Source organism: Nicotiana sylvestris, chromosome 2, assembly GCF_000393655.2.
Source record: "Nicotiana sylvestris chromosome 2, ASM39365v2, whole genome shotgun sequence".
In the NCBI taxonomy this organism is placed as follows: domain Eukaryota; kingdom Viridiplantae; phylum Streptophyta; class Magnoliopsida; order Solanales; family Solanaceae; genus Nicotiana; species Nicotiana sylvestris.
The window spans coordinates 14,110,982-14,255,160 of record NC_091058.1 but is presented as its reverse complement, the minus strand read 5'-3'; the positions used below and the strand labels follow the sequence as shown (position 1 = coordinate 14,255,160).

At 37.4% G+C, this 144,179-nt stretch overlaps 4 protein-coding genes across 4 annotated transcripts; 3 read left to right on the top strand and 1 right to left on the bottom strand.

Annotated features, from left to right (window-relative positions):
• The first annotated feature begins 38,533 nt into the window (after positions 1-38,533).
• LOC104223565 (pentatricopeptide repeat-containing protein At3g02490, mitochondrial-like) lies at positions 38,534-40,881 on the top strand. Its single transcript, XM_009775028.2, has one exon. It carries the CDS (start codon positions 38,678-38,680, stop codon positions 40,619-40,621), a length of 1,944 nt encoding a protein of 647 aa, XP_009773330.1. The 5' UTR covers positions 38,534-38,677; the 3' UTR covers positions 40,622-40,881.
• Positions 40,882-64,528: 23,647 nt separating this feature from the next.
• On the top strand, positions 64,529-68,061 carry LOC104248716 (protein NSP-INTERACTING KINASE 1-like). Its single transcript, XM_009805018.2, has 11 exons — positions 64,529-64,864; positions 64,975-65,107; positions 65,221-65,292; positions 65,374-65,517; positions 65,614-65,685; positions 65,799-65,858; positions 65,966-66,063; positions 66,190-66,336; positions 66,429-66,770; positions 66,853-67,232; positions 67,531-68,061. The coding sequence occupies exons 1-11, from the start codon at positions 64,759-64,761 to the stop codon at positions 67,852-67,854; spliced, it is 1,878 nt and encodes a 625-aa protein (XP_009803320.1). The 5' UTR covers positions 64,529-64,758; the 3' UTR covers positions 67,855-68,061.
• A 30,243-nt stretch (positions 68,062-98,304) lies between these two features.
• On the top strand, positions 98,305-100,260 carry LOC104216943 (zinc finger protein CONSTANS-LIKE 2). The gene is made up of 3 exons (XM_009767074.2): positions 98,305-98,727; positions 98,819-99,366; positions 99,724-100,260. Exons 1-3 carry the CDS (start codon positions 98,415-98,417, stop codon positions 100,081-100,083), a joined length of 1,221 nt encoding a protein of 406 aa, XP_009765376.1. The 5' UTR covers positions 98,305-98,414; the 3' UTR covers positions 100,084-100,260.
• Positions 100,261-107,583: 7,323 nt separating this feature from the next.
• On the bottom strand, positions 107,584-109,131 carry LOC138882739 (uncharacterized). The gene is made up of 3 exons (XM_070163369.1): positions 108,778-109,131; positions 107,832-107,940; positions 107,584-107,717 (listed from the first exon to the last, which is right to left on the bottom strand). Exons 1-3 carry the CDS (start codon positions 109,129-109,131, stop codon positions 107,584-107,586), a joined length of 597 nt encoding a protein of 198 aa, XP_070019470.1.
• Between the last annotated feature and the right edge of the window lie 35,048 nt (positions 109,132-144,179).

The window sequence follows — 144,179 nt, the reverse complement described above, 5'->3', positions numbered from 1 at the left end:
GCAAATCTCACAACCTTCCTAAAATGACAACACGTTAGTCTCTTTAGGATACGCTTTAATAAACTTTACCTTCTTAAACTCGGGTGCACATTTATGTGACCCAAATCCAAATCTCGACGGATTCGAAATGCCTCTCTAATCACGGGTACATTGACTGTGACGTGGTTCGAGATGCATGTCCATGACGTTGCAAATTCATTAGAAATAAAGAACGAGGTGAGCCTCGCCAAATAAAAATACAAATTGCGGGGCCCTCAATAAATATTGCTTTAAAAATTGTTTAGGCTTCGGGATGGACCGTTTAGTAAAATTCCACGGTCCTACCCAAAATAAATACGCTAGTCGCTTTAGGCGCGCCTTTAATAATTTAATTTCCTTAAACTCGGGTGCACATTGATGTGACCCAAATCCAAATCTCAACGGAGTCAAAGTGTGTCGACGACCACGGGTACATTGATTGTAACGCGGTTCGAGATACATTTTCACAACGTTGCAATTCTTGATAAAAACAGTAAATAATAAAGCGGTTAAAAGTTAAAATTTGCACATAAGTTCATACTTGTATAAAATCAGATAATCAAGCCGAATATAACAATTGAGCGACCGTGCTAGAACCACGGAACTCGGGAATGCCTAACACCTTCTCCCGGGTTAACAGAATTCCTTATCCGGATTTCTGGTACGCAGACTATAATATAGAGTCATTATTTTCCTCGATTCGGGATCAAAATTGGTGACTTGAGACACCCTAAATCTCCCAAGTGGCGACTCTGAAATAAATAAATAAATCCCGTTTCGATTGTCCTTTAATTGGAAAAACTCCCTTGTACCCTCACGGGTATGTAAAAAAGAGGTGTGACAACGACTTACAAGTCAACTGGAAAAGGACCAGCCAGAACAAAGTCCACTAGTACTAACACTAATAAAAGACCTAAAGGTGGGTCAGAAGTTACGTGTTACTACTGTAACAAAAGTGGACACAAATATTCTTTTTGTCGCTTTCTTAAAGAAAACATTTCAGGATGGGTTTGGAAACCAAAAAATAATTCTGAATCTAGAAATACTAACCCTCTAGGACCCAAGCAAGCTTGGGTACCTAAAATAAAGTAATCACTTTGTTTTGCAGGAACACCATAGAATAAGCCGCAAAGGAAAACGGTATCTAGACAGTGCGTGTTCCAGTCATATGATAGGCGACAAAAACCTATTCAAAGAAGTTTCAAAAATTGATGGAGGAAGCGTTAAATTTGGGGATGACTCAAAAGGTAAAATTATTGGTACTGGAACAATTCCCTTCAATAACAACTGTGACATCACTGAAGTTTATCTCGTTGATGGACTCAACTACAACCTGAGCATAAGTCAATTATGCGACTCAGGATATGAGGTATGTTTTAAGAAAATAGGTTGTGTTATTGAAGACGAATCAGGTAAAACAGTCCTTCCTGGAAAAAGATATGGAAATGTTTATATCCTTGATGGTTTTGAAAAGATAGATGGTCATATTTGCTTAACGTCTATGTGTGATGATCCATGGTTATGGCATAGGAAACTTGGTTATGCTAGCATGCATTTGATAGAAAAATTGTCCAAACATGAGTTAGTTGTTGGCCTAACCAAACTAAAATTTTCTAGAATTCATATCTGTGATGCATGTCAAATTGGTAAGCAGACCAGATACTCTTTCAAAAATAAAGATATTGTATCTACTTTTAAACCTTTGCAATTGCTTCATATGGATTTATTTGGGCCTACTAGAACTGCTAGTATAGGAGGAAAAGGTATGCTTTTGTTATTATTGATGATTATTCACGTTTCACTTGGGTAATTTTATTATCTCATAAGGATGAAGCATTAAGAAATTTTGAAGTTGTGTGCAAAAAGGTTGAAAGAGAAAAGGGATATCTGATCTCAACAATTCAGAGTGATCATTTAGGAGAATTTGAAAGCAGAGCATTTGAAGATTTCTGTAATGATCAGGGATACAGTCATAATTTCTCCGCACCACGATCACCACAATAGAATGAGGTTGTAGAAAGAAAGAACAGAACCCTCCAAGATATGGCAAGAAGCATGTTACTAGATTATTCACTGCCAAATCATTTTTGGGCAGAAGGTGTAAGTACAACATGTCACATTCTCAACCGATGTCTCATAAGACCCATTCTGAAGAAGAATCCCTATGAATTATGGAAAGGTAAACGTCCCAACATCAGTTACTTTCATACATTCAGAAGTAAGTGTTTTATTCAAAATAACGGTAAGGACAACCTTGGAAAATTCAATCCAAGAAGTGATGAAGGTATTTTTCTGGGGAACTCATTAAATAGTAGATCTTTTAGAGTCTATAATAAATGCACTTTATGTGTGGAAGAATTTGTACATGTTATATTCGATGAAAATAATCCCTTGGTCGAGAAATGAATTACTGTAGGTGATGAACATCAAGCTCAAGAAATTCAGGAGACAAGCAAATCTCATGACATATCTGCTACGATAGAATCAACTAATGAAATCAGCAGCAGTGTACCAGATCATCCGATCAAGTCGACTACTAATGTAGTGCGTCCAAATGAATGGAGAAGCGAGCCTGAATATCCTCAAAAATTCATCATAGAGGATCCAAATGAAGGAATGAAAACCAGAGAAGCTCTCAAAAAGAAAGCAAATGTTGCATTAATCTCTCAGGTTGAACCAAAGAAGATAGAGGAAGCTTTAAAAGATTCAAGTTGGGTTCAAGTAATACAGGAAGAGTTAGATCAGTTCGGTACAAATAAGGTGTGGAATCTGATACCCAAACCTGAAAATATTTCTGTAGTCGGAACAAAGTGGGTCTTCAGAAACAAATTGAACGAGGATGGAAAGGTCGTAAGGAATAAAGCCATACTAGTTACTCAGGGATACTCACAACAGGAAGGAGTCAACTATGAAGAAACCTTCGCTCTAGTAGCTCTCTTGGAACCCATACTAATTCTTCTGGCATACACATCATTTAAAGGATTTAGGTTATTTCAGATGGATGTCAAAAGTTCCTTTTTGAACGGATTTATTGAGGAAGAAGTATACGTGAAACAACCGCCTGGGCTTGTAGATTCAAAGTTTCCCTACCATGTATACAAGCTCACTAAGGCACTATATGGACTAAAGCAAGTTCTACGTGCTTGGTATGATAGACTTAGTTCTTTTTTTGTTGATAATGGCTTCACAAGAGGTAAAGTAGACACTACCTTGTTTATTAAAAAATCATCAGAAGGTAATTTCATTATTTAAATTTATATTGATGATATTATATTTGGTAGTGTTAACCCTCTTATGTGTAAGGAATTTTCAAATCTTATGAAAAGCGAATTCGAAATGAGCATGATGGGACATCTAACATTCTTCCTTGGACTCCAAATTCAACAATCTGAAGAAGGAAACTTTATATGTCAGACCAAATACACAAAGAAATTGATTCAAAAATTTGGCATGAGCAATGCAAAATCTATTGGCATGCCAATGATCCCTTCAACAAATCTAGACAAAGATGAACAGGGAATCCTTGATGAAACTAAATATAGTGGAATGATTGGATCATTACTGTATCTGACGGCAAATCGACCGAATATTATGTTTAGTGTGTGTAAATGTGCGAGGTTTCTATCAGCTCCTAAGGAATCTCATCTGACTACAGTGAAGAGAATCATTCGATATCTCATTAGGACTGTATCTCATGGACTATAGTATCCTCGCTCTAACTCTTTTAAATTAGAAGGTTTTTCAAATGCTGACCTTTCATGTGATAAGGAAGATAGAAAAAGCACAAGTGGTACATGTCAATTACTTAGAAAGGCATTGATATCCTGGAATAGTAAAAAACAAGCATCAGTTGCATTATCTACTACTGAAGCTGAATACATTGCCATTGGACAATACTGCACAATTACTGTGGATGTCCCATCAACTGGGTTACTATGAACTTTCTTTTAAACCTATACAAATTTTTTGTGATAATTCAAGTGCTATTTGTCTTTCAAAAAATCTTGTGTATCATTCTAGAGCAAAGCATATAGATATCAAGCATCACTTTATTAGAGATCATGTTCTTAAGGGAGACATATAAATATCTTTTGTTGGAACTACTGATCAGTTAGCAGATATTTTTACTAAGCCATTATTAGAGGATACATTTTGTGCTTTAAGAAAATTACTTGGCATTACTTGCTTAACTCATAACCTATAGGACCTATGTGTATTGCAGATACTTTTACAGGTGTAATGATTGTCCTTTACTCATGCATTAATTACACCTCCATTTTTCCCTCTCTCTTTTTATTCTTTCACATCAATTCATCGTTTAAAGTTGGAAAGCCAATCATCGCGTCCCTTCAATTGACGCTTTTTCCTTTTCTGTACTCAACCGTCAGAAGTTTTTCTTCTTAAGGTGGAGAACCCCTTTCAATCACTTTCATCTCTATCATCTAGAAAACCCTTCTCTAAAGCTCCGATCAAACCACTTTCCTTCAATGGCCAAACAACCCAGGAATCCCTCTGCTTCCACCAGAAAAAGTACCCGCTCCAAAGAAAAACCTCCTTCTATGCCCCCAGAACAAGTAGACATAGGGTCCGATCACTCTGAGGGTTTCGCCTCTTCACAGGGAGATTTCTCTGATCTCTCTCAAAACTTAGGAGAAAAAGCCCTAGGAAAACAACCCATGGAAGACCCCCATGTTTCCTCTACCCCAAAGAAATCCAAGATTGACCTTTCTGGCTCTCTAGAATCTGACCTAAATTTTTGGGATTCTCCAAATAGGGATTTCTTCGTTGCTCTGAAGGACAAGCCTGTTGCTCATGGAAGGGTAGTCGACCTTGATGACATGGAAGCCCTAAATTGTAAGGTCAAAAACCTCTTTGTTCATCAAGGGTGGGCTAAGTTCCTCTCTATTCCTCCGCCTAAGGTCTATGAACCCCTGGTAAAGATGTTTTATGCTAATCTTCGTTCTAGTAAACCTGACAGGTTGGAATCCTTAGTGTTAGGTAAGCGCATTGTTCTTGATTGTCCTCTGTTTGATTCGCTCTTTCAGTGTCGATGTTCTGGTTTCCTATGCTTTTCAAAAATACCTGGCCCAATGATTTTGAAATTTCTTTTGACCAAGCCAAACAATGTATTGCTGAGTGTACCTCTGACTCCCTTCCCAACCAGTTAGGTCCTAGTGATGTTAGTTTTGAAACTCGAGTTCTGGCCCACATTGTAGCAACTACTCTACTTCCCCGCACTGGTTCCTTTTCAACCTTCTCTCAAAGAGACACTTTCTTAGTATACTGCCTTGTGACCAAACTCAAAATCAAGTTATCCTCCCAAGTCATTAATTTCATGATTAAAAGTGTTGAAGATCCCACCAGTCTACCCTATGGCATGGCTATACTCACATTCTAGAAGCTCATCAAATTTCCATGTCCAACTATACCTTCATCACTATTTCAAAGTCTTACAACTCTAAAGCCTTTGCAGTATGTGATATGTGAGTGTGAAGGGCTCCTCAGTCAAGAAGCATGAAGGTGAAGCAAATCATGCTCCTATAGAGCCTAAACCTAAACCCTCTGCCTCTCATCCCAGCCCCTGGTGATCTTGACCTTGGTGAAAAGCTTCGTGCCATTTACACTCCTTTCTCTGAAACTAAAAATCTCCTCACAGCCACTCAGTCTACTATTGGTGACATTCACGCCATCTCCAAGGAAACAGGGTCTGATGTGTCAAAGATTAGAGTTGTTGTTCTCAGAGTTATGGAGAATATTGTCAAAGCTTTCAGGGAGAATCATGACGTGTTAGATGGAGTAAGCATCTCAACCAATGCTAGCTTTGAACAATTGAAGGAGGCCATCTGCAACACTCTTACTTATTTTCTGCATCGTTAATGAGGTTGCTTAAGACAATTTTTTTGTTGTGCTGCTTTTGGACTGTTATCTCAGCCATTGGATAATTTCTATTTTTCTCTTGTTTTTTTGGACTATAACTCTACTGTTTAATGCTATATATTCTGTTTAGTTCTTGGTGTTCCCTCTTTGCTGATGCCAAAAAGGGGGAGAAGAGTATATGTTGTATCTGTACAGGTATAGTTGACTATGTGGCAAAAAGTAGCATCCTCTATGGCAGGAGTCGACTCCAACTATGGACTAGTCAATTGCATGAACTGAGGGGGAGTACCATGAACCTATCAACTGCATACATTAAGGGGGAGTAAAACACATGGAAGTTAACTGGTGTTTATACATATATTTTGTCATCATAAAAAGGGGAAGATTGTTAGATCTAATTTTAATGATACCAATAATATATTTGTGCAGGAAATCAATTACAGAAGAACAAGAAATTAAGGAGCTACTAAGAGATTGTTGAAGTCAATCTGGATGCTTAAGGAGAGAAATCAATCAGCAAAGATTATGAATTAGTCAACAAATCTGGATGCTTAAGGAAAGAAATCAATCAGCAAAAATTACGGATCAGTCAGCAAAAATTACGGACAACTGCGATGGAAAGAATCAAGTAAGCCTAAACTTAAGGCATTAATCAAGGCCAGCACATTCAAATCCGAAAGATTGAAGCAGTCAAAAAGCATCGAAGATTCTGTGAGAAGAGTAGTTGAGTGGCTAATTTTGGAAAGAACCAACAATCAAGGAGTAAACCCTCACCATTAACAACTGTAGAAGAAAAGCTGTCAATTTTCTCTCATCAAGGAAGAGCAACGTTAGACAATCTAATTCTTGGAAAGAATCAATCTCTTTATAAGGATCGAATCTCTTGGGTTGTCAAGTCTCGTCAGTAAACAGTCTTCACCAAGGTATTTATACTCGGCATCAAGCATTAGACAAACATATTTTGATCGAACCAAAAATCCTCTCTTTGTTCTACTGCAAACAAACATTCTAGTTCTCTAAGATCTGTTGTGTAACAAGTCAGAGAAAAAAGGAGAGTACAACACTGGTGAAGCATTGTATCAAAAGAGACAAGTGTTATAGAAACTGAGCTATCACGTCATTTCCATTGTACTCGGAGAAACGCATTTACTAAAGAGAACTCCCTTGCAACCTAAGGGGACTGGACTAGGATTCACGTTGAATCCGAACTAGTATAAAATTTTGGTGTCTTTAATTCCTGCACTTACTTTCTGTGTTTTACATTCTGCTATTAACTGTTAGGTTATTGCATCTAGTCGACTAATTGACAAACCAGTTAACTAATACAGATTAAGTTTAAAAATATACAATTCACCTCCCCCTCTTGTACTTTCAAGAGGTTTATCTGAAAATCTTTCAAGTTTTTGGTATATGGAAATATATTTTGATATTTTGGTAATTAAAATAATTTTATTATCAAGTAATCATTATGTACAGTACATTAAAAAAACTAAAATAACTCAACATCAGCCTAAACACTTTATAGTTAACTAATAGGAGTACAATATTCTATTGATAGTAGTTAAGCTCTCCAATTACATAAATATATTGGTTAGTATGTTTGGGCAAAAAGTTTAAAACTCTTTCGTCAAACTAATTATTTGATAATAAAGAAAGTAAATCTTAGCCAAACATAATTAATTTCAGATCCAAACATATAGAGTGCTAAATAAAGAGGAGTAGGAATGTATAAAATTTATTAATGTGATAATCGTACATCAAACATGAGAGATGAGCTTACATCTAGAGCAGAGATGCATCATGAACAAGGAAGCCAAGAAGGGCAAGATGAGTAAATGTTGATAAACAAGATATTCTTCTTTTTTCCTCTGTTGTGGTTGCTCTTCTCCCAAAGAATCCCCTCTCTTCTCTGAGCTCTCCCATATATATATAGTTTTTTTCTCTTTTATCCAATGGTCTTTGACCGACGTGCTTTGTTACGACTGTACCTTTCGTCGTCTATTCGAACACAACGTTTGTTCTGTGATGTATACTTTCTAATGGTTTGACCCCGACGATGGCCGAGGTGCTTTTTGCTGTCTCGCCCCGTGGGCATGATTACAGCATGGTCGACCCCTTATCATTCCTCTTGAGGACGACCACTATGGTCAGATTTTGACCCATACAGTTAGTCCCTCCATCCGTCAAGGTCGCCTATTAGCGGGCTCAACAGGCGAACTTTGTCGATTCGAAAGTTAGGAGAAATCTGAATGTGTTACGCCTTGAGCGAGGCCCTTGGGTCGAGGTGGCGGCGTGACGCTTCAATGATACCATTGGATCGTTACGTCTGTTCGGAGTTGAACCATTGTATTAATTCGATGCATTATGAATATCCACTGTCATAATGGCGCACGTTTCTCAGGAATCATATCGTTTCCTGTGCCCAATCAGTTTTGATTGATGGCTCTTGGGTTTCCCGCTCAGGACATTTACGTTTCTATAAATAGGGGAAAAACCATTCTAATGCTACACTTTTCGACTTATCGAAGGAGTTTTGAAAACCTTTACCTTTTTTAATATTTCAAACTTCTGAGTTCATTCTCATACCAGTCAGAAATTGACGCCACCATCTTCCCTCTCCATTTCTCTTACTCATTTACTTCGATTAATCGGGACAAATGGCTTGTACTTCTTCCCACACTGATAGACTCGTCAGATCTTTGATACCGGAAAATGACGCACCTGTTCTCGGAGAAGGAGCGGAGGCGGTGGAAGACGAGGGGGTTCCAACAACGGCTGAAATATTGCCCCGTCCGGGGAAATTATGGAATGATTCTAACAGTCCTGCCGGGAAAGAGTCGGAACCTGCGCCATATACCATAGATGAAGCATCAATTGCGGCGCTCAAGACCAAGTGGGGAATTCCGAATCACATTGAAACGGTACCGGCGATGGGAACAGACATTGTGCATCTGCACCGTCCAGGGTACTGTGCATTCTACACGTACCCTTTTGTTGTTGGGTATACATTTTCCCTCCCCTCCCTAGTGATAGACTTCTACCGTTTCTACGAGGTGTGCCCGACTCAGCTTTCATTGTACGTGTACAAACTCTTCCTCATGCTGCTCAAGTACGCAGAGCTACCCAGTCGAGAGGTCATTTGGGGCATATGCTTAATTTTTTTGCTCCCCAACTTATTCGATGCTCGATGATCCACATGCGTCACCGAGGAACAAAGAGTTTGGTGGTGAAGATGGATGACAAGGCTAATCGTTGTTTCTGGGAGAGTTATTTCTTCATACGGACCGAGCACCTTATGGTAGACCTAGAAGGGCTTCCCGAGATGTGGAACTTTGCCCGTAAGTTTTCTATTGTTTAATTTACGACTCCCCTTGAGGTAGTGGCCAACCGTTCCTCTTTAGGTGGTATTGCTAATTCGTTTTCTGCGTTCGCAGCTGAGAGAGTGCCTCCCCCGCCCATTGACGACATCCGCGAATAGGTTAATTCTATTCTTCCCCGTACGGCAGGGGTGCATGAATGGGCGACCTTCTATGAGAGATACGGGCATAAACCTCTCACTGTTAAGTCGGCCTGTTGAAGTTTCCTTGTTCTTTTCCTTGTAATTTGATCTTGTTGCTTACATGGTCATTTTTCTCCTTTAACAGGGAGAGCGCGAAGGGCGAGGTCTCCTCCACTTGCATTCCGTCAATCGGCGCCTTCTGCCCGGCCCGCACCGAGGTCTGCTGCCCGGCCTACTTCAAGAGTTGCTCAATCTAATCCTACGGCCGGGGCCATGTGCTTGGAAATTATTCCTCAACTTGGGACTCCGGTTCCTACTGCCTGCTCAACGGGTGAATCTTCCCGTGCTGATGGTGGGGAGGGTCCGTCGAATAGACAGCGAGTGGAGTCTGAAGTGGCTCCTTCAATCGCAGTATCTTTGGGGGGCGACCTTTCCTTGATAGTGTCTGAAATTGGCGGTGATGCTAACCCGGCCACAGAGGCAAACCAGGTGGCCGAGGCTAACCCGACGACAGATGCTTTGGCTGTTATGAACGATCAATAAGCTATTGCGACGGGAAGTCGGGGTCCCGAGGCCACTATTACTATTTTGGGCGGGCCTTCGTCATCCGGACCGAATCGAGCTTCTTATTCGGCCATAGAGAGGGGAAAGGGTATCGTGGTAGACGACTACGAGTCTGACTCCGACCTTGATCCTGATAATGTCAGGATGTTCAAGGAGGGCTTTACCTGTATTGTGGTAAGAGCGGAAGGTCCCTCCCGTATACTTGAGATTCCATCGGAGCTTAATCTTTTTTGGGACACGGAGGGCTTGGTACCGCATTTTGACCTTTTATGCTTTGTCGCAGAGTGTGAGGCTCTACAGGATGTCAGTGACATCGAATTGATGTATGAAGTGGCCGCTATGGACCTGAGGGTAAGTTTCTCCTCTTTGTTTCTTTTTTGTGTTCCTTTTGTTTTGGCGGCCTTGGCCTTTACCGACTCTTTTCTATCTTTTTTTGGCTTTCAGTCTTATATGGTGGAGATCGAAAGTGCTCGCAAGGCCGACACTCGGGCAAAGATTTTTTTGATGATATTGAAAAAGTATCGGCGCTACCGCAACAAGGGCTGTGAGATGCATGAGCGGCTCAGGGCCACCACCGGTAATCAATCTCTCGGGGAGGAGCTGGAGAAAAGGGATCAGGAGCTAATGTAGTCCATTCGCAGGAACAGTGAACTCGAGGAGCTACTTTGTGCACAAGACAAGGAACTCGAGTTGGGAAAGGGGTCGCCGCAGAGTGTGAGCATCTTCAGGCGAAGGTGCTACGTTGCAGTCCAAGCTCGATCAAAATGTCGTCAGAGTTGAGGCTTTGAGTGCGGAATGGATGGGGAAATTAGCCGAGCTGGAGAGGAAAGTGTCCGAGTTGGAGAGCGCCGAGAGTGCTCGGGCGTCGGCCTCTACAAGGGCGGCGTCATTGGAGGACACTATCCGCGTCCTTCAATTCGAGCAGGAATCCGAGAGGGCAACTGCCATGCTAAGGGAGGCGAGGCTTGAAGAGCGCATTGGCAAAATTGACTGGGAAGCTTCAAACTTGGGAGATCGGGTTGCTGTACTTAAGGCCGAAAAGGCACAATTGTTGGCCTAAGTTGAATCTGCATCTGCTGCTATTCCTCGCCATTTGCACGAGCTTTGGGTTCATAACGACGCCCAACGGGACATATACAAAAGTTTGTGGGAGGCGGGCAATATTTTTGATTCTGCTTATGAAGGAGCTCGGACGAAGGCACGTGAGGCTCGTGTCAACTGTGAGCACGTAATTTTTGCTTCACGAAAACTACTCCAAAAGAAATCAAAAATAAAACAAAATTCTCTTGGTGTACAATTTTTAGGATTTGCGTGGCATGTTTGGATAATTATTTGTGTTTTTGTCCATAAATGTCTACCTTGTTGTAGTTAATTGAAAAATACAAAAATACATGTTGCATGCATATTTAGGATTTAATTATGCATTTAGGAATTAATTAAACCATCATTTGGCTCTAAAAAAAGAAAATCACAAAAATATGCGTTTTATTCTATTTGTTGTCATTGTGTGATTTTATTTTAAGGTTTTAATTTGTGTGTTAATTGTTGTAAGTGTTAATTAATGTTTGTGTAATTAAGAATTGTGTGTAAATTACAAATTAAAGAAGGAAAAGGAAAAGAGTTCAAAAAATGAAGAAAACTCGGATTGGGCCAAAAGTTTAAATTGAAATTGGGCCCAAATCAATACCAATTTTGACCCAGTCCGGTTAGCTGGTCTCTCAGACGAAGGAAACGACGCTGTATTGGCACTTTCCATCTGGACCATTGATCAAATAGATCTAACGGTCCAGTTCAGTTCTTTCATTAAACCAAACGACGTCGTATGGTTGTATTTGATCGGGACCGTTCATTGCTTTTGATCTAATGGCTCCCACGCTTTCCCTAATGACCCGACCCACTCCTATCTGAGACCGACCCAATCCCCACTCAATCAAAATGGCACCGTTCCTTTAAGTGGATAAATCCTGGCCATCAATCTCACTTGATCTAACGGCCAGGATCCATCCCTCCCTTCCGTATATAAGGTCAATTCTCACCCCATTCCCCCATAACCAAACACCCCCCTCATCCCTGTTCATCGTCTCTTTCAGAGACGGACCCCAAACCCTAGCCGCCCTGAAATCCCTCCGTTTGAAAGCCGGCGGCAACAACGTCGGTGACCACCACCTTAACACCCTAAGACCATCTGACCAACCCCGTTCCAAATATGTTACTCGTGGGTTCGAATCTTCCCCCATCATCTCGAATCTTCATTTGAAGATTCGAGCCAAACGGAAACCTACACCAACCAACCCCAAACTCACCCCAAGGCACCCCCTAACCACCCTCGTTACGGATCTGTTGGTTGCTCACCTCGAATCAACTTCAAACTTCTCGAATCTTCAATCGAAGATTCGAGCAGGACTTAGATCTACCCCAACCAACTCTAAATTCATACCAGGCAACCCCCAGACCTCCCTCATACCCTAAATGACTTTGGTTCCGTTCAAATCTGTCTAGAAATGTTCGAACCTTAAATCGAAAACCAGGAACCCTAGAAATTCCAAATCATGGAATCCATCCAAATTAAGTGAGGATTTGGGGTCTAATCGACCTTAATATAAGTGTTCTCAGTTGAGAACACTTCGACTAAGGTCTGTTCGACCTCAAAGTGTCCGAGTCCGAGTTTCGAGCCTGGGTCCGTATAGTTCTGGTATTCTGAGGTATTTTATTTCTTTCCTTTGTCCGTGTTCATGTTTTTTTATCTATGTATCTGTTTATTTGTTAGTTTAGTTTTATTGTTTTAAAATTCTTTTTGTTAATTGATTCTGTTCATCTTCAGTGGACCTTTTTATTTGGTCTGATTCTGTCATTTGTTTATGTTTGCTGTAATTATTATGTGATATAAATTGTGTAATCGATTAATAAGTTGCGTCGATTAATTAGTTTCCTGTTAGTCTATGATTCTGTCAATAACATTGATTGCCTATTGCTTTGTTGTTGATTTGTTCAGTGTCAATTGTAATATGTAATCGGTTAATTAAGCTTCGTTGATTAGGTCGTTCGTATAGTTTGAATCATTCAGCATTCTGTTGTTTATAGTTTTCAATTTGTTAGTTATCCGATTAATTCAGATTCTGTTTTGATTATGAGCATTGTTCTGAATCCCTGGAACCTTTATATTTGATGTATTTTCTGCCTTAAAGTACTAGCTGAATTGGTTATAGATGTAATCAAATCAGTTTTGGTTAATTGTTAGTTAAACAGATTTCAGATTTAAGATTTTAATACAGTTGAATAGTTGTATTAGGAGGCAGTAATATTAAGGGGTTTTTAGCGTTGGTTTAGGAATGAAACAATTAGGTTTATATTTTAGTGTTAGTGCTTTGTTAGTGGGGTATTAATTAATACACTAATGGGGAACAAAAGGGAATGGGGGGCTGAAAATAAGGAAAAGCTTCCTTAGTGGGATTTAAAGCAAAAAAAATCAGATTTTTAGTGGAAAATTCTGATTTGAATAAGGAAAAGGGGTCGGGCAGTATGTTTGAAAGGGGGGCAGGTTTGTATAAAAAGGGGATTGAGGACTGAATTTGGGAGAAGAGAGAAAATTCAGAACAAAAGAGAAGAGAAAAAAACTTGAATACTAAACTGGAAGAAAAAGTTGAATTCTAAAAGCTGGAAAAAGTTGAAAAGAATATCTATTTTCATTATTGTGCTGGTTTAGGATCTGAGACTAGCTAGAACTGTCTTTCTTTTACTTCTACTCTATACTTAGGGAAGTATATAGTTGCTGGCCATTTGTGGCTGCACTGCTGGTTGCCATTTCTGTTTGCTACTGCTGCTGCTGACTCTCTCCTCCTTTTTCTTGTGTTGTCAATACCAATAATTGTTTGGCATTGTTGTTTATCAAGTAGTAATTTCCTGAAGTGTGCTATTGGACATCTGTTACTGTTTCGTTGCTTTTTTCTGGGTTTTCCTCCATTGATTTTCGAGACTGCCATTTGCCGGATTTTGTTCCATTGGTTTTAAGTTGCCTGTTGGTTATTGTTGTTGTTGCTGTTATCTACTACTGATCTACTAATCCTCACCTTCTTCTTCTGTTCTATTATCAGGTACACTACTTTGAACCACCTCGACGTTCGATTATTAAAGTTGAAATAAAATGGACAGAAGATTTCTGTATTTAATTATAGAATAATTATGTTTTAGTTAGATATTAGTTATGTGTTTACAGTTATATGAAGGATAGAGACATGTTGTATTAAGACTATTCTTGTAAGATCGTTGATTAGCAGCTAGATAGGGCATAACGTTAGATTACGGACCTAAGATCCTTAAAATGACGTGAATATATGTCAATACAGTATACCTGTTTAATTTGAGAAGAATTGTTAGATTGTTGAACTATTGGACGTATTTCCGTAGGAATTGCATAGTTATCAGTTTCAGTTTTGTTAATTCATATGTTTAAAATAATGTAGCTTCGGAATCACATCCAACTCTAAATTGGTAATTAGTTAATGTGGTGAATTGATTTAATTGGTTGGTAAAATCTAGCTTTGAACTCGCGAATATAGGAATAGAAGTAACTTGAAGTTTGTGATTTTTTGAATCTTGTTAGTAATAAAGATCCGTAAGTATTAGGCAAATATAATTGGTTAGTAATTTCGTATAATCCGTAGGCTTGATATATTTGAAGTGCGATTCAATATAGTAAGGCTAAGAACATTAATCCCATAGGTTATTTAAATTAATGATCAAGCTTAAGCAAACATTCGTAATCTTTAGTAATTAAAGTTGGTTTAGTTTCAAGTATTTGAAAACAATTAGTTCCATCAGTTCATTTCATCTAACAAGGTGGGTTTAAATTAGTTATAGGATGATTAGTTTTTTTTGAAAATATATTGTTTGTCCATTTCGTCTTTATTTATAATTTCAATTTCAGTAGTATTGGCTTATAGAATAGGGTATGAAATAATCTCCTTTTACGCAAGTTTGATTGCAATTTTCCGGTTGCGTTTTGCTTTAATCCGATAAATAAGTGATGGCCTTTTCAAGCATGTAATTAACTAGGATTTTTCTTCTTTTATTTTAGAGACAAACTAAAAATAGAAAATGTAGTCACTTTAGGATTGTCCTTAAAATAAAGGAGGTGTGCCTCGCCACAATAAAACGCACAAGTTGCGGGGCCCTCAATAAATGGTTAACAATTGTATAGACTTCGGGATCGGTCGTTTAGCAAATTTCACGGCCTTACCCAAAATAATGATACGCTAGTCGCTTTAGGCGCGCCTTTAACAATTTATTTTCTTAAACTCGGGTGCACATTTATGTGACCCAAATCCAAATCTCAACAGAGTCGAAATATGTCGATAACCACGGGTACATTGATGTGACGTGGTTCGAGATATATTTTCACGATGTTGCAATTCTCTGTTAAAATAATAATAATGATAAAAGCGGTTAAAAGTTAAAATTCGCACATATGTTCAACATGTATTATATCAGATAATCAAGCCGAATATGACAATTGAGCGATCGTGCTAGAACCACGGAACTCGGAAATGCCTAACACCTTCTCCCGAGTTAACAGAATTCCTTATCCGGATTTCTGGCGCGCAGACTGTTAAACAGAGTCAATATTTTCCTCGATTCGGGATTCAACCGGTGACTTGGGACACCATAAATCTCCCAAGTGGCGACTCTGAAATAAATAAATAAATCCCGTTTCGATTGTCCTTTAATTGGAAAAAACTCCCTTCCGCGCCCTTTTGAGGCGGCGCGGGCGAAAAAGGAGGTGTGACAGCTCTGGCGACTCTGCTGGGGACCGAACCCAGAATCTCTGGTTCAGGGTTCAGAATTCGAGCTTAGATGAATTGTTATATTTTGGCTTTATTTATTATTTGATCTTATTATATGTTTTAGCCTAAAATGTGCAAAATGATGCTTTTTACTGCTTTGATATTATTTGAACTGTACATATAAACTGTGCCGAAACCTTCTCTTCTTATCTCCGGGGATGTGCTTACTGGTTGAGACTCCCTATTCTGTTAGTGTCATACCCTGAAATAAAAGAGGCTCGGAAAGTTTCTAAGTCGGCTGGCCTTTTGGTTCCCGGAAAGGAGCTCCTTCCTCAACTCGAGTTGTCCGCTCGGGTACACTGTCTAGAACATATACCCAGGTTGAACCTAGAATAACTTGACTTCATGCCGGATCCCTAGTAGGAACGTTTATTTGCATCATGTTGCATTTGACTTAGGGGACTCAACACAGGGGTTGGGTCCGTCTAGGACAAACAACTTGAAATGAAAAAAGACCACCCTGTTGCATCTTGTTTGTTTTGCACATTTGTTTGCTTCAGATCTGCATGCTGACTGGCTTCTAAAATCGGGAATTTTTGGGAAAAAAAAGGAAAAATATAGCAGTGTAGGGAGATAACTACTTATTTTTTTAGAAAAAATAAAATCAATGTCCAAGTAGTGTTAAAACCATGCCGAAAAAAAGAAAAAAAAATTTAGTTTGATTTATTAGAAAAGAAAGGAGTCTTGTTTACAAGTTTAGTTTAGGTTGGGCGAACTACGCCGGTTTGATTCTCACAGGGCGTGAGATACGTAGGCAACCCTCGTCGGGTCCAACCTCCCATTTTGCAAAATAGCCAAAAAAAAAAAATTAATTTTTCGTCATAGAGTCGGGTGATGTCGTCTTTATCAAAAATAGCCGAATGTTCCCAAAAGGGACGCCGGAAGGCTGACTTTGCATAAGCTGCCCCTTCTGTCATTTTTATTATTGATCGGTTAACTCGCACAACCTTAAAATCTTCATCCTTGAAGTACTGAAAGGTCGTGTTCGGAAAATCTGGTCTTTCTTTTATGAAAAATAATCAAATTTTTTTGAGTCAAATAAATTTTCTTTTGTTTAATCACATTAATAAATGTGCAGAATGAGCACGACTCAAAATGAACCTTTTTCAATCATGAATAAAATCCCCTCCAGTTGCGGCTATAGTGGAATGATTTAGGCAAAGAAGGGCGAGACGAAGTCAAGAAACATCTGAAAGGTCTCACGGGTTTGTTGGGTATCAGGCCTCGAGGAGATATTATAAGGGCACTGGGACCCTGCGCACAATGTCTTCCACTTCTCAGACTTTGAACTCACCCCGACTTTAGAGGAAATAGTAGGGTACATTGGCAGTGCTGAGGTTCCGTTGAGGCGTAAATACCTGGTTGCTCCAAGAGCCGTAGCGGTGCACCGGTTTTTGGACTCGTTAAAGATAGTCAGAACGATCCATAACCCAGACTTGGCGAAAGGTTTTTGCACTATGAGCTTCATATACCAAAGATACGGCCACATAGGAGGATTCGACAAGCCAGAAAACAGGTTGTGCAGCAAAAGTAACCGTCGTAAGTGGGATGAACATAGATGGGTTGCTTTCATGATAACCTTCTTAGGGCTTTTAGTGTTCCCAAGAAAAGACGGTAATATTGACATAAAGATAGTTGGGGTCATCAGTACTTTGCTCACTCAAGATGACAGCACGCTTGCGCCCATGATTGTATCTGATATCTTCCGAGCTCTCACGGCCTGCAAAGCCGGAGGAACTTTTTCGAAGGGTGTAACTTGTTATTTCAAATGTGGATGACCGAACACCTATGTCACCGAGCCCAGTTCCTGAGCCATGGATCTCCTGAGAAAACCTGCATAGAGGAGTTCTACACCAGAATTAATGAGGTCCGCCTACTTGAAGGAGTCTCGGCATGGACCTCATATTTCAGGACCCTCAACGCCAGTCAAATACAGTGGACACTGGGATGGTTACCGATCGACGAAGTCATATATATGCCAACAGCTAGGCTCCATTTTCTATTGATAGGACTTAAGAGCATTCAACCTTATGCGTCGTATCGGGTTTTGAGGCAACTTGGGAGGTGTCAGATAGTACCGAAAGATGAGGACCTGAGCACCCAAGTGATTGAGATTAGTTCCGATGGCCAGTTTCCTGAAGCAAGGGTCCGCCAGATTTGGAGCCAATGTCAATACTTGGATGCAAATACTTGTGTACTGAATCGGGCAAAAGGGGAAGTTTCATCCGGATATCAGGCTTGGTACAAAGGGGAAGTGTCGTCTGGAAGGCCGTCTAAAAGACCTCACCTTCAAGAATTTTCCAAGTCCTCACAAGAGCATTGGGACTGGTTGGCGAAGGAAAAAGAATACAGGGCCACAATAGGCAAGTTGAAGCAGCAGGTCATAGATCTTCAATTTGAAAGAGAAATTCAGACCGCGGCCGATGAAGGGGACAGAAAGAAATCAGCCCAAGAAAATGACTCCCTTAGAGCTCAAAACCGACGAGTCATAATGGATACCGACAACCAACGGAGAAGTCGGTACGATAAAAGGCTAATAGCAGGGTTAAGGAATCAGGTCATTGAAAGCCGAAAAGACTTGGAAAGATCCGAGGCTAGCATAGCAAGAATACGGACCAGATGGGCAAAAGGTGCAGCAGCGCGGAAAAAACACCTATGGCAAGTGAGAAGGGATTATGAAGGGAGCATTGCAATATTAAGAGAAACAAATTCCACTCTCAGAGATCGGGTCTTTAAACAAGCCCGAGATGCTAGAACGGACAGGGAGCGCTGCTATGATTCAATAGCCCGAATGGAAGAACAAATGGAGAGGTTCCAAGATCAGCTCATTGACAACACTCAAGTATTGGGATTAAAGAATCAACGAATAGAACGGCTGTGTATGGAAAGGGATAGAATCAGGGGTAGGATCGATACGATTGGGCGCTACATCACCATGAAGTGCCTAACATGTGAGGAAATGCCCCGTGATACCCTTTTTGCCTCAGTCATGGGTTATGTCCACCGGATCATGGGGGAATTAAAACGTTTGCAAAGAGGCCTGGCACCAAAGCCCACGGAAAGGCCGAACGATGCCTCGCGGGCACCAAAATTCAAGTCTTTAATGTATCCCTAGTTCAAGTCTGCACTTGTTTGTTTTTAAGAGTCTGTTGTCTACCCCTTTTGTTCTCTTTTCTTATCAAACAATGTTAATAGTGTGGAGTCTGTTTTTCGTTTGTTTTTTTGTTAATGATAGCTTGTAATAACATATTTTGGTAATAAAATGCAAAATTGTGTCTTTATTTTTATTTATGGCAGAATTAAGCCCGATCTGATTCATGCGGGGACATGATACGTAGGCAATCCACAAAAGATTCGACCACCACTAAAGGATAAAAAAGAAAAGGCAAAGTGAATAAAGAAAGAACATAAGCTGGAATGACGCATGCAGTCAAGGCAAAAACATGTTAGAAATGGTTAAACTGCCTAAGAACATTGCATTCCCCAATGTGAAAGTGCAATATGTGTTAAACTCTAACACTAACAAGTTTGTTGTTTATATCAGAGAAAGAGATTTCAAAATAGTTAGCTCGTTAGCACGTTCTGGCAGATTACCACTACCACACAAGATCAAAAGGGCCCATTCCGGAAAGTATGTCTGGTTCGGACAAAGGTGTTGAGGAGGAAAAGACAGAAATGCAAATGATGAAGGAGGAAGTAGACAGGTTGAGACAAGAGATAGCTGGGATGCACCTAGCCTAGGCTAAGAGACAAACACCACCAATACTTCCCCCTACTCCTACCCTTTCACCAGCTCGGACTCCGGAACACCCTTCTACTGGTCCATCAACGAGCTTCCTCATTGCCCAATACTATCAAGGGGAAACTTCCTATAATCCCCAAGCTTCACCACCCAAACAAAACCCTCTTCCACCAGCTGTTCCTGTTTTCGTGGCACCTCCACCCGCCACATTGCAAAAATCATCCGATGAACCAGTGTTTCAGGTTCACAACAATCAATACTATCCTCCTGAACTCACCTTCAAAGCTCCCGAGCCATACCCTTGCACCCCTCACCTTCAGCTCCCGACAGAAACTAAAAGGCCAGCTAAGAATCCGGAGCAGGACGAAGTGTTCCATAAAGTGAAAAACCTGGAGCAATCCTTCAGGAATATGCATGGATTGGGCAGCCAAGTCAGTGTGTCCTATAAAGATCTGTGTCCCTTCCCCGATATTCAATTGCCGACAGGTTTTAAGATGCCAAAATTTGACCTATATGAGGGACATGGTGATCCCATGGCGCATCTACGAGGTTTCTGTAGTAAGATGAGAGGGCAGGTGGAAAGGATGAGTTGCTGATTGCTTACTTTGGCCAGAGTTTGAGCGGGTCCGCATTGGAGTGGTACACGAGGTAGGATCCTCGTAGGTGGTACACCTGGGACGATCTAGCACAGGTATTTGCAGGTCATTTCCAGTATAACCTTGAGATCGTCCCCGACCGTCTCACACTGTTAAAACTCGAGAAAAAGCCCGGAGAGAGCTTCAGGGAATTCGGATTCCGTTGGAGAGAACAAGCAGCAAGAGTCGATCCGCCAATGAGGGAAGGTGAAATGGTGGACTACTTCTTACAAACTTTGGAGCCAACTTACTTTGGTCACCCGGTGACGTCAGTTGGTAAATCTTTCAATGAAGTAGTAAAAATGGGCGGCATGGTTGAAAAGGGACTCAGGTCCAACAAGATAATGAGTTATTCAGCGATCAAGGCCACAATTCAGGCTATCCAAAGCAGCACAGGAGGTACACTCGGGAAAAAGAAGAGAGAGGAGGTCGCAATAGTCGAAGCAGGTACTTGGTCCAAATCAAGAGGTCCTTCCCCTCGCTACCAACCCATACCCCATTACCCAAACTATCCACACACTCCATACAACCCTTCACAACCCTATTATCCACCACAAGAGCCACATTTCTCCGTCCATCATGCCCAAACTTACACCCAGCCTCCGGCTCGCCCACAATGGCGTGCGCCGGCTCCCCAACATATATATCCAACTCCCCAACATACATATCCACCTCCCCAAAACACATATCCACCACCAAGGGCCTACAGGAATCCTTCAGGGCCAAGCTTCCGCGGAAATTAGGATTTCAGGAATGAAAGGATGCAGAAGCCCAGAACATTCACTTCGTTGGGAGAAACCTATACTACTCTGTTCCACAAGTTGAGACAGATAGGCCTATTAAGTCCTGTTGAACCCAAATTTCCAAATCCCCTTCCCAGAAATCTGGACCACTCAGTAAGCTGTGAATATTGTTCGGGGGCTCCCGGGCATGATACTGAGAAGTGTTGGAAGTTGAAGACTGCCATACAAGATCTTATTGACACAAATAAGATCGAGGTTCAGGCACCAGAGACACCCAACATCAATGAAAACCTGTTACCGTTGCACCATGAGGCCCACATGATCGAACTAGTGCACGAAGGAGGGAAACCTAAAACACCCTCACAAACGGTAATGATGATTCGTGCCAGTCCTAACGAAAAGTCGACCAGTGGAAAGGCAGTGGTATAGTCGAGAAAGGTAGATGACAAGCCATTTGTGGTAGTGGGGAAAGATTCGTCTGTTGCTGCGAATAAGCCAGAGTCAGTTAGGGCAGTGCTGCAGGGAGTATCAAGCAAACCAGTGTTGGTGGTGAAGGGGGTCCACGTGGAACCAGTTGTTATCAGGCCAGTAATGCAGTTGCTGATAACAAATGAGAAAGTTGTGCCATGGAGCTACAGTCAAGTGGCAGTAATGCATAAGGGGAAGGAGGTTGTGGAAGAAGTATGCGAGGCTCAGGGGTTAACTCGTTCGGGAAGGTGTTTTGTTCCCGTAGAATTGAGAAGGGCCAATCCTGTAACAATAAAGAAGCCAGTAACGGAGGAAGAAGCAGATGAGTTTTTGAAGAAGATGAAGGCACATGACTACTCAATTATAGAGCAGTTGAGGAAGACCCCAGCCCAGATTTCGTTGCTATCCTTGTTGATCCATTCAAGTGATCATTGTCAGGCCTTAATGAAGATTTTGAACGAAGCCCATGTCCCGGACAAGCTCTCAGTGAACCATTTGGAGAAAATAGTACACAAGATCTTCAAGGTAAACCGAGTGACATTCTCTGACGATGAGTTACCGGTAGAGGGTACAGAACACAACAGAGCACTCTACCTGACTGTGAAATGCGAAGACTCGGTGGCCACTCGAGTACTAATTGATAATGGGTCAATTTCCAATATCTGTCCTTTGGCCACTCTGAACAAACTAAAGGTTGCTGATGATAGGATCCACAAGAACAACATCTACATCCGAGGTTTTGATGGGGGCGGTACTGACACAGTGGGTGATATCATACTGGAATTAACCATTGGTCCAGTCGAGTTCACAATGGAATTTCAAGTGATAGATATGGCGGTGTCGTACAATCTTTTGTTGGGACGACCCTGGATCCACGCAGCTAAAGCAGTGCCTTCTACACTACATCAAATGGTCAAATTTGAATGGGATAGACAAGAGATTGTGGTACACGGGGATGACGGTACACATGCCGTTAGGGATGCCATTGTGCCCTTCATAGAAACCGACGATGACAAGGGCCCATGGGTTTATCAGGTTTTTGACGCAGTTTCAGTAGACAAAATTCCTGAGGGTGGGGGCCTTCCACTTCCCAGAATCACAGCTTCAACCTTCATGATAGCCTCAGAGATGTTGAACAGCGGGTTTGTACCAGGAAAAGGTCTGGGGATTGATCTGCAGGGAATGGTCCAACCAGTTTCTTTGCCCAAGAACCTGGATACTTTTGGGTTGGGATTCAAGCCTACCGCAGCGGATGTAAAGCGGTCCTGCAAGTTGAAGAAAAGAGTCTGGGTCCTTCCTAAGCCAATCCCGCGCCTATCCAAATCATTTGTCAAAGCAGGGTTCAGAAAGTTGCCAGTCCTGAAAGTTCTCGGACCTCTGATCGGGCCAGATGAAGATTTGAATGAGGGCTTTGAAAGAATGTTCGCTGATGTCAACATGATAGAAGCTGGAGAGGGTTCCAGTAAGGTAGACATACAGTTTGTGGGTCCTAGGGCCAATGTCAACAATTGGACAACTACTTCTCTTCCTACTCGGAGGGAGTCCTGGTAGTTGGCTCTGATTTTCCTTCTTGTTTTCTGGATTATTCCAGGGTTGTAATCCAGATTCCTTTTTATTTTTATTATTGCTCAACAAAGTGTGAAACCTTGTTATCCCATAATTCAATAAAATGAAAAGTTTCTTCTTCATTCCTTATTTTTATTTTTAATTTTGTTTCCTTCTTTTCTTTTTCTGAACAGTTCTTTTCATACTGGTCTTAACGACATGGCATGCACAACGGATCTTCAACCTAGTCTAAAAGATCAATCTGATTCAGAACTAACTATACAAGAGGTCGATTATGATAATGAATCGGAATACGATGAGGATGAAGCCTTCGAGGAGATAAACAGAGAATTAAGCCAGCTTGAAGAAAAATCTAGGCCCAACTTAAATGACACAGAAGCCATCAATTTAGGGGATGCAGTCGATATCAGGGAAACTAAAATAAGCATCCACATTGCACCAAATATCAGGGAAGAATTAATCAAAACACTTATTGAGTTCAAAGATGTTTTTGCATGGTCATATGATGACATGCTAGGGTTAAGCACGGATTTAGTGGTTCACAAATTGCCCACAGACCCGGCATGCCCTCCCGTCAAGCAAAAATTGAGGAAGTTCAAAACGGATATGAGTGTGAAGATTAAAGAAGAAGTAACCAAGCAGCTGCAAGCAAAGGTTATTCGTGTCACTCGATATCCTGATTGGTTGGCTAATGTGGTGTCGGTGCCGAAGAAAGATGGGAAGATCAGGGTGTGTATCGATTACCGCAATCTGAACAGAGCAAGTCCAAAGGACAACTTTCCTTTACCCAACATCCATATCTTGATCGACAATCGTGCCGGACGTGAGATCGAATCTTTTGTAGATTGCTATGCTGGGTATCATCAGATTCTGATGGATGAAGAAGATGCGGAAAAGATGGCATTCATTACGCCGTGGGAAACTTACTGCTACCGGGTAATGCCATTTGGTTTGAAAAATGCTGGGGAAACATACATGAGAGCGATGACCACTGTGTTTCATGACATGATCCACAAAGAAATCGAGGTGTACGTGGACGATGTGATCATAAAATCCAAGCATCAGGAAGACCACGTAGCAGACCTAAGGAAGTTTTTTCAAAGACTTCGAAGGTATGCTATTAAGCTCAACCCGGCCAAATGTGCATTTGGAGTTCCATCTGGAAAGCTGTTGGGATTCATCGTCAGTCGGCGAGGTATTGAACTGGACCCGTCAAAGATCAAATCTATCCAAGATTTTCCACCGCCAAAGAACAAGACAGAAGTAATGAGTCTGTTGGGAAGGTTGAATTACATCAGCAGATTTATTGCACAACTCACAGCAACCTGTGAACCCATTTTTCGGCTACTGAAGAAGGATGCTGCGATAGAATGGACGACAGAATGTCAGGAGGCATTTGACCAAATCAAAGGATATTTATCAAATCCACCTGTGTTAGTTCCACCTGAGCCGGGGAGACCGTTAATTCTTTATCTAACGGTCCTGGAGAATTCGTTTGGCTGCGTGTTGGGGCAACACGACATTACAGGAAGGAAGGAGCAAGCCATCTATTATCTCAGCAAGAAGTTTACAGTATATGAGGTCAAGTACACTCAACTCGAGAAGACATGTTGCGCCCTAACTTGAGTGGCCCAGAAATTGAAGCATTATTTGTCCTCATATACTACTTATCTCATTTCCCGCTTGGATCCACTAAAGTATATTTTCCAGAAGCCTATGCCCACAGGGAGGATAGCGAAATGGCAAATATTACTCACGGAGTTTGATATCGTCTATGTGACGAGGACGGCCATGAAAGCCCAAGCACTGGCCGATCACTTGGCTGAGAATCTTGTTGATGAAGAATACGAGCCGTTGAGGACGTATTTTCCTGACGAGGAAGTAATGCATATAGATGAGTTGGAATTACTTGAGGAACCAGGTTGGAAGTTTTTCTTTGATGGAGCCACAAATGCGAAGGGAGTTGGAATAGGAGCGGTACTTATTTCTGAAACAAGACGTCATTATCCTGTTACGGCTCAGCTGAGTTTCTATTGTACCAACAACATGGCTGAGTATGAGGCATGCATTTTGGGTCTGCGACTAGCTGCTGACATGGATGTCCAGGACATTTTGGTCTTGGGAGACTCGGACCTCCTGGTGCATCAGATTCAGGGTGAATGGGAAATACGGGATTTGAAGCTCATACCATATCGACAATGTTTGCACGATCTGAGCAAGCAATTTCGATCAGTGGAGTTCAGACACATCCCAAGAGTTCACAATGAGGTTACCGATGCCTTGGCCATTTTAGCATCGATGTTACACCACCCAAATAAAATTCATGTTGACCTGTTGCACATTCAGGTTCGTGATCAGCATGCTTATTACAACATGGTAGAGGAAGAAATGGATGGTTAGCCATGGTTTTATGACGTCAAGGAATACCTCAGGATGGGTATATACCCGGAGAAGGCCACCGGAGATCAAAAGAGAGCCATTCGTCGACTGGCAAATGGATTTTTCCTCAGTGGAGGAGTGTTATACAAAAGAACACCAGATTTGGGATTGCTGAGATGTATAGATGCTAGTCAAGCCGCGTCAGTTATGACAGAGGTACATGCTGAAGTTTGTGGGCCCCATATGAGCGGATACGTATTGGCGAAGAAGATTCTTTGAGCAGGGTACTTTTGGCTCACTATGGAGCGCGATTGTATTAGTTTCGTGCGAAAATGCCATCAGTGTCAGATACACAGAGATCTGATTCATTCTTCGCCGACAGAATTGCATACAATGTCAGCGCCATGGACATTTGTTGCTTGGGGCATGGATGTCATTGGACCTATTGAGTCGGCAGCTACCAATGGTCATAGGTTTATTCTGGTGAACATCGACTATTTCACTAAGTGGGTTGAAGCTAAAACTTTCAAGTCTGTAACCAAGAAGGCAGTGGTAGATTTTGTTCATTCTCATATCATTTGTAGATTTGGGATCCCAAAAGTGATCATCACGGATAATGGTGCTAATCTTAACAACAATTTGATGAAAGAGGTATGTCAACAGTTTAAGATTGCACACCGCAATTCCACACCATATCGTCCCAAGGCGAATGGAGTAGTTGAAGCAGCCAACAAGAACATCAAGAAGATACTGAGGAAGATGGTAGAAGGATCCAGACAATGGCATGAAAAATTACCATTTGCATTGTTGGGTTATCGCACCACTGTCCGGACTTCAGTAGGTGCAACCCCTTATTTGTTGGTATATGGAACTGAAGCAGTAATACCGGCGGAAGTTGAAATTCCATCCCTTCGGATTGTCGCTGAGGCTGAGATTGATGATGACGAGTGGGTCAAAGCCCGGTTGGAGCAGTTGAACCTAATTGATGAAAAGAGATTGGCAGCTGTGTGTCATGGCCAATTATATCAAAAGAGAATGGCGAGAGCCTACAACAAGAAGGTGCGCCCCAGAAAATTTGAGGTGGGGCAGCAGGTGTTGAAACGAATCCTGCCACATCAGGCCGAAGCAAAAGGCAAGTTCGCCCCGAATTGGCAAGGACCGTTCATTATAACCCGAGTGTTGTCCAATGGCGCTTTATGTTTAACAGATATCGACGGGAAATGCGTCGACATGACTATCAATTCTGACGCAGTTAAGAGATATTATGTATGATCTCTTGTAATTGTAATTGTTGTTTGTTTGTACTTGGCATTTATCGGAGAATGAAATGACGGAGGCAATTCTTTTTTCTATCCAAACACTTTAACCTTTACTTCCCCTTTTGAGCCTTATTTATTCTTTCATATCCCTCTTTTGGAATCAGTAATTAAAATGAAAGAAAAAGAAAAAGAGAAAAAAAATTATAATAAAGACAATAGAAAAGTCACAAGAAAAAGAAACAAAGGAATTGGGAACTACGTTTGACCTGATTTCTCAAAGAAGGATACGTAGGCGCCTCACGGCTCGGTCATAGTGTAACATGGTGTGCATAATTTAACATAGTGTAACAAAATAAAAATCCCCGAGCAAGAAAACTGGGGCAGAAGTTTGCATTTGTAATTTTGGTAAGAAAGTTTGATTCCAAGAGTTGTACTGTTTTACCCATCAAAATTATTTTTAACTTTTGATACCCCTTTTCTTTTTTTACTATACAAAAAAAACCATATTGATGTCCATAAAAGACCTCCCGATCAGTATCTGAGAAGTGCCAAGTCAATGAAAATGGAAGTCGGGAATCACACTCTGATCCCCAACAAAGAAGAGGATCATAAACTGGAAATAAATTGATAGCCGAAAGAATCCCCAGCAAAGAGCGTCATATCGACAACACTCCAATCCCCAGCTGAAAAATAAAATAAAATGAGAGAGTCTTATCGGTGAAAACCTTCACAAGCACCATAAGGCGACGAGAGTTGAGAGAAATGAGAGAGTCTTATTAGTGAAAACCCCTCGAAGGGCACTATGAGGCGACAAAGCAAGATTGGTGGAAAGGGTCCACATTCGGCAAAAAGTTGAGTGTTTATTTATCCTCAGCAAGATGAGGCCATCCGAAAGATTGATTGATACGAATAGATTGGGTTGATCAATCCGGAATACACGACATGATCATTGGGATCGGTTATATCTCAGATAAGTTCTTTTCTTTCTTTTTCCCCAGCATTTGTTCAGAAAGACTTCTTCTTTTTCTATCTTTTAAAATCATCACTTTTTCATTTCTTGGTTTAAAGACTTTACTTCCCCAGCAGTTTGTTTTTGAAAAGGATTTTCAAAGCTTACTACCAGTTGCAAAAGTGGTGCAAAACAAAATGCGAATAGGACGACAAATCGAAATGAAGTTGGTCGCAAGACCAAATGATGAATGAGTCTAGACCCCAAGAGGACCAAATTTCCAGGGGAAGTTGGAGAAAAACAGAAAGAACAACAGTTGAAAAGTTATGGATCAAATTCCAAGACGATCCTCAGCAGATTTGCGAGATACAGGAACAACTCCGACAGATTCTCGATCAAGCTCCACAATGGTCGGACAACACAGAGCGGGGAAGGAAGAGAAACGAAAAACCATCCCCAGCAGGAATATCAGCCCAGCCAACAATATCATTCCCAGCAAGTTTTATAGCAAAGCAGGGAAAAGAAAAGGAAAAAACCATCCCCAGCAGAAGTGGCACGACCACTCGCCCCATTTTAAACTAACAAATTTTTCTTTGATTTAAAGCAGGGAAAGGAAATATTATTGACAGCAGGAAGACAGGGTCACAAAGAAGATTATTAAACTGGGGCAGAAAATTTTCTCTCATTACGAAAATTTTCTTGAAATCAGATAGCCATTTGGGAAAGAGAGAAGATAACACAAGTTTTGAAGGAAGTAAAGTCCCCAACAGTATACGAGAAGGGAGATACAAGTTTTAAAAGAAAAGCAATCTTGGAAGAAGCAAGATAACCCAAAGCTATAAATCAGTATCATCCCTACCATTTTTAAAAGGAGGAAAGTAACTAGTCTTAAAGAAGGAAGATAATTCCCCAGGAGTGTTATTCCTGGCAGGTTTCAGAGAAGTGAAAACACCAGTCGGAGGGAAGTAATTCCAGTGGAAGGAAAGCGCTAGCTTTAAAGGAAATAGTCTTGGAAGAAGGAAAATGACATATTGGTGAAATAAAATATCGGTGTTATCCCCAGCAGATTTCGGAGGAATACGACACCAGTTTTTGAGTGAAGCAGTTGAAAGAAGATGATCAAGTTGCTGATGAAGTCAGGAGCCCGCCTGGAGAATGGAGGCTGATTTATTTTTAAGTTGAAGTCAGGAGCCCGCCTGGAGAATGGAGGCTGATTTATTTTTAAGTTATTGTTGAAGTCAGGAGCCCGCCTGGAGAATGGAGGCTGAATTATTTTAAGAAGTTGTTGAAGTCAGGAGCCCGACTGGATAATGGAGGCTGAATTATTTTTAAAGTTGTTGAAGTCAGGAGCCCGCCTGGAGAATGGAGGCTGAATTATTTTTAAGAAGCTGTTGAGGTCAGGAGCCCGCCTGGAGAATGGAGGCTGAATTATTTTTGTTGTTGAAGTTAGGAGCCCACCTGGAGAATGGAGGCTGAATTATTTTTTGTTGTTAAAGTCAGGAGCCGGCCTGGAGAATGGAGGCCGAATTATTTTAAAGTTGTCGAAGTCAGGAGCCCGCCTGGAGAATGGAGGCTGATTTATTTTTAAGTTATTGTTGAAGTTAGGAGCCCACCTGGAGAATGGAGGCTGAATTATTTTAAGAAGTTGTTGAAATCAGGAACCCGCCTGGAGAATGGAGGTGTTACATTTAAAAATTGGAGAAGTCAGGAGTCCGCCTGGAGAATGGAGGCTGATTTATTTTCAAAATTGCTGATGAAATCAGGAGCCCGCCTGGAGAATGGAGGCTGAATTATTTTTAAGTTATTGTTGAAGTCAGGAGCCCGCCTGGAGAATGGAGGCTGAATTATTTTAAGAAGTTGTTGAAGTCAGGAGCCCGCCTGGAGAATGGAGGCTGAATTATTTTTAAAGTTGTTGAAGTCAGGAGCCCGCCTGGAAAATGGAGGCTGAATTATTTTTAAGAAGTTGTTGAGGTCAGAAGCCCGCCTGAAGAATGGAGGCTGAATTATTTTTGTTGTTGAAGTCAGGAGCCCGCCTGGAGAATGGAGGCTGAATTATTTTTTGTTGTTAAAGTTAGGAGCCCGCCTGGAGAATGGAGGCCAAATTATTTTAAAGTTGTCGAAGTCAAGAGCCCGCCTGGAGAATGGAGGCTGAATTATTTTTAAAAGTTGGAGAAGTCAGGAGCCCGCCTGAAGAATGGAGGCTGAATTATTTGGAGAAAGTTGTTGAAGTCAGGAGCCCGCCTGTAGAACGGAGGTTGTTTATTTTAAGTTGGAGAAGTCAGGAGCCCGCCTGTAGAACAGAGGTTGTTATATTTAAAAAAAGTCAGGAGCCCGCCTGGAGAATGGAGGCTGGATTATTTTCAAGAAGCTATTGAGGTTAGGAGCCCGCCTGTAGAACGGAGGTTGTTATATTTAAAGAAGTCATGAGCCCGCCTGGAGAATGGGGGCTGGATTATTTTCAAGAAGCTGTTGAGGTCAGGAGCCCGCCTGGAGAACGGAGGTTGTTTATTTTAAAAAAAAAAGTTGAAGGAGTCAGGAGCCCGCCTGCAGAACATAGGAATACATTTCAAGATCAAAACAGAAGTCAGTAATGAGGAGGGTTACAACAAAAATCCCCAGCATAACAAGCTTTAATGTAGGAAGCAGCATCCCCAACAGACAGAGCATAATGATAAAACTTGTGTTCAGAAAAGCAAAAGGTCAGTGTCATCCCCGACAGTTTTCGAAAAAAGCACCAAAGGAAACACAAGCCGACAAGAAAGCAAGGCAACCAGAGCAAGTGGATGATATATAAGATTTTGTAATTCTTAGTTTAGTCTAGCTTTTTGTTTTCTTTTGGCACGGTGTAATAAGGAGATCGAAAAGCATTAGCAACAGCATACAGCAGCAATAACGGCAAAATTGTAGTTCCATGGTAGTCTCAGCTACCAAAACTTCCCGAACTACATTAACCTGATTCCCTTCTAGCCAGGGATATGTAGGAAACCTTTGAAGCAAAGGCTCAGTTAAATCTTTTTCAAAAAATGCTTCACACGGAGTATTCCAACGGGCAAAAATCGCTCGTATCCTCTCACTTTATCTTTGTACGAAAACCCTTCGTATTTTCGGACAAAGAGGGGCAGCTATGAGCACGTGATTTTTGCTTCACGAAAACTACTCCAAAAGAAATCAAAAATAAAACAAAATTCTCTTGTTGTACAATTTTTAGGATTTGCGTGACAAGTTTGGATAATTATTTGTGTTTTTGTCCGTAAATGTTTACCTTGTTGTAGTTACTTGAAAAATACAAAAATACATGTTGCATGCATATTTAGGATTTAATTATACATTTAGGAATTAATTAAACCATCATTTGGCTCTAAAAAAAAAGAAAATCACAAAAATATGCATTTTATTCTATTTGTTGTCATTGTGTGATTTTATTTTAAGGTTTTAATTTGTGTGTTAATTGTTGTAAGTGTTAATTAATATTTGTGTAGTTTTATTTTTGATTTTACAATTTAATTAGGAATTGTGTTTAAATTAGAAATTAAAGAAGGAAAAGGAAAAGAGTTCAAAAAATGAAGAAAACTCGAATTGGGCCAAAAGTTTAAATTGAAATTGGGCCCAAATCAATACCAATTTTGACCCAGTACGGTTAGCTGGTCTCTCAGACGAAGGAAACGACGTTGTATTGGCACTTTCCATCTAGACCATTGATCAAATAGATCTAACGGTCCAGTTCAGTTCTTTCATTAAACCAAACGACGTCGTATGGTTGTATTTGATCGGGACCGTTCATTGCTTTTGACCTAATGGCTCCCAGGCTTTCCCTCATGACCCGACCCACTCCCATCTGACACCGACTCAATCCCCACTCAATCAAAACGGCACCGTTCCTTTAAGTGGAGAAATCCTGGCCATCAATCTCACTTGATCTAACGGCCAGGATCCATCCCTCCCTTCCGTATATAAGGTCAATTCTCACCCCATGCCCCCATAACCAAACACCCCCCCTCATCCCTGTTCATCGTCTCTTTCAGAGACGGACCCCAAACCCTAGCCTCCCTGAAATCCCTCCGTTTGAAAGCCGGCGGCAACAATGCCGGTGACCACCACCTTAACTCCCTAAGACCGTCTGACCACCCCCGTTCCAAATATGTTACTCGTGGGGTTCGAATCTTCCCCCATCATCTCGAATCTTCATTTGAAGATTCGAGCCAAACGGAAACCTATACCAACCAACCCCAAACTCACCCCAAGGCACCCCCTAACCACCCTCGTTACGGATCTGTTGGTTGCTCACCTCAAATCAACTTCCAACTTCTCGAATCTTCAATCGAAGATTCGAGCAGGACTTAGATCTACCCCAACCAACTCCAAATTCATACCAGGCAACCCCAGACCTCCCTCATACCCTAAATGACTTTGGTTCCGTTCAAATCTGTCTAGAAATGATCGAACCTTAAATCAAAAACCAGGAACCCTAGAAATTCCAAATCATGGAATTCGTCCAAATTAAGTGAGGATTTGGGGTCTAATCGACCTTAATCGAAGTGTTCTCAGTTGAGAACACTTCGACTAAGGTTTGTTCGACCTCAAAGTGTCCGAGTCCGAGTTTCGAGCCTGGGTCCGTATAATTCTGGTATTCTGAGGTATTTTTCTTCTTTCCTTTGTCCGTGTTCATGTTTTTCTATCTATGTATCTGTTTATTTGTTAGTTTAGTTTTATTGTTTTAAAATTCTTTTTGTCAATTGATTCTGTTCATCTTCAGTGGACCTTTTTATTTGGTCCGATTATGTCATTTGTTTATGTTTGCTGTAATTATTATGTGTTATAAATTGTGTAATCGATTAATAAGTTGCGTCGATTAATTAGTTTCCTGTTAGTCTATGATTCTGTCAATAACACTGATTGCCTATTGCTTTGTTGCTGATTTGTTCAGTGTCAATTGTAATATGTAATCGGTTAATTAAGCTTCATTGATTAGGTCGTTCGTATAGTTTGAATCATTCGACATTCTGTTGTTTATAGTTTTCAATTTGTTAGTTATCGATTAATTCAGATTCTGTTTTGATTATGAGCATTGTTCTGAATCCCTGGAACCTTTATATTTGATGTATTTTCTGCCTTAAAGTACTAGCTGAATTGGTTATAGCTGTAATCAAATCAGTTTTGGTTAATTGTTAGTTAAACAGATTTCAGATTTAAGATTTTAATACAGTTGAATAGTTGTATTAGGAGGCAGTAATATTAAGGGGTTTTCAGGGTTGGTTTAGGAATGAAACAGTTAGGTTTATATTTTAGTGTTAGTGCTTTGTTAGTGGGGTATTAATTAATACACTAATGAGGAACAAAAGGGAATAGGGGGCTGAAAATAAGGAAAAGCTTCCTTAGTGGGATTTAAAGCAAAAAAAATCAGATTTTTAGTGGAAAATTCTGATTTGAATAAGGAAAAGGGGTCGGGCAGTATGTTTGAAAGGGGGGCAGGTTTGTATAAAAAGGAGATTGAGGACTGAATTTGGGAGAAGAGAGAAAATTCAGAACAAAAGAGAAGAGAAAAAAACTTGAATACTAAACTGGAAGAAAAAGTTGAATTCTAAAAGCTGGAAAAAGTTGAAAAGAATATCTATTTTCATTATTGTGCTAGTTTAGGATCTGAGACTAGCTAGAACTGTCTTCCTTTTACTTCTACTCTATACTTGGGGAAGTATATAATTGCTGGCTATTTGTGGCTGCACTGCTGGTTGCCATTTCTGCTTGCTACTGCTGCTGCTGACTCTCTCCTCCTTCTTCTTGTGTTGTCAATACCAATAATTGTTTGGCATTGTTGTTTATCAAGTAGTAATTTTCCGAAGTGTGCTATTGGACATCTGTTACTATTTCGTTGCTTTTTTCTGGGTTTTCCTCCATTGATTTTCGGGACTGCCATTTGCCGGATTTTGTTCCATTGGTTTTAAGTTGCCTGTTGGTTATTGTTGCTGTTGCTGTTATCTGCTACTGATCTACTAATCCTCACCTTCTTCTTCTGTTCTATTATCAGGTACACTACTTTGAACCACCTCAACGTTCGATTATTAAAGTTAAAATAAAATGGACAGAAGATTTCTGTATTTAATTATAGAATAATTGTATTTTAGTTAGATATTAGTTATGTGTTTCCAGTTATATGAAGGATAGAGGCATGTTGTATTAAGACTATTCTTGTAAGATCGTTGATTAGCAGCTAGATAGGGCATAACGTTAGATTACGGACCTAAGATCCTTAAAATGACGTGAATATATGTCAATACAGTATGCCTGTTTAATTTGAGCAGAATTGTTAGATTGTTGAACTATTGGACGTATTTCTGTAGGAATTGCATAGTTATCAGTTTCAGTTTTGTTAATTCATATGTTTAAAATAATGTAGCTTCGGAATCACATCCAACTCTAAATTGGTAATTAGTTAATGTGGTGAATCGATTTAATTGGTTGGTAAAATCTAGCTTTGAACTCGCGAATATAGGAATAGAAGTAACTTGAAGTTTGTGATTTTTTGAATCTTGTTAGTAATAAAGATCCGTAAGTATTAGGCAAATATAATTGGTTAGTAATTTCATATAATCCGTAGGCTTGATATATTTGAAGCGCGATTCAATATAGTAAGGCTAAGAACATTAATCCCATAGGTTATTTAAATTAATGATCAAGCTTAAGTAAAATTTCGTAATCATTAGTAATTAAAGTTGGTTTAGTTTCAAGTATTTGGAAACAATTAGTTCCATCAGTTCATTTCATCTAACAAGGTGGGTTTAAATTAGTTATAGGATGATTAGTTTTTTTTGAAAATATATTGTTTGTCCATTCCGTCTTTATTTATAATTTCAATTTCAGTAGTATTGGCTTATAGAATAGGGTATGAAATAATCTCCTTTTACGCAAGTTTAATTGCAATTTTCCGGTTGCGTTTTGCTTTAATCCGATAAGTAAGTGATGGCCTTTTCAAGCATGTAATTAACTAGGATTTTTCTTCTTTTATTTTCGAGACAAACTAAAAATAGAAAATGTAGTCACTTTAGGATTGTCCTTAAAATAAATGAGATGAGCCTCACCCAATAAAACGCACAAGTTGTGGGGCCCTCAATAAATGGTTAATAATTGTATAGACTTCGGGATCGGTCGTTTAGCAAATTTCACGGCCTTACCCAAAATAATGATACGCTAGTCGCTTTAGGCGCGCCTTTAACAATTTATTTTCTTAAACTCGGGTGCACATTTATGTGACCCAAATCCAAATCTCAACAGAGTCGAAATATGTCGATAACCACGGGTACGTTGATGTGACGTGATATATTTTCACGATGTTGCAATTCTCTGTTAAAATAATAATAATGATAAAAGCGGTTAAAAGTTAAAATTCGCACATATGTTCAACATGTATTATATCAGATAATCAAGCCGAATATGACAGTTGAGCGATCGTGCTAGAACCACGGAACTCGGGAATGCCTAACACCTTCTCCCGAGTTAACAGAATTCTTTATCCGGATTTCTGGCGCGCAGACTGTTAAACAGAGTCAATATTTTCCTCGATTCGGGATTCAACCGGTGACTTGGGACACCATAAATCTCCCAAATGGCGACTCTGAAATAAATAAATAAATCCCGTTTTGATTGTCCTTTAATTGGAAAAAACTCCCTTCTGCACCCTTTTGAGGCGGCGCGGGCGAAAAAGGAGGTGTGACATCAACTGCGGTTGCGACACCAGAGGCCGGCAAGGATGCTGAAGAGGAATTTCTTGGAGATAATGATGGGGAGAATGGCGTTGATGATGCCGAGTGAAAAGTTGTTGCCTTAGTCTATTTTTTTTTGCTTTTTTTTTAAATTAGGCAGGTTTTGGCCGTGTGTAAGGTGCGACAGTTGCGCAAGTGTATAAATAAAAGTGTTGTTTCATTATTGTACGTCATTTGTATTTTTCTTCCCTCCCCTTGCTTTACATTTTTTGGTTTTGGTGTAGACCTTCAGATTTTTGTATAGCGAATCCCTGATTTCTCGTTTAGGGAATCCGGTTTTAACCGGACCGAGTAAGGTCTCGTCGTGTGAGTCCGAATCGAGTTTCTTCAGATTTGCATATTTGGGTTGATTTATCGCTTTAGGCGAAATCATTTTTGATTCAAACGAGGTTGAATTCGGATTCGTCGTTTTGGACGAAGTCAGTTTCGACTTGAATCATTCTAGGGGGATTGAACTGAGTTGTTGATTCAGGCGAAGTCGACCTTTTCATATGTATTCGAGCGAGTTCGAACTTGGTACTTGGAGCGAAATCAATTTTTGACTTATTTGGACAAATTCGAGAAACAAAAAAAGTTTTTGTTTGACGACGACCAATGACCGCAAAGGCGTTATTTCGAGTAAGACCAAAATGTTAATCTGTGTAATTCGAGCGAGGTTAATTTTTTCTTTTGGCAATGTCCCTTGGCCGTAGGGGTGTTATTTTGAGCTAAGGTCGAAATATTAACCCGTTGTGATTCGAGCGAGGTTGAATTCTTCTTTTGGCGATGACTTTTGGCCGTAGGGGTGTTATTTCAAGCAAGGTCGAGATATTAACCCGTTATGATTCGAGCGAGGTCGAATTCTTATTTTGGCGATGATTCTTGGCCGTAGTGGTGTTATTTCAAGCTAAGGTCGAAATATTAACCCGTTGTGATTCGAGCGAAGTCGAATTCTTCTTTTGGTGATGGCTCTTGGCTGTAGGGGTATTATTTCAAGCTAAGGTCGAAATATTAACCCGTTGTGATTCGAGCGAGGTCAAAATCTTCTTTTGGCGATGTCTCTTGGCCATAGGGGTGTTATTTCAAGCTAAGATCGAAATATTAACCCGTTGTGATTAGAGCGGGGTCGAATTCTTCTTTTGGCGATGCCCCTTGGCCATAGGGGTGTTATTTCAAGCTAAAGTCGAAATATTAACCCGTTGTTTCATTGTCAGATTTTGGAGAATCACACATCACTATATTGTCTGTGTATACGTCGGAGTGGATCCTAACGTACTCGGTTTTGTTTTTCTTTGGAGAATTTTGGGCGTTCCCTGGGGGAGTCCCAGTTTTGCTTAACTTCTGTGTTTCCTGGGTGAGTCCTAGTTTGCTTAATTTTGCTTGCATTGGAGAATATGATGCGTTTTCTGGGTAAGTCCAAGTTTGTCTAATTTTTCTTGCATTGGAGAATATGATGTGTTTCCTAGGTAAGTCTCAGTTTGTTTAATTTTTCTTGCATTGGAGAATACGATGACGGGGAGTATAAAATATTGTTGTTTCGCTCACTGGAGAGTGTTGTAAATGTTCGTTTCATACATATATTAGAGAAGTTTCCATATGTCTAGTCCCTTCATCGCCCGGTCTGGGGAAGTAGTCAACAGGCAAGATGATGAATCATACTTGAACTTCGAGACATCTGTTTCATCGCTCCATTGGAAACTTCCCCGAGAACCCGATTGGGGCAAAACCCGAATGAGGGAAAAAGAGTATGACTTGAGGTGTGTCCTCTTTCAGGAGTTGAGGTATTTGAGGTGGGCGACATTTCAATTATTTGGTAGTAGTTTTCCTTCAGTTGTTTCTATTTGGAATGCTCCTTTGCTCGCTTGCCCGTGCAGGCGCTCATGTTCCTGTTTAAACCAACAACAAAGGGTAAACCAAAATAAAATTTTCCGTACCTCGATCCAACGGGTCGGTGAAAGGGGGCGGTGTTGTAGCATTGCTTGCTTTGCCTGGTGTTTGAATGGTTTATGGAATGGTGGTTTTAGATTTGGCGGCCGTGTTCAGCTCCGTTTTTAGCAACATCCAAGCTTTGCGCGAGTTGGGCTCACCTCACTTGCTGCAGTGTTGAAATCGAGTCCCGATCCGATCTCGTTCAATTCGTACCCACAACAAGGGAGACATGTCATACTTCATTCATGGACCATCCGATGTGTGGGGGAATGTGAAAGTAGGGTAGGATGTGCCCATTCTTTCAAAGGACCGCGCAACAAGCTGTCGTCCTCTCATAAAGGGTGGGAACACGGGTTAATATACAAGGTGAATGTATCAAATGGGCATGTGGTTACACCAGATGACCACGATCCTATTTTGAACGTGCGTACGTCATGCTAAATCTATCGCTACTGGCGAGATGTGGGTTTTGCGTGGATATTGGTTATAACTTCTACTTTTACGTAACAGTCTGATCTAGATTAGCAGGTGGGGTTTATTTACCACTCTTTCGAGTGTGTGGTTACATTTCGCTAGTTTTGGATATGATGGAAACTAAGAAATCCCCACAGACGGCGTCAAATTGTTTGGGCAAAAAGTTTAAAACTCTTTTGTCAAACTAATTACTGATAATAAAGAAGGTAAATCTTAGCCAAACATAATTAATTTCAGATCCAAGCATATAAAGTGTGAAATAAAGAGGAGTAGGAATGTATAAGATTTATTAATGTGATAATCGTACATCAAACATGAGAGATGAGCTTACATCCAAAGCAGAGATGCATCATGAACAAATGAGCCAAGAAGGGGAAGAAGAGTAACTGTTGATAAACAAGAGATTCCTTTTTTTCCCTCTGTTGTGGTTGCTCTCCTCCCAAAGAACTCCCCCTCTTCTCTGAGCTTTCCCACATATATATAGTTCATTTCCCTTTTATCCAATGGTCTTTGACCGCCATAATTTTTTACGACTGTACCTTTCGTCATCTATTCGAACACAACGCTTGTTTTGTGATGTATACTTTCTGATGGTTTGACCCCGACGATGGCCGATGTGCTTTTTGCTGTCTCGTCCCGTGGGCATGATTACAGCTTAATCGACCCCTTATCATTCCTCTTGAGGAGGACCACTATGGTCATATTTTTATCCATACATAGTCAATTTTCCTTTAAATTCAATTTGTTAGAGATTAACGATACTTTATCAAAAGTTTAGACAAAAATATCCGGAAAAAAAAAAAGAACCATAACCCAACTCCAAATCCGAAACCCACATTCGGATTTTGGGTACACTCCATGTGACCCGAACCTGTTAGAACTGAACCCATCTGAGTTTTCTCATTTCTGAATTCTCATCCATAAACCCTACCAAAATCCCCTTCCTTCATTCGCCGAAACTCATTTACCAATTAAGCAAATCTCTCAATCTAACAAGTAAAAATGCGGAATCAACAGCGATGGCTTCGTCTTCTTCTACGCCACCATTCTTATTCCAGGAAACTCATCAATCCTTCTCCGTTTCAGGTAAATCATTCTATTCGTTCTATCACTTCTCCTACTATCCCCTCACGTGCATCTCACATGCTCTCTTACCAACGCCTCACCATTCGTAATCTCTCCACGTCTGAATTAGCTGTCGAACACAAAGATTCAGATCACCACATCACTGTTTTAACCGACATTTTCTCTAAACCTAACCGGAATAATGACGAAATTAAGCTTGATTTGGATTCTAACAGTGTTGTTATGACCCACGATTTGGTTGTAAAGGCGTTGCGGAGTTTTAATACTGCCCCTGATTCGGCACGTAGGTTTTTTAACTGGGTTTTAGAGAATGAGAGTGAGAGGTTGAGCTCAAAGGTGTATAATTATATGCTGGGGATACTGGGGTCTAATGGATTTGCTAGGGAGTTTTGGGATATGGTTGAAATTATGAAAAGTAAAGGGTATGGAGTGTCACGGGGTACTTTTAATCGAACTATTGAGAGATTTGAAAAGGATAAGCTGAGCGGTGATGTGAAGAAGCTAAAAGAGTTTTATGGCCCTGAGCTGGCTGATAATTCGAGCGAGGAAGTTTGTTCTAGGGTTTGCAAATTGATTCGCGGAAATGTATGGGGAGATGACGTAGAAAAGCAGCTGCGTGGGTTAAATCTCGAGTTTTCTAGTGAGTTGATCACTGTGGTTCTGGAGAAGCTTGAATGTGAAAGTAATAAGGCTTTGATATTCTTTAGATGGATTGAAGAGAGTGGTCTGTTTAAACACAACGAGCGGACTTTTAATGCTATGGCTAGGGTCTTAGGCAGGGAAGAGTCCGGTGAGAAGTTCTGGAGGTTAGTTGATGAAATGAAAACTGCTGGGTTTGAAATGGAAAGGGAAACGTATAATAAGGTTCTGGAAAATTTTGTTAAGAGAAAAATGATTAAGGATGCTGTGGACTTGTATGAGTTTGCAATGGTTGGCATAAACAAGCCATCCTCACAGGACTGCACTTTTCTGTTGAAGAAAATAGTTGTTAGTAAGGAGCTTGATTTGGACCTGTTCTCAAAAGTTTTGAGGGTCTTCACAGAAAGTGGCAATTCATTGACTGGTGCTAACCTCAATGCCATTCTCAAGTCTTTGACCAGCGTTGATAGATTTGGCGAATGCAACAACATATTAAAAGCAATGAAAGATGCTGGTTTCACACCTAGTCTTAATCAACAGAGCAAAATTGCTTTTCATTTGGGTAGCGGTGGGAAGGATAAGGATTTGAACGAGTTTATGAATTATATAGATTCATCAGGTGATACCCCAAATTTTAAAGCACGGACATCTTTAATTGAAGGGTACTGTGAAGCTGGTGATCTGGTTAAAGCTTCAGATGCATTTGAAATGATGGTTGAAAAAGAAGGTCCCTCGCATGCTGGGTATGCTTTAGAATTGTTGGTTTCTTTGCACTGCCACAAGAGAAGAGCGATTCATGCCTTCAAACTTGTCAAGAAGATGGTCGAGGAGAAAGAACTACATGTGTGGCATACCACATATAAGTTATTGATAGGAAAATTATTGGCTCAACGGGGTTTCGAGGAAGCTCTGGATGTTCTGCATTTGATGAAAAGTCAAGGTTATCCACCTTTTCTGGATCCATTCATCAAGTACCTTACCAAGACTGGAACTGCTGATGATGCCCTTGCATTTACTGAAGCAGTGACCGTGAAGAAATTTCCATCAACTTCTGTATTTCTCAATTTGTTTGAAGCATACTTTAAAGCAGGAAGGCGGAGTGAAGCACAGGACTTCCTTGCAAAATGTCCAAGATACATTAGGAATCATGCCGATGTTTTGAATCTTTTCTGTTCCATGAAACCTCAGAAAGCAGCTGCCACTATTCCTGCAGCTGCATAGGTTCAGATGGATATGTCATCTAGGTTTTCTTTGCTGCAAAGTGTTTGGACATTTTTTCCCTAATATTTTCTTATGAAAGTTTGCTGCCATCTCTGCTTTCTTTAAATATTGGGGCTTAGTTCCCTTAGAAACTGTTTCTAATTGTAATTCACTTGGTGAAATTTAATTGACACAAATAAGGACATAATTGCGTTTAGTCCCAAAGTTATTGGGGAACACTTCAACTTTATACTAAAGTTATTGGAGAATGCTCATCTTGACTCCAGTGAGTTGATCATGTTGTGGTTTTTCTGGGTAATAGCCTGTTTCGCCAAGCTTATTTTTGGCCAAAATTACTTTTTTTTGGCCAAAAGCACTTTTGACCAAAAATTGAGGTGTTTGGCCAAGCTTCTGGAAGAAAAAAAGTGCTTTTGAGGAGAAGCAGAATCATAGCCCGTTTGGCCAAGCTGCAAAAATTAGCTTATTTCGTGAAGTGCTTTTCTCAAAAGTACTTTTGGTGAGAAGCAGTTTGTGTTTGGCTAATTAGTTTGAAAAGTACTTATGAGCAGCAATTAGTGTTTGACCAAGCTTTAAAAAACTGTTTCTAAGTGTATTTTCTCAAAAGTGCTTCTCAAAAAAGTGCTTTTGGAGAGAAGCTATTTTTTTCTGCTTCTCCAAAACTGCTTCTGCTTCTCTTCAAAAGCACTTTTTTTACTTTCAAAAGCTTGGCCAAACATCTCAATTTTTGGCCAAAAGTGCTTTTGGCAAACAAAAAAAAAAAGAAGCAATTTTGGCCAAAAAGAAGCTTGGCCAAACAGGCTATCAATTTTGGAGAAGCAAAAAAGTAGCTTCTCTCCAAAAGCACTTTTTTGAGAACCACTTTTGAGAAAAATACACTTAGAAGCAGTTTTTTAAAGCTTGGCCAAACACTAACTGCTGCTCAGAAGTGTTTTTCAAACTAATTAGCCAAACACAAAATGCTTCTCACCAAAAGTACTTTTGAAAAAAACACTTTTGAAAAAAAGTACTTCTCAAAATAAGCTGATTTTTGCAGTTTGGTCAAACGGGCTATAAATTTGAACAAAAAAGGGTCATGTAATTGGTCTAGTCCATTGCTGGATTCATCATGGAGATTTTCTTAATTCTTGCTTTACTAGATTACGTAGACAACCTTGGGAGATTTTCATGTTTATAAGGGTTTGCTACTGTCAATTGAATCCAACTCAAGTTTTTCATTTCTTGTGTCTCTAGCTACTTGTTGATCACTGGAAATGCCCTTTAGCTCCATTTGATATTATTGTTTAACTTAATTGTGCTACATTAACTCAAGTTTTTGCTGGACTAGAGTGTTAGGATAATTCATATAAAGATTTATGTTCCAATATGGCAAATGTCTATTGGGTCCTTGATAAAGATCTTAGTTGTTTTCTACTATATTTCCTTCCCATAGAATGACACGAAGCTTTTCTGTGGGACAAGCGCACATGTAGCCATTTTTAGGGATACTATTTAGAGATTAATCATACTTATTTTGTCCTGAAATTTTTAAATTAAAAATCTTTACTACAGGACAATTCAGGATATTTTTGTCCTGAAAAACTGAAATTCAGGACGTACTGCCTAATTCTTAAATAATAAACCCTTTAAAGTGGCCACCTGATGTCATTTCTACCTTTTTCCGTAGTGGCTTTGGAAATGGGCTGTCTTGGCTTGGCGTAACAATTCCTAGTTATCATTTTATTGGGATTTTGGCATGATGTGACAACGTCATAATTAGGAGAAAATAGCCCTAATTATAGATATTAACATCAAATAGCCAATAAATGTATATCACAACAATAATGTGTATATCACAACTTTTTCTTTGTCCTTATGTATATCAACATGTATATTAAAATTTTATTTTTCTTCTTTGTATATCTAAAATATGAAATAATATATATAGTTATTTAACATTTATTGTTGCTTTTTTTTATCAATGTATATCACATAAAAATAATTATATTATTTGTATATCGCGGTGTATAACACATCAAATGTATATAAAAAATTTATATTAAAAATTTATTTTCTTTCTTTGTATATAAATTTTTTTATTTACTCCTATAATTATATTTATTATTTTTCTATTTTAAACCTTGCTCTAAACCTGTTATATGAAAAAATTATTTTCCTTCTTTGATCAATAAAAGAAATTGAATTAAGTTTATTCAAATGAATTTCACTCTCTTAAAATTAGTTAGGACGATTTGATTCCGATTTAACCTTTAATTGCCTTATCTAATAATGTATACCAAGATATACAACATGATATATACATGGGTACACATGATGATATACATAGATAAACACCACCCCAACACACATATATTTGTTTAACAAAAGAAGATTGGAGTCTTCCAAAGACATACAAATCAAATTGAACAAAGCCACAATCGGATGAAGATAAGAAGAAAACTAGATAAAAAAATATATCTTTTTACATAATTGCCACTGTGATGAGAAGATATGAACTTAATAGAAAAATGAATTCAATCATTTTTCTATTACGTGCATGGAATATATATTTTACAACCTTTATTATTTTCTATTTTTCAATCATTTCTATTATAATTGAGCATAATTTTCAAGGATATATAATGTATATTATAAAAATACCTTTATGTAAATAATTATTTTTATATTACGTGCATGGAATATATATATTTTACAGCCTTTATTTTCTTTTATTCTGAATTGTGTAAATAATTTTTTGAATTTTTGTTGTTAATACTAAAATTATTATTGCTAACAAATTATTCTAATTGATTTTTTTTACGATGCTCATTGTTTTGTTATTCCAGCATTATATATGCTTAAATATTTTTTATTTTTTTGATTTATAAATAATATTTTTTATTCTATAGGTAAGTCCATAATATAAATTAAAAAGGGAATAATCATAATATTAAAAAGTTTAAAAAAAATAAAAAGAAGTAAATGTTTATAATTTAGAGGGTAAAATAGGTATTTGACAATCTAAATTTTGGAAAATCTAGTTGAATGGGCTTCTGAGTACAATATGCATAATTCAGTGACTTTGTTGTTACAAATAAAAGAAAAGTGACTTTAAGAGATAATTTGAGATTTTTGAGTGACTATTTAAATAATGGACTCCATCTTGTTGTACCTGTATTTCACGTTACTTCTTTTTTACTTTTTCATTTTCCTTAAGAAAGTCCCCCACGAAACATCAGTCGTACGAGAAAAAACATAATCACCAGTTTAAAAAGAGGGAAGAGAAAGAATTCAGTTGTAATATCTGATTTTTGGCTGAAAATGGACAGAGATAGAGATTAGTCTACACTCCGCATTAAAGATGTTTGGGAGTATTGTACGAAGCAGAAGAAGAAGGAAAATGATGCATCAATCCTCTATCAGACAAACTCTCGTTATGGACCTTATTGTCACTTTGTGCTTTTTTGTTTATGTTTTTTTATTTAATACTCACGTAATATGTATTGGAGCCATCATTAGAATATGAATATACCTTGACTGTTCTCTAAATTGGAGACGTCTCTTCATACTGTTATATGTTGATGAAATAAGAAAAATTCTTTGAGTATTTTAAGTAAAATAATAGTAGTTATTTTTTCAAATAAATACTCCTATTCAACTTCATCTTGAAATACTTATTTTTTTAACTTCAACAGAATATTATCCAAACACTTAATTAAATTCTGAGAGGTTAAGCTAGTCGTCTTAGGACAATCTTTGCAATTCTGATTCTAGCTAGTTGGGTGGCATTAGACTGAAGGGGACATTTCAATGAGCAAAACGCGATGAGAGTGACCTAACAAACCTATTAATGAATTTTGTTGTTTACCTTTTTTCATTTGATCAATATTTCAAATAATGTATATAGCTACTTGTCTCGTATTTGAGATGCGTATATATTCATATTTCATAGTTCATAGAAGGAAGACAGTGAAAATAAATCTCAGTTGGAGGCTTCTATTTGTCATATTGCAAATGGGATTTTGGAATTTAGCTTCACAGATTTGTAGACAACTGAGTTTCTTACAGTGCATAAGACAATTTTTTCATCAACTTTTGATGATTAGTAGCTGTTCCAATTTCCAATTTCGTAGTCCTTTAACCCCTTCATCTAACTTCGGTACCCTAGGGGAAGATAACAGTTTAATAATGCAATTATTTCTAGGCAAGTTTAGTTTCATATGTACAAGTTCCTTCTTTCTTTAATAAATAAAAAGTGAATTATTCAAACCTCCTCCAAATTATAGCAAAATTTAATTAGTTAGACCTCCCTTCTAATTTACCATTTCCGTCCATTGATAGGACTCGTCTGTCCGTAGATTTTTTCCCCTTTTTTTTCCAGAATTTTAGACATGTATAATGGGCTAAGACTCGGGTAAGGACAATAGGAGGCAACTCTGAGCATTTTCCGGTTGTTATGGGGTTACACCAAGGCTATGCGCTCAGCCCGTTCTTATTCGCCCTGGTGATGGACGCGCTAACACACTATATTCAAGTGGAGGTGCCATGGTGCATGCTATTCGCTGATGACATAGTTCTAATTGATGATTCGCGTACCGGTATTAATGAGAGGCTGGAGGTTTGGAGACATGCTCTTGAGTCTAAGGGTTTCAAGATGAGTAGGACGAAGACGGAATACCCGGAGTGTAAGTTCAACGCTGAGCCGGGGGAAGTGGGTGTGGATGTGAGGCTTGACTCACAGGTCATCCCAAGTAGATGCAGCTTCAAGACCCCAGATCCGTTATCCAGGGGGAGGGGAGATCAACGAGGATGTTACACACCGTATTGGGGTAGGATGGATGAAGTGGAGGTTAGCATCTGGAGTCTTGTATGACAAGCGAGTGCCACCGATACTCAAAGGTAAGCTTTATAAAGTGGTAGTTATGTCACACCTCCTTTTTCCGCACCCGAGGGGGTACAAGGGAGTTTTTTCCAATTAAAGGACAATCGAAACGGGATTTGTTTAATTATTTCAGAGTCGCCACTTGGGAGATTTAGGGTGTCCCAAATCACCAATTTTAATCCCGAATCGAGGAAAAGAATGACTCCATATTACAGTCTGCGTACCAGAAATCCGGATAAGGAATTCTGTTAACCCGGGAGAAGGTGTTAGGCATTCCCGAGTTCCGTGGTTCTAGCACGGTTGCTCAACTGTTATATTCGGCTTGATTATCCTGATTTTATACAAGTGTGAACTTATGTGCAAAATTTAACTTTTAACCGCTTTTATCATTTACTGTTTTTATCAAGAATTGCAACGTTGTGAAAATGTATCTCGAACCGCGTTACAATCAATGTACCCGTGGTCGTCGACACACTTTGACTCCGTTGAGATTTGGATTTGGGTCACATCAATGTGCACCCGAGTTTAAGAAAATTAAATTATTAAAGGCGCGCCTAAAGCGACTAGCGTATTTATTTTGGGTAGGACCGTGGAATTTTACTAAACGGTCCATCCCGAAGTCTAAACAATTTTTAAAGCAAATATTTACTGAGGGCCCCGCAATTTGTATTTTATTTGGCGAGGCTCATCTCATTCTTATTTTTTTAAAATGAATTTGCAACGTCATGGACACGCATCTCGAACCACGTCACAATCAATGTACCCGTGATTAGAAACACATTTCGACTCCGTTGAGAATTGGATTTGGGTCACATAAATGTGCACCCGAGTTTAAGAAGGTAAGATTTATTAAGGCGCGTCCTAAAGAGTCTAACGTATTGTTATTTTAGGAAGAGGCCGTGAAGGTTCATTAAACGGCCAAATCCAAAGTCTAGTCAATGGTTATGTATTTTATTGAGGGCCCCGGCGGTTTGTGATTTATTTGGCGAGGCTCGTCTCATTTTTATTTTAAAAGGATAAACCTATAGCGACTACATTTTCTATTAAGTTCGTCTCTAAAATAAAAGAAAAATCTCCTAATTATTTACATGCTGAAAAACGCAACTTATTAGTTATTAAGTTACGGCTTATGTGAACGGAAAATTGCGATCGCGTTTGTACAAGGAAAAACTGCTTTCATTCCACATTTTATTATTTGCTAGAACATGAGATAAATACACAATAATATCAAAGCCGATTAACTATTCTTCAAATAATTTAAACTAGCATTATTAGATGAAGAAATCATACATATGCAGCCTCATTACTCATTAATTAATCGACTACATTTTTATACGAAGAGAGGAAAATTAATATTCAAACACAGATCCAAACAAAAGAATTCAACAGGAACAGGAGCCTGATTAATATTTCATTTTTCGCTTCAAGCCAAGAGTGTACAAATGTGTACCTGGAAACAGCAGTACAAGAACAAAGAAGTAGGAGTCAGCAACAGTAATAACGCAGCAACAGCAGGTTCCGCAACACCGCAAAACCAGTAACAACCAGTAGAATAACCCAGTGATAGATTGTAAACTCAGCAGTGAAAAAAGTACAATCGCAGTCAAAGCAGAAGAGAGAAAAGACACGAGATGCAGTAGCTTCGGATTTTTGAATAACACTCGAAGAAAAGCAAACAGAAATTATTCGAGTGAAGTTCAAATTGGATTTCTCTTTTACTCTCACAAACTCTCTCAAGTATCTCTTAATATTCAAGTTCTAAAAATTCTCTTCTTTTTTTTCTCTCCCAAAAAAAATCCTCTCAAGGTTCAAGTTCTAGTCCTTTAATGTCAAGAATAGTCATCTATATATAGCAAGACAAGTCTTCCATTCCCAACCACAAAATTATTCCCCCAATGGCATGCTTTGGCCCACTATTAAATGTCTTCTTTATTTTAAATTTTTGTCCCCCATGCCTACATTAAATAAATAACACATTCCCAACCCATTACAATTTGTCCCCCATGCCTATATTAAAAAAGTACAAGATTCCTCCTCATTATGTTTTGTCTTGTCCCCCATTATATTAAACAAGTACATCAAAAACCCCACCCCATTATATTTGTTCCCCATGCTTAACATAAAGAATCAAAATAATGTTTAATTACCAAATTACCCCTCTGACATTATTGCAATTACCATTCTACCCCCGAATGCAATGCAATTTACCAAAACTACCCCCTCAGCTCTAAACAAACAATTAATCATAACTCAACCAAAATATAGTCAAGATGACCAATTTCTCAACAATCTTCAACAACAATTATATGAACACGATGAACAACACAACTCAAAATTAATGGAATGAATTAACCATATCGGGAACCAATCCTGGTTAATTTAGACCATGAATGTATGAGCAAGAACACAACAATACGAACAACAAAACACATGATTCAAACTAAATTAACAAATCAAAGACAAACATAAACTCACATTAAATCACTGGATTTAAACATGAACTTCAAACAAAGATGAACATGAATTAAATCTATTTTTAGCAACAAACATGACGGATTCTAACGATTCAAACAACATTAATATTTTCTGGAAAATACATAGCACATGAGACAAATTGAAGAGATAATTAATTAAATTCCAATTTGAATCTAACAAACATTAAACTAACAAATATTCACTTAAACAACAATACAAACATGAAATAAACATGAAAAATAACTAATTAATCTTTCATTTGAAATCTGAAAAATTAATTTAACAAACAACACATGAATCATGAACTAAAAATTAATTCAAACGATAAACAAAACCAACATTTGCCGATTTTAGATCCGAAAAATATCAAAACAAAATGCGGACAAAATAAAACTCAAAAATCTACTAACCGGATCGAAACGACGAACAACGACCAAACAAACAACGAACTTGACGAGCCTCGACCAAAGGTCGAACCAACAATGACGAGCACGAGCAGACGACCAAAGAAGATGGTCGTTTGGCATCGTTTAAAAACGAAACCAGTGGCAGCAGCAGCTCGGAGGAACTGGGAGATGAAGCAGTGGCAACCTAGGTTCTTAGGGTCGTGAGGCGGAGAAGATGAAACAGTAGAAGCAGCTCGATGGGTCTACTTGGTTTAAGGATGTTGAGCAGCTGCTCGTCGAGGAGGAAGGCTATGGCGGACAGCAGTAGCTCGGGGGGTGACATAGAAACTGTGCACGCGTGAGGGACTGGAGGTCGACGGACAGTAGCAGCTGGAGGTCGACGACGATGAGAAGGCAGTTGTGGCTGGTTGGAGATGATGAAACAGTGGCAGCAGCGATGGAGTTGGGTTTGTTTGAGGACGGAGCAACTGTGGAGGGACGTTTGAGCAGCGATTGACGACGGGGATGCAATCGACGCAGCAAAATGGTTGACGAGGTCTGTTTGGAGGTGAAGAAGCAGCAGCTAGGGGGGGGACTGGACGTCGGGCAGTGACGGGTTCATGGGGGACGATGGGTTTTTTATGGTGGTTTCACGATGGGAGGGTGATGGGGAAGATGTGCTCGTGTGAATGTGTTGACGCAGCTGTGTGTGTGTCGATGAGGAGCTTGGAGGTAGAGGTAGCCATGGATAGCAGCCATGGATGGCTTGGGATGAAGGTTTTGGGAGAGAAAGAAGATGGAGGGGGGCGGGTAGTTAGTTTTAGGTTTTTAGGGTTTTTCGTTCTTTTTCTTTTTTTTTTCTTTTTTTTTGTTTTTTGAATGAAGAGGGGTGTTGGGTTAATGGGTTAATGGGGCGGACCGGATCGACCCGGTCTGAAGTGGATTGGGTCATGGAGAAGATTGTGCAAATTTTTGGGCCTTTGGCTTATAATTGAAGAAGTGGCCCAATCCGATTTTTCTTTGTATTTTTGTTCTCTTTTCTTCTTTTATTTTCTAAAACTAAATTATGAAAATACTTAAATTATTATTAAGAACTAAACTAAGTTATAAAAGCGCAAATTAACTCCAATAACAATTAACGCACAATTAAGTAATAATTAAGCATAAAATTGTTCATTTGGACATTAAATGCTAAAAATGCAAAAGATGCCTATTTTTGTAATTTTTAATTTTTTGTAAAAACTAATTTAATTACTAACAATTATAGAATTAAATCCTACATGCAAATGCGACATATTTTTTTGTATTTTTTTATTAATTTAACAAATAAGCAAACACAGACAAATACAAATAATTATCCAAAAATATCACAAAAATACTCAAAATTGCACACCAAGGATAATCATTTTATTTTGCATTTTTTGGGAGTAATTCTCATGTAGGGCAAAAATCACGTGCTTACAAGTTAGACTGACCATGATGTACGGGGCTGAGTGTTATCCTGTTAAGAACTCACATATCCAGAAGATGAAAGTAACTAAAATGAGGATGCTGAGGTGGATGTGCGAGTACACTAGGATGGACAAGATTAGGAATGATGATATTCGGGAGAAGGTGCGCGTGACTCCCATTGATGACAAGATGCGGGAAGCGAGGCTCAAATGGTTCGGGCATATACAGAGGAGAAGCCCATATGCTCCGGTAAGAAGGTGTGAACGGCTAGTTGTGGAGGGCATGATGAGAGGTAGAGGGTGGCCTAAGAAGTATTGTGGAAAGGTGATCAGGCAGGACATGTCGAGGCTTCAGATTTCCGAGGACATGACACTTGATAGGAAGATGTGGAGGTCGAGTATTAGGGTTGTAGGTTAGGAGGCAGTTGGGTCTTGCATTAGTTCGTTCCTTTGCTAGAGTAGTCTTGTAAGGTTTTGTCTAGGTAACAAGTGGCAATGTCGTGTCTTACTACTTCTTTTTTAGTGCTGGTCCTATTTACTAGTTGTCGCTTTTGTTTTGCAGCTTTCTTCTGGATTTTATGTTGTTCTTGTTTTTCTTATATTTTCTTATGGTTTCTGTGATAATATTGATATTGTCTCTTTTTGTCTTCTTGAGCCGAGGATCTTTCGGAAACAGCCTCTCTATCCCTTCGGGTAGGGGTAAGGTCTGCGTACATACTATCCTCCCCAGACCCCACTAGTGAGATTTTACTGGGTTGTTGTTTTCAGAATTTTATTTCAAAAACGTGTTTGTCCATAAAATTTGCAAGTAGGGGTATACATAGGTCAGGTTGGTTGGGGTTTTGCAATTACCAAACCAAACCAATTATGTCGGGTTATTAATCTAAAGACCAAACCAAACCAATAAAACTCGAGTTTTTCCATCTCGATTTTTCTCAGGTTTTCGGGTTTTCGGGTTATTCGGGTTTTTTTCCCGGTAAAATCTTCGTAGCACAAAACATATAACTTGTGCCCAAAATATTTCTTTAATCCAAGTAAGATACAACTATATAATATATTTTTCAAGAAAATAATACAAAATAGGAGATGTGTCATGGCATTATCCTAAAATTCAATAATAAAGACGATAAAATTATGTAATATAAATATTGCTAATTGAAAAGCCATATAAAAATAAACATAATCTAAAAGCACTAAGTCATGCTAATATAAATGGACTAATAAGGGAGTATTAATTACATGACTAAACGCTAAAAAAAATAGATTATGGATTTTTATCTAAATTATTGCAAAGCAAAAAAATAGATATTCAATACATTATCATTCCTAGTATTGAATTGAATATCTTTTGATAGCATTAGTATTAATTTGATTTTGATTTGGACTTTTGTTAGCATTATTTAAGTTACTAATATTAATGACTATAAAACTTATTGGAATATTCAAAAGTTCTAAGTCCAACCTTGAAATAATAATACCTTAAAAGATAAATTTATGAAAAAGTTTAAGAAATATTTATAAATTACATCACAATAAGTATATTTATATATTAAATATATCTAAAAATAATTATATATGTAATGTCGGGTAGGTTTCGTTTCGGTTTGACTTTCTTTAGTTAAAACCAAACCAAACCAATTATGATCGTGTTTTTCTTTCCAATACCAAACCATAATCGGATTTTTTTTCTCGGTTTGACTCGGATTATCGGGTTGGTACGGTTTGTCGGTTTCCTCTGTACACCCCTATTTGCAAGTTTTGGAGATTTTTCGAAAATGAGTTTTCAAAGACTATTTTTTCAAAATTTTCAGAAAAACTGTTTTCCCCACTCACAATACTGCAACATTTTTTCAAGTAAAATGCATGTCTAAATATAATTTCAAATTCCAAATATCAATTTTCAACTTAACTCCAAACACTACTTTTTTTTTCTTCAAAAATTATAATTTTTATGTTCAAATGCCTACTAAGTTTGGTAGCAATTTACCATCTTTAGTAAAGTAGTAAGCTTTTAAATGTTTAATTTATCCTAATATCTCTCTCCCATTTTAAATAGTTTTTAAGTAAAATACAAAATCCGAAGGCAAAAGGAACAAAAACCTTTAACTTTTTTCTAATGAAATTACTAATGTTAATAGTTCTAATAACGACGACACAGAAAGTCTGTGCAATGAAAACCTTAAATTAGAGAGAAAAATTTGGATGTTTATTGTAAAATATAGTGAAGTATCCTGTTCATTTGCTAAATTATATAAGAGGGAAGGTGATCATTGTTGAAAATGGCAAACTCTCACATCGATGAGAGACTTAATTTAGGAAGGGAATTTTACCTTCCTATATCATACATGAAACTTTATTACTCTTAATGTTTAAGGTTTGTGTTTATTATATTTCAGCATACCAAATTACCATTTATATACCATAATTAATTTAGAGGTATAATTAATTGAAAGTTTTTTACTCCTTAATTAAATGTGTCCATATATCTCAAGTTTCTCTCTCCCCTTAACTCCTATATATCCCACATTTCCCTCTCCCCTTAATCCCACGTTTCAAACATATAAAAGCATAGCTGGAAAAGTTTATTAGAGAAACACATACGACCAAATCATTAACAAGAATTTTTGGAACAAATTGTCATAAAGATATGTAGTAAAACTATTCAATAATAATTAGTAAAGAGAAAAATTCAACCTTATTGTCAGAAAAAAGGCGTGAGATCGCTATATCAACCTAATTATATGTGTTGGGTTGACAAAAAAAAAAGAATAATTAAACTTGTAATACATATCCGTTCAGTTCAGCCCATTGAAGAAAACGTGAAATTGGAAAAAAGTTTGAGCGATTGAACTTATAAGACAACCAAAATAACATTTGCGGAATGTCAATTGTATAATCCATTTAAACCTATTAAACCACTGCACAGTGTCTTGAACATCAAAGAGTATTTTGAAATTACTCCTACTAATTACACTAACCTGTGATTTTCATTGCTTATTCACCCCCACCCTCACCTACCCACCCTACCAAAGAGAAAAAGAGGGTACCTGCACTAACAATTTTTTTTCAAATAAGATTGTAGTTTAATTATAGTATTAATGTAGTAATTTTGTAGATACCCTTAAAAACAATAAAACTTTATACAATACTTAAACTGATTTGTAGTTTATTTGTAGAAATTTTATCTACAAGATATCTTCAAATTGGATACATTGAATTTTAATATCCCAATTCTCATTTTAATTGTAGCATAATTGGCATTTTCGACATAATTGTAGAAGATTTGTAGAAGTTTTAGTCTTCCCAACCTACAATTTATCTACAATTCTACAATTTCTCGAAATATGTCTTCTTCTTCTTCTTCTTCTTCTTCTTCGAGTTTCAATCTGAAATTCAGTCAAAACCAAGTCTAATCTTCACCAAAACCCCTCAAAATTGAGATATAAACTCCTAAACATATTCTGAATTATTTACAACAACACCCAATCCAAACAAATAATGATTTTTGAAAACCGAAATTTGAATTCAAAGCTTTCACGCTTTTTAATGGCTATCAATGGTGAAAAATATATGGAAGAACAGATTTTTTCAACTTTGAGTTGTTGAAACTCGAAAATTTGAATTGTTCGTTCTTTTTTTTCGAGAATTTGAATTGTAGTTTTGGAGAAAAATACGCAGATGAGAAATCTCCTTTCCCTTTTTAAAAATTGAATTTAATGTAGAATCAATTAACACCAAGATTCTCTCCTTAATTTTAGCGCATTTTAGGGAATATTCTGCCCTTTTAATGCCTAATAGTCGAATGGTATATAAATTGTAGTTAAAGTGTGGACTGGGCGGGTAATTAACAAACTATGCACATTTAGGGTAATAAGGTTTCATATATGGTATAGTTAGGAATCCCATTTAGGAAGAATTTCTCCCTATAAAAGAAGGCCTAATGTTTAGGATTTAAACACACCTCTCATTTGCCTTCTTATCTTCTTAAGGCATTTGTATCTTCTCTCTTTAGTATTATTTCACTTGTATTTTTGGAGTGGAATAAAATATTGGTTGTGTCCGAGGAAGTAGGCAAAATTGGCCGAACCTCGTAAATTCTGGTGTTCCTTTTATTGTTGCTTTATTGTCTTGTTTATTATTTGGTGGCTGTCATAATTTTTGGTATAGTAGTTATGACTCATTCACACTATATACATTTAGCTTCCGCAACAATTGGTATCAGAGCCAAGGTACTGTCTAAGTATGCTCTGTGGTTGCAGCATAGTCTGATCTTCCACATCAGAAAAGATTTATCTTGGTAACTGAGTCAAGGTTCTGTCTGAGTATGCTCTGTGGTTGCAGCTTAGTCTGATCTTCCACACCAGAAAGGAAATAATCTTGATTTGTGTCGTCAGCTATTAAATAATATTTGTGTCAAAGATGGGAGACAATAAACAAGAAGAATCTACATCAAGTGTCAACAATACGTCATCATTGGCATCTTCGCTTATGACAAGAATTGTGTCAAATGCGAAATTTGCGGTAGAAATTTTTGACGGGTCCGGACATTTTGGGATGTGGCAAGGCGAGGTTCTAGATGTCCTTTTTCAACAAGGGCTAGATCTGGCCATTGAAGAAAAGAAACCAGATGTTATTGGAGAAGAAGATTGGAGAATTATCAACCGTGTTGCTTGCGGTACCATTCGATCCTACCTTGCTAGAGAGCAGAAATATCCATACACAAAGGAAACTTCTGCAAGTAAATTATGGAAAGCACTGGAGGATAAATTTTTGAAGAAAAATAGTCAAAATAAATTGTACATGAAGAAGAGACTGTTTCACTTCACCTATGTTCCTGGTACCACGATGAATGAACATATCACCAGTTTCAATAAGTTGGTCACAGATTTGCAAAATATGGATACAACTTATGATGATGGTGACTTGGCCTTAATGTTGTTGGCGTCACTTCCTGATGAGTACGAGCACCTTGAAACTACTCTACTCCATGGAAATGACGAAATTTCTCTCAGAGAAGTTTGTTCGGCTTTGTACAGCTATGAACAAAGAAAGCGAGAAAAACAGAAGGGCGGAGAAGGAGAAGCACTTGTTGTGAGGGGTCGTCCTCAAAATCAAACGAGGACAAAGAAAGGAAGATCCAAGTCAAAATCTAGACCCAGCAAAGATGAATGTGCCTTTTGTCGAGAAAAGGGGCACTGGAAGAAAGACTTTCTGAAGTTGAAGAATAAGGCCAAACATAACAATGGGAAGGCCATTATGGATTCAAATGTAGCTGATTGTGATGATTCAGACTTCTCATTAGTTACAACAGAGACATCAACATTATCATACATATGGTTGATGGACTCGGTTTGTAGCTATCATATGTGTCCCAACAGGGACTGGTTCGTGGATTTTCAAGAAGGAAAATATGGAGTCGTCCACACAGCGGACAACAATCCTCTTACCTCATATGGAATTGGTTCAATACGATTAAGGAACCATGATGGAATGATCAGAACATTAACAGATGTTCGATATGTACCGGGTTTGAAGAAAAATCTCATTTCTGTGGGAGCCCTAGAATCAAAAGGGTTCAAAATCATTGCAGAAAATGGAGTGATGGGAGTATGCTCCAGTGCAATAGTAGTAATGAAGGCCAATCGGAAGAACAATAACATGTATCGTTATCGCGGTGGTACAGTTATTGGGACAACGACAGTAACATCCAGTGACGAAAAAGAGGCAGAAGCAACCAGGCTTTGGCACATGCGCTTGGGACATGCTGGAGGAAAATCCTTAAAAACTTTATCAGATCAAGGATTGTTAAAAGGAGTAAAGGCTTGCAACTTGGAGTTTTGTGAGCATTGTGTCAAAGGGAAACAGACAAGGGTTAAATTTGGTACAACGATCCATAATACTAAAGGCATTTTGGATTATGTACACTCTGATGTTTGGGGTCCTTCCAAAACACCTTCATTGGGTGGGAAGCACTATTTTGTAACCTTTGTTGATGATTTTTCTCGAAGAGTGTGGGTGTATACAATGAAAAACAAAGATGAAGTGCTGGGAATTTTTCTCAAATGGAAGACGATGGTGGAGAATCAAACAGGCAGGAGGATCAAGTGTATTCGCACAGACAATGGAGGTGAATACAAAAATGATCATTTCAATAAGGTCTGTGAAAATGATGGCATCGTCCGACACTTCACTGTTAGACATACACCACAACAGAATGGAGTGGCAGAACGTATGAACCGGACCTTGCTGGAGAAGGTACGGTGTATGTTGTCCAATGCTGGCTTGGGCAAAGAATTTTGGGCTGAGGCAATTACATATGCATGCCACCTCATTAATCGTCTACCATCTGCTGCTATTGATGGCAAGACACCATTTGAAAAATGGTATGGAAAGCCTGCTGTAGATTATGACTCTTTGCACGTGTTTGGCTCAACTGCATATTATCATGTGACAGAGTCAAAATTGGATCCAAGGGCAAAGAAGGCTATTTTTATGGGAATTACTTCTGGAGTCAAAGGATATCGCTTATGGTGTCCTATGACAAAGAAAGTAATATTCAGCAGGGATGTTACCTTTGATGAATCTGCTATGGTAAATAAGGTAACAGAAGATACCAAACAAAATGAGGGTGCTGCTAAGTAGGTGGAGTTTGAGGGAAAATTTATTTTTTCTACACAAGAAGCAGAGGAGGAAACAAATGAAGATTATCCTCTGGAGAAGAGCTAGTAGAGAGGGAGATTCCAACTCAGGAACCTTAACAACAACTTGAATCAATTGCAACTAGCAGGCCAAAAAGGACAATAACAAAACCTATTCGTCTTATAGAGGCGGTTGCTTGTGCCGCCTCAATTGTAGCTGATGATGTTCCTACCACTTATAAAGACGCAGTCCAAAGTTCAGAAGAAGATAAGTGGATGATTGCCATGAATGATGAAATACAATCCCTCCATCATAATCATATATGGAGATTGGCCAATCTCCCGAAGGGAAAGAGAGCAATTGGGTGCAAATGGGTATTTGCAAAGAAAGAAGAATTTCCTAACCAAGAAGATGTTCGCTACAAAGCAAGTTGGTGGCCAAAGGATATGCTCAAAAGGAGGGAGTTGATTACAATGAAGTGTTTTCTCCAGTTGTAAAACATTCCTCCATTAGAATTATGTTGGCTTTGGTAGCACAGTTGAATTTGGAACTAGTTCAGATGGATGTAAAAACTGCGTTTTTACATGAAAACTTGAAGGAGGAAATCTACATGACTCAGCCAGAAGGATTCAAAGTTGCTGGAAAAGAAAATATGGTGTGCAAACTTGAAAAATCATTATACGTATTGAAACAATCTTCTAGACAATGGTACAAGCAATTTGACGAGTTTATGTTGCGGCAAGGGTACAAGAGAAGCAAATACGATCATTGTGTGTATTTGCGCAAGCTTAAAGATGGTTCCTTTTTATATCTTCTCCTATATGTTGATGATATGTTGATAGCTTCCGAGAATTCGGAAGAAACTGATAAGTTAAAGATTCAACTGAAGAAGGAGTTCGAGATGAAGGATCTAGGTGAGGCAAAGAAAATTCTTGGCATGGAGATAATAAGAGATAGACGTTCAAAGAAACTCTGTTTATCTCAGAAATAATATTTGAAGAGAGTACTGCAGCGTTTTGGCATAGATGAGAAGACTAAGCCGGTTAGTACTCCACTTGCTCCCCATTTTAAGCTAAGTACTACTATGTGATGAAGCTGAACATGAGTATATGTCAAGGGTACCATATGCAAATGTAGTTGGCAGCTTGATGTATGCAATGGTCTGTACGAGGCATAATATTTCACAAGTTGTTGGAGTTATTAGCAAATATATGCATAATCCAGGAAATGAGCATTGACAAGTTGTGAAATGGATTCTACGGTATATTCACAATACTGTAGATGTTGGGTTAGTTTTTGAGCAGGAAGGCAATCAGTTTGTAGTTGGATATTGTGACTCAGATTTTGCGGGTGATCTGGACAAATGAAGATCAACTACTGGTTATGTGTTTACTTTTGCAAAGACACCAGTTAGTTGGAAGTCTACTTTGCAGTCAACAGTTGTTTTGTCTACAACAGAGGCGGAGTACATGGCTATTACAGAGGCTGTGAAAGAGGCAATTTGGCTTCAGGGGTTGCTAAAAGAGCTTGGTGTTGAACAAAAAAGTATCACAATTTTTTGTGATAGTCAAAGTGCTATTCAATTAGCGAAGAACCAAGTTTATCATGCAAGGACGAAGCACATTGATGTTCAGTATCATTTCGTACGAGAAATCATAGAAAAAGGTGGAGTCACGGTGAAGAAAATTCATACTACAGAGAATCCTGCTGATATGTTGTCAAAAGTAGTGACTACGGTCAAGTTTCAACATTGTTTGGATTTGATCAACATTGTTGAACACTGAAGATTGAAGATGAAGACACAACCAAAATTTGTTACCGAGAGAAAATTGAAGATGTGAAATTTTGCCAAGGTGGAGATTTGTTGAAAATGGCAAACTCCCACATCGATGAGAGACTTAATTTGGGAAGAATTTCTCCCTATAAAAGAAGGCCTAACGTTTAGGATTTAAACACACCTCTCATTTGCCTTCTTATCTTCTTAAGGCATTTGTATCTTTTCTCTTTAGTATTATTTCACTTATATTTTTGGAATGGAATAAAATATTGGTTGTGTCCGAGGAAGTAGGCAAAATTGGCTGAACCTCGTAAATTCCGGTGTTCCTTTTATTGTTGCTTTATTGTCTTATTTATTATTTGGTGGCTGTCATAATTTTTGGTATAGTAGTTGTGACTCATTCACACTATATACATTTGACTTCCGCAACAATCATAATAATCCAAATTGGTGGTAATTACTCAATTCGTAATGTTTCGGGAGAAGTCAATCACAATTTTGCGAGTTCAACAACTACTCATGCTCGAAAATCACAGCGTCTAGGTTCTGAATCCGCCACTAATATTAGCTGAACAATATATACTATGCTCAGATAAATCGAAGTTTAACTTTCTTTTGAGTTATTTCTTTCCTTTTCTTTTTGTGGGTGAAGCATCAAAAGATAAAAGGAGGAGGGAAGAGCATTGTCGACAAGCCTTTTGTGTAAGGGGCATGCATGTTTTTGGTACCACGGCCACCTTAATAATTCACGTAGCTCTAGCATCTTGTGTTGCTTGCATGTTCCGTCAATATAATTGTATACAATGAAATATATCCATTTCTGTGCAAATTCAAATTCAACTTTCAATAATCATTACTTCTCCCATTAAAGCTAACAATCAATCACAACCCTAGTCAGTCTCCTTTCTTGCAAGTTTCCTTCCGTTTGTCTATAGATTCCTTGTTTACTTTCTTATGTTCGAAAAGCAGAAAAAGGGAAATTAAGGATAAAATGATTAGAGAGAAATATCAAGCAAATTTTAAAGTGAAAAATAAATAAAGCCAAAAAAAAAAGTACTTTTGCTAAAGTGAAATTTTCCATTAAGATGGATTAATTTCAACTTGCGAAGGCGGAAGTTTTGCAGAAATTAAACACCACTACTCTCTCACCCACCTTGTAGTTTCAAATGGAAAGTAAAATAGAAATAAATAAATACCTTAAATAATCATACTACTACCTTTTGTCAGTATCATGAATATATCGATATTGACAATCATATATAACTGAATGGTAGAAGCCGCAAGCCGACCGTTTAGATTATATTTGATCTCTTTAATATTAACTGTAAAAGAATTAATGAACTGAAAATTTAATAAACAAAATAGTATGAAAATGATACAAGTTTGAATGTTTGGCGTGTAAATTTCGGTATACTAATCCCATGTCCTTGGACATATATACATGTCTGTAATTGAATAATTATACAGATGTATTTTTCTCATGTCCATATATACCCGGAGGCGGATGAGGGTGCGAGGTTACCAAAACCCGTTAGGCTCGACAAATCATGCATATAGATTTTATGTGTACTGTATATAGATAGGACCCCTTTAATAATCTATTTGTGCCCCCTGAAAAACAAAATCTGGACGGCAACAGTGATTGAGCTGCTAGTTTAAGCACCTTCCCAGCGTTCCTTACCATTCAGTCTTGTGTTCGAGACCTGGTTCAACCAAAATTAGCATTTTTTTTCTTCTTTTGTTTTCTTTTACATTTTTGGATTCGATGATAGTTTCTGTCCTTTAACCTTGCATGTTTCGAAACCTTGGCCTCTTACGCAAAATTGAAGGCTTCATTACAGACCTAGTAAACCAGTTTTCTCAAAATGTTTTATAACAAAGTACTGATAACAATTTTTTATTTTTGCATATTACTTACCTATATATATAATAAGAAAAATTAACGAAGCAGTGTCGGTCAACACCGCTTCTATCAACATTGCTTCCTATGTAGCACCTATTTTGCAAAGTAATCTTTCACTCTTGCTTAGTGCTTTTTCTTTCTTTAAAAATTTCTGGTTGTTTATATATTGAGGATAAGTTGTCATACTAATTAATTTCTTAAAGAACCGCACACAGAATTTTATCGTTAATTATTGGCATATTTAGAGTTAGTGGTGCCCTCGTCGCGCTCAAATCTTGGGTCCGCCTTTGTATATACCTATTGTATTTACGCAATATATTGTATTTGTTAGGAAGCATTGTATTTACTGGTTCTCAATATCTTAAATTCGCGCTATAAAAATGTCGCTTTAACGTATATACATTGAATATGTAAATATTTTAACGTTATTACCTTATTTTTTAACTTAATTTAAAAAGTTCATCAGTAAAAAGCACTAATATATACTGTGGATTTCGAAAATCTAAGTTTGATGGCAAAATGGTCCCAACTCCGAAGCAAGCAAGTATTAATAGAATGAATGGCGTTTCCTTAGGATATGGTGAACAAAGAAAGAGACAATTGATCCCAGCTGTGATTCAATTCCTCTTATTACTCCACAACGCATATCTGTTTTTCTTTTGTCATTTTGTCGACTATGGTTTTTTCTTTCTTGCGTTTAGTCAATTCAATTCATATTCCTATTGTTACATTAATGGTGTTGGTCCATTTCCTTGCATTTGTTTCTTTCAATTTCATAAATTCGGGTGTTGCTTATATGCTGCTGCTCTTCATATAGATATAAGATAATACCTTTTAAAGGGAAATGAATGAAACTTGGCATAAAGAATGTATCAACTTTTAATATTGTTGTCCAAACGAAAAAGAAAAAAAAATTAAGATCATTTTAGCCATGCATGATGAATATAGAGATTTTGTGTTCGAAACTAAGAACTTCAATTTTTATTTTATTTTTAAAGTTGTCCTTCTAATTAATGATCTTCATGATAAAAAGGAGATGTCCTACAAAATATTTAAACAAACAAAGTGATAATGTCTACTAATTCTTTTAATTTGTTGCTTCACTTAAAATTTGTGATTATTAATTCAAAAAACCATATTGTATTATGGAACCCAATCTCTTGATGGAGATGTTAATAATTGAACAAAGGCTTTAGATATATTTTTTCCACACAATTTCAGAAGAAATTTCAGTTGGCTAATGTGATCATCACGTCAGAATGAAAAAATAAAAAGGAAAAGTAAGGGAAAAAAAATAAAAATAAATTATCTGTTTGGATAACTTAGGAGGGAGAAAAAAAAGTGAGAAATATGCTTAAACTTGTGCTTCATTCTCCTGCATGTTTACTTTTCCTTCACTTTCACCATGCACTTCTAGTACTTCTTTTTCTTTTGAATCAATTGGGTAAAATACAGGGAAATGAAAGAAGAAAAGTGAAAAGGGAAAAAAAGAAAAAGGAAAGTAAAATACAAGTTTCTAAACTTTAGGTACTAATTGGATGAAATGAAGGGAGACAAAATTAAAGGTAAAACACTTTATACTTTGGATAAAAATTGGCTCAAGCAAAAGAATAAAAACGAAAATTGAAAAAGAAAAATAATTCCATGCAAACGTGTTTTCCTTCTCAAGCAAACTGTGGTTCCAAATAGGCTCTAGACATTGACAGAGCCTTAATTTTCTACTTCTCTTATTTTAGTGTTTTGATTTCGAATATTCCATGCGTCCTATTTGTACGACTCTCTTTAACTAGTTCGAAACAACATTTGACACCAGTCCACAACTTTCAAAATTCAAATCTATTTATTTTATCTATTAAACAATATTTTTGTATTAACTTTATATTTTATTTTACTACAACAAATAATACCTTAATCCCCCAGACCCCACGGAGTGGGATAAAACTGGGTATATTGTTGTAAATAATACCTAAATTAAATTATTTTTGTTAGCTCCGTCTCAAGCTAAACGTTTATATCAAATGTGAAAGAAAGATCATCAAAGGATGTGGTGCAGTGGATGTGTCTGCTCTTTCCTTAATCAGAGGTTTCGGGTTCGAGCCCTAGGTATGGAAAAATTCTATGAAAAATCGCGCTCCAATGAGGATATCGGACACCGGGCGGAAACCAAAAAATGTTTAAGAAAGATTGAACTATGTTTTACCCTTAGTAGTCAGTAGTGTCCCTTGCTCATTACTCCTTAGTCCTGAAAATTTGACTGGTCTTGGAACGGTCCATTTAACGAAGCAATGCGTACAAGCAGCTATATACAAAATGAACACGTCAGATACCACGAAAAGTGTACAGACTCCCACTGCACTTCCCTTAATTTGTTTCTAATATTTAAACGTTGCGTTTTGAGTTAAGATGTGAAATATAAGTATTATCCAACTCTATGTTTATTTGTTTTGTATTTTGGAATCAACTACGTGGTTGGATCTGCTACTGTGGAAAATGCCACCTAAGATTAATTTTCAATCATAATTAGTTTACTTTTTATTTAAATGAAAAGAAACGAAAGGGGGAAACAAGAAAAGGAGAGATCGAATGATATTGTCCAGTGTCCACCCACAACAAATTGAAATTCCTCGCCATGATGTTAAAGGGAGCATGAAAGGATGGAGGGTGGGCAGCTTTAGCTTTATAAAGTACTTTTCTTTTCTGGATAAGTTTCTCTGGAATGACTGTCTCATGAAGCTTAGTGCTAAGCATGTGAAATCATGTTTAACTAGTCCTAACTACATTATAGTGTGGTAACAGCTTGTGGAATCAATTAAAGTACATGCATGATGCCTATCTTGGGCACACATCCAAGATTTAAAGTGTACGAGTTCTTACAATGATTTCTAATTAATATACAATAATAATTAGATTCACAACCTAGTATTTATCGATATTTAATAAAAATTTTAATATATATATATATATATATATATAGTATAATTAAAATTTATTGAGTTTTGATGAACCCGTACACAATGCTTTAGATCCGGCCTGAATACACTCAATCCAAAGGGTAGTAAACTTGAGGTGGGTGGTTTCTTGAACTTTCTACAGAACAACCGATTATCAAATTCTATAGGTATAGAGTTTATGAATAAAAAATAATGTGAAATAAAGATACTAGTCAATAGAGAACATTTTTTTTTTTACAAATATGAATATTTTATGGAATAAAAAAGCTTGAAAAAAACACATATTGACTTTTTTTTTTTATTTCCAGTATTATGCAATTTTCACACATTTTTTGCCTATCTCGATAATGTTTTATTTTAGGACAATATTATTTGCTCGAAAATAAATAGTAATAAAAAAAATTCGTTTTGAACAATAGATGTCTTTTACATCTGGCCATAACATCGAGTGGATTCGGTCTTATACATACGCGAGAAAGGTAATAAAAAAAGAATAAAAATAGGCTTTTCTTAAGAGCTAGTTGTTAATAAAGTGGATGAAAATCATGAAATATTAGAGTCATGAAAAAATGCTCGGTGATTTTTTTCATTTATTTAAGTTTTTTGGTCAACAAATTTATTCGACCTCAGTGTTGGTGAGAGATAAATAAACGGTAAAATAATAGATGTATGAACAAGATGGGCAAACAACATAACTGTCCAAAAGATAAAAAGGTAGAAAAAGTTATGGGGTAAAAATGTATAGAGAATTAAAAAGAGTGGTCTCACGAGGACAAAGATGCCCCCTTATCATGGGCGTGGTCTTTGGACCATGGCCCATGCCACTGGTCACCAAATCCATTATCAATCTCGAGCCTAAATTTCTTGAGATTCCCACATTCTTAGGTTGTTAATTAAAACAATAATTTATAAAATAAGATAAAATTTTGGGATTTTGTTGTATGGCCAAACTCAGGGAATGTTGGATTCCCTTGCAAATCCAACTCCCATAAGCCAATACTTGCACTCTTACACATACCAAATTTTTGTTCCCTATATTTTTCTAAAAATATTATCCCACATAATAAAGCTCCCATAATAATGACAAAAATTACAAATTTCTAAGCCATAAGTTAGCTAGTGAATGACTCACCCACGAAAAATATTTTGGTCTTATTATACATACCCTTTTCACTAATACTTTTGTTTATTTGTCTTTACAAGAATGATTTTGATTTAAGCTTAAAGAAAAAGCCATTAAAATCTTGTCATTTCACTGTCTATATTTCAAGACAAAGTGTCTTATTAAGATAGCAGCAAGTAGATTTCCATATCTCAAACTTTAAAATATTAGCCTAATGGTAATAATATTCTGCTTTATTAAAGTTAAGAATATTAAAATATTAAAATATTCTTTTCCACACAAGGGGGCTCTGTCCCAGTGACAGGCATGCTAAGTTCTCCTTTTTACAAAGACTGCTTTTTTTTTTTTTTTTTTTTTTGTGAGGACTGACAAGACAGTAGTAAAATGATTTTCTGGTATACAAAAGCTATAGTTTTGTTCTCAATATCTAAAGACTAGTACTAGTACTATTAGATTACCCCCTAGAGGAAAATCCAATACAGTGTTTGTCTTTCTGTATAGCTTCAGTAAATTCATCAAAGGCTTGATTATTGAGTTTCTGTTTCTTTCTTGCTTTCTGTGAATTGAACATTTAATGGAAAGTAGAAGTGAGTTAAATGCTACATTCTTGTTTGTGACATTCTTGGCCCTTTGGAACACTGCAACAGGATTGCTTTCTCCTAAAGGTGTCAACTTTGAAGGTATAATTAGTGTTCCTATTGAAAATTTTTCTGCAGAATGTGTAATACTTAGTCTTAAAAATTTGATACAATGAAGAAATTTCATCTGGGGTTGTTCTTATTATGTTCAGTGCAAGCTTTAATGGCAATAAAAGCTGCTTTAAAAGATCCTCATGGAGTTCTTGATAATTGGGATGGCACCTCAGTTGATCCGTGTAGTTGGGCTATGGTTACTTGCTCTGCTGAGAGTCTTGTTATTGGCCTGTAAGTGAAAGATTAATGCCTTTTGTTTTTTGTTTTTTCTTTTTATTTGGAATTCAAAGTTTGGGAAAATATATTTCCCCTATAATTCAATGTTAATAGGGTGTTTTGTGCAGAGGGTCTCCCAGCCAAAATCTATCTGGTAATCTTTCTCCAAGCATTGGCAATTTAACAAATCTTCAGATTATGTGAGTATTAAATTTTTTTAATTTCAATCTTTCCTGATTGTTTTAGTGTTATTTTAAGTGATGAATAACTATTTTTGACAGATTAATGCAGAATAACAATATAACAGGACCAATTCCAAAAGAGATTGGAAGGCTCTCAAAGCTTCAGACTCTTGATCTTTCAGATAATTTCTTTATTGGTGATATTCCTCCTTCTTTGGGACACTTGAATAGCCTCAAGTACATGTAAGTATCTAAAGTATTGAAAAGAGAGAACTTCGTTTTTGTTCATTTTATCTTCCAGAATTTTTAATCTTAGATTCCTTTTATTAACTGATTTAGGAGGCTCAACAATAACAGTTTATCTGGAGAAATTCCAGTCTCATTGACTAACCTGTCACAGCTCACTCTTGTGTAAATCCCTACTACTTGTCTTTTTCTTATTGCTCTTTATTGTTTTTTCTCATTGTAATGTTAATAGTTTCAACAATTTGGATTGAGTTTGGTATTTAATTTTTTGGATTCAGGGACTTATCCTATAATAACTTGAGCGGACCAGTGCCTAGGTTCCCTTCTAAGAAATTCGAGTAAGCTAATTAACACTTTATTCATGGATCAGTTACTTCATTGAGTCTTTTAAATTTCAATTAATGAAAACCTGGAATTTTTGAATCATTTATGTTGTTCATTGTAGCATCATTGGAAATCCATTGATCTGTCCGACAGGATCCGAGCCAGACTGCTATGGAACGCAGCTGCTGCCTATGTCAATGACATTGAACAGTTCAGAATGTACGCATTATATAGAATGTCATTTCCCCCCCCCCCCCCCCAAATCTTGCCATTTTCTTCAGCCTGTAATTTCAAGAGTTCTTGCATTCTTCTGTCTATTCTCATCGTTTGCTCTGTGTTATTCAGCTCTGCCTTCTGGGAAGCAAAAAAGTCATAAAATTGCCCTTGTGTTTGGCTCAAGCCTTGGTTGCGTCTCTTTGCTCGTTCTTGGAATTGGACTGTTTCTATGGTCAAGGCATAGACATAGTCAACAGGCCTTTTTTGATGTCAAAGGTCGGTCAATTTGTTATAGAACTTTAGCTCAATGTCCTTATGAAAGTTATGCTCATAGGTTCATACTCATTTCTATTATTTACAAATTTTAGATCGGCACCATGAAGAAGTTTCCCTTGGAAATTTGAGAAGATTTCAATTCAAGGATCTCCAGATTGCAACCAACAACTTCAGCAGTAAAAACATTTTGGGAAAAGGTGGTTTTGGGAAAGTTTATAAAGGTCATCTCCCAGATGGGACTCCTGTCGCTGTAAAGAGGCTAAATGATGGCAATGCAATTGGCGGTGAGAAACAATTTCAGACAGAAGTTGAAATGATAAGCTTAGCAGTGCATCGTAACCTCCTCAGGCTCTATGGATTTTGCATGACACCAAACGAGAAGCTTTTGGTTTACCCCTATATGTCTAATGGTAGTGTAGCTTTTCGTCTCAGAGGTAACGATACATATTCATAGCAAGTGGCATTTCAGATTTCTTATTTGCTTTGTGCTGAAATAATCCGTGTTACTCTCTATAGCAAAACCGGTGTTGGACTGGGGAACAAGGAAGCGAATTGCTCTAGGAGCTGCTCGAGGACTGTTGTATCTTCATGAACAATGTGATCCAAAGATAATTCATAGGGATGTTAAGGCAGCAAATATATTGCTCGATGACTATTGTGAGGCGGTTGTGGGAGACTTTGGGCTGGCAAAGCTTTTGGATCACCAGGATACACATGTCACAACTGCTGTTCGTGGAACGGTGGGGCATATAGCGCCAGAATACCTTTCAACAGGCCAATCATCTGAGAAAACTGATGTGTTTGGATTTGGAATCCTTCTTCTTGAACTGATCACAGGAATGAGAGCTATAGAATTTGGAAAAGCAGCTAACCAGAAGGGAGCAATGCTTGATTGGGTGAGTGTTCATTTGTCAAGCCTCAAATAAGCATCTATCCCTCCATTCCATTTAAAGTGACACTCTTTCCTTTTTCAGTCTGTCCCAAAAAGAATGTCACTTTTCTATATGTGGATACTAGTTAACCTTAAACTTCTCTAACCCTTAATGACGTGCTCTTAGCTTATAGCCATAGAAATGTTCTAAGGATACTTTTGGTATGTGTCAAAACTCTTATAGTTTCGCGCTAGAAACATTGCATTTCCTTCTTTTTTTAGAATGTCATTCCCCCAATATAACCTTGTGTTGCATGTATCAGGTTAAGAAAATTCACCAAGAAAAGAAGCTTGATATCCTGGTTGATAAAGATTTGAAAAGCAACTACGATCGAATTGAGCTAGAGGAAATGGTTCAAGTTGCTCTGCTCTGCACTCAATATCTTCCAGGCCACAGACCAAAAATGTCTGAAATCGTTCGAATGCTTGAAGGTGATGGACTTGCAGAGAGGTGGGAAGCATCCCAGAAATTTGACGGTAGTAACAAGTACAAAACGAAAGAGTTGTCTTCGTCCGAGAGATTTTCAGATCTCACCGATGATTCTTTGTTGCTTGTACAAGCCATGGAGCTATCTGGTCCTAGGTGAGATATTATATTCTTTAGTAGTACGTATTTATACATATTTAAATTCACACTTAGAACTTTCAGGCAGATTTCTAGAGGTCATTCGTTAACTATGTATTGTATAGTAAGGAAACATCATAGATTCAAAGAACTTTGATGTGTTCTTTTTTTCTTGTATATGCTCATCTTTAAGTTAAATTATTTCAGTTGAGAGTTCAATTGTTTTTAACTTAAGACTTGTATTTGTAGTTTAGATAATGGTGTGACTTTGACATTATGAGATTAGTTTTTAAGCATTATTGAGTGCATTCCCATTACATTCATCATTTGCCTTCGAGTACATATGCCTCATTGCTAGTTCGGTTTGCGTATATAATGATTAGCAACGGCTGTTGAAAAGGAATCAGACGTTTTATTTATAATGGAGGGTCAGAGTGCAGAAACTAATGATTTCTGGAGAATCATTCTTTAAAAAAGAAGGTTGCTTTATTTTTCAGTGCAATACACGAAGCAACACTAAAGACATCATAATAGCAAGGAATCCAAGAAACAGACTGGTCCGGCATGGAAATTTCTTACTCCCTCCGTTCACGCACAGTACATAATTTACCATGATACCCATATTAATTGGAATATAGTCTTAATAAATTTGAACAATGATTTGGAATGAGTAATTAATGCTAAGGGCAAAACAGGAAAAATGAATCTTGATATGCGAAAAGTGACAAGTAAAAATAAAAATTTATTTTTAGAATACTAAAAGTGAACAGAGGGATTAATTCATTGTCCAATGGCAAAGTGTGTTATCCAGTTTGACGAGAGTGTAAGCAAGCAAACGAGAATGAAAGTGAACTAAAGTAAATTCATATAGAAAATGGATGTGACAACCGCTAGCTTAGCTTCAACGAGGAAAAACGTTACCTGAAGTTCACTTGATTTGAATTCCTTGAAGCGAAATGTGAATTTTTTTGGTATACTCCATAAAGACTAGCCAAGTCTCTCTTTTTACTGATAAAAATATGAAAACCAATTTTTTCTCCTTTTTCCTAGAAAACAAGATAGGACAATTTTAAAAAATTAATTACATTAACAATTTGTTCTTCCTAAAACAATAGTCAATATAGCTGAATATATCATGAGAGTTAATATTTTGCAGTACCAAAACATGATCCTTTTTTTTTTATACAAAAGACTTAGCAGCCTCGCCCAATACCATGTGATATTTCAACAAAAAAAGAGAGCATGATATGACAACCTAACGGTGATACGCTCATCATCCCACATCTCAATGGACTGAAATGACTAAATAGAGGAGGGATTTTGTTGAATGTTTAAATTTGTACGGTCATTTAAAATTTAAGATATAGAAAGACACCTTGAATCTTTGTACACCAAGTTAAGTAGCAATATGAAACTTCTCTAGGATTAAACTAACGACAATTGAGTCATATATCAGTTGAAAAATTGCCATCCAAGTGGATGTGGAGTAAAAGATTGGGCTGCAAGAGATTTTAAACCCAAAATCTCTGTGTTAGTAGCCCAAGTTCCAACTCGAACGGTCATTAGTTTGGCAGTTTTGGGTGAAATTCAAAAATAGCTAGATTTACAGGTAATAATTGAAAAATAGTCACGGTTTTAAAAGTAATCGAAATTTAGTCACTTTTTATGTAAAAATAAATCTGAACGAAAACACTCTTCAAAATCTGGAAAATATTCCAGCATAATATACTACAGTTCGAATTTTTTACATGTGAACTTCCAGCATAATTTCCAGTTTAATATACTGATCCAACATAATATGCTGGAAGTTCATACTAAGGTGCTCCAATCTCCAGTATATTATGCTGGAACTTTCTGGTGGAGTTCCAACATAATATGCAGGAAGTTCATACACATATGTACCAATTCCAAGTATATTATGCAGGAACTTTCTATGTTACTGCAAAATAATAATTATTTTTAATGACTTTACAAACACTAGCTATTTTTTAATTACCAGTCCAAAACTAATTAGCTCGTGCTATTTTCACCATTAATACTTTCGACCCACTAAGTTCACCTCTTCATTTTTCTTGACGGCTAAGGACTTGTGTTGGGCTCATGCCCATGTTGTTCAACCAAAGGCCCAATGGCCTAATCCTATTCTCTTTTGGTTTCCATTCCTATTTAGAATTAGATTCAGTTTATTCCTATTTTGAGTGAGTTTTGACTTTAAGAGAAAACACCACTCATGATCTATAAATAGGACAACCTTGGAGAATTATTCTATGCTCATTAATACAAGTTTTTGAAAGATTTAAGCACATAAGAGTGGTTTTTGAAAGAGTTTTCGTCAAAGAGAGAAGAGAGAAGAAAAATATTTGTTTTGCTGTAGATTTTTATTCCGACCATCTAACATTCAATTCCTATTTTCCGATTCGTTAACCGTTGGATCGGGCTAAAATTTTGACTGAGTGTTCGTAACATCTTAGTCTTGAATTTGAACGGTGAAGATCGTCTTTTTTGGCTCGTATAATCTGATTTCGAGCCTCGAATAACAGCTTTGTTCTGTGGATTATACTCTTTCTTCAATTGATTAGTTGTTGCTATTGTTGCTCTGTGTTTGGCACTTGTTATATGTATCCAATTTGGAGAACTTTTGTAACTCTCTTATTATTATAGTGGAGCTTTTTGGATCTTTGTGATCCCGTGGTTTTTACCTTCGATTTGAAGGGTTTTCCACGTTAAAATTTGGTGTTCTTTATCTTCTTTATTTTTGAGTTTGCCTCTTCCTCGTCATAACAGTAGTATCAGAGCCTTGGTTATTTATCTGGGTTGTTACAGAATGGAGGCGAATATGAGCAAGATGGTATGTTTAAATGGGAGAAATTATAATGTTTGGAGAAGCAAGATGAAAGACTTATTGTTCGTAAAGAAGATGCATCTACCCGTTTTTTCAGCTCATAAACCCGAGAGTATATCCGATGAAGATTGGAATTTCGAGCACCAACAAGTATGTGGATATATATATGATAATGGGTTGAAGATAATGTTCGCAACCATATTGTGAACGAGATACATGCGAGATCATTATGGGAAAAGCTAGAGACTCTTTATGCTTCAAAAACCGGGAACAACAAATTATTTCTGCTAAAGCAATTGATGACCTTTAAATACAAGGAAGACAACCCTATTCTTGATCACATAAATGATTTTCAGGGCGTCCTTGATCAGCTATCTAGAATGAGAGTTAATTTTGATGATGAGATACAAGGACTTTGGCTTTTTAATACTCTGCCAGACTCTTGGGAAACTCTTCGTGTTTCTTTGACAAATTTAGCTCCTGGCGGTAAGGTGACCATGGAATATGCCAAAAGTGGTGTGTTGAACGAGGAAATAAGGAGAAAATCTCAGGGTTCGTCCTCACAAGCAGATATCTTGGTTACAGAAGACCGGGGGATAGATAGAACAAGAGGCTCAAGGAATAGAGGTAAAAGTAGAAGTAAGTCAAGGTCCAAATACTATAATATTACATGCAACCACTGTGGCAAGAAAGGACACATCAAAAGGTTTTGCCGCAAGTTGAATCAAGACACTAGAGAAGGAAAGAAAACTGAAAATAACGAGAACAATGTTGTTGCTATTGTTCGAGATGACCTTCTTTTTGCTTATGATGAAAATGTCATCAATTTGGTATCCCATGAGACGAGCTGGATAGTAGATTTTGGAGCTACCTCATATGTCACACCAAGAAAAGACTTTTTCTCATCTTATACTCCTGTTGATTCTGGAGTGTTAAAAATGGGCAATGCCAGTGAAGTTAAGGTGTTTGGTGTTGGCACAGTTTGTTTGAAAACTAATAATGGTTCAACGTTAGTTCTTCAAGATGTCAAGCGTGCTCATTTCCTTTCAATTTGATCTCCGCAGGAAGATTAGACGATGAAAGTTACCATAATGCCCTCTTTAATGGCCAATGAAAGCTCACCAAGGGCTCGTTAGTAGTGGCTCGAGGAGTCAAGTCAGGTTATTTATATGTGACACAGGGCTCTATTCTTAATGACTCGATAAATCTGGTGGAAAGTGATACTTGTCAGAATTGTGGCATCGAAGATTGAGTCATATGAGTGAGAGGGAATTACGTGTTTGGCCAAGAAAAGTTTGCTTTTTGGAGTGAAACAAGCAAAGCTAAAAATGTGCATACATTGTTTAGCTGGCAAACAGAAAAGGGTTTCCTTTCATAGCCATCCTCCCTCAAGAAAGCCCAATTTATTGGAGCTAGTACACTCTGATTTGTGTGGTCCTTTTAAAGTAAAGTCAAAAGGTGGTGCACTTTACTTTGTGACCTTCATTGATGATCATTCTCGGAAGCTCTGGGTGTATCCTTTGAAATCTAAAAATCAAGCACTTAGCGTGTTTAAGGAATTTCAGGCTTTATCTGAGAGACAAACGAGGAAGAAATTAAAATGTATTCGTACTGACAATGGTGGTGAATATTGTGGTCCCTTTGATAACTATTGCAAGGAAAAAGGAATTCGTCATCAGAAAACTCCGCACAAGACACCTCAATTGAATGGTTTGGCAGAGAAAATGAATAGAACTCTAGCTGAGAGAGTTAGATGCTTACTTTCAGAGGCTAAATTTCCAAATACATTTTGGGCGGAAGCACTTAACACTGTTGCCTATGTTATCAATTTGTCTCCTGCAGTTGCTTGGGATGGTGATGTCCCAGACAGAGTTTGGTTTGCCAAAGATGTTTTTTATGATCACTTGAGAGTTTTTGGGTGTAAAGCTTGTGTGCATGTTCCTAAAGATGAGAGATTGAAACTGGATGTCAAAACCAAGTAGTGCATCTTTATCGGTTATGGTCAAGATGAGTTTGGGTATCATTTTTATGATCCAGTTGACAATAAAATTATTAGAAGTCGTGATACAATATTCTTTGAAAACCAAACTATTGAAGATATTGACAAAGCTGAGAAGATAGATTCTCAGAGTAATGAGAGCTTAGTTGATATTGATCCAGTTTCAATTGCTAAGGCACCTATTGTACATGAAGGAACCCAAGACAATGATGGAGATAGTGATCAAGATCAAAATGATCATCATGGTGTAGATGTTATGGATGCTCCAATTGATGAAGTTGTGGTTGATCAACAACCAATTTCTGCACAGGTAACTACTTCGAATGCTCCTGAAACCTCTCTTAAAAGATCTACAAGGGAAAAGCAAAAATCCATGCGCTATCCTCCTGATGAGTATGTACTTTTGACTGACATGGGAGAACTTGAGAATTATGATGAAGCCATGCAAGATACTCACAAAGATCAGTAGATCGAAGCGATGAAAGATGAGATGAAGTCACTCCATGAGAATGACACATATGAGTTAGTGAAATTGCCGAAAGGTAAGAGAGCTTTATCTAACAAATGGATATTCAGAATAAAGCAAGATAACCATACCTTTGCGCCTAGATACAAGGCGAGGTTAGTTGTTAAAGGTTTTGGCCAGAAGAAGGGAGTTGACTTTGATGAAATTTTCTCCCCTATTGTGAAGATGTCTTCTATTCGTGTGGTTCTAGGCTTAGCTGCAAGTCTAGATTTAGAGGTTGAGCATATGGATGTCAAGGCTGCTTTTCTTCATGGTGATTTAGATGAGGATCTTTATATGGAGAAACCTGAGGGTTTTGTAACTAAGGGAAAAGAAAATTATGTCTGCAAATTGAAAAAGAGCCTGTATGGATTGAAACAAGCTCCGAGGCAATGGTATTTGAAGTTTGAATCTGTCGTAGAAGAACAAGGGTACAAGAAAACTTCTTCAGACCACTGTGTATTCTTCTAGAAGTTCTCTGATGATGATTTTATTATTTTATTGCTTTATGTGGATGACATGCTTATTGTTGGCAAGAATAAATCCAGAATTGCAGTCCTTAAGAAGCAGTTGAGCAAATCGTTTGCGATGAAGGACTTGGGGCCAGCAAAGAAAATCTCGGGCATTCAAATCCACCGACATAGAGATAGAAAGGAGTTATTTCTGTCCCAAAAGCAATACATTGAGAAGGTACTCAAGAGGTTCAATATAACAGATGCAAAAGTGGTTAATACTCCTCTTGCTAAACACTTCAAATTGAGCATTAGTCAGAGTCCATCTACTGATGAAGAGAAAAAGGAAATGTCTCGTATTCCTTACTCTTCTGCCGTTGGTAGCTTGATGTATGCTATGGTTTGCACTAGACCAGATATTGCACATGCCGTTGGTACTGTTAGTAGATTCTTTTCTAATCCTGGAAAAGAACATTGGGATGCAGTAAAATGAATATTAAGGTATTTGAAAGATACTGCAGATTTGAAGCTGTGCTTTGGCAATGGCAAGCCTGAACTTGTTTGTTACACACACTCTGATTTAGGAGGCAATCTTGATAATTCAAGATCCACTTCCGGTTATTTGATCACTTTTGCAGGGGGAGCTATTTCTTGGAAATCTAGACTACAGAAGTGCATAGCTCTATCCACCACAGAAGAAGAATATATTACTGTCACAGAAGGTGCCAAAGAACTATTATGGATGAAGGAGTTTATTAATGATCTTGGCTTTGAGCAGTCAAGGTACATCTTATTTTGTGATAATCAGAGTGTTATCTGTCTCACCAAGCACTCCACTTTTCATTCTAAGACCAAACATATAAATAGTAAGTATCATTGGATAAGAATGGCCGTGGAAGAGAAATTATTTGAGGTTGAGAAGATACACACTGATGAAATTTTTTCAGATATGCTGACAAAGGTGGTGGTTACAGATAAACATGAATTTTGTAGAAATTCATGCCTGTCAATAGTTCCTCTACTTAAAGACACATTTGGCCCCTTGGCTGGAGGGGGATTTTGTTGGGTTCATGCCCATATTGTCCAGCCAAAGACCCAATGGTCTAATCCTATTCTCTTTTGGTTTCCATTCCTATTTGGAATTGGATTCGGTTTATTCCTATTTTGAGTGGGTTTTGACTTTAAGAGAAAGCACCACCCGTGATCTATAAATAGGACAACCTTGGAGAATTATTCTATGCTCATTGATACAAGTCTTTGAAAGACTTAAGCACATAAGAGTGATTTTTGAGAGAGCTTTCGTCAAGAGAGAAGAGAGAAGAAAAATATTTGTTTTGCTGCAAATTTTTATTCCGACCAGCCAACATTCAAATCACGTTTTCAGATTCGTTAACCGTTAGATCGGGCTGAAATTTGGACGGAGTGTTAGTAACATCTTGGTCTTGAATTTTAATGGTGGAGATCGGATTTTGAGGCTCGTAGCATCTGATTTCGAGCCTCGAACAACAGCTTCATTTTGTGGATTATACTCTTTCTTTAATTGATTAGTTGTTGCTTTTGTTACTATTGTTGCTCCGTGTTTGACACTTGTTGTGTATCCAATTTGAAGAACTTTTATAACCCTCTTATTGTTATAGTGGAACTTTTTAAATTTTTATAATCCCATAGTTTTTACCTTCGATTTGAAGGATTTTCCAAGTTAAAATTTGGTGTTCTTTATCTTCTTTATTTTCGGGTGTGCCTCTTCTTAATCATAATTGCACCTGCTCTTCCCCGAGAGAAATATTCCTCTCGTTTTCAGCTGTTTGTAATTACTTACTTAATTGCTTATTATTCTCATTGAAGCTATTCATCAATGTTATTATGGTTATGTGTTCATGTTATCATTCTCATTTTTGCTTCAGAAAATCAAAGGTTTTATTATTTGCTAGCGTTGTTAAATTGACGAGTCTAAACTCTAAATTAAATGTAGACTTTTCGATTGTCTCGCCAAATCGAGAAATCCCACGATTTACTCCACAAAGCGCAATTACATGCACCTTTACGTGGAAGATGCATAGGCTAATTGCTTTATCAGTCTTAGTAATACTCTCTCCGACTCATAAACTCATATTATGAGTCGTATATGAACCGTATTTTTTTACATATCTCTTAAAAATATTAATTAAAAAATAAATTAAACTATTTTACCCTTAGCCTTAAAATATTTAATCTATTTATATCTTATCTCCATTTTCAAAAATAATTATTACTAAAGGTAAAAAAAATACGTTCCTTAAAAAATATTAAACTATTTTACCTTTATTTATGCCTTAAAATATTTAATCTATTTATATCTTATCTTCATCTTCAAAAACAATTATTAAAAAAAATAATTAATATTATTTTAAACTTGACAAATAATTTGAGATAACTATTTTTAGTAACCACGACTGTTTATACGAGATGGGAGAGTAGTCATTATGTAAAAAAGTTTCTTGTACTTCATACAAAGTATATTTTAAAGCAAGCGTCATAGGAGTATCATTTTAACAACTTTGGATAATTTCAAATACATGAACATATATAGCACGAGACGGTATACTAATACAAGTGAAAAAAACTAGACTAAATATGTTGTAGATTAGTTTAACTAGCTAGCCGGTGCCGGTAACGCCTAAGTCTTGTTTGTTGTCTTCCTTGCCGGCACCAAAAACAGGACCGCCTAAGCCGGCGGCATCCTTAACCTTGTCCTGGATTTTATCAACCTGGATTCCGCGTTCATCTTCACGGGAATGGAGTTCCATTTTGGGCTTGTCCTCCTCTTTCTGTTCGACCGATTCATATATTGTTGGTGTTAGAGATCCCTTTGGCTGTGCTCCTTGTGCCCCCGACATTCCTCACCTTCAACCTTTAACTTCTACGTACACCCCTATATATTATACCCTTTTTAACTTCGTACAATTCTTTGCTAAGTAGTTTGGAGCTAGCTTGCTAAGCTTATTATCAATGTGCATATTTATGAGTAGCTAACATATTCAATAGTCATGACGGTAAGATTGATGAGGCTGCCACGTTTCATACAAGAAACTTTCATGTGGCTAACGCGAAGAAGTTCCACGTGTGAGCTGTGTATGTCACTCCCTGTTAAAATTAATTAAAGGGAATTAGTTAACTGGTAGACCAAGATATCAGCTACTTCGTAATTATCGTGATTTTCCATTTTTTTCACTATATATTAATTCTACTAATACTCAATTGAATATAAGTGATATTTTTAATATGTATAGATATTTAATTATATGAAAATATTGGTACAGTATTTTCTATATACATTTAAAAACCTTAATCAAATACTATTACTCTCTGTAATCTTTTGAATAAGCCAGTTAGTGCAGGAGGAGGTTTGGTATGTTACACCGTACACGGTATTTCCATTGAAAGCTCATGGAACCTATTATTCAGAAAACTACAGCTATAAAGATATTGAGAAGACGAAAAGAATGGCGCATGTCTAACGCAAAGGTAAATTGACAATTTAAAAAATTGTATGTTTGAAGTATTTACTCTTATGTGACCATGTACGTGAAATTAGTTTAAACAGAGGTTGTTTTTTCAAAAAAAGAAAATTTAATGTCGTATTCAATCTATATTGACTTAAGAGGGAGAAAATCAGCCCTAAGATTTTACCAGGTGTCAAATGCATAAAATGTCATGTAACAATTTTTAGGACAAATTAGCTAAAGGTCAAATTAGTTTTCTTTTTTTTTAAATTTTAAATTTGAAAACAATTAATTAGGTATTCTATTTATATATATATATATATATATATATATATATATTTTAAAAGCACGTTATTCTATATTTAAAAGAAGAAGAAGTAGTTTCTACGTTTGTTCAAAAAGAAAACCACATTCCTATGAAATAGGTATATAGATACATTTTGAAACTTAGCCGCTGGTAATTGGGAACGCCATTTTCAACTCTTTGCCCTAAAAATTTCATTCTCCAAATTCAGCACTTCGATCCCATGATGTCTTACCACGATATCAACTCCTTACCCATGAACTCTTCTGCCCACGATTCCAGTAGCATGATTTCACATTTTTATCAAATTAGTTCTAAAATCAGTTCTACTTTTACAGTATATAGTTCTTTTCTTTTCCATCGTGTACATATCACACAGCAATTCTACACTAAAAGAGATGATTGGTATGATTTGTATTTTATGAACGATCTTTATTCCAGTTGAAATTGTATTCCTTTAACAGATAATTCCGTGAAGTTTTAGTTTCTACTTATATTTACAAATAGCTCTATCTAAGGTTAACTTTTGGTCTCTTACTCCCATAGGTAGCTGATGGATTTCATGCCCACAATTACTTTACATTCTCTGTAACCTTCCCTTTTAACAAAACTTAGAAAAATTGATACCTGCTGCCTTTGGAATATACATCTAACTGTTTAATTCCATCACAATCTTCATTTATATTGTCTATAATAATTACTAATTTTGCACATATTTTCTCGATTTGTAGATGTCATTGGCAAAGTTGTAAGTTATGAGGACGTACAATCTATCAAGCAAGATGATAACATCTGTATGTACATGAACATTAAGATGTAAGATTATGAGTAAGCTCACGACAATTTATTCAACTAAGTAAATATTTCAACAATTTTTTACTTTGATTCCTATGCTTAACCTTATAATAATTGTAGGAGTAACAATATTTCTGCAACTCTTTGGGGAGACTTTGTGGAACAAATCAAGCCATATTTGAATGGATCCAATGATAAGCCTGTTGTCGTCGTCATGCAATTGATTAGAGCACATCGATATCGAGGTTATTAAATTGTCTACTTACTTTGCAATACAATGTCTCTATACAATTAGTAAACTCTTAAAAAGTACTTTTAAGATTGCAGAACAATATCCGGTGAGGAACACTTGGCACGCGTCAAAGCTTTAGATCAATTCAAATCTTCCTCAAGTTGTTGACTTTAGGTCTCTATAAGTTGGGTTAAATTTAAGGCTATTTCATCCTAAATTTTAGTCTTAAAATTTATTAATGTATCTCAAGTTAAAAAATGAAACAGAATGGTTTTTGTGCGTGGAGAAAGCTCACAAATAATTACTCAAATTTCATCTCACAAAACTCTCTCTGTTGCTAATGAGCTAGCATCTCGAAGTATTGAAGTTAAAAATATTAAGGATTTGGGTGACTGTAACCATGTGAGTACCTACTTTTAAATTATTCTTTACTTTTTAATTACTACAACTTTTATCTTATCTTTTTCTACATAACAATTGTATATATAATTTTTATGTGCAACCATGAAATTTCTGGGTTGTAGCAACTATTGTACACGTTGAATTAGACCGTGAATGATGCTATTTAGCATGCAAAAATTGCGCAACGAAACTAGAAAAAGAGGGGAATAATTCTATTATAAAAATTGTGAGCAAATTCAATCTGTCACTCATAGGTATGACCTTAATTTATAGTTTCTTTACTATTATATGATTTTAAAAATACAAAATCTTTCCAGGCTACAAGTTAAAGTGATGGATTGCACCAGTACAATTTCTTTGCTGTTGTGGGATAAGGATGCAACTAAAATTATCGAAAAGTCAGCAACTGATTTAAAGGATGTTGTATTTGAGGTATAATACAATTGCTTAGAAAAATAACACCATCAACGTTGAGAGAAGTGGTAAATGATCCATTCCTCTGCATCTCCTTCTCGTCTTATTTATGGGGTAGTTCACTTTGTGTCTATATGCATGTGAGGACTGATATACTTGAAAGAACTTTAGGTTAAAATAATAATGTCAAAGTTCTTTTAAGTTTAAGTTACAAAGTGATTAAGATGTGATTTTTAAATTTCAAATGAGCTTATTCCTAAATTTGTATGTCTTTGCTCTTATTAGATTTACTTGAGAGGTTTGATAAGTTTGAACTTTGAAAGTACGGTAATAGTTCTCTGTTTTTAGGTGTCCTTGAGTTTCGCTAAACTTAAGATAATTGTAGTTAAGGTTAAGTTCTGTTTTTAATAGTTCACTGTTTTTATCTTTTCGCTAAAGTTTCATTTTGTTTTGAAGTTCTTTAAAATCTAGGTTTGTTCTTTTGCAGCTAAACACGTAAAAAGCAACAAAGACTCAAGCAAATCTACTTTTGTATACAAGTATTGTATGAAAGCTAGAATAATTTTGACATTAACACAACCTATTCTGTAACACCCAAAATTTTTACAATATTTGCATTCTTGATTGAGCATTTTTTTATAACGAGGAAATATTTTACTTTGCACTTCCTAAATATAGAATGGTCAATATATGAAAATTTCTTACTTTAGGTTGTGTTAATATTGGCAATGAAGTTCCATGGTGTTGCTATATGTAACACTTAATATTATTTTGACGAGTTGTTAGTAAATATAGTATATAATTAAGTTTTGGGTTTCCAACCTTTTGTATTTATCTAAGAATATTTAGTAGTTGGGGAACCATTTTATTTCATATTTGTCCATAAACTCCCTATTCTTCTACTCTTCATAAACAAAGAAGAATAACTATCTACCTCTCTCTCTCTTTCTATCTCTATCTTTCTATCTCTATCTCTCTATCTCCTCCGTAAGAACAAGAAGCTGAAGTTTCATCAAAAAAACAAAATCATGGATTTCTAATAAATCAACGCACAAAATTCGTTTTTGGTGAAGATCAAGTTGCTCCTCTTGATAAGTTTCTAAACTCGTTTTTATACTAGACACCTACTAGTATTTTCTACATATCTTTTTGTACAGAGCTCCGATTTAAGTGATCCAGGACTTTCTGGAAAGGTATTTCATAAATCTATAATTTTTATGAAGGAACCAAAATCTAGTTTTGTTGGTATATACCTGAAAAGGGGTCAAAAAGTACAGGACAGGTGCTGCCCAGATTTTCAGTTCTTGAAATACTCCATGTACTGCTGTTAGTAATTTTAGCATAAATTTTTTGTTCAAAATTGATATGGTGGTGATTCAAGATGTTCTGAAATGGTAAGACATAGATCTACAACTTTTGTGAAGACTATAAAGTCTAGTTTGTCCGTATAGATCTTCAAAACAGAGTCACAACTCGGAATAGTGATACTGTCCAGAATTTCTGTTTCAACGTTTTTGGGTAATTTTCACCAATATCATGTTTAGTTGACTTGTTAAATCACTGAACTTATTTAGTTGATTATGTATTTAAGGTATATAAACCCTTGAAAAAAATCAAAGGGGAAGTGTTTGAGGAAGTGGACAGATTTGGTTTGCTTACGGCGTAGACGATTCGAACGTCCCCAAGTTGTGATTGAACTGTTTTGTGGTAAAACACCAAGGTTTGTGTATAAACTTGTACTCTTTTTGCTTGCTAGAAATATGTTAAAATAACTTGATATTTTATTTTTCTTGTCTTCGAATTATATTGTTATATTCGGATTATATCAAGTCTTGTAAGAAATTTGCTAAATCGCCGATTCGTACGGATTGTTTGATCATTTTGCATTCTTGTTGGGACTTTGTCCTTCTTGTGGCAGTGACTTGGTCACTCACTTGGCATGCCTCTTGATTCGGATCTTTTGCCATCTTGACTTTGGATTTGTAATTCGTTTTAAATTATGGAACTTGTCCGTGTTAAGTACGAACTAGGAAGTCATTTTTAATATGGTTATTGATTCTCTTGTCTATTGGGTTTTGACCCTACTTGATTTGAGGCTTCGGTCCATCTTGATATCTGATTATGCTTAGTGTGATGGCATGACGTACATATTGGGCGAAAAATGGATATTTGGTATACTTCCTTAAATTAATAGTATACACTTTCTAGACTCTTGAACATTGTTATTGATATTTGGAAACACTTCAAAGTTTGATATTGGTATGTTTGATATATTTGTTCACTTGTTTTAAATTATATTAAATTGAGCTAACTATGACTGAAAAGGGGAATTGGAGAATTTAATGACTCCAAGCCTAAAGTTTATACACCACTAAGCTTTATGCTTAGCGATAGTTGTTTTCTATCGTAGGAAATGTTCGGGATGAAATCTGAAGATGGCCAGGGTGAAGTAGTCTCTTTGGGAGAATTTATGGAGATCACATTTGCATATGCACCTTGGTTTGCATAGTTTTGGACGTGTACATGATATATATATATATATATGTCACACTTAATATATATATATATATATATATATATATATATATATATATATATATATATATATATGTCACACATATGTTATTTGAAGGCTTGTTGGATTTTAAAGACCAAAATCTTGTAGCTTGAATTTGTAACCTATTTTATTGTATTAGGGTGTTTTAATAACTCAAGACTTGTAATATGCTGAATTTACACTTTCTCTTGTAAATATGTAGAAAAGGAGAAAACTAGTTTCCTTTGTTTTTTATATATACCTGATAGTTTGAAATTTATGTACAATATAAACTTGCGGTGATTTTGAATGATTGTATAAATCAGTTAGGAAGTTGCTTTAATCTGTTAATGTTTTGACATTGTATTTCATTTAAAATAAATTTATGGTGTATTTATAAAAAAAAAATTATATTGCACTTTCAACCTTTTCGCATGGGCCTGCTTCCGCTACTACAATTATTCTAAATATTTTTATTAATATCTATTTTAATATTTTGTAAGTAGGAAATTAGATTTGTTTTCCTAAGTAGTACCCTCCTAAAGGGATTGCTTCAACTTTTGGTATCAGAGCCACGGTTTGTGATTCTAGGATTTGTTTTGTTGTGATAGTACCTAGTATTTGTTGTTATTTCCTTTCTTTAAAATGACTTGGAGTTTATAAATTTTTGCATACTTGTTTAATTTAATTTATTGTATTTTTTTTGCATATGCATCATGTACATGTCCCTAATGCAGTGTGATCTTATCTTTTATAGGATTTTTAATATGGCCTCTTCTTCGAATAGAGCTGTTGAATCCGTTGATGAAAGTCAGGCCCAGTATAATGCCATGCCTCACCTTCAGGGAGGAAATGAGGAACCCTTGCCTGACCTAAATCATCCTCGTGTTAGTGGAAATGAAATGGGCAGTAATCCAAGAGCAATGAGTCATAATACTCCATTTATGACTCTCCCATTCCAGCAGATGGCTGAATTCTTTTGTCACTTAGCTGGGACAATGTCAGAACCTAGTGAAATGAATTTTGAGAAGATGAGAAAAATGGGCGGAGTTGAATTTGATGGCACTACAGATCCCACGGTAGCTGAACAATGGCTCGAGCGCATGGATAGGGTCTTTGAACAACTGGAGTGTACTAATGCTGCCAAATTTAAGTATGTTATCTCTCTTTTACAAAAAGATGCCTATGATTGGTGGGTAAGTGTGCCAAATGCAAAAGCAAAACCTCCGGTGCTGACTTGGGATGACTTTGTGAAATCATTTCGTGCAAAATATGTTCCCCCTGTCTATTGTGATGCTAAAAAGAAAGAGTTTCTGAATTTAAGACAAGGAAGTATGTCTATTGCAGAATATCAACAAAACTTTCTCAGGCTTTCTCGCTATGCTAAAGGTATTATTGATGGTGAAAGAGACAAGTGCAGAAGATTTGAAGAAGGTTTGAATGGTTACATTCGAAAATCAGTGGCAATCTTACAACTTGATGATTTTTCCAAGCTGATTTCAGCTGCACTTACTTGGGAAAGAATTGACAAGGAAGAAGCTAGTAGGAGAGAAAACAAGTTTAGGAAGGGTAATTCAGAATATGGCGGTCCATCCAAAAAGGGAAAGTTTGACTATTCCAAGACCGAGAGTGCACATAAATCATTACATCATAAGCAGAATAAGTCAAATTTTTCTACTGCCAGTACTCCAAGTTATGGCCAAGGCAAAACTCATACACCTACTTGTACACAGTGCGGGAAGAATCATTATGGTGCATGTAGACGAGCTTCTGGTGCTTGTTTTAATTGTGGAAGTATGGATCATAAAGTGAAAGATTGTCCTAATCCTAATCCTCTTTCTTATACACATACAGAAGGATCAGTTCAAAAGCATGTCACTACTCATTCTCAAGCCAATAGTAGTGCTAGACCTCGAAATATGCAAGCAGCGGGTTCGAGTGTAGCTAATCAGGCTGGTGGGTCGAGAGCTGCTGCACGAGTTTATGCTATGAGACAGAAGAATGACCAGGATAGTCCGAACATAATTGCTGGTAAATTTCACTTATTTGGCATATCTGTTGTTACATTATTTGATCCTGGATCTTCGCACTCTTATGTTTGCTCATCACTTGCATTTCCCGATACTGTTAAATCTGTGAGACTTGACTTTGATGTGCTGGTCACGAGTCCATTAGGTCATCAGGCCGTTGTTAACAGGATTTACCGAGATTGTCCATTCATGATTCAAAATCTGGTATTCCCTGTCGACTTGCTTGAAATGCCCTTCCGAGACTATGATGTTATTGTTGGCATGGATTGGCTCCATAGGCACCATGCATTGGTTGATTGTAGGTTGAAGCAAGTGACATTTAAAACTCCTGCATATTCACACATGGTAGTTCAATGAGAAAGATTATTGACATCTAATATTATTTCTGCGGTATTGGCAAGGAAGATGATTTGTCAAGGTTGTGATGCCTATCTTGCTCATATAGTCGATACACGATTGGGGAGTCCAAGTTTTAAGGACATACCAACTGTGTGCGACTTTCCTGATGTATTTCCTGATGATCTTCCTGGGTTGCCTCCAGAAAGGGAGATTGAATTTCCTATAGATCTTGTCCCTGGAACTACTCCTATTTCTATCGCTCCTTATAGAATGGCTCCAGCTGAATTAAAAGAGTTGAAGGCTCAATTGCAAGAACTTCTTGAGAAAGGTTTCATCCGTCCCAGTATTTCACCTTGGGGAGCTCCTGTTTTATTTGTGAAAAAGAAAGATGGCACCCTTAGGCTTTGTATTGATTATCGACAGCTGAACAAGGTAACAATCAAGAACAAATACCCACTGCCTAGAATCAATGACTTGTTTGACCAACTGAAGGGTGCCAGCTTATTCTCAAAAATTGACTTGAGGTCTGGATATTATCAGTTGCGTGTGAGGGAGCAAGATGTTCCTAAAACTGCTTTTAGGACCAGGTATGGCCATTATGAATTTTTGGTAATGCCATTTGGTTTGACAAATGCTCCTGCTGCATTTATGGATCTAATGAACCGTGTATTCAAGCCTTATCTCGATCAATTTGTGGTGGTGTTTATTGATGACATTTTAGTCTATTCCAAGAATAGAGAAGATCATGATAAGCATATCTGAATTGTCATGCAAGTTTTGAAAGAGAGACAACTCTACGCGAAGCTTTCCAAATGTGAATTCTGGCTGAATGAAGTGGCTTTTTTAGGGCACATTGTATCATCTGAAGGTGTGAAGGTTGATCCTAGTAAGATTCAAGCTATTGTTGATTGAAAACTCCCTAAAACTCCAACTGAGATAAGAAGTTTCTTGGGTTTAGCAGGATACTACAGAAGGTTTGTGAAAGGCTTCTCTATTATAGCTTCTCCCTTGACCAAACTTTTGGGGAAAGACGCCAAATTTGTATGGGATGACAAGTGTCAAGAGAGCTTTGAAAAGCTCAAATCCTTATTGACACAAGCTCCAATACTTTCTTTGCCAGCTGAAGGAAAAGATTATGTGGTATACAGTGATGCATCTCATTGTGGATTGGGTTGTGTTTTGATGCAAGAAGGGAAAGTAATTGCTTATGCCTCTCGAAAGTTGAAATCACATGAGTTGAATTATCCCACTCACGATCTTGAACTTGCTACCATTGTTTTTGCCTTAAAAATTTGGAGGCATTACTTTTACGGAGAGAAGTGTCACATATTCACTGATCACAAGAGTTTGAAGTATTTGGGTACACAAAAAGAGTTGAACTTGAGACAGCATAGATGGCTTGAACTCATCAAAGATTATGATTGCACGATTGATTATCATCCTGGTAAAGCCAATGTGGTTGCAGATGCGTTGAGTCGCAATTCTCTTGCAACTTTAACTCTAAGTCCATTGCCTTTGCTTCTTGAATTAAGAGCCATGAATGTTTGCCTTTCATTTAATTCTAATGGTTCTATCATTGCTAATTTGCAAGTCAAGCCAGTCTTACTTGAGCAAGTCCAAGAAGCACAGAAGTTAGATGAGAAACTGGTGAAACGGGTTGAAGAAGTCCAAAATGGAAGAGAATCAAAATTTTCATTAAGGAAAGATGGTACCTTATTTTATAAAAATAGGTTGTGTGTTCCTAATGATGATGAATTGAGAAAGCATATCTTAATTGAAGCACATAGTTCACCTTATGCAATGCATCCTGGAGGTACTAAAATGTATCGGACCATTAAGGAGCACTATTGGTGGAGTGGTATGAAGAAAGACATTGCAGAGTTCATTTCTAAATGCTTGGTATGTCAACAAATAAAGGCTGAACATCAAGTCCCAGCTGGTCTCCTACAACCTTTGTCAATACCTGAATGGAAATGGGAAAGGATAACGATGGACTTTGTTTCTGGACTTCCACGCACTCAAAGAAATCATGATGCAATTTGGGTCATTGTAGATAGACTGACTAAGAGTGCTCATTTCTTAGCAGTCAGAATGGACTACTCACTGGAACGTTTAGCACAATTGTACATTAATGAGATTGTGAAGTTGCATGGAATCCCTGTTTCTATTGTGTCTGATAGAGATCCGAGGTTTACATCCAGATTTTGGTCTAGCTTGCAAGAAGCTTTGAGTTCCAAGGTGAATTTTAGTACTGCTTTCCATCCACAAACAGACGGCCAGTCTGAAAGGGTAATACAAATCTTGGAGGATATGCTTTGAGCCTGCATTATTGAGTTTAAGGGTAGTTGGGACAAACATTTGGCCCTAATAGAATTTGCTTATAATAATAGCTACCAATCAAGTATAGGCATGCCTCCTTATGAAGCTTTATATGGGAGAAAATGTAGAACGCCTCTTTGTTGGAATGAGGTTGGTGAAAGAAAATTTGTGGGTTCTGAGATTGTGCAACAAACTGAAGATAAGGTAAAAATCATCAAGGATCGTTTGAAAATTTCTTCAGACAGACAAAAGTCCTATGCTGATCTTAAAAGGCGTGAAATTGAGCATCAGGTGGGCGATAAGGTATTTTTAAAGGTTTCTCCATGGAAGAAGATTATGAGATTTGGCCAAAAAGGTAAACTTAGTCCTCGATTCATTGGACCTTATGAAATACTTGAAAGAATTGGTCCGGTTGCATATAAGCTAGCTTTGCCACCTGAATTAGGTAAGATCCACAACGTCTTTCATATTTCTATGCTTCGAAAATACCGCTCAGATCCATCTCATGTTCTTACTATTGAGTCTATTGAGGTTAATCCTGATTTGACATATGAAGAAGAACCAATCCAAATCTTAGCGCGTGAGATAAAAGAGCTTAGAAATAAGAAAATCCCATTAGTGAAGGTTCTTTGGAGAAATCATTCAGGCGAAGAAGCTACCTGGGATCGAGAAGAGGATATGCGAGTTCAATATCCACATTTGTTTCGGGACTAGTATAAGGTAAATTTCGAGACGAAATTGTTTTTAGGGAGAGAGAGTTGTAACACCCCAAAATTTTTACAATATTTGCATTCTTGATTGAGCATTTTTTTATAACGAGGAAATATTTTACTTTGCACTTCCTAAATATAGAATGGTCAATATATGAAAATTTCTTACTTTAGGTTGTGTTAATATTGGCAATGAAGTTCCATGGTGTTGCTATATGTAACACTTAATATTATTTTGACGAGTTGTTAGTAAATATAGTATATAATTAAGTTTTGGGTTTCCAACCTTTTGTATTTATCTAAGAATATTTAGTAGTTGGGGAACCATTTTATTTCATATTTGTCCATAAACTCCCTATTCTTCTACTCTTCATAAACAAAGAAGAATAACTATCTACCTCTCTCTCTCTTTCTATCTCTATCTTTCTATCTCTATCTCTCTCTCTCCTCCGTAAGAACAAGAAACTGAAGTTTCATCAAAAAAACAAAACCATGGATTTCTAATAAATCAACGCACAAAATTCGTTTTTGGTGAAGATCAAGTTGCTCCTCTTGGTAAGTTTCTAAACTCGTTTTTATACTAGACACCTACTAGTATTTTCTACATATCTTTTTGTAAAGAGCTCCGATTTAAGTGATCCAGGACTTTCTAGAAAGGTATTTCATAAATCTATAATTTTTATGAAGGAATCAAAATCTATTTTTGTTGGTATATACCTGAAAAAGGGTCAAAAAGTACAGGACAGGTGCTGCCCAGATTTTCAGTTCTTGAAATACTCCATGTACTGTTGTTAGTAATTTTAGTATAACGTTTTGTTCAAAATTGATATAGTGGTGATTCAAGATGTTCTGAAACGGTAAGACATAGCTCTACAACTTTTATGGATACTATAAAGTCTAGTTTGTCCGTATAGATCTTCAAAACTGAGTCACAACTCGGAACAATGATATTGTCCAGAATTTCTGTTTCAAACGTTTTTGGGTAATTTTCACCAATATCATGTTTAGTTGACTTGTTAAATCACTGAACTTATTTAGATATTTGATTATGTATTTAAGGTATATAAACCCTTGAAAAAAAATCAAAGGGGAAGTGTTTGAGGAAGTGGACAGATTTGATTTGCTTACGGCGTAGACGATTCGAACGTCCCCAAGTTGTGATTGAACTGTTTTGTGGTAAAACACCAAGGTTTGTGTATAAACTTGTACTCTTTTTGCTTGCTGGAAATATGTTGAAATAACTTGATATTTTATTTTTCTTGTCTTCGAATTATATTGTTATATTCGGATTATATCAAGTCTTGTAAGAAATTTGCTAAATCGCCGATTCGTACGGATTGTTTGATCATTTTGCATTCTTGTTGGGACTTTGTCCTTCTTGTGGCAGTGACTTGGTCACTCACTTGGCATGCCTCTTGATTCGGATCTTTTGCCATCTTGACTTTGGATTTGTAGTTCGTCTTGAATTATGGAACTTGTCCGTGTTAAGTACGAACTAGGAAGCCATTTTTAATATGGTTCTTGATTCTCTTGTCTATTGGGTTTTGACCCTACTTGATTTGGGGCTTCGGTCCATCTTGATATCTGATTATGCTTAGTGTGATGGCATGACGTACATATTGGGCGAAAAATGGATATTTGGTGTACTTCCTTAAATTGATAGAATACACTTTCTAGACTCTTGAACATTGTTATTGATATTTGGAAACACTTCAAAGTTTGATATTGGTATGTTTGATATATTTGTTCACTTGTTTTAAATTATATTAAATTGAGCTAACTATGACTGAAAAGGGGAATTGGAGAATTTAATGACTCCAAGCCTAAAGTTTATACACCACTAAGCTTTATGCTTAGCGATAGTTGTTTTCTATCGTAGGAAATGTTCGGGATGAAATCTGAAGATGGCCAGGGTGAAGTAGTCTCTTTGGGAGAATTTATGGAGATCACATTTGCATATGCACCTTGGTTTGCATAGTTTTGGACGTGTACATGATATATATATATATGTCACACTTATATATATATATATATATATATATATATATATATATATATATATATATATATATATGTCACACTTATGTTATTTGGAGGCTTGTTGGATTTTAAAGACCAAAATCTTGTAGCTTGAATTTGTAACCTATTTTATTGTATTAGGGTGTTTTAATAACTCAAGACTTGTAATATGCTGAATTTACACTTTCTCTTGTAAATATGTAGAAAAGGAGAAAACTAGTTTCCTTTGTTTTTTATATATACCCGATAGTTTGAAATTTATGTACAATATAAACTTGCTGTGATTTTGAATGATTGTATAAATCAGTTAGGAAGTTGCTTTAATCTGTTAATGTTTTGACATTGTATTTCATTTAAAATAAAATTATGGTGTATTTATAAAAAAAATATATATTGCAATTACAACCTTTTCGCATGGGCCTACTTCCGCTACTAAAATTATTCTAAATATTTTTATTAATATCTCTTTTAATATTTTGTAAGTAGGAAATTAGATTTATTTTCCTAAGTAGTACCCTCCCAAAGGGGTTGCTACATATTCAATCTTTATAAGACAGTGATTAATAAACAAAACAAGAAAAAATGGTTCCATCTCTGATGAAGATGTTGCTGAATTTGAGGTTATAAAATATTATTAAAATGGTTGGATTTTGGCGACAGCACTAACAGTGCAAAATTCAACAATTATTAATGAACGAATAGGCATTTTGCATCAGAAAACTTATGCATTCATCTTAGTTTCCCATGTTCTACTTTAGTCTTTTTATATTAATAGCTTTATTTAGTGTATTATTCCTCACATTTAGCTTATGCTTAATAACACACTTACTATGAGAATTGAAGCATCGTCTTTTTTTACAATTTAATCCATTCTAATAAGGAACAAACAAAATGTGTACATCGTATTACATTTACTTTTTACTTTTGTTGTTGTAGCTTCTATTAACCACAATCATTATATCTTTCTGTTAGACTTGCCTAATTTAGCTACGGACCTCCAAAATACAATACGAACACGCTCCTAAGCCCAAAATCACCCAACAAAGCTAACGAAACAGTTGGATTTCCATTCCAAGACCGTCTTCATATTTAAACATAATGTAGATTCCCTTTTGACCATGAAAGTTGTCTTCGGATGGTTTAAGGATGACGTCCTCAGACCATGATGTCATGTGCCCTGAATTGTTCGGTGAGGGATTCCCAGGCCATGAAATGGTGTTCTCGGGCCATGAAGTTTGAGTAAGGCACATGGTGCACATTGCGGCCCTCCAATTTGGGTTGTGACAAACTTGATATCGGAATAGGTTTGTCCTAGGAATGTGGTGTTGCAGACGACTCTTCATGTCCAATGGAGATAGAAAATATTGTTTAAAAAAGGTTCATGTTTAAAGTTGAGGTTAAGAGTTCTAACAATCAGAATAAAGATGTAGTCTTAAAAGTTGTTACGCTTACTGACGACGAGGAAATTATAAAGAAATATATTCCTTCTCCACAAGAAGAGACGTTCAAAGTATGTTTCTATACTCAAATTTTCTCAGTTTTCTTATTTGTGATTGCATTAAATTTTAATTATGATTCACATTTTTTTGTAAGATCCAGATTTCAATAACAATGAAGTCATTCATGAAGATAACGAAATCACGGTGATTTTACAACTCATTATAAATATTATTTTACATAATTCATTCTTTTAATTTAATGATTTGCAGGTTATAAAATAATAAAGCAACAAGAACTATAGATTAAGTATTGATTTTCACAAGTTTCTGTGTTTTAAAAATGTAGGATTCCACTGAAGATAATGAGTTGATCGACGTTGCAAATACACCTGCCAAGATAGGTTTATCTAATTTTGTATCAATGGTTGAAGAAGATTCGAATGCACAATTATCGGGGAATAAGATCAAAAGAGTATTTAAAAAGAAGAAAATAGCATAAGTTGTTTGCATATGTAACAACTGGAGAAACTAAGAATTGTCTGATTAGTTAGTTTATTAGTTTTATTAGTTATGAACAAGATGTTTGAATCATTTCATGTTTTTCTTTATATTGAACTTTTACTGTTTAGTTAGTTTGGTATTTCATTTGCTATGGACAAGATATTTGAATCAGTTCATGGTTCTTTCAGTTGTTAAAATTTTCCTATATAGATACGTAAGACAGTCCGCAGAGTTTTAAAGCTCCATTCATTTTTTTACTTAATTAGGCTATGAGCCAGTGTTGATTGTCTTTTTACCCATTTCACTGTTATGTTGGCTTTATATGTAGTCGATGAATTTTTTGCATTCTTTGTTGATATATTTCTCCATTAAGCTATCTATAATTGATATGAGAGTGAAGCTTTGATGTGCGACGAGCAATCTTGAATTAATGTGATTGTGAAATTATCTCATTTTGTTGATAGATATTTGCATTAAATCATTGATAGTTTGCATCTTCCTCCAGGGATGGATCATAAAGTTAGTTGAAGAAGATTTTAACTGCATGACTGAAGTACTTTCCATAAAGTGCTAAGCTTGCTGAAATATTAAAATTAATTCTACATGACTCGAAAGAAGGAAGAAATTTATTCTCTTCAAGACAGGTATATTTTCTTAGGTCTGGTGAGAGCGTTGGAGTCGTTACAATCAGTATTGATCTCAAGGCTGCTAGATCTAATTTGTACTTAGCAGTTTTAATTATTTTGCTATTACTTGATAGGACCATATTTTGTAAAATCAACTTAGAGTTAGAGATACTCTAAGTTGGCCATGACACCAAGTATTTGTCCTTTAATCACGTTTTTTGCTTTCTACAAATTGCAGAGTATTTATTGCAAACAAATACTATTCTTTCAGCGTTAGTCGATATCCTTGATGAAGAAATGATCGGAAAGACAATTGTAAATGTTGGATAATTTACTAGAAATTCGTCTTCTCCAGTAAATTACATCTATTCTTTGATATCGGATAGCCTCCATATGCCACTAGCAGCTTTTGTGGTTACAAGATTCAGAGCAGACTATACCCTTCATATGAAGTAGTTCTTATTCAATTTAACCCCCTGATAAGTGACCTTCTTGAAAACTTTACTGATGGTAATTCAAGTAAGTTGACTGATTTATTGATCAACTAATGTAGAGGCATACTCTAACTCCTTATGGATTAGAAAGAGTATTTTTTGGTCTCTTTTTTTTTTTTTGTCAGGTAGCTTATTGAAAGTTAGTGGCAAGCCGCTGGATAAATTAGCAAAGCTAAATGAGTTTGTTGATTTTTTGCCTTAAAAAGAAATTAATTTTTATTATTATTATTATTATTATTATTATTATTATTACTTATAACTCATAATGAGTAATAAATATTTTACTGATAAAAAAGAAGATCAAATATTTCATGTTGTTTAAAGAGCCACTTAGGATCGGTGGCCCTTGGCAATAATAAATATTTGTTTTTTTATTTTAATTGTTTTGGTTGCAATCGCTAAAACAAATCTGCAATATACATATGTTTTTATTATATCTTTTCGCTTTTTTTTTTGAATCGATCCGCGCATTGCGCAGGTACGCATACTAGTTTGAGTTAGAAGTGAATACGTTCGTACTTTCTCCCAAAAGTTACACATGCCAGTGCCACTGGTCATAACGAACGCTAAGACCTGGAACTAAATTGGACAATCGTGGGCATAAGATGATAGTCACAACTTGGTCTTAGACACTCGACCATTTAATCGAAAATACATCTCTAGTCTAGAAATTACGGATAAAAAAGGTAATTCGATGTATTAAAATTTTCCTTTACGCAGGGTTAGGGAAGGATCGATCGAATCGCATTAAATCTATTGTATGCAGTTTTACCTTGCACTTTTACAAGAAATTATTTTTACAGCTCAAATTAATGACCTCCTTATCACATAACGATAATCTTTAGGGGTTATTTGGTAGGAGGTATAAAAATAATACTAAATAGAGTATATTGGTAATGTTGGGATTAATTGTGCTGAAATTATTTCTTATCCACTGTTTGGTTTAGTGTATTAAAGCATTGCATAATTTCTAAAATAATTGATTGTTTACAAACAACAACAACAACAATAATGACCCAGTGAAATCCCACTAGTGGGGTCTGCGGAGGGTAGTGTGTATACAGACCTTATTCCTACCTTAAGAGGGTAGAGAGGCTGTTTCCGAAAGACCCTCAGCTCAACAAGACAAAAAGAAGGCGAAAAGAAGCAATCTATCAGTACCTTCAATAGAAACCATAGAACAAAGAACAGCATCACCAGAACCAGAAAATAAGTGAAAAGCAAAACAATAATCAGTAGATAAAACACATCAAAGAGGAACGAAAAAGTAGTGTGAACTCAACATAAACCACTAACAATCAAAGATCAAGTCCTAACAGACTAGCCTCACTCTGCGGCGCCGTAGAAATATTCTCAACTACCTCCTAACCTACAACCTTAATGCTCGATCTCCATAACTTCTTGTATAGGGCCATGTCCTCGGTAATCTGAAGCATCACCATGTCCTGTCTGATCACCTCTCTCCAATACTTCTTAGGCCGCCCTCTACCTCTCCTCATGCCCACCAAAGCCAGCCGCTCACACCTCCTCACCGGCGCATCTGGGCTTCTCCTCTGGACGTGCCCGAACCATCTGAGACTTGCTTCCCGCAACTTATCATCTATGGGGGCGACACCCACCTTCTCCCGAATAGCTTCATTCCTAATCTTATCCATTTTGGTGTGCCCGCACATTCACCTCAACATCCTCATTTCAGCTACTTTCATCTTTTGGATATGTGAGTTCTTAACTGGCCAGCACTTAGCCCTATACAACATGGCCGGTCTAACCACCGCTCTATTGATTGTTTACAAAATACCCTCTAAATTATTTAACTTTATACATTATTTTTATTGCAACAGTTTTATTACCTTCCATAATCTTTACTCTTTCTAAAGTCAACTTTTTTTTCTTACTCGAGAGCAAAATTAAAAGAGAAAACTGGTTGAAATATTAAAGTTAATAGAGAAGAAAAATTTAATTGCTATGACATATAGTAAAAAATACCAATTATTGACAAATAGGTAAATTTTAGCAAATAAAGAAAACTTCAGTTTATACTTTGAACGAATTCAAAATCAAATTTAATATTAAATATGATTTTTTTTATTATAGTAGAATGCTAAAGGAAAAAAATTAATTAAAATATAACAATATAAAGATATACAAAATATGGCGGAAAGCATTTGGAATAGGTTTTGAGGGATTTGAGGGCAATTATGTCTTTAACCAGACTTATGCATATATAATAACCTTGGTATTGCTAATATTATGATTTGCTATGCATTAACTATACATCGGATAATACCAAATAGGACGTATAACTAATGCTTGTATTAGTTATACGTAAATTTAAAAAGTGTATTAAACAATGTATTATTAATACACAAAGCTAATACATGTATTATTTTGTCTAATGCCCTCTACCAAACAACCTCTTACAGTTTGCCAATACTACCCTCCAAGAGACTACCATAGTTTGGTAAAATTTTGATTTTATCTTGACTGTGTTCTTGGTCATCAGCCGACTTACGCAAGGCTATCTTAAAAATCAAGAAGTGACAGCAAAAGTAAAAGTTAAAATCAGCATTTAGAGGCCAATAGCGAGGAAAGCTGGGGATGAATAGCTTTTAATTGTTCATCTCTATCAAACACTGACTCAACATTTGAAGCTGATCAAGACAGCAAATCCAAAGCTAATGAAGACAACTTAGGGATATTACAGTAGTGGCTGTAATGCATTAGGTTGAAAGGCCACAGCCGCATCACTGTGTCCATCTCACAAGGTTTTGATTGCGGCTTTACCTTTCACTGGGCCCAAAAGCCATGTGAATTGGGCCCAAAGTCTTAGCCCATTAAAACTTGTGGTTAAGGCGGATCTCAATCCAGCTGCACACCACATGGCAACAAGCCATTGGGTAGAATTTTTGTACACAACTCGTGTGAGTCAGCTTCTCAAATGACCGACTGAGTAACAGCCACGAGGTCTCGAAAATTCGTTTTGGGTTTATCCTAAAAACAGCGCATTTGAAGGTTTGAAAGAAAAAAAGTGATGTTGAAGTTGGCTAATTGTGCACAACAATAGTGTTTTGATGCTGACGTTTTCCCTGTGCATTAGGAATTGGTAACAAAAGCCCCACAAAAGGCACCACGTAGACATTAGTAATGGGTATATTGGGAATGTGCTCTCAGAATAATTTGCTTTGTAATTTAGGATGATGCAAAAATGTGCATTGCATTTGATTCTCCAATTTCTTCAATTCAAGAATGACAACTTCCAGAGTAACAATAATACAGCTCAAACTTTTTGGTAAGGACCATTTTACCTTTTTAATAGGCCTAATAACACAAATTTGAATTAAATAACTAATGGATTTCAACTATTGGATGCAAGGAAAATAAATCCAGTAAGTTACTACTCTCTCCGGTTCACAATAAGTGACCAATTTGCTTTTAGCATGCCCATTAAAAAAATACTAAATTCTATACAAAAATACCTACTATGACTAAACTACCCCTAATTAAACATTTAATGTGAGGACTAAGAATTTTTTTTAGGGATATGTACATAGGGGTTATTCTGTAAAAACAAATTGAATTCTTTCTTAATTACATAACTGGACACTTATTTTGAACTAAAATGAAAAAACAAGTTGGTCACTTATTGTGAACCGGAGGGAGTAACTTTTTGTTATGGTTGTCACATTCCATATATACCGCTTTAAATTTTAGTTCTTGGACCTTTATTTGTAATGTCTATGGGAAACAGTCTCTTTATCTTTATCGGGTAGGGTAAGGAATGCGTACACATTATTCTCCCCAAACCCCACTTATGAGATTAAATTGAGTTTGTCGTTTTATTTAGAATCTCAAGGTTCCCAACATAGAAATCCAATAGTTTTTTGGCTTGCAAATTAAATATTGTCATTTAAATGGAGAAAGTGGTTCCATCTAAGTATCTAGAAATTAACCAGACTCTATCATCAAAGGACGTGGTGCAGTGGATAAGATTGTTTTTCCCTTAATTAAAGGTCTCAGGTTCGAGCCTTGGTATGAAAAATCCTTGGTAACCGAATGAGGCTTACGCGGTACGAATCCAGATATAGTCGGGCTCCAATGTGGGTAATGGACAACAAGTGGGAAACCAGAAAAATAAAAAATAAATCAGACTCTACAAAACGCTCTCCATCTGGCAAAGGCTCAAGTAAAATTCAAAGCCAACAACAACAACAACCCAATATAATCTCACTTAGTGACATCAGTCGAGCATTACTCTTTGTTTTAACATATAATCTTACAAGCAGGGTACGAGAGAATAGAACAATGTGTCAGGTGAACAATGTGTCAAAGAGGAAATATTTTATTCTTGCTATGCCTTCTTTTGGCAACTCAAAAACAGCTTGTTAGCAAGGAGGGCAACCTATGCCAGGAGGAAAATGTAATATTACATTTATTTATTCTCTAATCTCATACAACATAAACTTATACTTAAGTTTGTATTCATTGTTACCAAAAAAAAAGGTAGTTACAACATTCTATATTATTGACTAAAAATTTCGAATTTTTCTGTATTTAACTTATATAAATCGGCAGTACACTTAACTTTTACATCATGCAGTGTATTTTAACGAATTATAGCAAGTTATTCGCTATTTTGCTTTATTTTCTAAATTCTCAGATGTAAGAGTTAATATGACTGTTACATGTTACAAATTTTTTCAGAATGATGATATTAAAAAAAGAAGAATTAACCCAAATAACCGTCCACTTAATTTTTTAAATTAAAAATAGTCGACGGGTGTATAATATATGTATAATTCATGTACAATATATATATATATATATATATATATATATATATATATATATATATATATATATATATATATGTTAGAAAATGTAAACATTGATTTTGGTTGATTATTTGTGTAACAATCCCTTAAAAAAATTCAATTAAACTCAACTCTTCTTGAAAGTTCCAAGTAGGGGTGTTCATAAAAATTCGAGAACCCGAATCAAACCGAAAACCAAACCAAACCGACAAAAAAAAATCGATACTTTTTGGTTTGGTTTTGGTTTTAAAATTTAAAAACCGATCAAATTTGGTTTGGTTTTGGTTTTAATTAAAAAAAAACGAACCAAACCGAATATAGGAGTAGCTATTTTAAATTTATTATTACACATATATATATGTATATTTTTATACAAAGTTTTAAAATTTTTATAGTAAATATTAATCGTTTGCACTTTTAGTACAATTCTTTAACTTTACATTCTAGTTTAATTGGTAGTTTTCTTTTGTTAAATGTAAGAATCTATTCCATGTTAAAAATAATATATTTTTAATTGAGTCCTTAAATTATTCATCACTATTTGATTCAATTATCATCAATATATCTTGGTAAATAATATATTTGTCAAAGGACAATTGATTTGATAGTGTTACGTTGAAAATGTGGTCGCCGAAATGTGTGTTTGGTAGTGTATGTCTTATATTTAGGAAAAAACCGATAAATAACCGAAAGAATCGAATAACCGACATAAACCGAATCGAGAAAAAACCGACATAATTGGTTTGGTTTGGTTCTAATATTTGAAAAACCGACTTACTTAGTTTGATTTCTTTTTAGGGAAAAACTGATCCAACCGAACCATGAACACCCCTAGTTCCAAGTAATGGTGGAGTCCCAGGCTGTACGAATGTAGGCATACACAGCTACAATGTATACATACAGTTACAGTAACACCTGATAATTAAATAATAGGAAGTGTGTCAGTAAGACTATAGACTCCCCTTAAATGGCAATCTCTTGGACAAAGCTCTCCCACCTCAATTGATTCCAAAAGCCAAAAGCCCCGTGGACCCACTTGTTTCAACCTCCTTGTTGCCTGTCCCCACCATCCGGCCCCACCAGAATCACCAGCCACCACAAGATAATGAAACAACTTTTCCTAGCCATTAACTTCATTCCACGTGCCGCCCGAGGATTCTCTTCCCACTTGGTAGTTGCCTACTGTTATTTTCCCTCCTTCCCCCTTCATATTTCACAGTGCCTCTTAAGTCCACAGCGTACCTGCTACAACTTCAGTACTCAGAAGTACAAAGTTATACAACAGAAAATAGAGAGCAACAACAAGAAAAAATAAGCCAAAAATTAGTTCAATGTTGAAAAAGGAGAACAGCAGCAACAACTGGGCAAGGGTGTGTGACACTTGCCGGTCTGCTGCATGTACCGTTTACTGCAGAGCGGATTCCGCCTATTTGTGTGCGGGCTGTGACGCCCGCATACATGCAGCAAACCTTGTGGCTTCACGTCATGAGCGCGTTTGGGTTTGCGAGGCCTGTGAGCGTGCTCCTGCAGCCTTTCTTTGCAAGGCGGATGCTGCCTCGCTTTGTGCCTCCTGCGACGCTGATATCCATTCTGCTAACCCCTTGGCACGCCGTCACCACCGTGTCCCAATTATCCCTATTCCAGGTAATGCCTTTAATTGAAGTCGAGCACAGATACAAAGATTTTCAAAAAACCTTATAATCCATAAAATTTAAATCCTAAATATGTTATGCAGGTACCCTGTATGGTCCTCCAGCTGTTGACACCCTTGGCGGTGGTACTTTGATGATTGGTGGCCCCGAGGGGGATGCAACGGAGGATGATAGGTTCTTGAGTTTGACTCAGGGTGCAGATGATACGACAATAGATGAAGAAGATGAAGATGAAGCAGCTTCATGGTTATTGCTGAATCCTCCTGTTAAGAACAACAACAAGAACATTAATAACAACAATAACAACCAAAGTAACTATGGGATGTTGTTTGGTGGGGAAGTAGTGGATGAATACTTGGATCTTGCGGAGTATGGAGGGGATAGTCAGTTTAATGATCAATACAGTGTTAATCAGCAGCAACAACATTACTCTGTTCCTCAGAAGAACTACGGAGGAGATAGCGTGGTGCCAGTTCAGGGCGGACATGGGAAATCTATGATTCTCTACCACCAACAGCAACAACAACACCACCAACAACAACAGCAAAATCACCACCTGAGTTTTCAGCTGGGAATGGAGTATGACAACTCTAACACAGGATATGGTTACCCTGCTTCTATGAGTCACAGTGTAAGTTTTCTTCACTATATTCATGTATCTCATTTCAGGCAATTAGATGCACTTTGATTAAATTCATGAGTTGTCTTACGGAGATACTACTAAATTTTCATAGTCAACTTTTTTAAGAGATTGTTTAGTGCTTCTGATTTATTCATGCTTTTTCAATAGAGGATTTTTCATTTTAGCTGCCCAACTTTTGCTACTGTAACTATCTTTTCTTATCTTAAACAGGCCACTAAAACTTTTGTACCATAAACCTTTAACAAAGATTCGCTGCTCTTTCAATAATCAGTTAAATTGTGCTGATATAAATTCTTTACATTGCCATTGTATAAAACTTACACTCTTATCTGTATGTATTATCAGGTTTCGATGTCGTCCATGGATGTTAGTGTTGTTCCAGAATCTGCACTTAGTGAAACTTCAAACTCCCACCCACGACCTCCAAAAGGGACCATTGACCTCTTCTCAGGCCCTCCGATTCAAATGCCTACCCAGCTTACTCCAATGGACAGGGAAGCCAGAGTCCTTAGATACAGAGAGAAGAAAAAGAACCGTAAATTTGAGAAAACCATAAGGTATGCTTCAAGGAAAGCGTACGCAGAAACAAGGCCAAGAATCAAAGGTCGATTCGCGAAAAGAACAGATGTAGAGGCTGAAGTAGACCAGATGTTCTCCACACAATTAATTGCAGATAGCAGTTATGGAATTGTCCCTTCATTCTGAATGCAGCAAAGAGAAGATCAACTACAAGTCCCTAAACCTAATATTAATATTGTACCTTACATCATTATCAATCTAACTAGCTATTGAATAATGAGAAATGTACTAAAGTAGTTTTCCACAGAGGATTTTGTTAAATTCTCTGCATTGTTGTATATGTAAAGAGAGATCTTCCTTGTAGACCGTGTTGCAGTCAATACGTGCAATTTTTCTGAGTAGAAAGTAAAGAAAAAGCCCCTCCAGTGTAAAAGATTGACCCAACAAGACAAAAAGTACTAGTTCTGCAACAAGAAAAGAATTGACTGCAGTATCACCAAGGAGCGGATGGAATAGATGAGATATTTGTCTCCCTAATCAGAGGTCTCGGGTTAATGGAAAACCTTTTGGTGAACCTACCCTGCACAAATTTAGATACCAGATGCCTAAAGGGAAAAAGAAAAAGGAAAAGAAGAATTGACTGCAGCTAACTTTTCCACATTAAGAAGAGTTCAGTGCAGCCACAAGTAATGGGAAAAACACAATTGCCAACAACCTCTGGATGCTCAGTGGCTGTGTGTGAAATTGTGAGCTGGTGCAATATCATTGAAGTTCAGTTCTACTTTCTGCTTTTTGCTTTCCACGGGGGTAATCTTTTCGTTGGAACTTACTCTTTTTGAATGACATATAATGTTTATCAATATCTGCTTTTGGTCCAGGGCCTCTCTCTCAACTAGTATTTGTCCCAGATTCTTCTTCAGTATAATGAATGTTCCATCACTGAAGATAAGGAATAAAAGGTCCATTTCTCCAAGAAAAGAAAGCACAAATAGGATAAATGGTACTCTATAAGCAAAATACTACGACAATCTTCAAATTTTTAGTTGTAATGAAAGAATCAAGGCACATGGTATCCCTAAAACAGCTAAAAAGCAGCTTCTAATCTGTAATCAGCAAGGAAATGGGTAATTTCCTCAAGAATTAGAAGAAGCACTTTAGTCAGTAGTGAAAGGAAAATTAAAGGCGAAGTAAGGGGAAGGACATGGATAGATGGATATAACTATGAATTAAGCTAATGAAAATCTCTAAGACCAATCATCTGTGTTTTCCCTTCACCTTAACTAAAACTTAAAAGTGGAAAGTGCATCAAGTCAATCAACTACTGAAGTGATCCTCCTATCTTGGGATCTAAACTGTTCTCCATTTCATCCATTTGATTAATTGTTTGTATATAATCAACTAAAAACACTTGGCAGTATTGACATTACTGGATTCCAATGGGCTCTAGTTCCTTCAATGCCAAGTGTAGTAAAGTGTTTTACAGAATGGTTTTGTCAAAAGCAAAAGGGAAGAAGTGTAACAAGTAGGGCTGTTCATTCGGATCGGATATCCGAAATCCGAACCGATCCATTCAATTTTGAATTTCGATTTTCGGATTGGATCGGATTTCGGATTATGTTTATTAAAATTTCGGATTTCGGATTGGTATATTTTAATCCAATCCAATCCGAAATCCGAAATTATTAGGACATGTATAAATACTACACTTTAATTTACATCAACCTCCAAGTTATTACCTTTACAATTGCTAGATTTAGCTATATTGGCACCATAGTACTCTCATAATTGCATAAACATGAATTTTTCTTAATGTATTGCCTATTTTACAAAGAAAATATACATATTAGTTTAACTTTGAGGCATAATAATACGATCCGATATCCGATCCGATCCAAACTTTAAAATTCGATCCGATCCGATATAATTCGGATCAGATTCGGATTGCATTTTCTATAATCCGAAATCCGAAATTCGAATCCGAAATATGCTAAATCCGATCCGATCCGATCCGTGCACAGCCCAGTAACAAGGTATGCTCGGGTTTAAAGCGCAAAGTACGATTAAAAAACACGTGTAAGTGAAGAAAGATGGAGATGAAAAAATAAAAATAGAAACAAACGCAGACAAGCAATTATATGAACAAATAAATTCAAAAACAAAGTGAAACATATATGAAGCATAAAGCATGTCAATCAAGTTCAAGATCATTTTAAATTTTTTATTCCTTTAAGTTTCTAATTCAATTTTATTGATTCATTTCTTTGATGAAGTATTTGGGGACTAATTTTTTCCACTAAATTTCTATTTCCCTATTTTTAATCACTAACATGTGTTCCATACTGTTTTCTTAATAAGTAGTACTATTTCACTTTGCGTTATAATTATTGCATAGTATTGCCCTCTTCAAAACAAAACTTACAGGTCTTATAAATTACTTAAACTTTTAAAAAGCAATTAGTTGGCAGTGTTTTGCTAGGCACACCCTTACACTTAAGCACTCGCTAAGCAATGTAAAGCACCCAGCCTGCTGTTTAGCCAAAAAAACGATTTCGGTCAAAGCTTTAATTTAGAAGAACTCAGGTTATAATCAAAAGAATATATGAAAGAAAGTAATTTGGCTAGCAATAAGATAATCAGAAGAAAAACAAGTAAATCGGTATATTCAGATAATATTTTGTGTCCCTATAATTGATCTGTTCTCTCCCTTTTATTGCTATTTTGGAGATATGCGTTTTGCCTTTGTCATGATAAGGCTATTATCGACAATTAAAAACATTAAATGCTACATTACATAATCATTGCATTTAATACAGATTCTCTAACGTTTTTAGTATTTAAGGCTCATTAATATACTGTATTTGTACTCCCATGTAGTGTCAGATTCATTCCCCTTGATTCTTAGACTTAAATAAGTAGGAGCGCTGAGTCTTTTGGATAAGCGCTCGTGCCTCTTCCTTTGCCTCTGCTCATATCTGTTGCAACTCGTGCCTCTTTGCCAGTTGTAACTCTTTGACCAGTCTATGTGTCATGACACGTCATCTTTACACCACTTTAATATGTAAACTCAATTTTTCCCAATACAGATAATCCCACATTTGCCATTTATTCATCGATTGAATATTTGGGAAGTGGATTTCATTAAAATGAGGATTTTTGTCACCATTAATGCTATGATAGAATCGATGCTTCAATTGTCACTTCCATTTAATGCTCTTCACACGTGTCACCTTTTCATTAGTTCTGCAGTTTTGCAGCACTTTTTAAGGCTTTTTCACGGTTTCACTATTCACGAAGCGTCAGTTATCATTATTATGGTCCTTCCATCATTGCACCTTTTCCTTTGGCGGTTACTTATCAGTATAAATATAACTTCCTTATTTGTCTTTACCACATAAAGTTTTCTGAACATCCAATTTTCTCAAATCTCTGTTTGCTTCTTCATCGTATCATCATGTCTTCATCAAACCCTAACCCTAGAAGGGTTACCATTGTTGATACCTTCCCTAATGCCCCCAATAGGAGCAGAAGAGGAGGTAGGCTCCGTAGTTTAGGATCTGCACGTGGTTCTTCTATTCCTTCATCTAGTTCTGGCCCTTCTTCTAGAACTAGAGGTTCTTTTTCACAAAGATCTTCTTCTAGGGGTAAAGAACCTTCTGAACCTCTTCATGAGCCTTCAGTAGAAGAGATAGTTCTTGCGGAACTGTCTTTTTATCATGACAGAGAGTCTCTTAGAAACCAAGTATCTTCTTTAGATCGTGTTGATATCTATCCCACTCAAATTACTGAAGGTTTGATTTCTATAGTTCGTAGAGACTGCCATTAGAGTCATGATTTTCCTATTATCATTCCTAATCCGAATCAAAAAATTACTTCCTACTTAACCGGATTTTCCTTTGTTTATACATACCCTTTCACTTTAGGATTTAAACCAGCTATTGACCCTGTTATCCTTGAGTTCTGTCGTTTCTTTGATGTTTGCTTGGGTCAAATTGGCCCAATAATATGGAGGGTTGTTGCCTGTTTGAGACATTTGACCAACATAGCCAGTGTGCCTTTTACTTTCCCACATCTGATCCACCTTTACTCCCCTAGACTCTTTCGCAATGGTGTTTTTACACTAGTAGCCAGGAGCAAAAGAGTTTTGGTGAGCCCTGAAGATGACAAAGACCGTGGCTGGTATGCCAGGTTTGTTGCTGCCCCCACTGTTGGTTTAGTGGGTGATGAGAACGTTCCCTTCCCTGAGAAGTGGAATTTTGCATGTGAGTCTTCTGACTTTCTCGTACCTTTTTCTTCAAGTTTGTTGATTTTTCTTCTAATTTTGCTTTTTTTTTCCCCAGCAACCATGAGAGTTGTGGAAGATGTTCCCAATTTCCGTGATTGGGTAGACAAGCTATTGAAGATTGCTCCAATGGATGGTAGATCTTGGAAGACCATTTCCCAACGATTTGGTTGGAAAGTAAAAACTTATGGCAAAAGCTTTTATTTTATTTTATCTTACATATATTTTTTATTTCTCTGCACTAATTTCAATCCTTCTTTCTATCAGGATTTGCTATTCGAGGAGCTACTGCCGAGGTGGTCGCGACTTCTCGTATCTTTTTGGAAAGGGCCCAAGAAATAATCTTGAGTTCTTCATCGAAGAGAAAAGCCATTGATGAACAAGATTCTGAAGAAGAGGAAGACGAGGGCTCTTTGGTAACAAGGCCACGGGCTCGACGACGCATCATTTCAGATGATGAAGAAGAAGCATCCCCCCGCCGTTCTATTCCCTTTACCGAGTCTGTTGAGGCCCCGGTAGTGATTCCTGACGATGATGTTGCTCCCGCTGCTGCTCATGACTCTGTTGAGCAGCTTTTTATCAGCGGGTTTGGTGGTGAAGGCTTAGGCCCAGTTTTTGATGAAGCACCTCTATCTTCTTTTTCTACACCCGTGTTTGTGACTCCTTCTTTGCAGATCTCGGTTGTTTCCATTCCTCTCCAGACTGTCTTTACTACTTCTACTGTTTTTACTTCTATTGTTCCTCCTTCAACAATTCCTCCCCCAATCATTCACCGTGCTGAAGTTGGCTCCTCAAGTAGGAGTGGTGCTATGAAGCAAGTTATCATTGAAGTCCCCGCTGAGGGCAATCTCTTAAGGAAATCAGGTCAAACAGATGTATGGCTAAAGCCCTTAATTGGACCAATTGAAAGAGCCAAGCTAGAGAGCCATAGCTCCTTGACTTTGATGAATGATATTGTGCACGCTTCTTTAAAGGTATTCCCCTTCTCTTTTTTCCTTTGCTGTGCTTTAAAATTTTTCTATCTTTGAGATTCTCATTTCCCTTCCTTTTTTTTATAGGCTAATCTTATCGGCACGGAGATGATGAAAAAGGTTGCCCTCTCAGACCAATTAGTGCGTGATTCTTAATTAGAGGCGTGCAATTGGAAGGAACAGTATGAAAGCCTTCAGATTGATGTGGAGTACTTAGAAGAAAGTAAGAGTATCTTGGAGCAGCAGGTACGGGCCTTGACTTCAGAGTTGGCAGTTGAAAAGGCTTCCTCAAGTCAAGCGGATAAAGAAAAGGCTCGTCTTGAAACCTCTTTCTCCGAGCTGCTGTCCAAGGCAAGTGAATAGATTAGAGAGTTGAAGGCTCTCTTGGGTGAGAACGAGGCTTATACTGGAGAGCTCGTGCAGAATTTGACTCAAGCACAAGAAGTCCTCTGAGCTTCTTCTGATAAGGTTTGTGCCTTGGAAAGTTCCCATGCTTCTCTTCAAGCTTCTTACACTTCTGCCTTGGCTGAAAATGAGAAATTAAAGAATGAAATTGCTGACTGGGAAAGGGATTATGAAATACTTGAGGATAAATCTTCCATTGAAGTGAGTTGGGCTTTTTTGAATTCTCGCCGTGATACCCTAGTTAAAGCTAGCCAAGAGACTTTTAACTTGGAATCTGAGTTAGCTAAAATCAATGAAACTATTAAGAAGGCTCAGCAAACTCAAGATTTTCCTTCTCCCGTAGCCGAAGCTTCCATGAATGTTGAAGTTGATACGGGTATCCCAACTCCTCCAAGCCCAGTTGAGACCGCTGCTGTAAACCAAGTTGAGCCTGCTGCTGTTGATGCACCTACTTCAGTTCCTACATCTTCTTAGTGATAAGTTTAAGTCATTTGAATTTCTTTGTGTTGTTTTATTTTTTGGGAAAATTGTGGTAAAACCCTTGGTCTCATTTGAGGGTTTATTTTGGAAATTCAAGTCCCCGGACCTTTCATGGGGCAATTTGTATAAACAATTCGCAGTTTATGACTAAGTTCGTACTTAGTCTTAAGCTTTTTAATATTAAGAAGTTTTCTCGTTACTATCTTGAACTTCCGTTTAGTTTATTCTTGCCTTTATTTCTAAGGACTTATAGAATAATTTGCATTTTTATTCTTTAAAAATGCTTCTATTAACTTCATGAATATTTACATTAATCATGAATTTTATAAAAGAGGGCCCTTTTATATTTGACACTTAACGAAGAAGACGTCTCAACTTCATAATGGTGTTAACATACGATAAAAGAAATAGGAATACACATGTTTCTTTGAAATAACTTTGAGAAGTTTTTATTTGAACTTTGTGTAGTTTTGAATAACACTTTACACGTATTTGAATTACATCTATAACTTTCTCGTAACTGTTTTTCTTGTAACAGATTTAAAAAAGAAAAATAAACACGAGGTTTTTATCTATAACCCATTTCAGTACATAGCCTTTACCCTAACTATGGTAAGGTAATAAATACGAGGTTTTTATCTATAACCCGTTTCAGTATATAGCCTTTACCCTAACTATGGTAAGGTTTTTCTTTGGTCTTAGCTCGTGACTTTGCTCTGCACTTGACTCATTCAATGAGTGAACTTTTCAGGGCTTGATCTTCTTTGCCTTCCTTATACACATGCCTTTACCCTAAATATGGTAAGGTAATAAACACGAGGTTTTTATCTATAACCTGTTTCAGTACATAGCCTTTACCCTAACTATGGTAAGGTTTTCTTTGGCCTTAGCTCGTGACTTTGCTCTGCACTTGACTCATTCAATGAGTGAACTTTTCAGGGCTTGATCTTCTTTGCCTTACTTATACATATGCCCGTGTATATTATGTAGTCCCCCAACTGTTTGAGCGTTGAAGTATGAAGCCTCGAGCACTTGATTGTTCCTCTTATTTGGTCTTTTCCCTGTAAAGGAAAGACATACGGGACTCAGAGGTACGATTATAGATGAAGACTGCTTAACCTGTTTGAATTTCTATCAGAATAATTGTAACCCTAGGCCAGGAAGTTTAATTTATTCCACGTGCCTTACAGGTCGCGACTCATCATTTAGTACGGGTTGACGTTTTGCCTATCGTCTAAAATCATTAGTAAAATTTTAACAATTCAAAAATTAAATTTTAAAATACGGATACCTGACCGTGGGTATTCTTCAGAAATAATATCTCTTCAGATGAACAATATTCCAATGTGACGGTAGTATCTTGCCATCCATTATTTCCAGCTCGTATGCTCATTTACCTGCAATATCATGAATTATATAGGGTCTTTCCCATGTTGGACTTAATTTTCCCGAGTTAGCTACCTTCGTAGATTGAAAAACCTTTTTGAGCACGAAGTCCCCAATTTTGAAGAATTTGAGGCGTGCTCTTCGGTTGTAGTATCGTTCTATGACCTACTTATGTGCTTCCATTCTTATTAGTGCAGCTTCTCTTCTTCCTTCAAGTAAATCAAGATTTACACGCATTTTCTCGTCATTAGATTCTTCTGTCGCCTGTGTGAATTGTGTACTCGGCTCTCCTATCTCAACTGGAATTAAAGCTTCAGCTCTATAAACCAATGAAAATGGTGTTTCTCCTATACTTGTTTTTGTTGTTGTGCGATATGCCCATAAAACACCATGTAACACTTCTGGCCAATTACCTTTGGATTCCTCTAAAAGCTTCTTTAAATTGTTGATAATGACTTTGTTTGTTGACTCAGATTGCCCATTACCCACCAGATGATAAGGTGTAGACGTAATCCTTTTAATCTGCCAATTTTGAAAGAATTATGTGATTTGGATGCCTATAAACTGAGGACCATTATCACACACGATCTTCTTTGGCACACCGAATCGGCATATGATATTCCGCCAAATGAAATCTTTAACTTTCTTTTCTCGCACCTATTTAAATGCACCTGCCTCTACCCATTTAGTAAAATAATAGGTGAGTACGAGCAAAAATTTTACATGTCCTTTTGCTTGTGGTAGTGGTCCCACGATTTCCATCCCCCATTTCATAAATGGCCACAGTGCAATGACCGGATGTAATAACTCCTCGGGCCTATGCATATTATTACCGTACCTTTTGCATTTATCACATTTAGCCACGAAACTTTTCACTTCTTCTTCCATTTTGGGCCAATAATAACCTGCCCTAATTAAGGTTCTTACCAATGACCTTCCTCCTGCGTGATTCCCACAATGCCCCTCATGTATTTCTCTCATTACGTATTCTGTCTGAGGAGGTCCGAGGCATCTTACTAAGGGACCACTGAACATTTTTCGGTAAAGATTGTCTTGCTTTAAGTAATACCGAGCAGCCTTTTTTCGAAGCGCATGAGCTTTTTTCTTATCTTCAGGGACGGTACCATACTGCAAAAAAACAACAATCTCGTTCCTCCAATCCCAAGTTAAGTTATTAAAATTTACCTCATTCTTATCGAGGTCGAGAACTGAATGAAACAAATGAATAACTGAAGTATTTTCATTGCTTGCCACGTCTGCCGCATATGCAAGATTAGATAGGGCGTCGACTTCAACATTTTCATCCCTTAGTATTTATGTTACTTTCCAAGTTTGAAATTGCTTTATCAAATCCCGTACCTTCTTTAAGTATTGATGCATCCTTGCTTCCCTGGCCGTATAAGTCCCCAACATTTGAATAACTATGAGCTGTGAATCGCTTTTGATTATAATCTGATTTATGCCAAATTCTCGTGCCAGTTCTAAACCTGTAATCACAGCTTCATACTCTGCCTCATTGTTAGTTATAGAATGACATTTTATGGCTTGTCGAATGATTTTACCCGTAGGTGGTACCAAAACAATCCCTAAACCAGCACCATTTACGTTAGATGAACCATCAGTAAACAAGGTCCAAGTTCCTGGGTTAGCTCCGTTGAACACCTGCAACTCTTTTTCTGCTTCTAATTGCATCCCTTGGCTAAAATCAGCCATGAAATCAGCTAACACTTGAGATTTTATAGGAGTTCTAGGTTGGTAAGTGATATCATATTCACTTAATTCTATAGCCCATTTAGCTAACCTACCTGATAATTCATGCTTATGTAATATATTGCGTAATGGATAAGTAGTTACTACAACAATATGATGACATTGGAAATAAGGCCTTAATTTTCTAGATGCCATGATTAATGCAAGTACAAGATTTTCCAATTGAGGGTATCGTGTCTCCGCATCTAACAAAGATTTGCTAACATAATAGATCGGAGATTGTTTACCTTGGTCCTCAAGAACTAAAACAACACTTACCGCTACTTCTGAAATAGCAAGGTAGATGAGCAGTCTTTCCCCAACCTTTGGTTTTGCGAGCAATGGTGGATTTGATAAGTATGTCTTCAAATTTTTGAGTGCCTACTGACATTCCTCGTTCCATTCAAAGTGATCTTGCTATTTAAGATCTAAAAAGAATTTAAAGCACTTTTCTGATGATTTAGAAATGAATCTTCCCAAGGCTGCAATTCTTCCTGTCAACCTCTGCACTTCTTTTTTGCTTGAAAGCATATCAGGAATTTCTTCAATGGCCTTAATCTATGCGGGATTCACTTCAATACCACGGTTAGAAACAAGAAAACCCAAAAACTTACCTAACGCGACACCAAATGCACATTTCTCTAGATTTAATTTCATATTAAATTTGCGCAAAATCTGAAATGTATCAGATAAGTGTGATATATGATCTCTCGAATGCTGAGTTTTAACGAGCATATCGTCTATATAAACCTCCATGGTTTTTCCCATATGTTGTTGAAACATTTTAGTAACCAGCCTTTGATATGTTGCACTAGCATTTTTGAGACCCAAAGGCATTACTTTATAACAGTAAGTTCCGCTGTCTGTTATAAATGAAGTTTTTTCCTCATCTACCGGATCCATTTTGATCTGATTGTACCCTGAATATGCATCTAAAAAACTTAATAGTTCATGCCCTGCAGTAGCATCAATTAGCTGATCTATATGTGGTAGTGGAAAAGAATCTTTAGGACAAGCTTTATTAAGGTCTGTGTAATCCACACAAACTCGCCACTTACCATTCTTATTTGGAACTACAACAGTATTGGCTAACCAATTAGCATACTTTACCTCGCGGATGGATCCAATCTTTAGCAATTTTTAAACCTCTTCTTGAATCACCTATTTCTTGAAAGTTCCTTGCTTTCTTTTCTTTTGTTTGACAGAAGGGTACGTTAGGTCTTCATTCAATTTGTGAGTCATTACTTCCGGTGGTATTCCTGTCATGTCAGAGTAGGACCAAGCAAAATAGTCCACGTTAATTTTCAAAAATTCAATTAACTTATCTCTCATGCCTTGGCTTAGATTGGACCCTACGTAGACTTTCTTATCAGGCCATTGTGTAAATAACATCACAGCCTCCAGTTCTTCAATTATTGTTTTGATATTTTCGTTTTCTTCTGGTTCTTGAATGGTATCAGGCCTTGAATCCACATCTGTCCGCCCTTGTTCAGTTGAGGTTTGTGTTGTGGTGCCCTTTGTGAGCACATGATTTTTTGCCTCATACGAATTACTCCAAAAGAATTCCCCAAAATTAGGTCTTTTCTTTAATTATGTGTTATTTTTAGGAATTATTGTGTGATTTTTTCTGATTGTTTGCATATGTTTGTGTACATGTTTAATTTTATTAATGTTTAAAAATATAAAATAATAAAAAAATATAGCATCCGCATTTAGGATTTGATTTTTCGTTCTTGGAATTAATTAATAATTAGGTGTTTTACAAAAATGAAAATTCACAAAATAACATATTTGTGTGTTTAGTCAAATTGTGTGATTTTCTCTTAATTTAGTGTTTAATTATTTGTGATAGGTATTATTTAAAGTTAATTAATACTTCTAAGCTAATTTAGGTCTTTTATAATTTAATTTAGGATTTTTTGAGTTTTAATTTTTGAAAGAAAAAGGAAGAAAAGAAAAGAAAAAGAAAATAAGAAGAGGAAATCTGGTTTGGGTCAATTTAGTCAGGCCCAAAGCAAAATCCCACCCCAGACCTAATCCCCAGTCCACCCCAACCCGTTCCCTACCCGGTCCGCCCCTACCAGAACCAAACGACGTCGTTTGGACATGCTTTGATCAGGGCTGTCGATTTCATTTGATCGAACGGCCCAAAGCCTTGCCCATTACCCGACCCCGACCCATTTCATCTGAGACCGATCCGGTCTCTAACTCACTTAAACGATGTCGTTCCATTTAGTCAGATGATCCAGGCCGTTGATCTCATTTGATCGAACGGCCTAGATCCAATTTCACCCCAGTATATATTTGTCCAAACAGACCCCACCCCCCTCAGAACACCCCCTCCTCTCACTCGCCTTACATCGTCTCTTCAGAGACGGGTAACCCTAGTAGCCGCCACCCTTTTCAATTGCCCTAAATCCGGCGGCGCCGGCTCCAATCCGCCTGAAAACCACACCCCATGAACATCACAAGACCTTCATACCAAATCCCTGCTCCATTTCCCTTGAACATCCCTAGAACTGTTCGAATCTAGATTTAAAGGGACGAACCCTAGCAGCCGCCACCATTCACCACAGCCTTCCGGTGGCGGTGCCGGCTCCAATCCTTCCCAAATTAACACCCTGAAGCCACCTCCCTCTCCTCTTCCTCAATCCACGACTCGTTACCCTCGAATTAAACCAGAACTTGTCGAATAGTGAATCTAAGTTTTAAACCTAAAACTGCAAAGTCAAGATTCGTTGATACTTTAATCTAATTTTGACAATCAAGAACACACAGTTAAAGTCAAAATCTGGTTTAAAAATTAAATATTCGAAGATTTTCTTCAATTACTAATGACCGGTGAGTCTCTGTCCTGATTCTATGTCTGTATTCTATTAATTTTATTCTGATATTCGTCTTCTTCGTCTTTTTTTTTTGGGTCAATTTCATTTGAAATTCGATCAGTTCTGGTATAAATTACTCTGTTCACTGTTTGTTTCTTTAAGATTGGTTTCGTAGATTTGTTTCGTATAATTGGGATATCAGTAGACTTTGAAATTGTATTTCGTTTAATCACTTAGTCAGAATAGTTAGGATTAGTTCAATAAGTTTGGTATTAACCTCTTGTCTAATTATGTCGATAAGAACTGATTAATATAAGTAATTCAAGTGCTTAACTACTTAAGAAGTTTCTAGTGGATAGTAGGGTTAGGATTGCACTAATGGATTAAATAATTGAGTGGACAATTGAGTGGATGATTAAACAATTGAAAAGTTGAATTGGTAGTGGAAAATACATTAATTGAATACCCATTTAAGGGAGCTGAAAATCAGAACACGGGAATGGACATAGAAGAGAGAGGCTGGTACTTAAAAATACAAAGAAAAATAACTCTGAAAATACTGGGAAAAAAACTGGAAATTTCTGTTTCATTGATTTCTATTTTCTGGTTTTCAATCTCGAATTGGCTGAAACCATCTATGAGTTTAGAGGTTTTGATATTTTGAAACTGTTTCTGATTCTCTTGGGTATTGAAGAATGGTTTGAGTTGGGTTCCGAAAGTGTTGTTCAAATTTTTCAGTCCATATACATTTTTATTGAATTATCTGGTGTTAATAGCTGTTTTTCTTGGGTTAAAACTAGGCTGCTCCTTCCTATTTCTGCTGACCGCTGATCTTCCATTTTCTTCGGCATTTCTTTGCTATCATCAGTTACACATTGTAAAGCTATTGATTGTTGAAATGTTGGATTTGAAGAATAAAAAATAAGAAAGAAGGATTTGAAAGTCCCATTTCAACTGTCCTTTATTCCATTCTGTTTTACTTTAGATTTCTATTCGAGCATGCTATACTGTTTAGATAATCTGTATGTTAAGTAGATAGCTTCACTTGTAATTGAATCGGGACTGTTGTGAGACTATAAAAACTGTTTTGGTATCCACACATGTGGAAGTAGTCTGATAATTGTACTTGGTCTCGCTGAAATTAGTATTGAGTCATTCTTTGGTTTGACATTAGTTTAGTCGTATTCAATGGCTGATGTAAACATCCGTCAGTTCGGCTGAATGTGTTCTTGGATTTTTGAATCATTGCAATTGTGATTAAAAAGAAAAAGGGCACAATATTGACAGCTACTGCATATTTCTTCAATAATTATTGGACTGCATTCAATTTTCTCATGTGCTCTTTCGTTAGTCATCATGTATAGTAATTCATCATCATAGTTGTGTTTCATTTTATATTTGGATTCGAATCTGTTTAAGTGTAAGGGTTCAAGGCTGTTGGGATTTTGAAGTGAATCATCTGATGTGCCAATGATCTTAAGGGTCAAGTAATGTACTGAAAAATCATGTTGTAGCTATGAGCATAGTTTCGGTTAATTTTAATGCTAAATTGTCCATTTGGAAATCCTTGAGGTTTGGCTTAGCTTAATTTGTTTCGAATATGAGGGAATATGTAACTTGCATTGTTTGATTTGATGTGGATATCTCGTTTGATTTTCCAATACGGAATGTATGCCAGGAGATTCGAACTTGAGGTTTGTTCATGTATCCTCTTGTTTCCTCAAAGATACGAACCCATTTTGGGCCTGAGCAGTGGGATCATTTTAAATTGAAAAGAGGTCCATCGCCTTTAGACAACCTCTTAATTTGAGGACCTGGATCTAGGCGTCAATTTGGAGAGTATGTTACCGTTTTGTTTAAGCCACCTTCAATTATCATAGTCAGTGGAGGCAAGCCATAATAGTAACACCAATAGTCTATGGCTCCCCAACTTTAGTTTGAAAATCCTTTTATATGGAATTGAGGTGCGCCGCGCCAAATATAATCCGAAATGCGTGGCCCTCACTTAATTATATCCCTTAAAATTCTTAGAACTTGAGGTGTGCCATTTAGCAAATTTTTCAAGGCCCTCGCAAAGTTAAAAACGCGTAGTTACTTTAGGCGCATTATTTTAATAATATTACTTTCCTAAACTCGGGTGCGCATTTCATGTGACCCAAATCCAAATTTTAACAACGGTAAATAAAATGTGTTGCGAACCGCAGATGCATTTATGTAGCATGGCTTACGATGTATTTTAAATAACTTTGAATTTTTTCCGAAATATTAAAAGCGGTTAAAATAATAGCATCCTTTTTTGCTTTTTGCTTTTGCTTTTTTTTTTTTTTTTGCTTTTTTTTGCTTTTGCTTTTGCTTTTGGATATAGTATCTTGAAATATCAGATTGAAGTGTTTGTGCATTCAAGTGATAGAGTAAAGATTCTCTTTCAGCATTACACATTACGTATAACACAAATTAGAGTAAATGTACGCAATTGTGAAGTTTCTTTCTCTGCTGTTTGTTTGGCATGATTGATGCATTTTTTTTATGCATTCAATTAGTAGATGGTTTATTTCCATACTTGAGCTTTTTGTTTAAAAATTGTTTAGCAACCGAACCTCATATTTTGGTTTGAAGCAATGAAGATTTTTGGCCGTTTGGATTTAGATAATTCAAGTCTGATTGGCCAAGAGCTAATATAATTTCACAAGCTAGTTTCATCTTTCTGTAAATAATCTATCTCTTTTTAAATATTAATTTCCATAACATGGCCTTCACAATAATCTTAAATTAGCTTTAGAAAAAATAATTAATAAATCTTGTAGTTTGCTTTAAGCTCGATTTAGATTAGTATTGTGATTATGTATACGTTTGCGTAACATAATTGCAAATTTAACTCTAAAAAGACTCAAGGGATGCGTTCGCGCAACCTCAATCAATTTTTTTTAAATAAATAAACAAAGCGTTATTAATTGTGGACACGTACGCGTGACATAATTTTGACGCGCCAAAAGAAAAGAGTATACGTACGCGTAACTCAATTCTTTAATTACGAATAAACTAAGTAATTTAAAAGCGGTAAAAAGATAATTGCACATAGGTCTTAAAAATGAGTATTTAAATAATTTAAGCCAAGTATAAATTGCTAAGCGATCGTGCTAGAACCACGGAATCCGGGGGTGCCTAACACCTTCCTTCGGGTTAATAGAATTCCTCATTCAGAATTTCTGGTTTACAAACTTCAAAAGGAAAGTCAAACTTCCTCGACTTGGGATTTTAAATCGGTGACTTGGGACACTATAAAATTATCCCAAGTGGCGACTCTGAATAAAAAATGAATAAATAATTCCATTTCGAATAATGTCACTTTAATTGGAAAAACTCTCTTATATCCCCCTCGGGTGTAGGTAAAAAAGGAGGTGTGACAGCTCTGGCGACTCTGCTGGGGACCGAACCCAGAATCTCTGGTTCAGGGTTCAAGAATTCGAGCTTACAGTAACTGTTATATTTGGGTTTATTATTATCTAATTCTTTTTCCATGTTTGGGCCTAATATGCTAAATATTGCTTTTTACCGCTTTGATATTATCTGAACTGTATATATAAACTGTTACGAAACCCTTCTTCTTTATGAGTCTTCTGAATTTATGGTGCACACGTGCGCGTGGCCCACCTTTCTGTTAAAAGTCATACCAAATAGAACGAAGTTGGGCCAAGTAACTAGGCCGGGTAGACTTTCGTGCTCCCGGTATGTTTTCCCCACTTCGGCTCAAGCTGTCCGCTTGGGTAAGCCAGGTCTAGAATAGTATACCCCAGGTTTTACACTTAGAATAACTCAGCCTCATGCCGGATCCCTAGTAGGAACGTTTGTTTGCATCATGTGCATTTGACTTCGGAGACTCAACACAGGGGTTGGGTCTGTCTAGAACAGGTGTACCCGAAATGAAAAGACCATCCTGATGCATTTTACTTGCTACTTGTGCATTCATTTGTTTCGGATTTGCATGTTGACCAGCTTATAGGAAAAGTTAGAAAAGGAAAATCAATGTGAGAACCGAGAAAGAAAATTGGTTGTTGTTCGAAAAAAAATATCCAAAAGATTTTGAAATTCTGTCGAAATTTTGAAAAGAGAAGGAAATGTTGTGTTTCTTTTAAAAAATAGTTTTATTATTACGAACTACGTAAGTTTGATTCTCGCCAGATGTGAGATACATATGCAACTCATATCGGGCCCAACTATTTTAAAAAAAATAAATAAATAGATAATAAATAATTAAAAATATGGATACATAAATGTCATTGTGTTGTCATAAGTAAGACGATGTCATTCTTGCCCAAAATATGCCGAATGTCCCCAAAAGTCCGCCGGAAGGCTGTTTTTGCAAGAACAACCGCCTTTGGTCATTTTTTTTTTTCCAAAAATAAAAAAATTTGTCGGTTAGCAAACACAGCCCTTAAACCTTCTTCATCAAGGTGTTTTTTATATATATGAATTTTTTGGAAATATTAATGATTTTTTTCAAAATAAGTCTTGATTTTGGTTTTTTTTTTAAAATTAAAATCACTCACAGGTACAAAATGAGCACCATCCAAAACCCACCGTTCACAGATGTAGATGAGTTTCTGTTTCGGCTTCAGGTGTGGTAGTATGAGTTGGGAGGAGATGGTCAGAAATGAGTCATTAAGTATTTGGGAGCTCTCACAGATATTATGAAAGTTAAACCGCGCAATGATTTGATTACGGCACTAGTGACTTTTTGGGACCCTGTTCACAATGTCTTTCGCTTCTTTGATTTCGAGCTTACTCCCACATTAGAAGAAATAGCTGGATATTCCGGTTTTGACGGAGATTTGAGAAACCAAAATCTTATATTCCCAAAGGCTCCCTCAGTACACCGATTCTTTGGTCTTCTGAATATCAGTAATCAAATCAGAAAAAGCAACGTTGTCAAAGGGTGTTGTTCTTTCAACTTCCTATATTCAAGGTTCGGAAAGCCGGATGGATTTGAAATTCATGAAAAGGGCCTTACTAACAAACAAAACAAGGACACCTGGCAGATTCACCGTCGCTTCGCTTTCATGGTGGCTTTTCTGGGAATCATGGTCTTCCCAAACAAAGAGCGGACGATTGATATTCGCATAGCCAGAGTCGTACAAGTCCTCACTACCAAAGAACATCACACTCTTGCCCCAATCATTCTCTCAAACATTTATCAGGCGTTGACTTTGTGTAAATCCGGGGCAAAATTCTTCGAAGGTTGCAATATTTTGTTGCAAATGTGGTTGACTGAATATCTCCGACATCACCCCAAGTTCATTCAGTATCGTCCAAGCAAGGACAATTTCATCGAGAGTCATGAGGAAAGAATAAAAGATTATAAATCTCCAGAAGGGGTGGAAGCCTGGATATCTCATTTAAGATCTTTAATGACAAGTCAAATTGAGTGGACTTTGGGATGGCTCCCGGTAAGAGAGGTGATACACATGTCAACCTTGAAGAGTTATTTGCTGCTGTTGGGTTTAAGAAGCATCCAGCCGTATGCGCCACAGAAAGTTCTAAGACAGCTAGAGAGATACCAAGTGATGCCTGATGATGAAGATTTGAGTGTACAAGTGATTGAACTACACCCCGAAGCCACTCTCCCTGAGGCTTTAATCCAGCGGATTTGGAATGGTTGTCGATACTTGAAAGATGATACCCAAGTTCCAGATCCTACGAAAGGCGAGATAAATCCGGGTTATGCTAGTTGTTTTGAGAAAAGATCCCGTGTGGATGATGCACCAGAACTTGATCCTAGAAGGCCCATACAAAGACCGCATGTTCAAGCCTTTGATGACAAAATCCAAGAACGGTTGGCTTGGGGTGAAAAGGAAAAGGGGTACAAAGCAACTATTCGAGCCTTAGAAGAAAGCCTGAGGAACCTCAATTTGGAGAGAGACTTACAAGCACAAGAAGCAGAAGGTGAAAAGAAAAGTCTGATTAGCGAGAATAAAACTCTCCGCGCTCAGTTTCAACAGATGAAGAAAGCCTCTGAAGCGCCAGTGAGAAGTTGGAAAGATCAGAAAATCATTGCCAATCTGATGGAAAAAATGCAAGATTATGACTCCATCTTGACAAAGACTGAGAAGGCGTTAGACAAAGCTAAGGAAAAAATCATACAGTTAAATGAGGAGGCCAAATCTAGTAAGGAACGCCAAGTAATGAGATGTGAAGAAGAAATGGCTCAATTCAACAGAGAAAAGGACCATTGGATACATTCAGAAGCTCAACTCCATGCACAGTTGGAAGAAATGAGAAGGTATAATAGAGAACATCAGCACGCAGATATTGATAGGGAGAGAGCACAGGCAAGACTCGATCAGGCCAAACTTCGAGCTCAATTGGAGTCAGCTTTAGATCGCGAAGACCACATGAGAGATATAGCCACCACTCACCAACAACGATTGCAAAACCAAGACCAAAATCTCCAAGATTTCAGAGCACAAATCCATGATTTGGCCGTTTATACTTCTCAAAGTTACGTGAACTGCCAAGGGATGGATTATGAAAGGTTTCTAAAGAATACACCTACTTTTTCCCGTCATCTTGCAATGGAGTTAGAGAGGATGTACCGTACACTAGGAGGACAGCCGGGTCAAGCCCCATCGTAAGCAGATGTTCCAGTGATTGAAAGCAAAATATTGTGGAGTGGAGCGTAGTCATAGTTGTTGGAACTTTTCATATAATAGTCATATTTTAGTTTGAGTCCGTGTCGAGTCTTTTAAACCATTTTCTTAAAGTGTTGTCCGAATGTAATGTCATTGTACTGTTTTGTTTGTTAAAATAAATAGAGATAATAATAATTGTTTCCACCAGAACTACGCTCGGTCTGATTCATGCAGGGTCATGATACGTAGGCAATCTTCATAAGATTCGACCACAACCAAAAGAAAGAATAAAATGAAAAAGGGAAGGGAATAAAAGATAGGCGTGAGTGACAATAAAAGGGAAAGGTCAGGAAAAGCTGGGATGACACAAGCAACCGAGCAAATACATGGTAGAAATGACTAATTGCTTAGGTGCATTGCATCCCTATGTGTGGTTGTTTATTTGTTAAAACTCTGATCACTAACAAGTTTGGTTGTCATTATTTCAGAATTCAAGTAGTTAGTTTATCTAGAGTATACTGGCACATTACCATTACCAAACCAGATCAAAAGGACCAATACCAAAAATCATGTCTATCCCGGATGTCGACACAAGTATTGAGGTAGAGGAGTTGGACGTTAGTAAAATGAAAGAGGAGATGCTCAAACTTAAGCAACAGATGGCCGAGATGTATCAGGCCTAGTCTAAAGGACAATCACCCCCAGCTTACCCTGCTAACCCTACTTCCACCCCACCACCGGCTCAAACTCAGGATCATCCTGCCACCGATCTATCCCCGAGATTTTCCATTTACCAGCACTACCGGGGCACCACTTCTCATACACCACAATCTCCACCCCCTAAACCAATTCCATACCCTCCTCCACCAGTAACTCCTATCTTCGTAGCACCTCTACCGGTTACACTCCACAAATCTCCTAGCGAGACTATGTTCCAGGCCCAGGACAACCAATACTACCCTTTGGAGCCCACTTTCAAAGCTCCAGAAACCCATTCATATACTCCTCGCTTTGACCTCCCGATAGAAGCTGATAAACCAGTCAAAAATATCGAACAGGAGGAGATGTTCAGGAAAGTTAAAAGCTTAGAACAATCATTTAGAGACATGCCGGGGTTGGGAGGGCAAGTCAACGTAGCCTACAAGGACCTATGTCTGTTTCCCAATATGCAATTACCGACAGGTTTCAAGATGCCCAAGTTCGATCTATACAACGGGCACGGTGATCCAGTAGCCCACTTAAGGGGTTTTTGCAGCAAGATGAGAGGAGCTGGAGGAAAAGACGAATTGTTAATGGCTTACTTCAGTCAGAGTTTGAGTGGATCGGCATTGGAATGGTATACCCGCCAAGACCATGGGAGATGGTACACATGGGATGATCTGGCGCAAGCATTTGCTTGGCACTTCCAATACAATCTTGAGATCATTCCAGATCGATTGTCCTTGACTAAACTTGAGAAGAAGAACAGTGAAAGTTTTAGAGAATATGGTTTTCGATGGAGGGAGCAAGCAGCAAGAGTAGATCCCCCAATGAAGGAAAGTGAGATGGTAGATTACTTCCTACAGGCTTTGGAACCTACTTACTATGGCCATTTGGTCTCAGCTGTGGGAAATTCATTCAACGAAGTAGTAAAGATGGGGGGCATGGTAGAAGAAGGCCTCAAGTCGAATAAAATCATGAGCTATTCGGCTATCAAAGCAACTACTCAGGCTATTCAGGGCGGCATAGGAGGGATTGGGAAGAAGAAAATAGAGGAAGAAACAATGGTTGATTCAGGAGCTTGGTCCGGATCCATAGGTTCACCTTACCACTACAATCAACCTCGACCCCACCAACAAACATATCACCACAATCCACCCCAACACTACTATCCCCCACCAGAACCACATTTTTCCGTCCACTATGCACAAGAATACAACCAACCTTCTGCCCATGCTCAATGGCGTGCTCCTGTCCTACCAAATACTCATCCACATCTACGAGCCTACCAAAATACTCCCGGACCAAGTTTCAGTCCTAGTCAAGCACTCAAGGGTGAAAGGTTGCAGAAAAAGAAAAACTTTACTCCGTTGGGAGAATCATACACCGGTCTGTTCCACAGGCTAAAACAGCTAGATATGCTAAGGTCGATATAGTCCAAACTGCCAAATCCTCCTCCAAAGAATCTTGACTATAATATCAGTTGTGAGTATTGTTCTGGTACTCCGGGTCATGATACAGAAAGGTGCTGGAACTTGAAAAATGCGATACAGGAGCTTATTGATACCAATAGAGTTGAAGTTCAAGCTCCCGAGGCGCCCAATATTAACAAGAATCCAATGCCAGCCTACCAGGAGGCGAATATGATCGAAATAGTGCATGCGGAGGGGGAACCCAAGAAGCCATCACAGATCGTCATGATGATTCGGTCTAGTAGAGTCAAGACAGATGAACAATCAGCAGATGAGAAGTTGGTGCTCACGCAGAGCAAAAAGAGTGTTGAGCCATCTATGGTCGTTGAGAAGGGGTCTTTAAGCAAAGTTGCAACGAAACAGGAAAGGGTAAAGGTGATTGTACTGGGAGCGGCCAGCAAACCTATCATAATCATGGAAGGAGACCGCGCAGATCGGGTTATTATCAAGCCAGTAACCCAGTTACCAATAATCAACAGCAAGGCTATTCCATGGAATTACGAACGGGTAACGGTGATGTACAAAGGGAAGGAAGTCAAAGAAGAAATCTGTGAAGTACAGGGTTTGACTCGCTCGGGAAGGTGTTTTACTCCCGAGGAGTTAAGAAGAGCTAAAAATAATCCAGCACTAATAAAGAAAGCCGTAACTGAAGAAGAAGCAGAAGAATTCTTGAGGAAAATGAAGCTGCATGACTACTCTATCGTGGAACAATTAAGAAAGACGCCCACTCAAATTTCCCTATTGTCATTATTCATCCATTCGGATGAGCACCGTCAAGCTTTAATGAAGATCTTGAATGAGGCACACGTTCCCGCTAAAATCTCCGTGAACCACTTGGAAAAAATAGCCAACAAAATCTTCAAAGTAAACAAAGTCACATTCTCTGATGATGAATTGCCTGTAGAAGGTACTGAGCACAACAGAGCTCTTGACCTCACATTAAAATGTGAAAACTCTGTGGTGACCCGGGTACTGGTTGACAACGGGTCAAGCGCAAATATATGTCCTCTCTCCACTCTAAGCAAGTTGAAAATAGAAGATGAGAGGATCCATAAGAACAGTATTTGCGTGCGGGGATTTGACGGCGGAGGTAAAGATTCAGTTTGGGGACATAGTGCTAGAACTGACGATAGGGCCAGTTGAGTTCACAATGGAGTTTCAGGTGCTGGATATAGCTGTTTCCTATAATTTACTGTTGGGTCGACCATGGATCCACGCCGCTAAAGCAGTCCCATAAACACTACACCAGGTAGTCAAATTTGAATGGGATAGACAAGAAATAGTTGTGCATGGGGAAGACAGTTTATGTGCTTGCAGCAATGCCATTGTACCAGTCATTGAAGTGGAAGATGACCAGGGACCATGGGTCTGCCAGGTTTCGGACACGATGTTGGTAGAGAAAGTTCCGGAGGGGAAATACATTCCAAATCCAAAGATAACCATCACATCAGTCATGGTAGCCTATGAGATGTTGAAGAATGGTTTGTACTAGGTAAAGGTTTGGGCTCATCTTTGCAAGGCATCATACAGCCGGTGTCTCTTCCCGAAAACTTGAGAACATTTGGTTTGGGATTCAAGCCCACTTCCACAGACATAAGAAAGGCCAGAAAGCTAAAACAGAAGGCATGGGTCCTTCCAAAGCCAGTCCCACGTCTTTCCAAATCATTTGTCAAGTCCGGTACCAGAAGTCGCCCAGTAACAACAATTCCTAATTCTATGATTAATCCTGATGAGGAGTTAATTGAAAGATTTGAAAAGTCGTTTGACGGTGTGAACATGGTGGGAAATGGTAAAGGTCCTAGCAACGCAGAAATTCAATTCGTTGGGCCAGAAATAAAGCTTAATAATTGGAAAGCCACTCCTCTCCCAATTCGAAAGGAGTCTTGGTAGTTTATTTTGATTTTCCTTCAGTTTGTCTGGATCATTCTAGGGTTGTAATCCAGATTTTCATCTTTTAGTCTGTTTGAAGTGTGCAAACCTTGTTATCTTTCATCATTCAATGAAATGCAGTTTTCCCTTCTTTATCATTCCTGATAGTTCTTTTTGTTTTTCTTTTCTGTACAGTTCTTTTTACGCTGGCTCTAGTGATATGGCATGCATAAGGAATCCTCAGCCCAGTCTTAAAAACCAATCTGATTCTGAAATAATAGTTTAAGAAGTAGATTGTGATTACGAATCAGAATACGATGAAGATGAGGCCTTCTAAGAGATTAGTAAGGAGTTAATTCACTTCGAAGAAAAACCCAAACCTAACCTGAATGATACAGAAGCCGTCAATTTAGGAGACATAGATAATATCCGAGAGACTAAAATAAGTGTCCACCTCGAGCCAAAGATCTGGGAAGAGTTAATCAAAGCACTCATCAAATTCAAAGATGTTTTTGCATGGTCATATGACAACATGCCGGGCTTGAGCACTGATTTAGTGGTCCACAAATTGCCCACCGATCCAGTGTTTCCTCCCATCAAGCAAAAGTTGAGGAAATTCAAAACTGATATGAGTGTGAAGATTAAAGAAGAAATCACCAAGCAGTTGGATGCAAAGGTTATTCGGGTCACTCGATATCCTGTTTGGTTGGCTAATGTCGTGCCTGTGCCAAAGAAAGATGGCAAGATCAGAGTATGCATCGATTACCGCAATCTCAACAAAGCAAGTCTGAAGGACAACTTCCCACTACCCAATATCCACATTTTGATCGATAATTGTGCCAAACATGAGATAGGATCTTTTGTGGATTGTTATGCCGGGTATCATCAGATTCTAATGGATGAAGAAGATGCAGAAAAGATGGCATTCATCACGCCATGGGGAACTTATTGCTACCGGGTAATGCCATTTGGTTTGAAGAACGCCGGGGCAACTTACATGAGAGCAATGACTACGGTGTTTCATGATATGATACATAAAGAGATTGAGGTATACGTGGATGATGTGATCATAAAGTCAAAGCGTCAAGCCGACCACGTTGGGGATTTGAGGAAATTCTTCTTGAGACTTCACAGGTACAACCTCAAGCTTAACCCTGCCAAGTGCGCATTTGGTGTTCCATCCGGAAAGCTGTTGGGATTCATAGTCAGCCGGCAAGGCATCGAGTTGGACCCATCAAAGATCAAAGCCATCCAAGAATTGCCACCTCCAAGGAACAAGACTGAAGTGATGAGTCTGTTAGGGAGGTTGAACTATATCAGCAGGTTTATTGCTCAGCTCACGACAACTTGTGAGCCTATTTTCAAATTGCTGAAGAAGGATGTTGCTGTCAAGTGGACTGATGAGTGTCAAGAAGCATTTGATAAGATAAAAGGATACTTGTCAAACCCACCCGTGCTGGTTCCGCTAGAACCAGGAAGACCTTTGATTCTTTACTTGACAGTCTTGGAAAATTCATTTGGCTGTATACTGGGGCAGCATGACATCACCGGCAGAAAGGAACCGGCCATCTACTATCTTAGCAAGAAGTTCACGGCTTATGAGGTTAGGTACACTCATCTGGAAAGGACATGTTGTGCCCTAACTTGGGTGGCTCAGAAATTGAAACATTATTTGTCATCCTACACTACTTACCTCATTTCGTGCTTGGATCCGTTGAAGTATATCTTTCAAAAGCCTATGCCGACAGGGAGACTTGCGAAGTGGCAGATATTGCTCATAGAGTTTGACATCATCTATGTGAATCGGACTGCAATGAAATCCCAAGCATTGGCCGATCATTTAGCTGAAAACCCGATCGATGAAGATTACGAGCCATTAAGAACTTATTTTCCCGATGAAGAAGTGATGCATATCGATGAACTAGAGCAAATTGAAAAACCAGGCTGGAAACTCTTCTTTGATGGGGCTGCCAACCTGAAAGGAGTCGGAATAGGAGCTGTGCTTATTTCTGAAATAGGGCATCACTATCCTGTTACGGCTCAGCTTCGGTTTTATTGCACCAACAATATGGCTGAGTATGAAGCCTGTATTTTGGGTCTAAGACTAGCTGCAGACATGGATATCCAGGAAGTCTTGGTCTTGGGAGACTCGGATCTTCTGGTACATAAAATTCAAGGAGAATGGGAAACGCAAGATTTGAAACTCATACCGTACCGATAATGTTTGCATGATCTTTGTTAACGGTTTCGATCAGTGGAGTTCAGGCATATTCCAAGGGTCCATAATGAGGCCGACGATGCTTTGGCTACCCTGGCATCAATGTTGCACCATCCGGACAAAGCTTATGTCGATCCTCTGCATATTCAAGTCCGAGATCAGCATGCTTACTGTAACATGATTGAAGAAGAACTTGATGGCGAACCATGGTTCCACGATATCAAGGAGTACATCAGAATGGGGATATATCCAGTGCAAGCCACGAGGGATCAAAAGAGAACAATTCGATGGTTGGCAAATGGATTCTTCTTAAGTGGAGGAGTTTTGTATAAGAGAACACCAGACCTTGGATTATTAAGATGCATAGATGCTAGACAAGCTATGACTGTCATGTCCGAAGTACATTCGGGAGTCTGTGGACCACATATGAGTGGATATGTGTTGGCAAAGAAAATTCTCCGAGCAGGATATTATTGGCTTACCATGGAGCGAGATTGTATCAATTTTGTGCGCAAATGTCATCAGTGCCAGATACACGGAGATTTGATTCATTCTCCACCATCGGAATTACACACAATATCGGCACCATGGCCATTCGTTGCTTGAGGCATGGATGTCATTGGACCAATTGAGCCAGCAGCATCCAACGGGTACAGGTTCATTCTGGTAGCCATTGATTATTTCACCAAATGGGTTGAGGCCAAAACTTTTAAATCAGTGACCAAGAAAGCAGTGGTCGATTTTGTTCACTCAAATATCATCTGTCGATTCGGAATCCCAAAGGTGATCATCATAGATAATGGTGCTAATCTTAACAGTAATTTGATGGAAGAGGTATGTCAACAGTTTAAGATTACACATCGCAATTCTACCTCATATCGTCCCAAGGCGAATGGAGCAGTCGAGGAAGCCAACAAAAACATAAAGAAGATACTTCGGAAAATGGTAGAAGGTTCGAGGCAATGGCACAAAAAATTACCATTTGCGTTGTTGGGATATCGCACTACTGTCCGTACTTCGGTAGGTGTAACTCCTTATTTGTTGGTATATGGCACTGAAGCAGTAGTACCAGCAGATGTTGAAATCCCTTCCCTTCGGATTGTCGCTGAGGCTAAGATTGATGATGATGAGTGGGTCAAAACCCGTTTGGAGCAATTGAACTTGATTGATGAAAAAAGATTGGCAGCAGTATGTCATGGCCAGTTATATCAAAAGAGAATGGCAAGAGCATACAACAAAAGGGTGCATCCCCGAAAGTTTGAAGTGGGCAGCAAGTGCTGAAACGTATCCTTCCACATCAGGTTGAAGCAAAAGGCAAGTTCGCCCCGAATTGGCAAGGGTCATTTACTGTGACCAGAGTATTGTCCAATGGTGCTTTATGTTTAACAAATATTGAAGGAAAATGCATAGACATGGCTATCAATTCTGATGCAGTAAAGAGATATTATGCATGATTTTCTTTGGTATAATATTTGATTGTTTGTATTTGGCATTGTTTCAAAGATTGAAATGACGAAGGCAATTTGTTCTGCTATCTAAACAATCTACCCTTTGTTCCCCTTTTTGAGCCGCATTTGTTTCTTTCATCCCCCTCTTTTGGAATCAATAACGAAAAGAAAAGGAAAAGAAAAAAAAGAGAAAAGAGAAAAGAAAAGAAGTGAAAAGAGAAAGTATAACAACAAGGAAATTCAGGTGTGAACTATGTTTGACCTGATTTCTGTTAAGGATACGTAGGCAGCCTCACGGCTCGGTCATAGTAAAATAAAATATCAAAAGATCCCCAAGCAAGAAACTGGGGCAGAAGTTGTACTTGTAATAAGAAATGTGATTCCAAGAGTTGTAATTTTAAACCCATGTCAAATTGTTTTGAGCCTTTGATACCCTTTCTTTCTAACCCCATCCAAAAGCCCACATTACGGTCCAAAGAAAGACCTTCCGATCAGTCTTCGAGAGATGCCAAGTTGAGCAAATAGAGGTGATTCATATCAGGATAACACTCTGGTCCAAGCAGGAAAAGTAATGAAAATGAGAAAGTCTTATTGGTGAAAACCCTCATGGGTACCATGAGGCGACGAAAGCTGAGAGAAAGTAAAAATGAGAGAGTCTTATTGGTGAAAACCTTCATGGGCACCATGAGGCAACGAAAGCTGAGAGAAAGTAAAAATAAGAGAGTCTTATCGGTGAAAACCTTCGCGGGCACCATAAGGCGACAAGGAATTGAGGTACAAACGAATGAGAGAGGTTTGTCGGTGAAAACCCTTCAGGGAACTGCAAGTCGAACAAGGTCCATAAGTTGGCGGAAAGTAAAATTGGGTTGTGGAAATCTTGGAGAACAAAGTAAAACAATTGGAAAGGAGATTGGTTAAATAGACTGGGCCGATTAATCCAAAATACATACCATGATCATTGGTGCCAGTGACTCCACTCAGATATGTTCCTTTTTCCTATCTCCAACAGTCATCCAAATTTGGATTTTCTTCTTTATTCTTAATTCTCAAAATCATCGCATTTCATTGCTGTTAATTTTTACTCCTCTAAAGCTCTTCCAAGGTTAGCCTTGTTCCACCAAATAAGAAGGAATGTCAAAGTGTACTACCAGATTCAAAATTGCACAAAGCAAAATACGGCTAGGACATGCTGGACATAGTATGATAAAAAGTGGGACCTAAGGTGTAAGCAAAGGTTAAATCGGTGGAATGGTTCAGTAATGTCATGAGAGATGTATGGTAACGAATAAAAGGGTCAAAAGTGAAAAACAACAGTTGGGGATCCTGCAGTTAAGGATCAGTCATGAGGTCAAAACAGTCCTTTCGACCAGTTCAAGGCAGTCCGTTGAAGCAAAGCATGGCAAAGAGAAAACCATCCCCAGCAAGAATGCCACAACTAACCACCACGTTTTAAACTGACAAGATTTTCTTTGATTTGAAACACGGGCAAAGATGGCATTTATTTCAGGAAGCACCCTGTAAGGAAAACAAGTACCATGCAAGTTTGATCGTATAACTCTCAGGACCCTCCTGGAAAATGGGACTTAGCTTTAATTCAAAACATTCATTAGTACAAGATCTAGCATAAGCTCTATTTCGTGAAAATATAAGTTGGTTTGAATTTTTTATTTTTTTTTAAGACAAGACTCAATTCGAAACTTCAGGACCCTCTTGGAAAATGGGACCTAGGTTAAACCCTAAAACAATCATGAGTAGTAAATATAGGACAAATGTGCACCAAAAGGAATATAAGTTGGTTTCAAAGTTCGCATAAGAGTTGTCAGGACCCTCCTGGATAATGGGACATAGTTTAAAACTGGTTTAGATAACAAGATTTAGCACAAGTCATACCTTTAAAAGATATAGTTTAGATTTAAAATTGTCGTTTAGTTAAGAGTTGTCAGGACCCCCCTGGATAATGTGACCTAGCTTTCAAATTCTTATTAATATTTGGTAATATGCTTCAGTTTAACACTCACAGATGCGCCCAGCTACTAAACTGGGGCAGAATTTTTTTTTGTTTTGTCTATTTTTGTTGAAGTCAGGCGTCCACCTGGAGAACAAGGAAGAACAGTTGAAGTATCAGCAATCAGGCGTCCACCTGGAGAACAAGGAAAAGCAGTTGAAGATTCAGTAATCAGGCGTCCACCTGGAGAACAAGGAACAACAGTTAAAGTATCAGCAATCAGGCATCCACCTAGAGAACAAGGAAAAGCAGTTGAAGATTCAGTAATCAGGCGCCCACCTGGAGAACAAGGGAGTACAATTCAAGTTTCCGCTTTCAAGTTCTTACTGATATTTGGTAACATGATTTAGTTTACACTCATATATATGCCCAGCTACCAAACTGGGGCAGAATTTTTTCTTTTTTTTGTCTATTAAGAGTTGTCAGGAGCCCACGTGGAGAACAAGGGAATACATTTCAAGTTCCAGCAATCAGGAGCCCACCTGGAGAACAAGAAAATACAATTCAAATTTCAAGTAGTCAGGAGCCCGCCTGGGGAACGAAGGGAAGAAGCAATTCAAATTTCAAATAATCAGGAGCCCGCCTGGAGAACAGAGGAAAGGAAGCAATAATCAAAGGAAGACATTTAAAAGGGTCAGCAATCAGGTGCCCGCATGGAGAAGAAGGGAAAGCATTTCAAAGAATACCATTCAAGTCAGCTACAAAGTAACTTCTGAGGAAAATACAAGTCAACGAGGCAACATCAGTCACAAGATCAAGCTTGAAAATAAATCTTTGTAAAGCATAGGTTATAGCTTAGTCTAGCTTTTTCATTTTGGTCATGATGTAATAAGGAGGTCAGTAGGCAATATCAGCAGCATCAACAACAGTAACAGTAAAACCGCAGCTTCATGGTAGTCCCAGCTACCAAAACTTCCCGAACTACATTGACCTGATTCCTTTATAGCCAAGGATATGTAGGAAACCTTTGAAGCAGAGGTTCGGTCAAATCTTTCAAAAAATGCTTCCCACGGAGTGTTCAAACATGTAAAAATCGCTCGTATCCGCTCACTTTATCTTTGCACGAAAACTCGTCGTGTTTTCGGACAAAGAGGGGCAGCTGTGAGCACGTGATTTTTGCCTCATACGAATTACTCCAAAAGAATTCCCCAAAATTAGTTCTTTTCTTTAATTATGTGTTATTTTTAGGAATTATAGTGTGATTTTTTCTGATTGTTTGCATATGTTTGTGTGCATGTTTAATTTTATTAATGTTTAAAAATATAAAGAAAAATAAAAAAATATAGCATCCGCATTTAGGATTTGATTTTTACGTTCTTGGAATTAATTAATAATTAGGTGTTTTACAAAAATAAAAATTCACAAAATAACATATCTGTGTGTTTAGTCAAATTGTGTGATTTTTTTTTAATTTAGTGTTTAATTATTTGTGATACGTATTATTTAAAGTTATTAATACTTCTAAGCTAATTTAGGTCTTTTATAATTTAATTTAGGATTTTTTGAGTTTTAATTTTTGAAAGAAAAAGGAAGAAAAGAAAAGAAAAAGAAAATAAGAAGAGGAAATCTGGTTTGGGCCAATTTAGTCAGGCCCAAAGCAAAAACCCACCCCAGACCTAATCCCCAGTCCACCCCAACCCGTTCCCTACCCGGTCCGCCCCTACCAGAACCAAACGACGTCGTTTGGACACGCTTTGATCAGGGCCGTCGATTTCATTTGATCGAACGGCCCAAAGCGTTGCCCATTACCCGACCCCGACCCATTTCATCTGAGACCGATCCGGTCTCTAACTCACTTAAACGACGTCGTTCCATTTAGTCAGATGATCCAGGCCGTTGATCTCATTTGATCGAACGGCCTGGATCCAATTTCACCCAAGTATATATTTGTCCAAACAGACCCCACCCCCTCAGAACAACCCCCTCAGAACACTCGCCTCCCATCGTCTCTTCAGAGATGGGTAACCCTAGTAGCCTCCACCCTTTTCCACCGCCCTAAACTCGGCGGCGCCGACTCCAATCCGCCTGAAAACCACAACCCATGAACATCACAAGCCCCTCATACCAAATCCTTGCTCCTGTTGCCTCGAACATCCCTAGAACTATTCGAATCTAGATTTAAAGGGACGAACCCTAGCAGCCGCCACCATTCACCAAAGCCTTTCGGTGGCGGTGCCGGCTCCAATCCTTCCCAAATTAACACCCTGAAGCCACCTCCCTCTCCTCTTCCTCAATCCACGACTCGTTATCCTCAGATTAAACCAGAACTTGTCGAATAGTGAATCTAAGTTTTAAACCTAAAACTGCAGAGTCAAGATTCATTGATACTTTAAGCTAATTTTGACTTTATCTGTGTGTTCTTGATAAGAACACACAGTTAAAGTCAAAATCTGGTTTAAAAATTAAAGATTCGAAGGTTTTCTTCAATTACTAATGACCGGTGAGTCTATGTCCTGATTCTATATTAATTTTATTCTGATATTCGTCTTCTTCGTCTTTTTTTTTTGGGTCAATTTCATTTGAAATTCGATCAGTTCTGGTATAAATTATTCTGTTCACTGTTTGTTTCTTTAAGATTGGTTTCGTAGATTTGTTTCGTATAATTGGGATATCAGTAGACTTTGAAATCGTATTTCGTTTAATCACTTAGTCAGAATAGTTAGGATTAGTTCAATAAGTTTGGTATTAACCTCTTGTCTAATTATGTCGATAAGAACTGATTAATATAAGTAATTCAAGTGCTTACCTACTTAAGAAGTTTCTAGTGGATAGTAGGGTTAGGATTGCACTAATGGATTAAATAATTGAGTGGATAATTGAGTGGACAATTAAGTGGATGATTAAAGAATTGAAAAGTTGAATTGGTAGTGGAAAATACATTAATTGAATGCCCATTTAAGGGAGCTGAAAATCAGAACACGGGAATGGACACAGAAGAGAGAGGCTGGTACTTAAAGATACAAAGAAAAATAACTCTGAAAATACTGGGAAAAAAAACTGGAAATTTCTGTTTCATTGATTTCTATTTTCTGGTTTTCAATCTCGAATTGGCTGAAACCATCTGTGAGTTTAGAGGTTTTGATATTTTGAAACAGTTTCTGATTCTCTTGGGTATTAAAGAATGGTTTGAGTTGGGTTGCAGTTGGGTTCCGAAAGTGTTGTTCAAATTTTTCAGTCCATATACTTTTTCATTGAATTATCTGGTGTTAATAGCTGTTTTTCTTGGGTTAAAACTGGGTTGTTCCTTCCTGTTTCTGTTGACCGCTGATCTTCCATTTTCTTCGGTGTTTCTTTGCTATCATCAGGTACACATTGTAAAGCTATTGATTGTTGAAATGTTGGATTTGAAGAATAAAAAATGAGAAAGAAGGATTTGAAAGTCTCATTTCAACTATCCTTTATTCCATTCTGTTTCACTTTAGATTTCTATTCGAGTATGCTATACTGTTTAGATAATCTGTATGTTAAGTAGATAGCTTCACTTGTAATTGAATCGGGACTGTTGTGAGACTAAAAAATTGTTTTGGTATCCACACATGTGGAAGTAGTCTGGTAATTGTACTTGGTCTCGCTGAAATTAGTATTGAATCATTCTTTGGTTTGGCATTAGTTTAGTCGTATTCAATGGCTGATGTAAACATCCATCAGTTCGGCTGAATGTATTCTTGGATTTTTGAAGCATTGCAATTGTGATTAAAAAGAAAAAGGGCACAATATTGATAGCTACTGCATATTTCTTAAATAATTATTGGACTGCATTCAATTTTCTCATGTGCTCTTTCGTTAGTCATCATGTATAGTAATTCATCATCATTGTTGTGTTTCATTTTATCTTTGGATTCGAATCTGTTTAAGTGTAAGGGTTCAAGGCTGTTGGAATTTTGAAGTGAATCATCTGATGGGCCAATGATCTTAAGGGTCAAGTAATGTACTGAAGAATCATGTTGTAGCTATGAACATATTTTCGGTTAATTGTAATGCTAAATTGTCCATTTGGAAATCCTTGAGGTTTGGCTTAGCTTAATTTGTTTCGAATCTGAGGGAATATGTAACTTGCATTGTTGAATTTGATGTGGATATCTCGTTTGATTTTCCAATACGGAATGTACAGGAGATTCGAACTTGAGGTTGTTCACGTATCCTCTTGTTTCCTCAAAGATACGAACCCATTTTGGGCCTGAGCAGTGGGATCATTTTAAATTGAAAAGAGGTCCATCGCCTTTAGACAACCTCTTAATTTGAGGACCTGGATCTAGGCATCAATTTGGAGAGTATGTTACCGTTTTGTTTAAGCCACCTTCAATTATCATAGTCAGTGGAGGCAAGCCATATTAGTAACACCAATAGTCTATGGCTCCCCAACTTTAGTTTGAAAATCCTTTTATATGGAATTGAGGTGCGCCGCGCCAAATATAATCCCAAATGTGTGGCCCTCACTTAATTATATCCCTTAAAATTCTTAGAACTTGAGGTGTGCCATTTAGCAAATTTTTCATGGCCCTCGCAAAGTTGAAAACGCGTAGTTACTTTAGGCGCATTATTTTAATAATATTACTTTCCTAAACTCGGGTGCGTATTTCATGTGATCCAAATCCAAATCTTAACAACGGTAAATAAAATGTGTTGCGAACCGCGGGCGCATTTATGTAGCATGACTTACGATGTGTTTTAAATAACTTTGAATTTTTCCCGAAATATTAAAAGCGGTTAAAATAATAGCATCCTTTTTTGCTTTTTGCTTTTGCTTTTTTTTTTTTTGTTTTTTTTTGCTTTTGCTTTTGCTTTTGCTTTTGGCTATAGTATCTTGAAATATCAGATTGAAGTGTTTGTGCATTCAAGTGATGGAGTAAAGATTCTCTTTCAGCATTACACATTACGTATAACACAAATTAGAGTAAATGTACGCAATTGTGAAGTTTCTTTCTCTGCTGTTTGTTTGGCATGATTGATGCATTTTTTTATGCATTCAATTAGTAGATGGTTTATTTCCATACTTGAGCTTTTTGTTTAAAAATTGTTTAGCAACCGAACCTCATATTTTGGTTTGAAGCAATGAAGAATTTTGGCCGTTTGGATTTAGATAATTCAAGTCTGATTGGCCAAGAGCTAATAAAATTTCACAAGCTAGTTTCATCTTTCTGTAAATAAGCTATCTCTTTTTCTATATTAATTTCCATAACATGGCCTTCACAATAATCTTAAATTAGCTTTAGAAAAAATAATTAATAAATCTCGTAGTTTGCTTTAGGCTCGATTTAGATTAGTATTGTGATTATGTATACGTTTGCGTAACATAATTGCAAATTTAACTCTAAAAAGACTCGAGGGATGCGTTCGCGCAAACTCAATCAATTTTTCTTAAATAAATAAACAAAGCGTTATTAATTGTGGACACGTTCTCGTGACATAATTTTGACGCGCCAAAAGAAAAGAGTATACGTACGCGTAACTCAATTCTTTAATTACGAATAAACTAAGTAATTTAAAAGCGGTAAAAAGATAATTGCACATAGGTCTTAAAAATGAGTATTTAAATAATTTAAGCCAAGTATAAATTGCTAAGCGACCGTGCTAGAATTACGGAATCCGGGGGTGCCTAACACCTTCCCTCGGGTTAATAGAATTCCTTATTCAGAATTTCTGGTTCGCAGACTTCAAAAGGAAAGTCAAACTTCCTCGACTCGGGATTTTAAACCGGTGACTTGGGACACTATAAAATTATCCCAAGTGGCGACTCTGAATAAAAAATGAATAAATAATCTCATTTCGAATAATGTCACTTTAATTGGAAAAACTCCCTTATATCCCCCTCGGGTGTAGGTAAAAAAGGAGGTGTGACACCCTTAACTGTCTTCTGTGATTGCTATTTTTCTTCTTTCTTCGTACTTAAATCTGCTACAGAGTTGATGCTCCTGGATGTATGTTGATCCCCGCGGATTTGACATATTGCCCATGGTGATGGAAATTTAAAAACTTGATGCAAGGTTGAAGGAACGACATCCATTTCATGGATCCATGGTCTCCCAAGGATCATATTGTAAGCCATCTCCATATCTACTACTTGAAACTTTGTATCTTTGACAATTCCTTCTGCGAATGTGGTGAGTGTTACCTCTCCTTTCGTCACAACACTAGAATTGTCAAATCCAGATAAAGTATGCGCCTTTGGTATTAATTTATCCTTAGCTTGCATCTCACGTAATACTCTTAGCAAAATAATGTTCACGGAACTACCTGGATCAATCAAAACTCATTTCACATTATTATCATGTACAATTAAAGATATTACCAGGGCATCGTTATGAGGAGATAATATTTCATCCGCATCAGCATCATCAAATGTAATGTTGTCTTCCTCTAATACATGTCGCACCCATTTCCCTTGGGTAATTGTGACTTTGGAAATTTTATTAGCTGCAGTGTACGTTACGTCATTGATGTCTTCACCCCCGCTTATAACGTTGACGGTCCTTTTGGGAGAAGGTGGTTTAGGGGGTTCCTGCCTATTCTTTATGTAAACTTGCTTACCTTTCTCACTGAATAACTCGGTGAGATACCCTTGTTTTAATAAATGATCAACTTCACTTTGTAAAAATCTACAGTCTGTTGTTTTATACCCGTGATCATTATGAAACTCACACCAATGATAAGGGTTGCGCCTGTTTGGATTCGATCTCATCTCTTTTGGCCACCGAACCTTGTCACCCATGCTTCTCAAAACAGCTACGAGCTCGGAAGTGCTCACACTGAAATTGTAACCGCCAAATCTCGCCTTCAAATTTCTATCATCATCTCGTGACTCATGGGTGTTTCGATCATTCCTAAATCTGGATGAAGAGCCTGCCTCTCTATTCCTTGATCTGTGATCATACCTTTGATTGTCCTGTTTTGACCGTGAATCTTTTCCCGCAGGTCCCATGTATGGCTCGTACCTATTTTTTCCGGACCTTTTTTCGGTTTCAGCCCGTCTCGAACTTACTTTTTCTTCGTTTTGGAATCGTGGAATAGTATCTTCTTCTATCCTTAGCTTCGTGCTATACCTGTTGTAAACGACATTCCATGTTGTAGCTGGGAATTCACGAAGACTTTCCTTGAGTCGCCTCGTAGCTTCTAAGCTCTTTTTATTCAAATTACTTGTGAAAGCTATAGATGCCCAATTATCAGGTACACGTGGTAATGTCAGTCTTTCACGTTGGAATCTGTCCACGAACTCCCTAAGCAATTCTGAGTCCCCTTGCTTGATCTTGAAAATATCTTCCATTCTTTTTTCGACTTTTTGAGTTCCCGAGTGTGCTTTAATAAAAGAATCTGTAAGCCCAACAAAAGAATTTATAAAATTTTCGGGTAAAAGTGAATACCATGTTAATGCACCCTTGGTGAGTGTATCATCGAATTTTTTGACTAATACTGATTCAATCTCCTGCTTGGTCAAGTCGTTGCCTTTTACGCCTGTTGTGAATGCAGTCACATGGTCTCGTAGGTCTGTTGTTCCATCGTATTTTGGAATATCTGGCATTTTGAATTTCTTTGAAATTGGGAGGGGAGCAGCACTTGGCTTCCAGGGTTGTTGCGAATATTTATCTGTATCTATCCTTTTGATTACGGGCGGCACCCCGGGTATTTGCTCTATGCGGTCACTTTGCTCCTTGAGCTGTTTCTGCAATGTTAGTACTAAATTTTGTAAATCAGAATTGACTAAGTTACCTGGTTCTCCCTCCTGTGATTCGCTGGGGGTTCCACCGCTACCTGAATTAACAAGCCCGGAACAAGGGTTCTCCAAAGTGTTGTTATTTGGAGTGGGTGTGGGTGGTGCAGCAAGTAACTGGCTAGCAAAAGCCTCAAGAGCTTTATTGACCTGTGCAGTAATTAGTTTCTGCAAAGCTTCATCAATAGCTTCAATATTTTCAAATTGAGCGTTTCCATTTGTATGAGATCCATTAGGAGAGCCATCACGAGACCGCCGAGGAGAGCCTCGTGGAGAAGGGACTAGGGTTTGATTACCCTGTGTATTTCCCTGAAGTTGTTGGTTTCCTTGAATGTTGTCATTGTTGTTCAACATGGTTGATGCAACAAGGAAAGTTAAGCTAAAAGAGGATAGATTATCAGATTCCCGGTAACGGAACCAATTTGTTTAACCAAACAATGGGATTTCGGTCAAAACTTTAATTTAGAAGAACTCGGGTTACTGATAATCAAAAAAATATATGAAAGAAAGTAATTTGGCTAGCAATAAGATAATCAGAAGAAAAGCAAGTAAATCGGTATATTCAGATAATATTTTGTGTCCCTACAATTGATCCATTCTCTCCCTTTTATTGCTATTTTGGAGATATGTGTTTTGCCTTTGTCATAATAAGACCATTATGGACAATTAAAGACATTAAATGTTACGTTACATAATCATTGCATTTAATACAAATTCTCTAATGTTTTTAGTATTTAAGGCTCATTAAATACTGTATCTGTACTCCCATGTAGTGTCAGATTCATTTCTCTTGATTCTTAGACTTAAATAAGTACGAGCGCTGAGTCTTTTGGATAACCGCTCGTACCTCTTCCTTTGCCTCTGCTCGTATCTGTTGCAACTCGTGCCTCTTTGCCATTTGTAACTCTTTGACCAGTCTATGTGTCATGACACGTCATTTTTACACTACTTTAATATGTAAACTCAATTTTTCCCAATACACCTGAGATGTGTGCTTTCAACAACATTGCTTCATAATCCAACATCAACCCGGTATTAACAAGTTCTATCGCAGGTTCAATTGCAGAATACTTTTGTTTAACAGAAATCAAAACGGAAAAAGGGAAATATGAATTTTATACAACTGCATTACAAACAAGCCCTAAAATGATGTAGCTTAGAATAGAATTCTCTCCTTCTGCATCAAGAAGACATGACTTGGGGCTGTTTTAGAGATTTTCAACCATTAATTGGCTCACTTATGCCTGCATACTCTATTTACTACCAAAACAGTTAACCACAAATATAAAAAAAATAATCGCTGATGTCTTCATACTTATTTGCAGGCTAATAAATTGCTTATCTATCTTTAGTAAAGCAATCCTATGCGATCCAGTTAATTATATTTCAGATCAGAGTAAACCGTGTAGCATAAAACGAAGAGTATTCCATGGGCTCAACAGTATTAGTAATCAAAACACAATGTCTTTTTATCAGTCTTGAGCTGATACCAGGCACTCAACATATGCAACTGATTGAACAGGACACGGAAGGATAGCATAATGCACTTTTACTTTTTCTGATGTGAAGTAGTCATAGAATAAGTAACTAAGGAAATTACAGGTTATCGAGGAATAAAATGAAAATGTCATGAAGGTAAGAACTTTGTGGCTAAGAAATTTCATCCAAGAATAACTTGGATGTCCACTTTTAGGCCTTTTCCGACCATTGGGTACTTTTAGTATCTGAATCTGATTCTGCTCTGCTATTCGTTGAACACAAGAACTTTTATCCATCTCACAACTCACTAGCAAGGAAAAAGAATACTCATCAATGTGTAGACCAATATGATTCGCATCCAGAATTACAGATAAAAAATTCAGATTGTTTGCGATATTCCTTATCCAAATATGGTTGATGTTACTGGAAAGGGGTAGGAATCATAAAGCGGATATTCAAGGTGTTCTACTATCTTATACTTCCTTCTAAATCATGTGCAATTACTTTTTCAAGACTTAAACAAAGATGTCTCCTTTTAATGTATCAGTTGACCGTCAAAGGAAGGCTAATCCAAACCAGTATTACAAAGCATACAGGTTTTTTATCGGTATTTCAAAACATACAGTTATAAAATAACGTACCAAGTTTTACTTTTGTGGGGGTAGACTCCAGCGAAAAAGTGAAAGAGTAGGTTCAATCTCAGCGAAGAAAATCGTTGTTGTCATTGTTGAAGTTTGGCAAAATGCCAAAGTCCCACATTGGTTGGGAGTTAAGTTTGGGGGGGATTTTTCCCCTATAAAAGAAGGCCTAATGTTTAGGATTGAAACACACCTCTCATTTGCCTTCTCATCTGTTTAAGGCATTTGTATCTTCTCTCTTTAGTATTATTTCACTTGTATTTTTGGAGTGAAATAAAATATTGGTTGTGTCCGAGGAGTAGGCAAAATTAGCCGAACCTCGTAAATTCTGGTGTTCCCTTTATTGTTGCTTTATTGTCTTATTTATTATTTGGTGGCTGTCATAATTTTTGGTATAGTAGTTGTGACTTATTCACACTCTATACATTTGGCTTCCGCAACAATTGGTATCAGAGCCAAGGTACTGTCTAAGTATGCTCTGTGGTTGCAGCATAGTCTGATCTTCCACATCAGAAAAGATTTATCTTGGTAACTGAGTCAAGGTTCTGTCTGAGTATGCTCTGTGGTTGCAGCTTAGTCTGATCTTCCACACCAGAAAGGAAATAATCTTGATTTGTGTCGTCAGCTATTAAATAATATTTGTGTCAAAGATGGGAGACAATAAACAAGAAGAATCTACATCAAGTGTCAACAATACGTCATCATTGGCATCTTCGCTTATGACAAGAATTGTGTCAAATGCGAAATTTGCGGTCGAAATATTTGACGGGTCCGGACATTTTGGGATGTGGCAAGGCGAGGTTCTAGATGTCCTTTTTCAACAAGGGCTAGATCTGGCCATTGAAGAAAAGAAACCAGATGTTATTGGAGAAGAAGATTGGAGAATTATCAACCGTGTTGCTTGCGGTACCATTCGATCCTACCTTGCTAGAGAGCAGAAATATCCATACACAAAGGAAACTTCTGCAAGTAAATTATGGAAAGCACTGGAGGATAAATTTTTGAAGAAAAACAGTCAAAATAAATTGTACATGAAGAAGAGACTGTTTCACTTCACCTATGTTCCTGGTACCACGATGAATGAACATATCACCAGTTTCAATAAGTTGGTCACAGATTTGCAAAATATGGATACAACTTATGATGATGGTGACTTGGCCTTAATGTTGTTGGCGTCACTTCCTGATGAGTACGAGCACCTTGAAACTACTCTACTCCATGGAAATGACGAAATTTCTCTCAGAGAAGTTTGTTCAGCTTTGTACAGCTATGAACAAAGAAAGCGAGAAAAACAGAAGGGCGGAGAAGGAGAAGCACTGTTTGTGAGGGGTCGTCCTCAAAATCAAACGAGGACAAAGAAGGGAAGATCCAAGTCAAGATCCAGACCCAGTAAAGATGAATGTGCCTTTTGTCGAGAAAAAGGGCACTGGAAGAAAGACTGTCCGAAGTTGAAGAATAAGGCCAAACATAACAATGGAAAGGCTATTATGGATTCAAATGTAGCTGATTGTGATGATTCAGACTTCTCATTAGTTACAACAGAGTCATCAACATCATCAGACATATGGTTGATGGACTCGGCTTGTAGCTATCATATGTGTCCCAACAGGGACTGGTTCATGGAATTTCAAGAAGGAGAATATGGAGTCATCCACACAGCGGATAACAGCCCTCTTACCTCATATGGCATTGGTTCAATACGATTAAGGAACCATGATGGAATGATCAGAACATTGATAGATGTTCGATATGTACCGGATTTGAAGAAGAATCTCATCTCTGTGGGAGCCCTAGAATCAAAAGGGTTCAAAATCATTGCAGAAAATGGAGTGATGAGAGTATGCTCCGGTGCACTAGTGGTAATGAAGGCTAATCGGAAGAATAATAATATGTACCGCTATCGTGGCAGTACAGTTATTGGGACAGCGACAGTAACATCCAGTGACGACAAAGAGGCAGAAGCAACCAAGCTATGGCACATGCGCTTGGGACATGCTGGAGGAAAATCCTTGAAAACTCTATCAGATCAAGGATTGTTAAAAGGAGTAAAGGCTTGCAACTTGGAGTTTTGTGAGCATTGTGTTAAAGGGAAACAGACAAGGGTTAAATTTGGTACAGCGATCCATAATACTAAAGGCATTTTGGATTATGTACACTCTGATGTTTGGGGTCCTTCCAAAACACCTTCATTGGGTGGGAAGCACTATTTTGTAACCTTTGTTGATGATTTTTCCCGAAGAGTATGGGTGTATACAATGAAGAGCAAAGATGAAGTGTTGGGAATTTTTCTCAAATGGAAGACGATGGTGGAAAATCAGACAGGCAGGAGAATCAAGTGTATTCGCACAGACAATGGAGGTGAATACAAAAATGATCATTTCAATAAGGTCTGTGAAAATGATGGCATCATCCGACACTTCACTGTTAGACATACACCACAACAGAATGGAGTGGCAGAACGTATGAACCGGACCTTGCTGGAGAAGGTACGGTGTATGTTGTCCAATGCTGGCTTGGGCAAAGAATTTTGGGCTGAGGCAATTACATATGCATGCCACCTCATTAATCGTCTACCATCTGCTGCTATTGATGGCAAAACACCATTTGAAAAATGGTACGGAAAACCTGCTGTAGATTATAACTCTTTGCACGTGTTTGGCTCAACTGCATATTATCATGTGACAGAGTCAAAATTGGATCCAAGGGCAAAGAAGGCTATTTTTATGGGAATTACTTCTGGAGTCAAAGGATATCGCTTATGGTGTCCTATGACAAAGAAAGTAATATTCAGCAGAGATGTTACCTTTGATGAATTTGCTATGGTAAATAAGGTAACAGAAGATACCAAACAAAATGAAGGTGCTTCTAAGCAGGTGGAGTTTGAGGGAAAATTTATTTTTCCTACACAAGAAGCAGAGGAGGAAACAAATGAAGATTACCCTCTGGAAGGAGAGCCAGTAGAGGAGATTCCAACTCAGGAATCTCAACAACAACTTGAATCAATAGCAACCAGCAGGCCAAAAAGAACAATAACGAAACCTGTTCGTCTCATAGAGACGGTTGCTTGTGCAACCTCAATTGTAGCTGATGATGTTCCTACTACTTATAAAGACGCTGTCCAAAGTTCAGAAGAAGATAAGTGGAGGATTGCCATGAATGATGAAATACAGTCCCTTCATCAGAATCATACATGGAGATTGGCCAATCTCCCGAAGGGAAAGAAAGCAATTGGGTGCAAATGGGTATTTGCAAAGAAGGAAGGATTTCCTAACCAAGTAGATGTTCGCTACAAAGCAAGATTGGTGGCCAAAGGATATGCTCAAAAGGAGGGAATTGATTACAATGAAGTGTTTTCTCCAGTTGTAAAACATTCCTCCATTAGAATTATGTTGGCTTTGGTAGCACAATTGGATTTGGAACTAGTTCAGATGGATGTAAAAACTGCGTTTTTACATGGAAACTTGGAGGAGGAAATCTACATGACTCAGCCAGAAGGATTCAAAGTTGCTGGAAAAGAAAATATGGTGTGCAAACTTGAAAAATCGTTGTACGGATTGAAACAATCTTCTAGACAATGGTACAAGCGATTTGATGAGTTTATGTTGCGGCAAGGGTACAAGAGAAGCAAATACGATCATTGTGTGTATTTGCACAAGCTTAAAGATGGTTCCTTTGTATATCTTCTCCTATATATTGATGATATGTTGATAGCTTCCAAGAATTCGGAAGAAATTGATAAGTTGAAGATTCAACTGAAGAAGGAGTTCGAGATGAAGGATTTGGGTGAGGCAAAGAAAATTCTTGGCATGGAGATAATTAGAGATAGACGTTTAAAGAAACTCTGTTTATCTCAAAAGGAATATTTGAAGAGAGTACTTCAACGTTTTGGCATAGATGACAAGACTAAGCCAGTTAGTACTCCACTTGCTTCCCATTTTAAGCTAAGTACTACTATGTCGCCAATGGATGAAGCTGAACGAAAGTATATGTCAAAGGTACCATACGCAAATGCTGTTGGTAGCTTGATGTATGCAATGGTTTGCACAAGGCCTGACATTTCACAAGCTGTTGGAGTTATTAGCAGATATATGCACAATCCAGGGAAGGAGCATTGGCAAGCTGTGAAGTGGATTCTACGGTATATTCATAATACTGTAGATGTCGGGTTAGTTTTTGAGCAGGAAGACAATCAGTCTGTCGTTGGATATTGTGACTCAGATTTTGCGGGTGATATGGACAAACGAAGATCAACTACTGGTTATGTGTTTACTTTTGCAAAGGCACCAGTTAGTTGGAAGTCTACTTTGCAGTCAACAGTTGCTTTGTCTACAACAGAGGCAGAGTACATGGCTATTACAGATGCTGTGAAAGAGGCAATTTGGCTTCAAGGATTGCTAAAGGAGCTTGGTGTTGAACAAAAAGGTATCACAATTTTTTGTGATAGTCAAAGTGCTATTCAATTAGCGAAGAACCAAGTTTATCATGCAAGGACGAAGCACATTGATGTTCGGTATCATTTCGTACGAGAAATCATAGAAGAAGGTGGAGTCACGGTGAAGAAAATTCATACTACAGAGAATCCTGCTGATATGCTGACAAAGGTGGTGACTGCGGTCAAGTTTCAACATTGTTTGGATTTGATCAACATTGTTGAACACTGAAGATTGAAGATGAAGACACAACCAAAATTTGTTATTGAGAGAGAATTGAAAATGTGGAATTTTGCCAAGGTGGAGATTTGTTGAAGTTTGGCAAAATGCCAAAGTCCCACATTGGTTGGGAGTTAAGTTTGGGGGGATTTTTCCCCTATAAAAGAAGGCCTAATGTTTAGGATTGAAACACACCTCTCATTTGCCTTCTCATCTGTTTAAGGCATTTGTATCTTCTCTCTTTAGTATTATTTCACTTGTATTTTTGGAGTGAAATAAAATATTGGTTGTGTCCGAGGAGTAGGCAAAATTAGCCGAACCTCGTAAATTCTGGTGTTCCCTTTATTGTTGCTTTATTGTCTTATTTATTATTTGGTGGCTGTCATAATTTTTGGTATAGTAGTTGTGACTTATTCACACTCTATACATTTGGCTTCCGCAACAATTGGTATCAGAGCCAAGGTACTGTCTAAGTATGCTCTGTGGTTGCAGCATAGTCTGATCTTCCACATCAGAAAAGATTTATCTTGGTAACTGAGTCAAGGTTCTTCAGGTATCTATTTCTGCTATGCCATTTGCTGAACCTCAGCACTTTTTCCACACCATGGAGAAATTCTATTCATACCAACGCTTTAAAATTTAATAAAGCAACAAAGAAAACCTTCAGTGATTTCCTAATTCAATGTGAAAATATTGACGAGCTCAAAACACAACGCGAAATTGATGCTCGCTAGCCAAAGATAGTGTAATTTAATTATTGTCTTCACAGGGATTGAATTTAAATAATGTTTGAATAATTTCTGGCTTATTTATCGACACTTGATTTTGAATGATTAATACTACAATTAACTACTAAATTAAGATTACTAATAATAAGACCCAATCACAGAGAAGGAGAGCTGAATTAACGGGTTATAAACAATATGAGAATTAAGGGTTGCGATAGGATGATATAAGATAGCTATTCGGGATCTAACTCTGTTTAAATTCACTTCTAATATTCTAATGATTATCACGAATTCACTCGATGATTAGCTTAAACGTAAGGTTAAGATTTCTCTCTCGATTAAATCTGAACTCTACAAAACAAACTAATATGAAGCATTGTGAAGATATGCAAGAATATGTTAATGGACTAATCTTTAGGAAAACGTCTCTCAAATATTCTCCTAACTTGGTTTAATCTAACAATTCAAAAAGCTCTCTCGATTACTTAGAAGAATCACTAAATTAAACCAAACCAAATAATGCAAAGATAATCACCAAAATATTCCTCATTCGATTAAATAAACCGGTGAATAAAGTTGCAAACAATTCAAAGCTCCATAAACGTAATCACGCAATTAAACTAGAGTTAAATCCACAAATATCAATCAAAA

Excerpts from the sequence above, each read along its gene's own strand:
- LOC104223565 (XM_009775028.2), top strand. The coding sequence starts at position 38,678 with ATGCGGAATCAACAGCGATGGCTTCGTCTTCTTCTACGCCACCATTCT.
- LOC104248716 (XM_009805018.2), top strand. The coding sequence starts at position 64,759 with ATGGAAAGTAGAAGTGAGTTAAATGCTACATTCTTGTTTGTGACATTC. Across the intron at positions 65,518-65,613 it reads TTGAATAGCCTCAAGTACAT|GAGGCTCAACAATAACAGTT; the intron begins GTAAGTATCTAA and ends TAACTGATTTAG. Across the intron at positions 66,064-66,189 it reads GACATTGAACAGTTCAGAAT|CTCTGCCTTCTGGGAAGCAA; the intron begins GTACGCATTATA and ends TGTGTTATTCAG.
- LOC104216943 (XM_009767074.2), top strand. The coding sequence starts at position 98,415 with ATGTTGAAAAAGGAGAACAGCAGCAACAACTGGGCAAGGGTGTGTGAC. Across the intron at positions 98,728-98,818 it reads CCCAATTATCCCTATTCCAG|GTACCCTGTATGGTCCTCCA; the intron begins GTAATGCCTTTA and ends TATGTTATGCAG. Across the intron at positions 99,367-99,723 it reads CTGCTTCTATGAGTCACAGT|GTTTCGATGTCGTCCATGGA; the intron begins GTAAGTTTTCTT and ends ATGTATTATCAG.
- LOC138882739 (XM_070163369.1), bottom strand. The coding sequence starts at position 109,131 with ATGGCTGATTTTAGCCAAGGGATGCAATTAGAAGCAGAAAAAGAGTTG. Across the intron at positions 107,941-108,777 it reads TGCATCAATACTTAAAGAAG|ATTAAAAGGATTACGTCTAC; the intron begins GTACGGGATTTG and ends CAAAATTGGCAG. Across the intron at positions 107,718-107,831 it reads GCTTTTAGAGGAATCCAAAG|TTGAGATAGGAGAGCCGAGT; the intron begins GTAATTGGCCAG and ends CTTTAATTCCAG.